Source organism: Acanthaster planci, linkage group LG21 (assembly GCF_054643075.1).
Source record: "Acanthaster planci isolate LZ-2023a linkage group LG21, COTS_SCS, whole genome shotgun sequence".
NCBI lineage: Eukaryota > Metazoa > Echinodermata > Asteroidea > Valvatida > Acanthasteridae > Acanthaster > Acanthaster planci.
In genome coordinates this window covers 3964805-4108983 of record NC_141797.1, presented here as the reverse complement: position 1 = coordinate 4108983, position 144179 = coordinate 3964805, and the positions used below count along the sequence as shown (strand labels likewise).

General features: G+C 40.7%; 2 protein-coding genes, 1 long non-coding RNA gene and 2 pseudogenes across 4 annotated transcripts; 3 read left to right on the top strand and 2 right to left on the bottom strand.

Moving 5' to 3' along the window:
* The first annotated feature begins 27809 nt into the window (after positions 1 to 27809).
* Positions 27810 to 92296, top strand: synj1 (synaptojanin 1). Of its 2 annotated transcripts, XM_022239265.2 has the most exons (21): positions 27811 to 28087; positions 37107 to 37193; positions 38348 to 38621; positions 44176 to 44401; positions 47269 to 47417; positions 50126 to 50222; positions 52861 to 53027; positions 58509 to 58590; positions 59096 to 59248; positions 63601 to 63766; positions 65772 to 65960; positions 67464 to 67566; positions 68048 to 68188; positions 68992 to 69184; positions 71297 to 71455; positions 76664 to 76905; positions 78642 to 78860; positions 80583 to 80661; positions 82909 to 83077; positions 83888 to 84312; positions 85942 to 92296. In XM_022239265.2, exons 1-21 carry the CDS (start codon positions 27961 to 27963, stop codon positions 87106 to 87108), a joined length of 4614 nt encoding a protein of 1537 aa, XP_022094957.2. In that variant the 5' UTR covers positions 27811 to 27960; the 3' UTR covers positions 87109 to 92296. The 2 variants fall into 2 exon arrangements, with proteins under 2 accessions (XP_086987176.1, XP_022094957.2); XM_087131050.1 differs by lacking the exon at positions 85942 to 92296 and having other exon boundaries at positions 27810 to 28087; positions 82909 to 83016; positions 83888 to 84081.
* LOC147795698 (uncharacterized) lies at positions 72213 to 73718 on the bottom strand (annotated as a pseudogene).
* A 22370-nt stretch (positions 92297 to 114666) lies between the features above and the next one.
* Positions 114667 to 118345, top strand: LOC110981637 (uncharacterized). Its single transcript, XM_022239356.2, has one exon. It carries the CDS (start codon positions 115479 to 115481, stop codon positions 116457 to 116459), a length of 981 nt encoding a protein of 326 aa, XP_022095048.1. The 5' UTR covers positions 114667 to 115478; the 3' UTR covers positions 116460 to 118345.
* A 9438-nt stretch (positions 118346 to 127783) lies between these two features.
* Positions 127784 to 135734, bottom strand: LOC110981626 (uncharacterized). The gene is made up of 3 exons (XR_002598467.2): positions 135132 to 135734; positions 131649 to 131759; positions 127784 to 131366 (listed from the first exon to the last, which is right to left on the bottom strand). It is a non-coding gene; the product is annotated as an uncharacterized LOC110981626 (long non-coding RNA).
* Positions 135735 to 136817: 1083 nt separating this feature from the next.
* On the top strand, positions 136818 to 137866 carry LOC147795697 (uncharacterized; annotated as a pseudogene).
* The last annotated feature ends 6313 nt before the right edge of the window (positions 137867 to 144179 follow it).

Here is a 144179-nt window from a genome sequence, read left to right as displayed (position 1 = left end):
ACCAACTCAAAAAAGGCTCCGTATATGCGGTGATGAAAAATCAAACATTCTTTCAGATCTGACAATCGTGGTGTCATCTGAAAGGGCATATGCTTTCCTTTCGATTCATGAGAGATTCATCTCCATATGTGCTTTGGTTTCGGAAATATCTGGAAAATAAAGCGCGAGTTTTTGTGGAAAAGCTTGTTTTTTGGGGGGTAAATTTGACAGCCTGTCCACTATCCGAGCTCAGCCTTGGAGCAGAAGGCTCCGTATATGCGATTCTGAAAAATCAAAAATTCTTTTATATCTGACAATCGTGGTGTCATCTTACAGGGCACATGCTTTTCTTTCGCTTTGTGCAAGATTCATCTCCATATGTGCTTTAGTTTCGGAAATATCTGGAAAAGAATGCGTGAGTTTGTGTGGAAATGCTTGATTTTTTGGGGTAGATCTGACAGGCTGTCCACTAGCCGAGTTCAGCCCCGGAGAAGAAGGCTCCGTATATGCAATTTTGAAAAATCAAAAATTCTTTTAGATCTGACAATCGTGGTGTCATCTCAAAGGGCACATGCTCTTCTTTCGCTTCGTGCAAGATTCATCTCCATATGTGCTTTAGTTTCGGAAATATCTGGAAAAGAAAGCGCAACTTTGTGTACAAATGCTCGATTTGTTTGCGTAAATCTCTCATGCACGCACTTCCCGTGCTCAAGCCCAACTCAAAGAATGCTCCGTATATGTGATGATGAAAAATCAAACATTCTTTCAGAACTAACAAAGGTGGTGTCTTCTGAAAGGGCACATGCTTTTCTTTCGATTCGTGACAGATTCATCTTCATATGTGCTTTAGTTTCGGAAATATCTGAAAAAGAAAGCGCGAGTTTGTGTAAAAAGCTTGATTTTGGGGGGTAAATCTGACAGTCTGTCCACTATCCGAGTTCAGCCCGGTAGAAGAAGGCTCCGTATATGCAATTTTGAAAAATCAAAATTTCTTTTAGATCTGACAATCGTGGTGTCATCTGAAAGGGCACATGCTCCTCTTTCGATTGATGAGAGATTCATCTCAATATGTGCCTTTGTTTCGGAAATATCTCGAAAAGAAGGCGCGAGTTTGTGTAAAAAGCTTGATTTTTTGGGGTAAATCTGACAGTCTGTCCACTATCCGAGTTCAGCCCGCGAGAAGAAGGCTCCGTATATGCAATTCTGAAAAATCAAAAATTCTTTTAGATCTGACAATCGTGGTGGCATCTTACAGAGCACATCCTCCTCTTTTGCTTCGTGCCAGAGTCATCTCCATATGTGCTTTAGTTTCGGAAATATCTGGAAACAAATGCGCGAGTTTGTATGGAAACGCTGGATTTTTTGGGGTAAATCTGTCAGGCTGTCCACTAGCCGAGTTCAGCCCGGGAGACGAAGGCTCCGTATATGCGATTTTGAAAAATCAAAAAAATTTTAGATCTGGCAATTGTGTTGTTCTCTTACAGGGCACATGCTCCTCTTTCGATTTGTTCAAGATTCATCTCCATATGTGCTTTAGTTTCGGAAATATCTGGAAAAGAAAGCGCGAGTTTGTGTGGAAATGCATGATTTTTTGGGGTAAATCTGACAGGCTGTCCACTATCCGACTTCAGCCCGGGAGAAAAAGGCTCCGTATATGCGATTCTGAAAAATCAAAAATTCTTTCAGAACTGACAATCGTGGTGTCATCTGAAAGGGCACATGCTCTTCTTTCGAGTCATGAGATATTCATCTCCATATGTGCTTTAGTTTCACAACTATCTGGAAAAGAAAGGGCAAGGTTGTGTACGAATGCTCGATTTGCTTTCGGAAATCTGACTTATTCGCACTTTCCGTGTTCAAGCCCAACTCAAAGAAGGCTCCGTATATGCGATTCTGAAAAATCAAAAATTCTTTTAGATCTGACAATCAAGGTGTCATCTGAAAGGGCACATGCTTTTCATTCGATTCATGAGAGATTCATCTCCATATGTGCTTTGGTTTCGGAAATATCTGGAAAAGAATGCGCGAGTTTGTGTGGAAATGCTTGATTTTGGGGGGTTAATCTGACAGGCTGTCCACTAGCCGAATTCAGCCCGGGAGAAGAAGGCTCCGTATATGCGATTTTGAAAAATCAAAAATTCTTTTAGATCTGACAATCAAGGTGTCATCTGAAAGGGCACATGTTTTCTTTTGATTCATGAGGGATTCATGTCCCTATGTGCTTTGGTTTCGGAAATATGTGGAAAAGAAAGCGCCATTTTGTGTGGAAATGCTTGATTTTTTTGGATAAATCTGACAGGCTGTCCACCAGCCGAGTTCAGTCCGGGAGAAGAAAGCTCCGTATATGTGATTCTGAAAAATCAAAAATTCTTTCAGAACTGACAATCGTGGTGTCATCTGAACGGGCACATGTTTTTCATTCGATTCATGAGAGATTCATCTCCATATGTGCTTTAGTTTCGGAAATATCTGGAAAAGAAAGCGCGAGCCTGTGTGGATATGCTCGATTTTTTGCGTAATTCTTACGGGCACGCACTTCCGTGCTCAATCCCAACTCAAAGAAGGCTCCGTATATGCGATTTTGAAAAATCTAAAATTCTTTCAGATCTGACAATCGTGGTGTCATCTGAAAGGGCATAGGCTCTTCTTTCGATTCATGAGAGATTCATCTCCATATGTGGTTTGGTTTCGGAACTATCTGGAAAAGAAAGCGCAACTTTGTGTACAAATGCTCGATTTGTTTGCGGAAATCTGACATATTCGCACTTCCCGTGTTCAAGCCCAACTCAAAGAAGGCTCCGTATATGCGGTGATGAAAAATCAAACATTCTTTCAGAACTAACAAAGGTGGTGTCTTCTGAAAGGGCACATGCTTTCCTTTCGATTCATGAGAGATTCATCTCCATATGTGCTTTGGTTTCGGAAATATCTGGAAAATAAAGCGCGAGTTTTTGTGGAAAAGCTTGTTTTTTGGGGGGTAAATTTGACAGCCTGTCCACTATCCGAGCTCAGCCTTGGAGCAGAAGGCTCCGTATATGCGATTCTGAAAAATCAAAAATTCTTTTATATCTGACAATCGTGGTGTCATCTTACAGGGCACATCCTCCTCTTTCGCTTTGTGCAAGATTCATCTCCATATGTGCTTTAGTTTCGGAAATATCTGGAAAAGAATGCGTGAGTTTGTGTGGAAATGCTTGATTTTTTGGGGTAGATCTGACAGGCTGTCCACTAGCCGAGTTCAGCCCCGGAGAAGAAGGCTCCGTATATGCAATTTTGAAAAATCAAAAATTCTTTTAGATCTGACAATCGTGGTGTCATCTCAAAGGGCACATGCTCTTCTTTCGCTTCGTGCAAGATTCATCTCCATATGTGCTTTAGTTTCGGAAATATCTGGAAAAGAAAGCGCAACTTTGTGTACAAATGCTCGATTTGTTTGCGTAAATCTCACATGCATGCACTTCCCGTGCTCAAGCCCAACTCAAAGAAGGCTCCGTATATGTGATGATGAAAAATCAAACATTCTTTCAGAACTAACAAAGGTGGTGTCTTCTGAAAGGGCACATGCTTTTCTTTCGATTCGTGACAGATTCATCTTCATATGTGCTTTAGTTTCGGAAATATCTGAAAAAGAAAGCGCGAGTTTGTGTAAAAAGCTTGATTTTTGGGGGTAAATCTGACAGTCTGTCCACTATCCGAGTTCAGCCCGGTAGAAGAAGGCTCCGTATATGAAATTTTGAAAAATCAAAATTTCTTTTAGATCTGACAATCGTGGTGTCATCTGAAAGGGCACATGCTCCTCTTTCGATTGATGAGAGATTCATCTCAATATGTGCCTTTGTTTCGGAAATATCTCGAAAAGAAGGCGCGAGTTTGTGTAAAAAGCTTGATTTTTGGGGGTAAATCTGACAGTCTGTCCACTATCCGAGTTCAGCCCGCGAGAAGAAGGCTCCGTATATGCAATTTTGAAAAATCAAAAATTCTTTTAGATCTGACAATCGTGGTGGCATCTTACAGAGCACATCCTCCTCTTTTGCTTCGTGCCAGAGTCATCTCCATATGTGCTTTAGTTTCGGAAATATCTGGAAACAAATGCGCGAGTTTGTATGGAAACGCTGGATTTTTTGGGGTAAATCTGTCAGGCTGTCCACTAGCCGAGTTCAGCCCGGGAGACGAAGGCTCCGTATATGCGATTTTGAAAAATCAAAAAAATTTTAGATCTGGCAATTGTGTTGTTCTCTTACAGGGCACATGCTCCTCTTTCGATTTGTGGGACATTCATCTCCATATGTGCTTTAGTTTCGGAAATATCTGGATAAGAATGTGCGAGTTTGTGTGGAAATGCATGATTTTTTGGGGTAAATCTGACAGGCTGTCCACTATCCGAGTTCAGCCCTGAGAAAAAGGCTCCGTATATGCGATTCTGAAAAATCAAAAATTCTTTTGGATCTGACAATCGTGGTGTCATCTGAAAGGGCACATGCTCTTCTTTCGAGTCATGAGATATTCATCTCCATATGTGCTTTAGTTTCACAACTATCTGGAAAAGAAAGGGCAAGGTTGTGTACGAATGCTCGATTTGCTTTCGGAAATCTGACTTATTCGCACTTTCCGTGTTCAAGCCCAACTCAAAGAAGGCTCCGTATATGCGATTCTGAAAAATCAAAAATTCTTTTAGATCTGACAATCAAGGTGTCATCTGAAAGGGCACATGCTTTTCATTCGATTCATGAGAGATTCATCTCCATATGTGCTTTGGTTTCGGAAATATCTGGAAAAGAATGCGCGAGTTTGTGTGGAAATGCTTGATTTTGGGGGGTTAATCTGACAGGCTGTCCACTAGCCGAATTCAGCCCGGGAGAAGAAGGCTCCGTATATGCGATTTTGAAAAATCAAAAATTCTTTTAGATCTGACAATCAAGGTGTCATCTGAAAGGGCACATGTTTTCTTTTGATTCATGAGGGATTCATGTCCCTATGTGCTTTGGTTTCGGAAATATGTGGAAAAGAAAGCGCCATTTTGTGTGGAAATGCTTGATTTTTTTGGATAAATCTGACAGGCTGTCCACCAGCCGAGTTCAGTCCGGGAGAAGAAAGCTCCGTATATGTGATTCTGAAAAATCAAAAATTCTTTCAGAACTGACAATCGTGGTGTCATTTGAACGGGCACATGTTTTTCATTCGATTCATGAGAGATTCATCTCCATATGTGCTTTAGTTTCGGAAATATCTGGAAAAGAAAGCGCGAGCCTGTGTGGATATGCTCGATTTTTTGCGTAATTCTTACGGGCACGCACTTCCGTGCTCAAGCCCAACTCAAAGAAGGCTCCGTATATGCGATTTTGAAAAATCAAAAATTCTTTCAGATCTGACAATCGTGGTGTCATCTGAAAGGGCATAGGCTCTTCTTTCGATTCATGAGAGATTCATCTCCATATGTGGTTTGGTTTCGGAACTATCTGGAAAAGAAAGCGCAACTTTGTGTACAAATGCTCGATTTGTTTGCGGAAATCTGACATATTCGCACTTCCCGTGTTCAAGCCCAACTCAAAGAAGGCTCCGTATATGCGGTGATGAAAAAGCAAAAATTCTTTCAGATCTGACAATCGTGGTGTCATCTGAAAGGGCATATGCTTTCCTTTCGATTCATGAGAGATTCATCTCCATATGTGCTTTGGTTTCGGAAATATCTGGAAAATAAAGCGCGAGTTTTTGTGGAAAAGCTTGTTTTTTGGGGGGTAAATTTGACAGCCTGTCCACTATCCGAGCTCAGCCTTGGAGCAGAAGGCTCCGTATATGCGATTCTGAAAAATCAAAAATTCTTTTATATCTGACAATCGTGGTGTCATCTTACAGGGCACATGCTTTTCTTTCGCTTTGTGCAAGATTCATCTCCATATGTGCTTTAGTTTCGGAAATATCTGGAAAAGAATGCGTGAGTTTGTGTGGAAATGCTTGATTTTTTGGGGTAGATCTGACAGGCTGTCCACTAGCCGAGTTCAGCCCCGGAGAAGAAGGCTCCGTATATGCAATTTTGAAAAATCAAAAATTCTTTTAGATCTGACAATCGTGGTGTCATCTTACAGGGCACCTGCTCCTCTTTCGCTTCGTGCAAGATTCATCTCCATATGTGCTTTAGTTTCCGAAATATCTGGAAAAGAAAGCGCAACTTTGTGTACAAATGCTCGATTTGTTTGCGTAAATCTCACATGCACGCACTTCCCGTGCTCAAGCCCAACTCAAAGAAGGCTCCGTATATGTGATGATGAAAAATCAAACATTCTTTCAGAACTAACAAAGGTGGTGTCTTCTGAAAGGGCACATGCTTTTCTTTCGATTCGTGACAGATTCATCTTCATATGTGCTTTAGTTTCGGAAATATCTGAAAAAGAAAGCGCGAGTTTGTGTAAAAAGCTTGATTTTTGGGGGTAAATCTGACAGTCTGTCCACTATCCGAGTTCAGCCCGGTAGAAGAAGGCTCCGTATATGAAATTTTGAAAAATCAAAATTTCTTTTAGATCTGACAATCGTGGTGTCATCTGAAAGGGCACATGCTCCTCTTTCGATTGATGAGAGATTCATCTCAATATGTGCCTTTGTTTCGGAAATATCTCGAAAAGAAGGCGCGAGTTTGTGTAAAAAGCTTGATTTTTGGGGGTAAATCTGACAGTCTGTCCACTATCCGAGTTCAGCCCGCGAGAAGAAGGCTCCGTATATGCAATTTTGAAAAATCAAAAATTCTTTTAGATCTGACAATCGTGGTGGCATCTTACAGAGCACATCCTCCTCTTTTGCTTCGTGCCAGAGTCATCTCCATATGTGCTTTAGTTTCGGAAATATCTGGAAACAAATGCGCGAGTTTGTATGGAAACGCTGGATTTTTTGGGGTAAATCTGTCAGGCTGTCCACTAGCCGAGTTCAGCCCGGGAGACGAAGGCTCCGTATATGCGATTTTGAAAAATCAAAAAAATTTTAGATCTGGCAATTGTGTTGTTCTCTTACAGGGCACATGCTCCTCTTTCGATTTGTTCAAGATTCAACTCCATATGTGCTTTAGTTTCGGAAATATCTGGATAAGAATGTGCGAGTTTGTGTGGAAATGCATGATTTTTTGGGGTAAATCTGACAGGCTGTCCACTATCCGAGTTCAGCCTTGAGAAAAAGGCTCCGTATATGCGATTCTGAAAAATCAAAAATTCTTTTGGATCTGACAATCGTGGTGTCATCTGAAAGGGCACATGCTCTTCTTTCGAGTCATGAGATATTCATCTCCATATGTGCTTTAGTTTCCCAACTATCTGGAAAAGAAAGGGCAAGGTTGTGTACAAATGCTCGATTTGCTTGCGGAAATCTGACTTATTCGCACTTCCCGTGTTCAAGCCCAACTCAAAGAAGGCTCCGTATATGCGATTCTGAAAAATCAAAAATTCTTTCAGAACTGACAATCGTGGTGTCATCTGAAAGGGCACATGCTTTTCTTTCGATTCATGAGAGATTCATCTCCATATGTGCTTTGGTTTCGGAAATATCTGGAAAAGAAGGCGCGAGTTTGTGTGGAAATGCTTGATTTTTTGGGGTTAATCTGACAGGCTGTCCACTAGCCGAATTCAGCCCGGGAGAAGAAGGCTCCGTATATGCGATTGTGAAAAATCAAAAAATCTTTTAGATCTGACAATCAAGGTGTCATCTGAAAGGGCACATGTTTTTCTTTTGATTCATGAGGGATTCATGTCCCTATGTGCTTTAGTTTCGGAAATATGTGGAAAAGAAAGCGCCATTTTGTGTGGAAATGATTGATTTTTTGGGATAAATCTGACAGGCTGTCCACTAGCCGAGTTCAGTCCGGGAGAAGAAAGCTCCGTATATGTGATTCTGAAAAATCAAAAATTCTTTCAGAACTGACAATCGTGGTGTCATCTGAACGGGCACATGTTTTTCATTCGATTCATGAGAGATTCATCTCCATATGTGCTTTTGTTTCGGAAATATCTGGAAAAGAAGTCGCGAGTTTGTGTGGAAATGCTTGATTTTTTTGGGTAAATCTGACAGGCTGTCCACTAGCCGAGTTGAGCACGGGAGAAGAAGGCTCCGTATATGCGATTCTGAAAACTCAAAAAAATTTTTAGACCTGACAATCGTGGTGTCATCTGAAAGGGCACATGCTTTTCTTTCGATTCATGAGAGATTCATCTCCATATGCGCTTTAGTTTGGAACTATCTGGAAAAGAAAGCGCAAGTTTGTGTACAAATGCTCGATTTGTTTGCGGAAATCTGACATATTCGCACTTCCCGTGTTCAAGCCCAACTCAAAGAAGGCTCCGTATATGCGGTGATGAAAAAGCAAAAATTCTTTCAGATCTGACAATCGTGGTGTCATCGTACAGGGCACATGCTCCTCGTTTGCTTCGTGCAAGATTCATCTCCATATGTGCTTTAGTTTCGGAAATATATGGAAAAGAAAGCGCGAGTTTGTGTGGAAATGCTTGATTTTTTGGGGTAAATCTGACAGGCTGTCCACTAGCCGAATTCAGCCAGGGAGAAGAAGACTCCGTATATGGGATTTTGAAAAATCAGAAATTCTTTTAGATCTGACAATCGTGGTGTCATCTGAAAGGGCACATGTTCTTCTTTTGATTCATGAGGGATTCATGTCCCTATGTGCTTTAGTCTCGGAAATATGTGGAAAAGAAAGCGCCAGTTTGTGTGGAAAAGCTTGATTTTTTGGGGAAAATCTGACAGGCTGTCCACTAGCCGAGTTAGTCTAAGAGAAGAAGGCTCCGTATATGCGATGATGAAAAATCAAAAATTCTTTCAGATCTGACAATCGTGGTGTCATCTGAAAGGGCATATGCTTTTCTTTCGATGCATGAGAGATTCATCTCCATATGTGCTTTGGTTTCGGAAATATCTGGAAAAGGATGCGCGAGTTTGTGTGGAAATGCTTGATTTTTTGGGGTTAATCTTACAGGCTGTCCACTAGCCGAGTTGAGCGCGGGAGAAGAAGGCTCCGTATATGCGATTCTTAAAAATCAAAAAAAATTTCAGAGATGACAATCGTGGTGTCATCTGAAAGGGCACATGCTTTTCTTTTGATTCATGAGAGATTCATCTCCATATGTGCTTTAGTTTGGAACTATCTGGAAAAGAAAGCGCAAGTTTGTGTTTAAATGCTCGATTTGTTTGCAGAAATCTGACATATTCGCACTTCCCGTGTTCAAGCCCAACTCAAAGAAGGCTCCGTATATGCGGTGATGAAAAAGCAAAAATTCTTTCAGATCTGACAATCGTGGTGTCATCGTACAGGGCACATGCTCCTCTTTTGCTTCGTGCAAGATTCATCTCCATATGTGCTTTAGTTTCGGAAATATCTGGAAAAGAAAGCGCAAATTTGTGTACAAATGCTCGATTTGTTTGCGTAAATCTCACGTACTCGCACTTCCCGTGCTCAAGCCCAACTCAAAGAAGGCTCCGTATATGCGGTGATGAAAAATCAAATATTCTTTCATAACTGCCAATCGTGGTGTCATCTGAAAGGGCACATGCTTTTCCTTCGATTCGTGAGAGATTCATCTCCATATGTGCTTTAGTTTCGGAAATATATGGAAAGAAAGCGCGAGTTTGTGTGGAACTGCTTGATTTTTGGGGTAAATCTGACAGGCTGTCCACTAGCCGAATTCAGCACGGGAGAAGAAGGCTCCGTATATGCGATTCTGAAAAATCAAAAATTCTTTACGATCTGTCAATCGTGGTGTCATCTTACAGGGCACATGCTCCTCGTTTGCTTCGTGCAAGCTTCATCTCCATATGCGCTTTAGTTTCGGAAATATATGGAAAAGAAAGCGCAAATTTGTGTGGAAATGCTTGATTTTTTGGGGTAAATCTGACAGGCTGTCCACTAGCCGAATTCAGCCCGGGAGAAGAAGGCTCCGTATATGCGATTTTGAAAAATCAAAAATTCTTTTAGATCTGACAATCGTGGTGTCATGTGAAAGGGCACATGTTCTTCTTTTGATTCATGAGGGATTCATGTCCATATGTGCTTTAGTTTCGGAAATATGTGGAAAAGAAAGCGCCATTTTGTGTGGAAATGCTTGATTTTTTGGGATAAATCTGACAGGCTGTCCACTAGCCGAGTTCAGTCCGGGAGAAGAAGGCTCCGTATATGCGATTCTGAAAAATCAAAAATTCTTTTAGAACTGACAATCGTGGTGTCATCTGAAAGGGCACATGCTTTTCATTCGATTCATGAGAGATTCATCTCCATATGTGCTTTGGTTTCGGAAATATCTGGAAAATAAGGCGCGAGTTTGTGTGGAAAAGCTTGATTTTTGGGGGAAAATCTGACAGGCTGTCCACTAGCCGAGTTAGTCTAAGAGAAGAAGGCTTCGTATATGCGATGATGAAAAATCAAAAATTCTTTCAGATCTGACAATCGTGGTGTCATCTGAAAGGGCATATGCTTTTCATTCGATTCGTGAGAGATTCATCTCCATATGTGCTTTTGTTTCGGAAATATCTGGAAAAGAAGTCGCGAGTTTGTGTGGAAATGCTTGATTTTTTTGGGTAAATCTGACAGGCTGTCCACTAGCCGAGTTGAGCACGGGAGAAGAAGGCTCCGTATATGCGATTCTGAAAACTCAAAAAAATTTTTAGACCTGACAATCGTGGTGTCATCTGAAAGGGCACATGCTTTTCTTTCGATTCATGAGAGATTCATCTCCATATGCGCTTTAGTTTGGAACTATCTGGAAAAGAAAGCGCAAGTTTGTGTACAAATGCTCGATTTGTTTGCGGAAATCTGACATATTCGCACTTCCCGTGTTCAAGCCCAACTCAAAGAAGGCTCCGTATTTGCGGTGATGAAAAAGCAAAAATTCTTTCAGATCTGACAATCGTGGTGTCATCGTACAGGGCACATGCTCCTCGTTTGCTTCGTGCAAGATTCATCTCCATATGTGCTTTAGTTTCGGAAATATATGGAAAAGAAAGCGCGAGTTTGTGTGGAAATGCTTGATTTTTTGGGGTAAATCTGACAGGCTGTCCACTAGCCGAATTCAGCCAGGGAGAAGAAGACTCCGTATATGGGATTTTGAAAAATCAGAAATTCTTTTAGATCTGACAATCGTGGTGTCATCTGAAAGGGCACATGTTCTTCTTTTGATTCATGAGGGATTCATGTCCCTATGTGCTTTAGTTTCGGAAATATGTGGAAACGAAAGCGCCAGTTTGTGTTGAAAAGCTTGATTTTTGGGGGAAAATCTGACAGGCTGTCCACTAGCCGAGTTAGTCTAAGAGAAGAAGGCTCCGTATATGCGATGATGAAAAATCAAAACTTCTTTCAGATCTGACAATCGTGGGGTCATCTGAAAGGGCACATGCTTTTCATTCGATTCATGAGAGATTCATCTCCATATGTGCTTTGGTTTCGGAAATATCTGGAAAAGAAGGCGCGAGTTTGTGTGGAAAAGCTTGATTTTTGGGGGAAAATCTGACAGGCTGTCCACTAGCCGAGTTAGTCTAAGAGAAGAAAGCTCTGTATATGCGATGATGAAAAATCAAAAATTCTTTTAGATCTCACAATCGTGATATCATCTTACAGCGCACATGCTCCTCTTTCGCTTCGTGCAAGATTCATCTCCATATGTGCTTTAGTTTCGGAAATATCTGGAAAAGAAGGCGCGAGTTTCTGTGGAAAAGCTTGATATTTTGGGGTAAATCTGACAGGCTGTCTACTATCCGAGTTCAGCCGGGGAGAAGAAGGCTCCGTATATGCGATTCTGAAAAATTAAAAATTCTTTTAGATCTGACAATCGTGGTGTCATCTGAAAGGGCACATGCTCCTCTTTTGTGTCGTGCAAAATTCATCTCCATATGTGCTTTAGTTTCGGAAATATCTGGAAAAGAAAGCGCAACTTGGTGTTCAAATGCTCGATTTGTTTGCGGAAATCTCACGTACTCGCACTTCCCGTGCTTAAGCCCAACTCAAAGAAGGCTCCGTATATGCGGTGATGAAAAATCAAAAATTCTTTCAGAACTGACAGTCGTGGTGTCATCTGAAAGGGCACATGCTTTACTTTCGATTCGTGAGAGGTTCATCTCCATATGTGCTTTAGTTTCGGAAATATCTGAAAAAGAAAGCGCGAGTTTGTGTGGATATGCCCAATTTTTTCCGTAAATCTCACATACTCGCACTTGCCATGTTCAGCCCCGGCTCAAAATGGCTCCATATATCCTATACTGAAAAATCAAAAATTCTTTCAGATCTGACAATCATGGCGTCATCTGAAAGGGCACATGCTCCTCTTTTGTGTCGTGCAAAATTCATCTCCATATGTGCTTTAGTTTCGGAAATATCTGGAAAAGAAATCGCCAGTTTGTGTGGAAATGTTGATTTTTTGGGGTAAATCTGACAGGCTGTCCACTAGCCGAGTTCAGCCCGGGAGAAGAAGGCTCCGTATATGCGATTCTGAAAAATCAAAAATTCTTTCAGATCTGACAATCGTGGTGTCATCTGAAAGGGCACATGCTTTTCTTTCGATTCATGAGAGATTCATCTCCATATGTGCTTTAGTTTTGGAAATATCTGGAAAAGAAGGCGCGAGTTTGTGTGGAAAAGCTTGATTTTTGGGGGGTAAATCTGACAGGCTGTCCACTATAAGAGTTCAGCCGGGGAGAAGAAGGCTCCGTATATGCGATTCTGAAAAATCAAAAATTCTTTTAGATCTGACAATCGTGGTGTCATCTTACAGGGCACATGCTCCTCTTTTGCTTCGTGCAAGATTCATCTCCATATGTGCTTTAGTTTCGGAAATATCTGGGGAAAAAAGCGCGAGTTTGTGTGGAAAAGCTTGATTTTGGGGTGCAAATCTGACAGGCTGTCCACTATCGGAGTTCAGCCCGGAAGAAGAATTGTCCGTATATGCGATTCTGAAAAATCAAAAATTCTTTTAGATCTGGCAATCGTGGTGTCATCTTACAGGGCACATAGTCTTCTTTCGATTCATGAGGGATTCATGACCATATGTCCTTTAGTTTCCGAAATATCTGGAAAAGAAAGCGCAACTTGGTGTTCAAATGCTCGATTTGTTTGCGGAAATCTCACGTACTCGCACTTCCCGTGCTTAAGCCCAACTCAAAGAAGGCTCCGTATATGCGGTGATGAAAAATAAAAAATTCTTTTAGATCTGACAATTGTGGTGTCATCTGAAAGGGCACATGCTCCTCTTTCGATTCATGAGAGATTCGTGTCCATATGTCTTTTAGTTTCGGAAATATCTGGAAAAGAAAGCGCCATTTTGTGTGGAAATGCTTGATTTTTTTGGGTAAATCTGACAGGCTGTCCGCTAGCCGAGTTCAGTCCGGGAGAAGAAGGCTCCGTATATGCGATGATGAAAAATCAAAAATTCTTTCAGAACTGACAATCGTGGTGTCATTTGAAAGGGCATATGCTCCTCTTTCGAATCATGAGAGATTCATCTCCATATGTGCTTTGGTTTCGGAAATATCTGAAAAAATCAAAAATTCTTTTAGATCTGACAATGGTGGTGTCATCTTACAGGGCACATGCTGCTCGTTCGCTTCGTGCGAGATTCATCTCCATATGTGCTTTAGTTTGGATATACCTGGAAAAGAAAGCGCGAGTTTGTGTGGAAAAGCTTGATTTTTTGGGGTAAATCTGACAGGCTGTCCACTAGCAGAGTTCAGTCCGGGAGAAGAAGGCTCCGTATATGCGATGATGAAAAATCACAAATTCTTTCAGAACTGACAATCGTGGTGTCATCATAAAAGGACATATGCCTTTCATTCGATTCATGAGGGATTCATGTCCTTATGTCCTTTAGTTTCGGAAATATCTGGAAAAGAAAGCGCAATTTTGTGTGGAAATGCTTGATTTGATTTTTTGGGGTAAATCTGACAGGCTGTCCGCTAGCCGAATTCAGTCCGGGAGAAGAAGGCTCCGTATATGCGATGATGAAAAATTAAAAATTCTTTCGGAACTGACAATCGTGGTGTCATTTGAAAGGACATATGCTCCTCTTTCGAATCATGAGAGATTCATCTCCATATGTGCTTTGGTTTCGGAAATATCTGGAAAAGAAGGCGCGAGTTTGTGTGGAAAAGCTTGATTTTTGGGGGTAAATCTGATATGCTGTCCACTATCCAAGTTCAGCCCGGGAGAAGAAGGCTCCGTATATGCGATTCTGAAAAATCAAAAATTCTTTCAGAACTGACAATCGTGGTGTCATCTGAAAGGGCACATGCTTTACTTTCGATTCGTGAGAGGTTCATCTCCACATGTGCTTTAGTTTCGGAAATATCTGAAAAAGAAAGCGCGAGTTTGTGTGGATATGCTCGATTTTTTGCGTAAATCTCACATACTCGCACTTGCCATGTTCAGCCCCGGCTCAAAATGGCTCCATATATCCTATACTGAAAAATGAAAAATTCTTTCAGATGGGACAATCGTGGTGTCATCTTACAGGGCATATGCTCCTCTTTCGCTTCGTCTAAGATTCACTTCCATATGTGCTTTAGTTTCGGAAATATCTGGAAAAGAAATCGCTAGTTTGTGTGGAAATGTTGATTTTTTGGGGTAAATCTGACAGGCTGTCCACTAGCCGAGTTAGTCTAAGAGAAGAAAGCTCTGTATATGCGATGATGAAAAATCAAAAATTCTTTTAGATCTGACAATCGTGATATCATCTTACAGCGCACATGCTCCTCTTTCGCTTCGTGCAAGATTCATCTCCATATGTGCTTTAGTTTCGGAAATATCTGGAAAATAAAGAGCAAGTTTGTGTACAAATGCTCCATTTGATTGCGTAAATCTCAGGTACTTGCACTTCCCGTGCTCAAGCCCAACTCAAAGAAGGCTCCGTATATGCGATTCTGAAAAATCAAAAGTTCTTTCAGAACTGACAATCGTTGTGTCATCTGAAAGGGCACATGCTTTTCTTTCGAATCATGAGAGATTCCACTCTTTATGTGCTTTGGTTTCGGAAATATCTGGAAAAGAAGGCGCGAGTTTCTGTGGAAAAGCTTGATATTTTGGGGTATAAAATCTGACAGGCTGTCTACTATCCGAGTTCAGCCGGGGAGAAGAAGGCTCCGTATATGCGATTCTGAAAAATTAAAAATTCTTTTAGATCTGACAATCGTGGTGTCATCTGAAAGGGCACATGCTCCTCTTTTGTGTCGTGCAAAATTAATCTCCATATGTGCTTTAGTTTCGGAAATATCTGGAAAAGAAAGCGCAACTTGGTGTTCAAATGCTCGATTTGTTTGCGGAAATCTCACGTACTCGCACTTCCCGTGCTTAAGCCCAACTCAAAGAAGGCTCCGTATATGCGGTGATGAAAAATCAAAAATTCTTTCAGAACTGACAGTCGTGGTGTCATCTGAAAGGGCACATGCTTTACTTTCGATTCGTGAGAGGTTCATCTCCATATGTGCTTTAGTTTCGGAAATATCTGGAAATGAAATCGCTAGTTTGTGTGGAAATGTTGATTTTTTGGGGTAAATCTGACAGGCTGTCCACTAGCCGAGTTCAGCCCGGGAGAAGAAGGCTCCGTATATGCGATTCTGAAAAATCAAAAATTCTTTCAGATCTGACAATCGTGGTGTCATCTGAAAGGGCACATGCTTTTCTTTCGATTCATGAGAGATTCATCTCCATATGTGCTTTAGTTTTGGAAATATCTGGAAAAGAAGGCGCGAGTTTGTGTGGAAAAGCTTGATTTTTGGGGGGTAAATCTGACAGGCTGTCCACTATAAGAGTTCAGCCGGGGAGAAGAAGGCTCCGTATATGCGATTCTGAAAAATCAAAAATTCTTTTAGATCTGACAATCGTGATGTCATCTTACAGCGCACATGCTCCTCTTTCGCTTCGTGCAAGATTCATCTCCATATGTGCTTTAGTTTCGGAAATATCTGGAAAAAAGCGCGAGTTTGTGTGGAAAAGATTGATTTTTGGGGGTAAATCTCACAGGCTGTCCACCAGCCGAGTTCAGCCCGGGAGAAGAAAGCCCCGTATATGCGATGATGAAAAATCAAAACTTCTTTTAGATCTGACAATCGTGGTGTCATCTGAAAGGGCACATGCTCTTCTTTTGATTCATGAGGGATTCATGTCCATATGTCCTTTAGTTTCCGAAATATCTGGAAAAGAAAGCGCAACTTGGTGTTCAAATGCTCGATTTGTTTGCGGAAATCTCACGTACTCGCACTTCCCGTGCTTAAGCCCAACTCAAAGAAGGCTCCGTATATGCGGTGATGAAAAATCAAAAATTCTTTTAGATCTGACAATTGTGGTGTCATCTGAAAGGGCACATGCTCCTCTTTCGATTCATGAGAGATTCGTGTCCATATGTCTTTTAGTTTCGGAAATATCTGGAAAAGAAAGCGCCATTTTGTGTGGAAATGCTTGATTTTTTTGGGTAAATCTGACAGGCTGTCCGCTAGCCGAGTTCAGTCCGGGAGAAGAAGGCTCCGTATATGCGATGATGAAAAATCAAAAATTCTTTCAGAACTGACAATCGTGGTGTCATTTGAAAGGGCATATGCTCCTCTTTCGAATCATGAGAGATTCATCTCCATATGTGCTTTGGTTTCGGAAATATCTGAAAAAATCAAAAATTCTTTTAGATCTGACAATGGTGGTGTCATCTTACAGGGCACATGCTGCTCGTTCGCTTCGTGCGAGATTCATCTCCATATGTGCTTTAGTTTGGATATACCTGGAAAAGAAAGCGCGAGTTTGTGTGGAAAAGCTTGATTTTTTGGGGTAAATCTGACAGGCTGTCCACTAGCAGAGTTCAGTCCGGGAGAAGAAGGCTCCGTATATGCGATGATGAAAAATCACAAATTCTTTCAGAACTGACAATCGTGGTGTCATCATAAAAGGACATATGCCTTTCATTCGATTCATGAGGGATTCATGTCCTTATGTCCTTTAGTTTCGGAAATATCTGGAAAAGAAAGCGCAATTTTGTGTGGAAATGCTTGATTTGATTTTTTGGGGTAAATCTGACAGGCTGTCCGCTAGCCGAATTCAGTCCGGGAGAAGAAGGCTCCGTATATGCGATGATGAAAAATTAAAAATTCTTTCGGAACTGACAATCGTGGTGTCATTTGAAAGGACATATGCTCCTCTTTCGAATCATGAGAGATTCATCTCCATATGTGCTTTGGTTTCGGAAATATCTGGAAAAGAAGGCGCGAGTTTGTGTGGAAAAGCTTGATTTTTGGGGGTAAATCTGATATGCTGTCCACTATCCAAGTTCAGCCCGGGAGAAGAAGGCTCCGTATATGCGATTCTGAAAAATCAAAAATTCTTTCAGAACTGACAATCGTGGTGTCATCTGAAAGGGCACATGCTTTACTTTCGATTCGTGAGAGGTTCATCTCCACATGTGCTTTAGTTTCGGAAATATCTGAAAAAGAAAGCTCGAGTTTGTGTGGATATGCTCGATTTTTTGCGTAAATCTCACATACTCGCACTTGCCATGTTCAGCCCCGGCTCAAAATGGCTCCATATATCCTATACTGAAAAATCAAAAATTCTTTCAGATGGGACAATCGTGGTGTCATCTTACAGGGCATATGCTCCTCTTTCGCTTCGTCTAAGATTCACTTCCATATGTGCTTTAGTTTCGGAAATATCTGGAAAAGAAATCGCGAGTTTGTGTGGAAATGTTGATTTTTTGGGGTAAATCTGACAGGCTGTCCACTAGCCGAGTTCAGCCCGGGAGAAGAAGGCTCCGTATATGCGATTCTGAAAAATCAAAAATTCTTTTAGATCTGACAATCGTGGTGTCATCTTAAAGGGCACATGCTCTTCTTTTGATTCATGAGAGATTCATGTCAATATTTCCTTTAGTTTCGGAAATAAGTGGAAAAGAAAGCGCTATTTTGTGTGGAAAAGCTTGATTTTTGGGGGTAAATCTGACAGGCTGTCCACTAGGCGAGTTCAGCCCGGGAGAAGACGGCTCCGTATATGCGATTCTAAAAAATAAAAAATTCTTTTAGATCTGACAATTGTGGTGTCATCTGAAAGGGCACATGCTGCTCGTTCGCTTCGTGCGAGATTCATCTCCATATATGCTTTAGTTTGGATATACCTGGAAAAGAAAGCGCGAGTTTGTGTGGAAAAGCTTGATTTTTTGGGGTAAATCTGACAGGCTGTCCACTAGCAGAGTTCAGTCCGGGAGAAGAAGGCTCCGTATATGCGATGATGAAAAATCACAAATTCTTTCAGAACTGACAATCGTGGTGTCATCTGAAAGGACATATGCCTTTCATTCGATTCATGAGGGATTCATGTCCATATGTGCTTTAGTTTCGGAAATATCTGGAAAAGAAAGCGCAATTTTGTGTGGAAATGCTTGATTTGATTTTTGGGGGTAAATCTGACAGGCTGTCCGCTAGCCGAATTCAGTCCGAGAGAAGAAGGCTCCGTATATGCGATGATGAAAAATTAAAAATTCTTTCGGAACTGACAATCGTTGTGTCATTTGAAAGGACATATGCTCCTCTATCGAATCATGAGAGATTCATCTCCATATGTGCCTTGGTTTCGGAAATATCTGGAAAAGAAGGCGCGAGTTTGTGTGGAAAAGCTTGATTTTTGGGGGTAAATCTGATATGCTGTCCACTATCCAAGTTCAGCCCGGGAGAAGAAGGCTCCGTATATGCGATTCTGAAAAATCAAAAATTCTTTTAGATCTGACAATCGTGGTTTCATCTGAAAGGGCAAATGCTCCTCTTTCGCTTCGTGCAAGATTCATTTCCATATGTGCTTTAGTTTCGGATATATCTGGAAAAGAAAGCGCGAGTTTGTGTGGAAAAGCTTGATTTTTTGGGGTAAATCTGACAGGCTGTCCACTAGCCGAGTTCAGTCCGGGAGAAGAAGGCTCCGTATATGCGATTATGAAAAATCAAAAATTCTTTCAGAACTGACAATCGTGGTGTCATCTGAAAGGGCACATGGGCTTCTTTTGATTCATGAGAGATTCATGTCAATATTTCCTTTAGTTTCGGAAATAAGTGGAAAAGAAAGCGCTATTTTGTGTGGAAATGCTTGATTTTTGGGGGGTAAATCTGACAGGCTGTCCACTAGCCGAGTTCAGTCCGAGAGAAGAAGGCTCCGTATATGCGATGATGAAAAATCAAAAATTCTTTTAGATCTGACAATCGTGGTGTCATCTTACAGGGCACATGCTCCTCTTTCGCTTCGTGCAAAATTCATCTCCATATGTGCTTTAGTTTCCGAAATATCTGGAAAAGAAAGGGCAACTTTGTGTACAAATGCTCGATTTGTTTGCGTAAATCTCACGTACTCACACTTCCCGTGCTCAAGCCCAACTCAAAGAAGGCACCGTATATGCGGTTCCGAAAAAGCAAAAAGTCTTTCAGAACTGACAATCGTGGTGTAATCTGAAAGGGCACATGCTGTTCTTTCGATTCATTAGAGATTCATCTCCATATGTGCTTTAGTTTCGGAAATATCTGGAAAAGAAAGCGCGAGTTTGTGTGGATATGCTCGATTTTTTTGCGTAAATCTCACGTACTCACACTTCCCGTGCTCAAGCTCAACTCAAAGAAGGCTCCATATATGCGATGATGAAAAATCAAAAATTCTTTCAGATCTGAAAATTGTCTTGTCATCTGAAAGGGGACATGCTCTTCTTTCAATTCATGAGAGATTCATCTCCATATGTGCTTTAGTTTCGGAAATATCTCGAAAAGAAAGCGCGAGTTTGTGTGGAAATACTTGATTTTTTTCGGATAAATCTGACAGGCTGTCCACTAGCCGAGTTCAGCCCGGGAGAAGAAGGCTCCGTATATGCGATTCTGAAAAATCAAAAATTCTTTTAGTTCTGACAACCGTGGTGTCATCTTACAGGGCACATGCTCTTCTTTCGCTTCGTGCAAGATTTATCTCCATATGTCCTTTAGTTTCGGAACTATCTGGAAAAGAAAGCGCGAATTTGTGTTGATATGCTTGATTTTTTCCGTAAATCTCACGTACTCGCACTTCCTGTGTTCAAGCCCAACTCAAAGAAGGCACCGTATATGCGGTTCTGAAAAAGCAAAAATTCTTTCAGAACTGACAATCGTGGTGTCATCTGAAAGGGCACATGCTCCTCTTTCGATTCACGAGGGATTCATGTCCAGATGTTCTTTAGTTTCGGAACTATCTGGAAAAGAAAGCGCAAAATTGTGTACAAATGTTCGATTTGTTTGCGGAAATCTGACATATTTGCACTTCCCGTGTTCAAGCCAAACTCAAAGAAGGCTCCGAATATGCGGTTCTGAAAAAGCAAAAATTCTTTCAAATCTGACAATCGTGGTGTCATCTGAAAGGGCACATGCTCCTCTTTCGATTCATGAGGGATTCATGTCCAGATGTTCTTTAGTTTCGGAAATATGTGGGAAAAAAAGCGCCATTTTGTGTAGAAATGCTCGATTTTTTGCATAAATCTCACATAGTTGCACTTGCCATGTTCAGCCCCGGCTCAAAAAAGACTCCATATATCCTATTCCAAAAAGCAAAAAATCTTTCAGATCTGACAATCGTGGTGTCATCTTACAGGGCACATGCTCCTCTTTCGCTTCGTGGAAGACTCATCTCCATATGTGCTTTAGTTTCGGAAATATCTGGAAAGAAAGCGCGAGTTTGTGTGGAAATACTTGATTTTGGGGGGTAAATCTGACAGGCTGTCCACTAGCCCAGTTCAGCCCGGGAGAAGAAGGCTCCGTATATGCGATTCTGAAAAATCAAAAATTCTTTTAGATCTGATACTCGTGGTGTCTACTGATAGGGCACATGCTCCTCTTTCGCTTCGTGCAAGATTCATCTCCATATGTGCTTTAGTTTCGGAACTATCTGGAAAAGAAAGCGCCAGTTTGTGTACAAATGCTCGATTTGTTTGCGGAAATCTGACATAATCGCACTTCCCGTGTTCAAGCCAAACTCAAAGAAGGCTCCGATCTGACAATCGTGGTGTCATCCTACAAAGCACATGCTCCTCTTTCGATTCATGAGGGATTCATGTCCATATGTCTTTCAGTTTCGGAAATATGTGAAAAAGAAAGCGCCATTTTGTGTGGAAATTCTCGATTTTTTGCGTAAATCTCACATAGTCGCACTTGCAATGTTAAGCCCCGGCTCAAAAAAGGCTCCATATATCCTATTCTGAAAAATCAAAAATTCTTTCAGATCTGACAATCGTGGTGTCATCTTACAGGGCACATGCTCCTCTTTCGATTCATGAAAGATTCATCTCCATATTTGCTTTAGTTTCGGAAATATCTGGAAAAGAAAGCGCGAGTTTGTGTGGAAATATTGATTTTTGGGGGTGAATCTGACAGGCTGTCCACTAGCCCAGTTCAGCCCGGGAAAAGAAGGCTCCGTATATGTGATTCTGAAAAATCAAACATTCTTTCAGATCTGACAATCGTGGTGTCATCCGAAAGGGTACATGCTCGTCTTTCGATTCATGAGATATTCATCTCCATATGTGCTTTAGTTTCGGAAATATCTGGAAAAGAAGGCGCAGGTTAGTGTTGATATGCTCGATTTTTTTGCGTAAATCTTTCGTACTCGCACTTCCCGTGCTCAAGCTCAACTCAAAGAAAGCTCCATATATGCGATGATGAAAAATCAAAAATTCTTTTAGATCTAACAATCGTGGTGTCAACTGAAAGGGCACCATCTCTTATTTCGATTCATTAGAGATTCATCTCCATATGTGCTTTAGTTTCGGAAATATCTGGAAAAGAAAGCGCGAGTTTGTGTGGAAATGCTTGATTTTTTGGGGTAAATCTGACAGGCTGTCCACTAGCCGAGTTCAGCCCGGGAGAAGAAGGCTCCGTATATGCGATGATGAAAAATCAAAAATTCTTTTAGATCTGACAATAGTGGTGTCATTTTACAGGGCACATGCTCCTCTTTAGCTTCGTGCAAGATTCATCTCCATATGTGCTTTAGTTTCGGAAATATCTGGAAAAGAAAGCGCAAGTTTGTGTTGAAATGCTTGATTTTTTAGGGTAAATCTGACAGGCTGTCCACTAGCCGAGTTAAACCCGGCAGAAGCAGGCTCCGTATATGCGATTCTGAAAAATCAAAACTTCTTCTAAATCTTACAATCGTGGTGTCATCTTACAGGGCACATGATTTTCTTTCGCTTCGTGCAAGATTCATCTCCATATGTTCTTTAGTTTCGGATATATCTGGAAAAGAAAGCGCTAGTTTGTGTGGAAATGCTTGATTTTTGGAGGTAAATCTGACAGGCTGTCCACTAGCCGAGTTCAACCTGGGAGAAGCAGGCTCCGTATTTGCGATTCTGAAAAATCAAAACTTCTTCTAAATCTTACAATCGTGGTGTCATCTGAAAGGGCACATGATTTTCTTTCGCTTCGTGCAAGATTCTTCTCCATATGTTCTTTAGTTTCGGATATATCTGGAAAAGAAAGCGCGAGTTTTTGTGGAAATGCTTGATTTTTAGAGGTAAATCTGACAGGCTGTCCACTGGCCGAGTTCAACCTGGGAGAAGAAGGCTCCGTATGTGCGATTCTGAAAAATCAAAAATTCTTTTAGATCTGACAACCGTGGTGTCATCTGAAAGGGCACATGCTCCTCTTTCGATTCATGAGAGATTCATCTCCATAGGCCTATGTGCTTTAGTTTCGGAACTATCTGGAAAAGAAAGCGCAAGTTTGTGTTGATATGCTCATTTTTTGCGTAAACCTCACACAGTGGCACTTGCCATGTTCAGCCCCGGCTCAAAAAAGGCTCCATATATCCTATTCTGAAAAATCAAAAATTCCTTCAGATCTTACAATCGTGGTATCATCTGAAAGGGCGCATCTCCTCTTTCGATTCATGAGAGATTCATCACCATATGTTTTTTAGTTTCGGAACTATCTGGAAAAGAAAGCGCAAGTTTGTGTACAAATGCTCGATTTGTTTGCGTAAATCTGACATATTCGCACTTCCCGTGTTCAAGCCTAACTCAAAGAAGGCTCCGTATATACGGTTCCAAAAAAGCAAAAATTCTTTCAGATCTGACAATCGTGGTGTCATCTAAAAGGGCACAAGCTCCTCTTTCGCTTCGTGCAAGATTCATCTCCATATGTGCTTTAGTTTCGGAAATATCTGGAAAAGAAAGCGTGCATGAGTTTGTGTGGATGTGGTCGATTTTTTGCGTAAATCTCACGTACTTCCACTTCCAGTGCTCAGGCCAAACTCAAAGAAGGCTCCGTATATGCGATGATGAAAAATCAAACATTCTTTCAGATCTGACAATTGTGGTGTCATCTGAAAGGGCACATGCTCTAATTCTTTCAATTCATGAGAGATTCATCTCCATATGTGCTTTAGTTTCGGAAATATCTGGAAAAGAAAACGCGAGTTTGTGTGGAAATGCTTGATTTTTTGGGGTAAATCTGACAGGCTGTCCACTAGCCGAGTTCAGCCCGGGAGAAGAAGGCTCCGTATAGGTGATTCTGAAAAATCAAAAATTCTTTTAAATTTAACAATCGTGGTGTCATCTTACAGGGCACTTGCTCTTCTTTCGCTTCGTGTAAGATTCATCTCCATATGTTCTTTAGTTTCGGAAATATCTGGAAAAGAAAGCGCGAGTTTGTGTGGAAATGCTTGATTTTTTGGGGTAAATCTGACAGGCTGTCCACTTGCCAAGTTCAGCCCGGGAGAAGAAGGCTCCGTATATGCGATTCTGAAAAATCAAAAATTCTTTTAGATCTGATAACCGTGGTGTCATCTTACAGGGCACATGCTCTTCTTTCAATTCATGAGAGATTCATCTCCATATGTGCTTTAGTTTTGGAACTATCTGGAAAAGAAAGCGCAAGGTTTTTGTGGACATGCTTGATTTTTTGGGGTAAATCTGACAGGCTCTCCACTATCCGAGTTCAACTAAGGAAAAGAAGGCTCCGTATATGCGATGATGAAAAATCAAAAATTCTTTCAGTACTGACAATCATGGTGTCATCTTACAGGGCACATGCTCTTCTTTCGCTTCGTGCAAGATTCATCTCCATATGTGCTTTAGTTTCGGAAATATCTGGAAAAGAAAGCGCAAGTTTGTGTACAAATGCTCGATTTGTTTGCGTAAATCTCACATATTCACACTTCCCGTGTTCAAGCCAAAGTCAAAGAAGGCTCCGTGTATGCGCATCTGAAAAAGCAAAAATTCTTTCAGATCTGACAATCGTGGTGTCATCTTAAAGGGCACACGCTCCTCTCTTGATTCATGAGAGATTCATCTTCACATGTGCTTTAGTTTCGGAAATATTGGCAAAAGAAAGTGCGAGTTTCTCTAGAAATGCTTGATTTTTTTGCGTAAATCTTACATGCTCTCCACTATCTGAGTTCAGCCCTGGAAAAGAAGGCTCCGTATATGCGATTTTTAAAAACTCAAAAATTTTTCAAGATTTGACAATTGTGGTGTCATCTGAAAAGGCACATGCTCCTCTTTCGATTTACCCTAGTTTCATATCCATATGTACCTTAGATACTCAAATATCTCCAAAAGAGTATGCAAGTGTGTGTGCAACTGCTTGATTTTTTGTGTAAATCTGAGGTGCTGTCCACTTCCAGAGTGCAGCTGGGTCTCAAAGAAGGCTCCGTATATGCAATTTTAAAAAATCAAAAATTCTTTTAGATCTGACAATCGTGGTGTCATCTGAAAGGGCACAAGCTTGTCTTTCGACTCATGCTAGTTTCACAGCCATATTTGCCTTAGATACTCAAATAGCTCCAAAAGAATGCGCGAGTAAGTGTGCAACTGCTTGATTTTTTGCGTAAATCTGACATGCCCTCCACTATCCGTGTTCAGCCCAGCTCAGAGAACGCTCCGTATATACTTTTCTGAAAAAACAAAAATTCTTTTCGATCTGACAATATCGTGTTGTCATCTTAAAGGGCACATGCTTCTCTCTCGATTAATGCAAGATTCATATCCACATGTGCTGGTCTGCGTTTCCCGTGTTCAGCCCCGCTCAAAGAAGGCTCCGTATATGCGATTCTGAAATATCAAACATTTTTTCAGATCTGACAATCATGGTGTCGCCTGAAAGGGCACATGCTTCTCTTTCGATTCATGATAGATTCATATCTACATGTGCTTTAGTTTCGGAAATATCTTTAAAAGAAAGCGTGAGTTTATGCATAACTGCTGGATTTTTTTTTTTTTTGCGTAAATCTGACACACTCTCCACTTCCAGAGTCCAGCCGCGCTCAAAGAAGGCTCCGTATATGCGTTTCTGAATAATCAATTTTTTTCCAGATCAAACAGTTAGTGTGCCATCTGAAAGGGCACATGCTCCTCTTTCGATTCATGCAAGATTCACACCCTTTAGTAGGCCGACCGAGCACCATCCCCAAATTGCCTTGGCTCTCCGAGGTTGTGGCAATAGAAATTCCTTGAGCGATGCCTGGCGCAGACTTAATCCTCACCAGAACAACTATACCTGGTTCAGATACTTCTTGTTTCCAAAGCTAGGCTGGATCGTTTTGACATTCCTCTCAGTCTTATTTCCAGTATTTGCAAATGCGAAAGTCATCCTTGCTCTCTCTCTCTGATCATGCTGCTGTTTCCCTTTCTATTATTACGCCGAGTAGCCGTATTAAAGGGAGCGCCTATTGGCACTTCAATAATTTGCTCTTAGAAGACCACAATATTGCGAGATAATTCATCTCTTTTGGTCGAATTGGCGTTTGGAAAAACCGACTTTTAGTAGTATTTGCTCTTGGTTGGACCTTGGTAAAGTTCATATAAAACAGCTTACTCAAAATTACTCCCTTGGCATTGCCAAAGAAAAACGGAGAATTTTTCAAGAAATAAATTCTCACATTGACGATTTACAGTCCGCGTCAGACGTCACTCCAGAAATGCAAAAAGTCTTGCAAGAGCAAAAGGAAGAATTAAATACGTTTCTTAAAAATAGAGCACAGGGCGCCCTCGTCAGATAGCGCTTCCAACACATTAACGAGGTGGACACGAGTTCGTCGTACTTTTATAATCTGGAGAAAACCCATTCTCAATCCAAATCTATCTCCTGTCTCCGTCTTTCTTCGGGATCTCTAACTGAAAATCCTGAGGAAATCAAAACTGAATGTTGGAGATTTTATAAAGAATTGTATAGTTCTGTGCCAACTGACGAGGGCGCCCTTGAGCACCTCCTGCAAGACTTATCTAAACTCTACTCCGAGGCTCCTCTGCAGCTCGAGGAGCTTGCAATTGATGTTGTTGTCAAGCATCTTAGCAAAAACAAAACACCCGGTATCGACGGCCTCACTTCAGAATTTTTTGTCTCTTTTTGATCACTTTTCAAATATGACCTTTTTGAAGTACTCCGGTTCGCTATCGACTCTGGGAATCTCCCCAAATCGTTCAGCAAAGCCGTCATTACTTTCATTCCCAAAAAGGGGGATCTTGCAGATCTCACAAATTGGCGACCGGTTTCGCTTATTAACACAGACTACAAAATCTATGTTAAGCTGCCTGCCAACCGTTTAAAACAATATATTGGTGATGTTATTCATGAAGATCAATCATACTGCGTCTCTGGACGAACTATTCACGATAACCTAAATCTGATAAGGGACTTTATTCTCTGTTGTAATAATAATGACTTACCTTTAGCCGTGGTCAACCTAGATCAAAAAAAGCCTTTGACAACGTTGACCACAGCTACCTTTTTAACACAATGAGAGCCATGGGATTTGGGGACAAATTCCTCGAGTGTCTCGGCCTGTTGTACAAAAGCGGTGAAAGCCTCGTTGAAGTCTTCGGTTCTCTGACGGATGCCTTTCCTTTTAGGAAGGGAATTCGTCAGGGTTGCCCGCTTTCCGGGCTCTTGTACGCAATAGCTGTTGAACCCTTTGTTCACACCCTACGACGTGAATTGCAGGGCAGCGGTTTACTTATTCCAGGCACGGATAAGTACTGCTCGGTTTCGGCCTATGCGGACGACATCACAGTCTTCGTTACCAACGATGTCAGTTTCGGTATAATTGAAAACACTCACCAATTGTATCAAAGGTCCTCTGCTGCTCGCCTTAATCATGATAAATCCAAAGGGTTATGGGTCGGTTCGTGGGCCGATAGAATTGACAAGCCCTTAAACTTCCTATGGAACAGTCAAGCTCTTGTTTTTCTGGAGTTCATCTGGGAAACAATAACACGTACACCCAGAAAAACTGGACTAATTGCAAAGAAAAACTACAAAAAACACTATCTACTTGGCATCCGGTTGGTGACTGTTCTGTCTTTCAAAGGAAAAATTCTCGTCGCCAACCAGCTTCCTGCTTCCAAATTTTTTCATCCTTTAGCAGTTCTCTCCTGTCCTCAAAGTACCATAGATGAACTCCAAAACATGCTTGTCTATTTTATCTGCTCCGGCAAGAAACATCTCCTCAAGAGACAGCTTGTTTACCAAAAACCAGACAAAGCCCTGACTTGGCCTAGCCTACCTCCAAGCACGTAGCCTCGCTTTCAGATTCAATCGCATACAGCGGTTTCTTCAGTTTAATTCTCATCCTTGTTTTCTTCTAATGACTTACTATCTTCAACAACATAAACAACTAAACCTTGGGTACCAAATGCCCACACCGGCAATTTAAACACTTCAGGCCCACAATCGCAGATTGGTACACGCAGCCTGATATGGAGACTTTCCTTCGGTTGTGCCGTAATTAGGCCGGTACCCGCCGCGCGCGGCGCCCTACAGTCTGCGTTGTGATTCTACATATGCATACATGTAGCAAAGATTGTATAGCGCCGCTATACAATCTTTGCATGTAGGCCTACATGCATATAACATGATAACCCAGCAAAGATGCTGGCGCGGCGTTATATAGTGTTTGGTCCAGAGATCCACAGAACGAGGGTCATGTACATGTACGCGGCCATTTTGTTCTACTTCTAATGATATCACTGCTTCGAGCTCGACCTAAAAATGGCACTAACTTTCGGCAAATCTTTCAAAATTTACCACAAAGTAGAACCACCGTATTCTGTGATCTTGGAAACAAGAAAAAGGCAAGAGACCCTTCTCTTCGAATCCGATGCTGTGGCTGTCCTAAGTAAGTTACTAGGCCTACATCATACATGTACGTAGGCATACAACGACAAACTATGCTACAACCCCTCCTTCCTCCATGCTACAAAACAACAATGTATGTACAAGGGCGGACTTGGGTACTCAGGTACTGTACATGTACTGTCTGTCGCCTTGTCAGGGGTAGACGTTGATCCCGGCTCTGTCCACGCACCAGTAGCCTGCCTAACCCCTAGGCTATAGTGTACATGTACAATGGGAATCGTAAATTTGGGGACCCTGTTGCTGTACATTAGAAGGGAGTGGTCGTACTAATTACCATCAACACGCAACGGACCGGCAATAGACCGTCAACACACATCAACACAGCGTCAAAACAGTGCCAACACCTCCAAATTATGTTAAAAATCAAAAGAAGTGGTACTCGACCGCAATATATTTGCCGAAAGGATATCTTGGCTAAACTTCAACAGGTCAGACTCAGGAAAATTGCTGTTTTAATTTGGCCCAAATCACCTCCTTCAACAATGCTTCAACCGGCTCAGAAATCAGCAGCCGTGTTGCCTCCTGGGCAGTTTGGACCTTACCATTTTGACAGTAATTGTGTTAAATAAAATCTATGATGTTGTTTTGGCTATTGATTTTTACTCTTTTATAAATTTTTTTAATTTACAGCATATCCACACCTACGTGTAAATGGTACACTCTAAGCTCCATGAGGAGGCAAAATGGCTGCTAGAGATTACTTTTTTCGTGTGAAAAAATTCCAATTTGTAAACTGATTTGTGACCTCCAACTACTGGAAAGTCCCTTTCAGCCCAAGTATTACACCTCTATGCCTCTTTTGTCGATTGAACTTGTGTTTTCAGGAAGTTGAAGCTGTGTTGACATTACTATTGTGTGTTGACAGTGTGTTAACGGTAATTAGTAAGACCCGAAGAGAGTTCTCTACGTGGGACTGACTGGCATCATGCTTAGGCCAGAAAAAAATAGTTGTGTTTCCCTTTTCATGGCAGCTGAAAATAAGGTAGGTAGGAAAAATTTTTTTGAACTTTTTTTATGCTGATTCAAAAGTGTGGTACATGTTGTTATGCATACCAATACATATAATAATCTTAACATGTATACAATACATGTAAAATGAGATCAGGTTTGCTTGTTTGAAATTAAAGGAATATGTACGTACATGTATGCAGAAAAGTTTTCTTTGTATAAGAAAATAATTTATCCCCCCAAAATAAATTGCTGCAGTAAAATTATAATTATAATTTAATTATTTATAGCGGGGGCTACTTGACTAAGGTATGACTTGGCTCGGGAACGAGTTGACCCGAGCACGACTTGACTTGGGGACGATTTGACCAAAGATGGTATAGCGCCGCGTAGCTAGAAACCTTGCCAGGAACATCAGTCTGCATCGTTTGTCAAGTGATTTGCTTGCCCGACCCAGTGCAGCAAGATCCAATACCATGTAGCATGAACAGGTAGACTTTCTCCAAGGCTAAGTGGCCTGAGAGATCGAGAGTCGGAAGTAACCAGACACCGCAAGCTCCAACAGTTCTTGGTACAGTCGACTCCCGTTATTACGAGCTCGGTCATAAAGATAACCTGGATGCAACGAGCATATTCCTCCAGTCCGGAACAATTTGTGTTCATTGCTATGGAGAAATATTTGGTTATTATGTGCACGGATATCGCGAGACTCCGCCTACAACGACGATTTGTGCCGACCCCGTGCGAGCAAAAGTATTGTTCTCATTTACAGCGACTTTTTCCAAACCGTATTATCTGCAGCTGTCAAGGACAAATCTTTTGTCCCAATTCAGGCATTATACGTTTTCCCAATCTGTCAACGCCTTATCAATGCACCTTTGGAAGAACTTCAACGTAATGTTGTTTCATTTCGCCGATCTTTAATCAATGACATTACACCTTCTCTTGTCCCATTTCATTAAATGCAAATCTAATGTGAAAACGCATCCCCCTTAAAACAGGTGCAGAAAATATGCCATACAAAAAGCATCAACATAATCCGAAGCTATTATTTGCATGTATAAAAGAAAATTCAACTAGAAAAATAATCTCATCTACATCTCAACAAAAACCCCGGACATACTGGTAATAATGGCGCCCTCTTTTGACTGGTTTTAGCCAATTCATGACAAAAGCAAAACGTACACTCGGGACGTGTGATGTAGATGTACTTACATGTACCGGCACGGACTTGAATGTTTCTTCTCACTTGGCTATTCCTCTTGACTTCTTCTGATCCAGGTTGTCAAATATTTGACTTTTAAATGTACTTTATTTATATCATTTTATTCATCAACATTAGATAAAAATTTAGCATTAATAAGAGACACATACATGTAACATCATCTTTTCATGTGTTCGGCGTGTGGTATCGGTGTACCTGTACATGATTACAACAGACATGTACGTGGCTATAAACTTGTACAAAATGAGTGTGAAAAATTGCGCTCCGGTTTTAATGACGCTCCGGCTATAATGACAGAATTGTGAAAGTCCGCTGGCCCTCGTAATAACGGGAGTCGACTGTATTTCTACATGCAGACGTAGGCCGTGAAATACATAGGCCTACTACTACAGTACATGTACACACTGTAGATTGTACATGTACACTGTATATGAACACGTACAATTAGCATTAGCATTAATAAAGTTTGGGCTGCATGTTTACATGTACAGTGTACATGTACATATCTGGGTGTAGATTACTGGTATGCCAATCAATTCTGCCATCGCAAACTTTTGTATAATTTAATATATCCCTTCTTGGTAGTTGGAGTAACTATATGTAAGACCCTACAGTGTACATGTACAGGTACATGTACATGTATGTAAAAATTGCCTTTTAAAACATTTGGACATGGTCGGTGGTAGTTACTATCCACAGTTCCAAAAACCCTTCACATGGAAGCCTTCCTTACCATTATTTGATTTCACTCAAAATACATGTAGCTTGTATCCCAAATCAAAATTCCCAGATTTCACCTCTAAAACAATCCTTAAACTGGTGTGTGTTTTGGTGACTCCTAACCAGAACCATTCTCGTGAAATCAGAGTAATAACTAGGAACATGTTAAGGGTGGCCCACAAAAACTAGAAACTAGAAATGGTTCCATCATCTGATGGAGGTACATGTATATGATGTAAGTGCAAGGAAGCAGACAACTTAGATGAGCATAATTTCCGCTCAATATTTGGCATGTTTCTCACTGATGCTGCTTTTTCTTTCCACATGCTAGAGTCGGTTTGATTTGCTACATGTAACAACAAATTTTGAAATCTATAATTCACTCTTTGAGGGGCAGCAGAATCTTATCTGTTTATTTTCCGGCAGTTTGGTCCGGTGCTGAACCATCTCCAACCTTCGGTTCTTGTTTGGTTGGAACAATGATGTCACAGAGGCATAAACAAGTTGCAAAAATTAGCCAATGACCAAAGCTGAAACAAGTTCATGGATTTGGTCACCAAACCACGCTCCTGTTCAATAAGCCCACTTTGAGTGGTTAGTGGTAATCAATTACAGGTTCAGGCAGCTTAAACTTGCACGGTTGTTGCATTGTTTTCATTCTGCCATTATACAAGTTCAATTGTTTTTCATGTACATTATGTCACATTGAAACAATTTTTCATATTTTCAAAGTAAATTCAGTGACCATTTCAAAAAGAACAGGTTGCATATGCAATTAGCTAAAGGACAACCTGTGATGCATACGGTTGAGTACATGTACATGTATATATGAGGGCAAGTGTGAAAATGCTTTAGACAAGGTTCCAGATAATAACATGTACATGTACATGAGAGTTACATGTACATGTATTTATTTATTTTATTTATTTATTCTGATATCCAACAGCGGAGATCCGCCACTAACAGGTATCATGGAAAACAAAACAAAAAACAACTAATAATAAAAACTGACTTACAGGGTTAAAAAAAAGGGACAAATCCAAATTACTTGTAAATAAATAAATAATTGTACAAACATAAACTTGAGTAAATACATACATTTAAGTTAACTCAGTGTAAAACTGGCTAAACCTGTGGCAGTTTACATGTACATAGTTGAGTTATGAGTGCGAAGAACTTCTGTAAATCTCTGTACGGAACGAATTCGATGTACATGTAAGCGCCCCAAACACATTGCACATCTCTTGGAGTCGGTTGTAGGCAGTTGAAATCCTTGAAACAAAGCCTTGCTTCGTTACCTCCACCCAGCTCCACGGATCATGCATGATGTGTTTGGGAGCAGATCTGGTTCAGCATTCTGGAACATGGAGGGAAAATGGGTTAACGGTAGTTAAATTGTAATGGTTACGGATATGTTTGTAGAGGAATAAGCAATCGTTGACTGTTCTACTCTGGACAAGAGTTGGTAAATTAAACAAGTCACACAGTTCAGAGTAAGATATAATACGACGATGATTGTGTAGGACCCTATACATAAACATTAAATAACGCCGTGGCAGTCTTTCCAGTCGCTCAGATTGTGAGTGAGAAATAGAATTAAATACTACTGTGCAATATTCCACTTGGGGTCTTATGAGGGAGCAGTACAGTGTACGAAGTACATGTACATGTTCACTTTTACAGTGTCGGAAGTTTTGCCACAAAATCAACATGAGATACAAAATTTAACCTGTTGTCTATAAAAATTCCAAGATCTCGCTGAATAGAAACACGGTTCAAAACATAATCAGATATAGCATAGCGATACACGACAGGTTTCCTTTTTAATGTGATTCTCATTACAGAACTTTTCTGCAGGTTAAGATTTAATTTCCACATTGTACACCACCTAATTTTGTTAAATCATCTTGTAAAGAGACACAATCATTATCATTAAAAACCTGACGAAAAACTCTCATGTAATCTGCAAACAGTAGTGATCTATTTGTAAGACTTGATGGTAGGTCATTAATAAACAAGGTGAATAACAATGGACCTAACACTGAGCCCTGACATGCCTGAGGGACACCTGCAGGGACTGGATACAAGCTGGAACATTCACTTTCAACAACCACTCGATGTTTCCTATCAGTTAAATAGCTACGTAACAGGTTAAGTAACCGAGGATGTACATGATAAGATGCAAGTTTGTGAAGTAAAAGATGGTGGTTGACCCGATCAAACGCTTTGGATAAATCAGTGTAAACCACATCCAGCTGGCCACCCCGATCAACAGCAGAATAAGCTTCCTGTGATAAGGTAGTAAGATTAGTGGTGCAATCCTTACCAGGTACGAATCCATGCTGCTGATCAGAGATAGCGGTATGGACATGATCTACAAGCTGAGCACATAAAATTCTCTCAAACACTTTTGAAACAAGTGGTAATAAAGACACAGGTCGGTAATTAGTTACAGTTTTCTTGGTACTAGACTTATGTAAGGGCACAACATTAGCAGCTTTCCAGCTACCTGAAAAAATTCCTTCATTGAGTGATCTTTGAAAAAGGTAAGTCAGTGGATCACAAATTATATGTGCACACTACTTCAAAACTAAACCAGAAAGATTATCAGGACCACAAGCTTTTGAAGGATTAATATTCATGAGTTCACGCTCTGTGACGATGGTATCGATTTGAATGGGTGGCATAGAGTCCAAACTGGCTGGTCGAACATACGGTAAGATGTTGCTATCATCAGATGGCAGGTACATGTATGGCAGGTAAGTACTGTACTTTGAAAACAGTCCATCAGAAGTTATGCTTTGCTGACTGCAGTATCTGCTTGTGTTCCATTCATCTCATTCTCGAGAACCTGAGGCAGTGTGCGTGTACGTGATCGTGTCTTCTCAGGGATGGAATTGGAATGTTTTTTCTTGAAAGCCTTCTCTTTGGTTTTCAAAGCTTGCATGAGTTCTCCATCAAACCATGGTGGAGTAGTACGGCGTGGTCTAACTCTTGGCACCACATCTGTGATGGCAGCCTCAACAGTCGTGAAAGAGTGAAGCCGCTTCATGGCAGTCCGATGTTGCCTCCAGTAAGCACCATGGAACACACTCTAAGGTCCTCAGTAGGTCATTCATATCTGCTTTACGGTAACTGAAGTTCATACAATTTGATTTAACATGATTCATTGACGGTGATATGGTGATGGTAATTCTGAGTGCACTGTGGTCCGAACTGAAAATAACATCTCCCACTTGGCAACTTGTTTCCATCTCGACAGCGCAGAGGGCAAGATCAAGAATGTGGTTACCTCTGGTGGTGTTGAAATTGAGTTGACATACATGTAAGTTGTGGGTGTTCATTACTGCATCCACAAATATCTCATCGATGGGTGTTTTGGGCTCCAGAAAACTGATGGTGACATTCCAATGAATGGGTTGGTCTAGGATTGGTTTCAACATCTCCAGATAAAAGTAGGTTGAATGTTGCATCTGAATTGCCATAATAACTGGTAGGCATACATGTATGCCCAAACCTAGTCCTAGGCAAAGTAGCTGTTCTGTGTACACGTGAATACATGTATCAACTGCAGAAGGTGGCCATTGTGTATTGTGCCCAACATACCACTCATGGCTGACTATGTTGATTGGCAGACAATGGGCAGCATCAGCCACGCCTTGTAGAGCAGCATCCTGTGAATGAAGGCCCTCGGCCATACAGTGGCTGATAAGGGCAATATGGCATGGTGTTTGAACATCCAGTTGAAAATGTTGAAACTCCAAAGCCAAATCTTGCCACGTTCTCCTCATCTGGGCTGATTCTTGAGCAGAAAATGGTCCAGAATTCTCAGTAGACAATTCCCCATTATCATGTACCGGTACATGTAGCTGTATGTTAAGATACATGTACATACATGTACCAGTACTTCAGCACTTTATCCCTAACAGTTCTCAGTCCTCTAACAGGTGAAGGATTGACTGTTAAGGTTAAGGCTTGTGAATGGTACACAAAATCCCCATAGAGTTTTCTTCCATTGCCTTTCTACATGTATGGATTATTCATGACCATCCAAATCCAGTGCTCTCATTGGTTAAAATGTGGCCCCGAAAGTACATGTATATGGTAGGTTCCTCAAATATGGACCATTAGATACATGTAATGTTCAACTTTGGGGTTCATTTTTCCTGAAGTGAACAGCAGTGAATTAATTTCCAATGTTTGATGTAATAAGGGAAGTCATGGCTGATATCTGGTGCATGTACAATGATGACCATGTCAACCTTTCAACTTAATTGGAGTAAATTAATTATAGTCTCGAACGTTAGCAATTTTGAGGGACATGAACTCCCTGTTAAAATCCGAGCAAACAGAATTTACTGAGGAGTGATAATCCCCGAAGTTATTTTACACGGATTTATTTGTGGTGAAAGGTGATAATATTTACACATATTAAAACCATAATCACGAAATTAAAAAGTACCTCGCACAATTAATCGGGTCCCGAAGTCGGCAGTCGCGAATGTCATTCAATTCTGTCATTAGTGTCAAAAAAATCAACTGCAAAAAAAAGCGAGTAAAATCCATATATCGATGTACAACACAAGCTTTAAAAAAGAGTGCAAAAAAGCACCACCAAACCACAATTCTTTTATGACTGGACCGATCACATTTTCTTCAAGTATGTTCCCGAAAACCGCAGTCCAAAATACCGATTGTGGCGATTTGCAGCTTCCATCAATCTCTCGCCGTGACGTTAGAGAAACATTTCGCTGCATCGTGGCCTGTTTGACCTTTGACATAAACCCAGATAGTGCGCCCTCTTTTTTATTCAATATTCATGAACCCCTCCACGGAATGGCAATGCTCCGCGATTTTTCTCTTCAGAACAATTTTTCTCAAAAGAAAATCCGTCATTCTGAATAACGTTCGCAAAAAAATAACTTTCGAGACATAAAATACGATTCATGATGAAAATTTAATGTGCAGAGTTGTTAATTTTATTTTCAGCGGGGTTATCTCCAAAATAACGGGCAAAATAAGAATCGCGCATGGAGTTTTCAAGCACTACATGTGACAGCATTTTTGGCATTCTCGAACGTCATGCAGTTTCTGTCAAAATTTTTGAACGTCATCAAAATTCTGTCAAATATAACGTTTGCAACAAACATAGTGTAATCATTATAAATTTTTGATGCGGCCAAACTTAAGGATAATTTTTGGTGGTCATAATATACAAGACCTGGCAAATATTTTGGTATAGTGAGAGTGATTATAAAATAAGAGAATGAAGAGAGCCAAACTTTTCTTTTCATTTTCCGTCAATTTTGTGCTCTTTTTTTCGTGGTTTATATTTTTTAAAAGTATATCTTAGGTGCTTTAAAATACATCAGTCAAAAAATATACTGAATTCTCCTTGTTGTTTTGAAATCAAGTCCTCTGGTGTAAACACTTTGAAGTAAAACTTTAAATGAATTCAACTCCATTTGATTTGCACTGGTAGCCAACCAAATGTCTACCATAAGTACATATTATGCCTAATTCTCCCCATATAATTATTTTTATAAATCTTAAGGTGCTAATTTGTATTTTACATGATCAAAGTCACTCTTTTAGAAGTTTTGAAAAATGACAGCCGAGGTTGCATTTTGGTCCATTTTATGAAGAATATGCCATATACATGTAAAGTGACCAGCTCTGGTGGTCAGTATGGATCATTCCCGAGTGGGCAGCTTTGGAGTAATAGTTCCTTGACCGTTCGTGAGCGTTAACATATACCGGTACGTGTAGATTTGGACGAGCTGTACTCTGATTATTGTTCCTATGATGAACATCCCATACAATAATATCCAGCCTCGCTAGCAACAGAAAGTATTCATTGTAAATACCTGTATATGGAGATAATGTACATGTAAATACATGTACATAAATCAGTAGTATGTGTGTACAGGTAAATCAATCCAGTGATTCCCTATCATTCTTTTTGGTAACGGCTCCCTACCCTAAGAGAAACCTAACGTTATCTTCCTCAGTGAAGGGGAGAGCAGACTTACATGGACTGTAATAAAAAGCACAAAGTTGCTTTTACGACTCAATTTTATTACGGTGTCTTCTTATTCTTTTCCAGGCCAGGCAGAGACTGAAGCTTTAAAGAGACAGTATCAGAAGTTGGTGGATGGATATGGCTGTCTTGGTGTTCTCAAGCTTAATATTGGTAAGACAGTTGACTGTCAATTTTCAGTGACAGTGGGACTCGATCCAGTGGGACTGGATCACTCAGTATTCCAGTTAAAACCATTCACAATTAAGTTACAGGTACGATATCTTTGCCACTCGATAGGACTTCAAGCTCAGTTTGGAATCTTGAGTCAAACCAAATTTATGCATAAATTACTGTTTATCTTAAAGTACTGTATGTACACATACATGTATTGGTACACACCCTGTTGGGCCTTCGACTGAAAATTCTTGGACACTCGGAAAATGATACACAATTCATGCGGGCTCTTACAGAATATACAGGTACCAGTACATGTAGATTAAAGATGTCATTACAGTACTACTGGTAGCTACCGATAATTAAAGGTGCTCTGCAAATTGCAATAAAGGACTGCCAGAGAAGGGACATTTTGATTTTTGCCATGTTGGTGGGATACAAGTTTGTGCCAAGCTGATTACAAAATTAGGCTACACGTATCTGATTACAAAATTATGGCTACACGTATCTGATTACAAAATTATGGCTACACATATCTGAAACGTCATGACAAAGCTGTGACAGAATTAAATGTTAGATACATGTAAATAGGAAAAACTGAGCACAGTAAATGGTCAACTTGACCTGTGATATGCTACATGCAGCATTGTGAATAACTTGAAGGCACAGACTTGTCTGGTCACAGAATGTCAGACTCAAGGGCAAAAATGACCACAAGGAAGAAAAACACTGACAATACAAAGGCGATTCAAGGCTAAATGTCGTGGACATTTCCTGTACATTACACGCACCTGTACTGTAATATTTAATAATAATTGATGAAGGCCTTTACACAGACATCGTTAGGGCTGGGTCAATTCGAATAATTCACTATTGGACTATTCAGCTTTCAATTCAGTCAACTATCCAAATATTCGGTCATACCGACCAGCACGTTGTTGAGGAACAAACCATGTACATGAACATGTACAAAAGCAGTTGTAATAACGGACATGATTGTACATTATAATCACTACAATAGCTTTTCACATCTACGAGTACCGGTATCTCCAGCCATGATTTTGCAAGATTTAAGACATGTACGTTGTACATGTAATGCAGGTGCAAATGTATCAAATTCTTCTTTCAATGTATAATTTCTGACCTAACAGGGGAGCAGACTATCCTGTACCTAGTCATCGTCACTGGATGTGTCTCTGTCGGCAAGGTTGCATCATCAGAAATCTTCCGCATCACAGCAACATCTTTTATTTCACTGCGCCATGATCCGGGTGATGAGGAACGAATCACTGAAGTCCGAAAGCTTCTGAGTTCTGGCACCTTCTACTTTGTCTGGTCCAGTTCCTCTCAGCAGCCTCAGTTTGACCTGAGTCTGTGTGCTCAGCGCCAGAATCAGGATCACTCAACAGATAACAGATTTTTCTGGTAATTTAAGCTCTATGTTCCTTGTACAGTGCATGGTGCTTAGAACTGCTTTTTTACAATGTATGAATACATACAGTACGTTGCATTTGAAAGTTAACGTTGCGAAAAGGAGTGGGAAAAAATGCAAAAGGAATTCACATTCGCATTTCACATTTTGACCATAACTTTTCCCCCCTGCAAATTTGCAGCAAATCGGATGGGAAAGGGGCAAACGATGTGCGAAAAGCTTGTGAAAATGGTGCAAATTTTTTGCGAACAAGATGCGAAAGGTTCCGAAAATTATGTGGAAACTTGCGAAAACGATAATCATGGTGCAGTGAAATGCTCCACACTGGCCCCACGCACACGACTTTTATACAGTGAAGAGTCCATTATGCAGGCTGTGCTGCGCTTGGGGCCGGTCGGGGCCAACTCACCACGTGAAGTGTGCATGCAACGGGATCGCAAGCACATGCTCACTACGGCGAGCGGCGTCTTCATGGAGCAGTTGTTTTCTTGGATTACCATAAATAAACCCTCATCAATGTCAAAGAATAAATTTTTTAAAAGTTGTCTGGATTTTGAGTAATTCAACGGGAGTCCCCAATGAGTTACGAAGTCACGGAGCATATGAAGTGTGTGTATTACAACAAACTTACCTTGCTCTGCTGTGGCGACATGGATTATTTGCCCACTTTTATTTATTCTTGTGGTGTAGTTTGGCACACAAAATAATCAACATTGAGATGTATTGTGTTTCCGAAAGGTTTCTTTCAATAGAGAAATAAAATCAACTGCTTAAATTGTAGGTTCATCTTCATGTAGCAAATCTCGTCTTTTCGTCGATTGTGTTTGGCATGAGAATGACATATCGGGCCTGTTTTCACTTTGGTTTTCTGGTGACATGTCACTTTGTGTGGTCACATGGTTATTGGGAAAAGTCAGCGATAGGACTGTCTATGAATGGGTATGCAGTGGCAGTCTGGATGTTGCGGTAGGTGTAGATGCAGTTTGTGTGCCACGATGCAGCGTGCACAAGGTGGCAGTTTTTGAAGAGAGTTGGTGATGTTTTTTGGTCGGCACCAGGAAAATGTCGAGATAACGGGATACAAGGCATTTATTCCGAATTTACGGTACGTACATCTGCCGATACAGGTAAACGTAATTCACATGCATGTACATGACGACATGGGGATGCATGTACACGTACATATATATGTACATGTGCACATGTTGAACGTCCATCCAAGTCAGTTTTACACTAGGCTGTGCGGTTATAATGCTTAATTCTGTTATGTCCCTTTGAGAGTGCTGTAATGGGAATCTACTGTAATTCAGCTGTTCAGTGCTGGTCTCCGACCTCCACCATAGCCAGCATTGATTTTGCCTGTTGCATTGTATTTTGCTCATAACCGAAAAACATACTGCCTTGAAATTTTTGTCTTCCTCAAATAATCTTCTGGATGTTCCAGAGAATTAAAGTACTTTTGTCTCAGACTGATTTTCATCCACTTTCCATATTCAGAGATGCGCATGTTTGAAACCACAAAGAACAAAAACTTCCTGATGTCTACATGTCCATGCACAAATACTACTTAAAGAAGGAAGCTTGCAAAATTATTCCCCCACTACCAGAGAAAATCTTTGAAAATCTATTCCCACTTGGGGGGAAATCTGTTACAATATTTTCCCATTTGCGGGAAAATCTGTGAAAATATTTCCCACTTTTGGCACACTTTTTCACAATTTGTGAAATGAAAAGGAATTCCCTGGGAGAGAAAAAAAATTGAAAAATTTTCCCATTTTGGTGTTAACTTTCAATCGCAATGTACTGTACATGTACATGTACGTTGATAAAAAATAAAATATATTTAAATAAATATATATGTACCTGTATGTGACATGTAAGAGATACATGTACCTGTATGTGACATGTAAGAGATACATGTACCTGTATGTGACATGTAAGAGATACATGTACCTGTATGTGACATGTAAGAGATACATGTACCTGTATGTGACATGTAAGAGATACATGTACCTGTATGTGACATGTAAGAGATACATGTACCTGTATGTGACATGTAAGAGATACATGTACCTGTATGTGACATGTAAGAGATACATGTACCTGTATGTGACATGTAAGAGATACATGTACCTGTATGTGACATGTAAGAGATACATGTACCTGTATGTGACATGTAAGAGATACATGTACCTGTATGTGACATGTAAGAGATACATGTATGTGACAGTCCCATGTCATTTTACCCCCTCTCTCCCAGCAGCACTCAGCATTTATGGTTGCATCTTGCTCATTTTTCACTTGTTTTTGACAGTGTTTGAAAATTCTCAGCAATTCACATACAAAAAAGTGGCATTGCTGCAACACCTTTGTGAAAATATGGGGAAATCAGTGCAAAATCATTGGAAAATTATGCAAACGAGTGAAAAATGATGTAAAAATGCCATCCAGAGGCCAAGGTGAGAAGATTCAGTGCGCAAATATCTCTTTTCTGACCAAGAAAGACAATTTTCAAAACTAGAGGCCTTACAGCACAATAAATGAAAATAAAAGTTTAGTGTTTGTTTAAAGTGTTTAATCTGTCAATTTTTCTTTGTAAGAATCAATTATTTGTGGCATTTGCAGCATGGCAAATTGAGTCTCACTTTGTCAAGCTCTACATTTCCTTTCCTTTCATTTATTATATTCTATTCCAGGAGTAAAACCAGAACAACATCCATCAGGAATAAGACTATACATTAAGCAGATAAATGTAACATATTTAAAATTTGAAAAAAGCATTTAGCATTGGGGAACAATGGTAAAAGAAGATGATCGTTAAGGAGTCGTTGTGTGACAAGGCATGGCTTTTTTTGACTGAATGTGAGAACATGTCCCAGATGCTGAATCAAGTGCAATAAGGGTGATTAATCATATGGAGTCCCACCAAGAGGTTACCATAGAGAGACCACTTTTACACAAACATGGCCGACAGCACCCATTGCAGTGTGAAAGTACATTACATTGTACATGTATTTCTTTCAATATATTAAAAACCACTTTGCCACTTGAAAAATCACACTTTTGCCAAATTCATTTAGTTGGTGAACTGATGAATCGTGGCCGTACAAACTGTCTGACATGTAAGGTGGAAAGCTTGCGGTAGCACCATGCAAGGATACGATCTCTTTTGTGAGTCTGTATGGTTCTGAAAAGAACCGTGAGGAACTCAACGTTTCGGACAGTATGCTCTGTCCGTCGTCAGGAGACTGAAAGATGCCGACAGAGAGGGGGCTTATAAGCTGACTGGGAGCACTGGAGTGTGGCGGATCCTTCTGTGTAGTCAGGTGGAAGGAGGATGCAGCTCGTTGATCCACCTGGGTACTGGTGTATGTCAGTTGGTAATGGGCTATGGCAGGGGAAGGTTGCCTGGGTATAGGAGACCAGGGAGGGCTAGGGTATAGAGGACCCATCAGACCGGGGGCGAGCAAGGGCTGCCAGATGTCGCTGATGGAGAAGCGGATGTCTTGAGGCATGATGGAGTGTTTGGAGATTTCCAGGGCTTCTCTAATGCATCTTAGGTACCACTGTTCAATGCTAGCGATGAGGTGGGCTTCTTCCCAGTTGATGGTGTGGTCTTTGGAGTGGGAATACTTGATGATGGCTGACTTCTCATAGTCCTCCTTCCTGCCATGGGCTTTGTGTTCTTTGATCCAGGTAGGGAGGTCCCTACCAGTCTCTCCGCTGTACACTTTGCCACATTGGCAGGGGATCTTGTACACACCTGGTCGGTGGTGTGGATCTTGCCTGTCCTTATGGGAAGTCGGCATCCCGTGGATCTTGAGGGTAGCTGTGTGGAACACCTTGATGTTGTGCTTGCTCAGGATACGTTGGATGTGGTGGGAGGTATGTCCTAGGTAGGGGAGAGTGACAGAACTAGGGCCTTATCTAGTTGGCTTTGGGTATAGAGGACCCTATGGCCGGAAAGGGGACTTGATCTTCAGTCTTGAGTCTTGATCTGCTTGGGCTGGTATCCGTTGCATTGGAGTGCCGTGGAGATGTGTACGTACTCTTGGTCGCAGATGTTGTAGGCTCGGCGGATTAGGGCTCTGTTGACTGATGACTTGATCTTGGGGTGGTGGAAGGAGGCACTGTTGAGGTACCTGTCGGTGTGGGTGGGCTTGCGTTAAACCCTCCGGGCAAGACTGCCATTCTCCCTTCTGGACACCTCAACATCAAGAAACAAAATGCTGCCATTCCTCTCTTGTTTCATGGTGAATTGGATGCTGCTGTGAAGTCCGTTGAGGTGGTCCTAGAAGAGTTGAAGTTGGCCTTCCCATGCTCCCAGATGACGAAGGTGTCATCCACATACCGGAGCCAGATCTTGGGGCGGTGGTCTGCTGTGGTGATGGCAGTCTGCTCAAACTCTTCCGTGAATGTCAGCCAGAACCAGGGATATAGGGAATCCCATGGAGGTTCCAGCTGTTTGTTCACAGAATTTGTCGCGCCACTGGAAGTTGGCAGAATCGACACAGGTGGTGAGGAGGTCTTGAAGCTAGCTGGGGGTGAGGTCGGTGCGGTCCTTGAGGCTGGTGTCGGCTTGGAGTCGGTCCCTCACTATAGTGGTTGCGTCGGAGGTGGGAACGCAGGTGAAGAGCAACATGACATCAAAGCTGACCATGATGTTGCCTGGCTGCAGCCGGAGGTCTTGGATGGTGGACGAGAATTCATCTGAGTTCTTGATGTGATGCTGGGTGTTACCAACTAGAGGGCGAAGGATCTTGGCCAGGTGTCTAGCAGTGTTGTAGGTGGGCCCTCCTCTAGAAGCGACAATGGGGCATAGTGGGGTCTCCGTCTTGTGTATCTTGGGCTGGCTGAAGAATCTTGGGCATCTTGAGTTGGATGGACGTAACTGTCGGCACAGCTGTTCTGTGACGTTCCCAGAGCGGTGGAGGGAGAGAAGCTTCTGTTGTAGCTTCCTCTCAATGGCTGCTGTGGGTTCTCTCCGAAGTTCACGGTAGCTGCCAGAATTGAGAATATCCATGACCTTGTAATCATACTCAACCTGGTCCATGACCACTGTGGCGTTGCCCTTGTCAGCAAGGAGGATGTGGATGGATTTGTCTTGGCGGAGGGACTTGATGGCTGAACGGTCTTCTCTGGTTGCGTTGGGCTTGGGGTTCTTGTGTTTCCGGAGGGCTTGGCTGATGTCGAGGCGGATCTCATTGGCGGTGGTCTTGTCTAGGCGGCGGAGAGTGGGCTCAGTGGCTTGAATGATCTCTTCCTAGGGCAGGGACCAGGGAGTGAGCACAAAGTTCAGGCCTAGGGCAAGAACTTTCTCCTCGCTAGAGGACCACAGTGTTGACCACAGTGTCCTTGGTGTAGGACTCCTTGGACTGAAGGTGGGGCGATACCTAGCATCTCATGGGGTTTGACGTCTGGGGGTGTAGGGATATAGAAGATCCCATAGCCTAGGGTGGACTGCTGCTTTGGGTATTCTTGGGCCTAGTCATCTTCAGGATGGAACACCGGTACTGTATGTAAACTCTTATCTAATGTTTCTTACAGGAATCGAACCCTTCACTTGCATCTCCAGCGATACAACGTCAACTGTGAGGATTGGCTGTTGGTCATCATGTGTGGTGGTGTTGAGATTCGCACAATCTACTGTGGCACACGACAGGCCAAGGCATGCCTGATATCAAGGCTCAGCTGTGAAAGAGCCGGCACGCGATTCAATGTTCGTGGAACCAATGACGATGGACAGGTGGCTAACTTCTGTGAAACTGAACAGGTACATGTACAATATTATAAACAATTTATTATTTTTACCTGTATTATCATTGTCATTCTTAAAAAAATCATTTTCATAGTGCTGCTGCTTTACTCAGTTGTACATTTTTGCACTAAATGTCATCATTGGTACAGTAGCAAGCCTCTGCTGTACCACATTTTATGTAAAATGAGTAGATTTGTTCAGGTTGTTGCAAAGCTAGGTAGTTTAAAACCTCAAAACTAAGTATTGTCATAGATATTAGACTGTGGAGAATCTGTGGTTGTACATTAAGCGTTTCCCAAAGATGATGATGGAGTTGGCCAAAAAATGAAGATAAAATCAAAAGCATGTACTGGTACCATTCCAGCCATCTACAGTAGTTCTAAATATGTACTCTCACAATACATTGCTCCTCATTGCAATTGTTCTTATACTAATCTTGCATTCTGTAGCCAAGTGTAGGTACCGGGTACCTGTAGAACAGTGTGAAAGGGGGTAATTCCATAAACTTCTGGACTTTCCATTTCATTTTCTTGGACTTGTAGCTTACATTTGTTTACTTCATTTATTTATTTGCTGTCTTATTTTACAGGGTGGCTTCATCAGTTTTAAAACTGCTTTCCATGAAGACCCTGTTTCAATTTACATGATTTCAAATAAACATACATATGAAGAGTTAATAAAGCTTAAATTAAAAGTATCAAAGCAGCAATACAGTCAAGTCTGTGAAACTATGTGCAAAATAATAGGTCATCCTAGAAGCAGAAACAAATCCAACGAAAATGAGAGCAGCGATCAGAAACATAACATTTCGAAAACCAAGTTCTAAATAAAAAATTTGCCGAAGTTACTCAGAGTGAGTTGCTTACAGTACATGTGTGCCCCACTAACAAAGCGAAAGGGGCGTTCTGCTTTAATTTGCCCTTCCTTGAGAGTGTGCTTAGACATGGCATACATACACTGTAGTGTAGACTTCGCAACAGAAGTCCACATAATGTAAGGTGAGAAGACATTGTGAAGACTCATACCTGTACATTCACTTCAGAGGCATTTTGAGGTCAAAGTGAAGAGAAGTAGTCCAGAAAATCATCAAAATCCTAGCTACATGTACATGTAGAAGTGATCATACCGGTACATGTACATGTAGAAGTGATCATACCAGTACATGTACATGTAGAAGTGATCATACCAGTACATGTACATGTAGAAGTGATCATACCGGTACATGTACATGTAGAAGTGATCATACCAGTACATGTACATGTAGAAGTGATCATACCAGTACATGTACATGTAGAAGTGATCATACCGGTACATGTACATGTAGAAGTGATCATACCGGTACATGTACATGTAGAAGTGATCATACCGGTACATGTACATGTAGAAGTGATCATACCGGTACATGTACATGTAGAAGTGATCATACCAGTACATGTACATGTAGAAGTGATCATACCGGTACATGTACATGTAGAAGTGATCATACCGGTACATGTACATGTAGAAGTGATCATACCGGTACATGTACATGTAGAAGTGATCATACCGGTACATGTACATGTAGAAGTGATCATACCGGTACATGTACATGTAGAAGTGATCATACCGGTACATGTACATGTAGAAGTGATCATACCGGTACATGTACATGTAGAAGTGATCATACCGGTACATGTACATGTAGAAGTGATCATACCGGTACATGTACATGTAGAAGTGATCATACCGGTACATGTACATGTAGAAGTGATCATACCGGTACATGTACATGTAGAAGTGATCATACCGGTACATGTACATGTAGAAGTGATCATACCGGTACATGTACATGTAGAAGTGATCATACCGGTACATGTACATGTAGAAGTGATCATACCGGTACATGTACATGTAGAAGTGATCATACCGGTACATGTACATGTAGAAGTGATCATACCAGTACATGTACATGTAGAAGTGATCATACCGGTACATGTACATGTAGAAGTGATCATACCGGTACATGTACATGTAGAAGTGATCATACCGGTACATGTACATGTAGAAGTGATCATACCGGTACATGTACATGTAGAAGTGATCATACCGGTACATGTACATGTAGAAGTGATCATACCGGTACATGTACATGTAGAAGTGATCATACCGGTACATGTACATGTAGAAGTGATCATACCGGTACATGTACATGTAGAAGTGATCATACCAGTACATGTACATGTAGAAGTGATCATACCGGTACATGTACATGTAGAAGTGATCATACCGGTACATGTACATGTAGAAGTGATCATACCGGTACATGTACATGTAGAAGTGATCATACCGGTACATGTACATGTAGAAGTGATCATACCGGTACATGTACATGTAGAAGTGATCATACCAGTACATGTACATGTAGAAGTGATCATACCGGTACATGTACATGTAGAAGTGATAGGTCATTTACTCTGTAAAAGTAACACACACCTCTGTATTCAACCTTGCAAGATGTATAATTTTGAATCCACATGCATGGAAAAAGTTGTTTAATTTTACGGAACCCACGTAACAATGGACACCGTCACAAATTGTGCCCCAACCTCATGGAATGATCAAATTGCATTTAGTGCAGAAAGTTGAATGGTTGAGTCAAAATTGAAATCTTGTTTGTGATCACATTCAAAGTTCTGGGTTTGGGCATTGGTTTGGTGGGGCATTCTTGTTTTCTTTTAAACACTGTTTAATTACACCTGTATGGCTTTGATGCCAAGGTGGTCACGGAATTAGTGAGATTGACTAGTAAGGGCAAGCCCTGTTTGACAGTCTTCATTTTGTGATTATCGGATGACAGTTTTGGCTCACATACAGTAATTTCGTGCACATGTATGTTTCAACAGGTGATCTTCTTAGATGATGTGAACATCTCTTCATTTGTTCAGACTCGGGGGTCTGTGCCATTGTTCTGGGAACAGCCTGGGTTACAGGTTGGCTCACATCGCGTTAGAATGGCCAGGGGTTATGAGGCTTCGGCACCGGCCTTTGATAGGTAACATTTTCCTGGTTGCTGTATTTACTGCCACCCACCTTTATTAAACACAGTAATTTTCAAAATTTACATGTAAGCTGTGACTTCCTCATGTACATGCACATTGATTCTCGTGCTGAAAAATGTCTTTGTGGCTTATACTGCACAACCTCTGAAGGAAAAATTCAGTTACAAAAGCCACTCCCGACCAGGAGTACAGCGTACAGGTGGTGCAGTTTTCCTTGGTTGCTGTTTACGTTTACATCTGATATTTGCAACCAGAAAGAATAAAGGAAAAGTTGAGTTGTCCAGACTCCGAGTTAACGGAAGTCACTGAGTCGTGGAGTCGCAATACAGACACATGGAACTGTACTTGCTCTGTTGTGGTAATATTTTAGTGATTATTTTCCCGCTTTTTATTCATTTTCATGGTGTCTTTCTTGCACACAATTGTTTTACTGGGGTTTATAAATTGTTGTTACCCAAAGGTTTCTTTTTACTGATAAATAAAAATCAACGACTTAAATGGTATCCCTTCGTGTAGCAAATCTTTCGTCTTTTCACTGATCATGTTCAGCGTGACATGCCACAGAATTTTGAGTTCGTTTTCACTTGAGTTTCCTGATGACATCACTTCCTGTGGTCACGCAGTTATCAGAAGGAGTCAGCGATTGGATAGTCTTGGTTTCAAGACGTTAGTGCTTGATAGCGGACACCGTGCATAGTGTGCCCCCTAACGACTCATAATTAGACTGTGCGCCAGCTCGCACTAATGTCTTGGGAATCTTGCAGCAGTGTTTTAACTTGTTCTTTATTTTTCCCTTGGCTTTCCAAGGGAACCAATTAGCACTCGCTAAATTGCGTGCATAATAAATTTCGATGACCTGATACACCATTTTAAGGTCACATGCATCATGGCTGTCTACAGTCCCGTCAACATAGACACAACACAGACGTTTGTATGGAGTTAGCAAGGAGTAGGCCTAGGTCATGACAGAGGATGCTGTTCTTGGTGACCCATAATCATGTACAATCAGTATGCCCTCCCCAGCTAACTAAAGCATCCTTGGAGACCGTGTAGACCTTCACCTTCAAGAACGGAGTACCCGGACGGCAAGTTGGTTGTCGTTTTTCTTGCTGCACGTGCAGGTTTAGGTGTCGCTTGTGTGAGTAATTTGGCCTCATCAGGCCCAGCATGCTCATTGTGAGTTGCAAAAAAAGGAGAATGTATTTCTTGTGTGGTGTCAGACATGGACAACAATTTTGTTTTCCCAATTTTTCTGCCACAGATATCGCAAACATGATGCGATGCAGCACAACTGTAGTCCCCAACGATATCTTTTAGAATAGTGGCAATTTCATGTCTAGTAGGGAGTGAAAAATATATCTCGCATGTCACTTATCCCTTCCCACAAACCAGACACTATCGATAGGGTACTTGCTCGCGTGAAGCCGCCATGTTGTTTGAACTTCGAAATACATGTACATAATTATAATACCAAGGCTATAAATATTGGAAACGATCGGTCATTTGCATACAACTGCCGCACCCCCATTCCTGCGAGATTCCCAAGATGTTAGTAAAAAACTAGTTGTGCGAGGGCGCTCTTCAACAGAAATAAAACAACTATTGATCACTGACGTCTTGGGCCAAGACTTGCGATTGGACTTGCCATGGAGTGCAGCAGGCATGCCACACATGTAGTTCCAATACATGTGCTTTATGACTTGAACCAAGGTCTCATAGCAGTCCTTTACCTTCTACATTTGAAGCGATTTGGCGGTGTTTTTTGATCAGTTTTACAAAATCTTTGAGATAACCGAATGTAGTGTTGCGGACATTTAGAGTTACAGAGGTACTTTTGCACATAAAAGCCTATTCTTTTGGTGAGAATAAGTTGGCCTATGAGATAAAATGGTATGTTGACTTACCAGTAACTGACTCCGAGTTGCCAAGATTATAATTTACATCTCCGTCCACATAACTTTTGCTGACCACTTGTAAAGAAGGGCGAGCTGCTGCACAGCCTACAGGACAGTCATCCAACCCGCAAAAATTTTCGAAATTGTTTGCACATTGCTTACACGTATATTTATTAGGATTGCACATGTAGTGGAATTATCAATGTACTGCACTGGCTCTCCAGCATGCAGGATGATGGCATTAGTTTTTGGATCAGCAGTGCAGCAGTACAGCTTATACGCCAGTGCGGCTTATACTTGGACTTTAAATATGCCAAGTTTTGCATCCTGCAACTTCCGGTATATACCGCGCAGCTTCTATTTCGAAAGTTACAGTAATATTACACATGTACAAGTACAAATTACATTTAGGATTCACACTCATTCTCATTGTAAATTTTGCTCAGTTCATCCATAGCTTGGCACGTATGCTGATTGCACAAGAGTGTATTTAGGGTTTTTTTGTCAATTTCTGGGGCTGAGTGGATTGCAAAACGTTTCATAGACTTTAATCAGAAGTCCTCTTTTCATACATGTACATGTAGGTCATCCTAAAAATAGTCGGAAATTGAAAATGACTTCCAGTTTCTATAGACTTGCTTTTTACATGTATATCACACTGTGGTCAAAGCTAAGCAAGTTAAAAGCAATTAGACTTACATGTAGCTTTTGAAACAATAATTAGTCAGATTTTTCCCTGTTTAAAATTCCATACATTAGTGAATAATGTACAGTAGACAAAGGATTGTTGGCATTTTTTTTATTAGGCACATATCCATGATCAAGACTCAGTATGGCGATCAAGTCATTGTCAATCTTCTTGGGAGCAAAGAAGGGGAGGACCTACTTAGCAAGGCATTCCAGGTAAGGCTTCTGCCATAATAGGAATTGTTGTCTATGATGACCACTGTTCATCACGGTGCGTTAAGCCAAAATAAAAGTGTTTATTGTTGTCCAACAAGGAGGCAGATTTTTTCTCTGGGCTGACAGCACTTGGTGTAATCTTTTTATGTCGGTTTTTTCCCCATGTAATATTTTAAAGAGGTAAGGAAAACAAAACCTTTCCCCAATTATAACAAACCCCACTTGTGGTCTTAAAAAAAAGGTCTAAACATCGGCTTCTGAATCCCTTTTTTGGCCAATATTAGAAACATTATCTATAAATGATACAACGGTATGCTAGTGACCCCAAAACGTCATATGGGAGATATGGTCGTAAACAGTGTGTGTCATAGTAGAGGCATGCTCAAAATGCAATGTTCTTGCACGGTTCTTGTCCACTAAGTTGATTGTTCCATATGTCAAGTTTAAGTGCATGATTTGTTGTGTTTTTGTCATAGAATAAAACATACATGTACCCTGGTCTTGTGCAGTTTTGTAGCGGTAGTTTCAGACAGAAATCTTGTACTCTGAGACTTTGTCTCAATGTTTCCGTACAATACCGCATTGAATTGATCGTTCACAGACAGCACATTAAGGGTAGATTTTGCATCTTGAACACACATCTGCCGATGATAATGTGCTGTGCTGCTGGACAAGGGCCATGTTTGGGACCACCATAGCAGCCCTGCAACACTGCCAGGTTCCGTGCATCGACGAGTTAATGGATACTTTCATAGGAATTGAATCCACTCACTTTCATTAGAAAAATCCTACATCTCTTTTTCTTCGGCACTTTGAAAATTGGATGAAATTTCAGGCTATTCATGGTGAAAGAGAGCAATAGTTCGAAAGGCTTGCGGTAGCACCATGCGAAGGAATCTATCTCTTATGAGTACCAGTATGTGTGGTTCTGAAACAAACTGGGAGTATACTTAATGTTTTGGAATTCAGAACCACACATACTCATAAGAGATATATTCCTTCACATGGTGCTATCGTACTGCATGCCTTTCCACCCACTTTGAAAATTGTAGACTTGGCAATAAACAAGCCTGCACGTGAGTTGCTGTCTTTTCTAGAAGTTTCAAGTGTGTGCACACATTACAAGGTAGCCCGCGATTCAGCCCATAATTCCAGCCTGGGTACTGCAATGAAGGGGGCCCGCATTATTCTATGAATAGTCTGGTGCCACTGTACGTGTGAACAAGAGTGCACTCTCACATGTATGCCACGAAAAATGTGTTAGTCTTCGCCTCCAATGTCTCGTACTCCTTCATTTCAGAATAAATCTCGCAATTATTTTGACCAGCTACATGTACATTTAAGAGTAAGATTTTAGGCTTATACATCTTAAATATTAATGTATGGTAGTGGTATTTTGCATTTTTAAAACTTGTTTTAATGCATTTGGGCCACAACAATGCCAGTTTACATGTATCTTCATGTATGCCTGTTGTGCTTTTATGCCAAATGACATCATCAACCCAACATGAACACAGAATGTGACGTTGTTTCCGAAATTTTCGTTGAAAAACATTGCCTCTTATTTCTCTCGTGTTGATTTTCAGAAGATACATCCATTGTACATGTACGTGTATACTGGTTTTTGGGTGGCCAATCTACCTCTAAAAGCCTAAATGTTGAAATATTTGAAGCCTTTTCCTTAGCACTTTAATATTATGACGTCTGGTAAAACGTTGTGTAAAATGAAAGTAACTGATGTTACATCGTTTGTGAAATCAAAACCAATCCAGGGGTTTTAAGCACTGATTTAATGTGTCAGGTATGGGATACATGAAGAGGATGCACATACAGGAGGGCATACTCATGTACATGTACTTCTATAGCACTGATGCCATGCCTTAAAGTGAGCCCGCTTTGTAAAACTCAAATTACACCCCAATCCCAAGCCCTACTCATTACATGGCTTTTCTGTGCTTGTCTCAGCTAGTCCTGTGACTTACAGGATACAGGTGCACTACATTACATGCATACATGTATCATGTTCCATGAGCGCTCATGTGTACCTTTAGCTTAGTATTGCAGAATGTTGTGCATGTTAGTAGAATGTTTAGTAGACATTGTACTTCTATAGTAGACAAATTGACACATCTGCAATTGGTCAGGTGGAAACCAAAGACAGAGACAAATACAGACAGTTGAAAAATGTGAAAATCATATGTACATGTATTCATAACTACAGTGTACCTGTGCCAGAAGAAAATGTTCGTGTGTATTGGTGTAGATCATGATTGACTGGTATTACTTCTGAGATTTGACAGTAGAGCGGTGTTTTAATTTGAAGTAAAGAAAGTATTGCAGTATGCAGTTGATAGACTCCAACTACAAATGGGTGATAAATGTGTTTTTGCACACATTTACATGTACATGTATTTGTGGAGAAATAGAATGTAATTTAAGATCATACTTGTACATGTATGTCAGGCTTGATTGATAAAGTTTGCATGTTAGTTTGCATGTGTCATTTTTTGCCAGGTTTTTAGCTATTCATTGAAGCAGTATCAAATGACATTGAAGTACCAAACTGCACAAGTTTGTTTAAACTTACAGAAAGGGTTGTCACACATTTTCACACCTGTGGTGTTTCCTTTTTTCACAGAACCACCACAAGAACTCTCCGCATGCTCAGGATATTCCCCACATTCTCTTTGATTATCACCAAATGTCCCGCCAACGAGACTATCTTCGAATCCTTCAGTCCAAAGTTCAGAAGTACTTGAATGTATTTGACTTCTTCCACTTGGAGAAAGGGGATAGTATTAGAAAGTGAGTCCAAAAGTTTGAACTTGAACAAATTGATTGTTCAAAGTACACTTTTCAAGTGTTACCTACATTTTGTAGGAGCACCACCTCCATTTGAAAAACAGAAAGACAGCAGCTTCTCAAAGTTATAATCAAAGTACTTGTCTCTTACATGTACATGTATCTTTAGGGTTCCAACAGGAGTCACAGTGTTCTGATGAAATGCTTGTACCATACATGTATTTCACTTTAATAAGGGTCAGAATTAACGTTTAATTTGCTAAATGATTAGCAACATTCCAATTTGCTGTTTAACCAGCCAATACACGCAACAAAGACCACCGCATGTCAGCTCCTAACAAGTGAGTTTTTAATGCAGGTATGTACATGTAGCTCAACAACAATGCATATTTGTGGTTGTCCAAGTGTGCGCCAGTGCCCTACTATTCACGACATAGGACTTTAAAAAAACTTAACAGAGATGGAAGGGAGATGGATGCAATTTGTCACTGTGTTATTATGAGGAATATATTTATTTGGCCTGTTAAGAAGTGTCACAGTACTTCTCAAAACAGTTTGTAGTCGGTTTGCCATCTGCCTGAAAAATGAACTAAGATGGCATTTTTGTTCCAAGCTGGCAACCATGCTAGAAAGTATCACTGTAGTCTAAAGTTTCAGAAACGCCTGGTTGCTGAAATGGCACTTGACCTTGAAGGTCAAAAATTAACGTCAAATAAGGTCAGATATATGGGGGTCCCCAACATGGTCTATATTTTGGAATAAGGTGAATTTTCTTTCAAAAATTTGCAAAATAACCAAATTACAGAGGTTTGATTGGAAGAAATTATAATAAAATATAAAGGATTTCATTGGTCATTATGTTAGTGATGACTCCGGGTAAAACATGCTTCATACACATGAAAAATGATTTGAAACCAGTTTGTAAACTTAGGGCCTGTGTATTTACAATTCCAGATTATGTACATGTACACTATTTACAATGAAGTTGAAGTAAGAAGAAAAATCGGCACAATGGGCCCTTAACCACTTCCTGCCTGGGATTCCGGATCCGGACACGTATGCTTAAATATGCGTGGCCGGGGCCTCCGAAATTGGACAACGTGAATTGGCCTTGTAACAAAAGAACGTACCCGGAACAAAAGACCAGGCGGCTTGGCATTACTGACATTTTTCACTCTCAGTAGTGGAGATAATCCAGCCTTGTTTTGAAACAGTACATGTATCCTGCAGTTTGGGGCATTTTGAGGGAGCGGATTACCACCGGGGACAAAAGTGCTCCACCACCACAGCGATGAGCCCCACAGCACTGCTGGATGCTAATCTGACCCATATTGAAAAGAGGTCAGCAGCGCACTGTGGCAGGCTTGTGAACATAAGAAAATTAGATAGCAGTAACACCGCACAATCTGGGCTCTTTTTACAAGGCTGCAGGCCTGGCTGAAATACTCAGGCATCAATAGATTTTTGACTGTCGGGCTAGAGTGGCTACCAGACAGTCCTTTACGTGGGTGTGAGTGTCCAGTAAATGAAGATAGGAATTTTTAAAGAATTTTGAAAACAGAAAAAAATGATAATTATCCCTGCCCAGCATCATCAACATTGATAACTGCCACCGGCAGCAAGTGGATAAATTTGAAATAATTGCCCTATGACTTACTACATGTACATGTCCTTTACTCTTCTACTAGAGGACTTCTTTATTATGGAAAATTGATAACTTCATTATGTTGATCAAACCAATAGGTCCCTGATAAATGTGATTACTCCCTCAATAAGTGAAGATGTGAATTCCCACTCCGTAATGGTGCGTTCGGCCAGTTCAGTGGCATTCTAGCCCGGTTACAGAGTCCGGCATAGTCTCCTCTCAAGGACAGCTTGACTTCAGGTGTCAAGCTACCTGGAACTATTGTACGTACACGCAAAATGAATGTAAAGGGAATTCTGAAATCCCAAAGGTTACGGCCATCCATACAAATAAATTTAATATTGTTATGTGCAAGTTTCATGTTTATTAATTAATGCTGGGAATCACTCAAAAGTTTCCATTGCACAATTGCGTAAGTCACAATGTTTCTTATTCAGTTAAACTGTATTGCGTTTGAAACAACATATTTCAATTGTGCTCGCAATTGTCATACATCTAGAAATCTCATACTAATATGCAAATCATGCTCTTGTATTCTCAGTCTGTATCCAATGATTAAAACAGTATTTTTAATTCGAGCAAACTACATTTCGACAACAATCTCTTAGAAGTCAAAATATTCAACTTAAGGTTATTTTAGGTAACATTATCAACAATGTATTGGCTGAGTGTTGCAAAAATGCTGGGACTGGATTCTGAAGGATCGTACGAGCTCTGTTATAGCTAGATTTGACGATTCGATCGTACAGGACTGATTTTCTCCGGCCAATTGTCATCTGCTGCTTCAGAGACCTCAAAAAAGTTCATACTGGTCGCTTGCAAATTTCTCAGCTCACACACCCGATGTTACCGCCTTGAAGATCAAAATCGTGCTCACATACAGACACTCTTTCCAAGATCAAAATCTACTGTACCCAAACTCATGAATATAAACGAAGTGAATCAGGAAGAAAAACGCCGGATGTAAATACAAACAAAAAGCAAATTTTGTTTAACAATAACCACAGCCAGGTGGAAGTTATTTAAGCCTGTGGCAACTACGGATGCCCCGCTCGATTGCTTCCTCAGCAACCTACATGTATATGCATGGCAATCAGAGATTTTTACGCGGGCTGAAAAATCGTTCGGCGGGAAAAATTTTCTAAAACTTTATTGGTCAAGCCGAATTGGCATTTAACAGGACTGTTCAATTTACCATAGGCGTTCCACTGCAAGAGAATGCACAATAAATCAGATGTAAAATGCAGTGAACAAGTATGACTCTGACAAGCAGACCATTTTCTTTCTTCAAAAAAGATGAAATGTTTTGTGGAAGAGGTTGTATATGAATTTGGAGGCCTGAAAACGTCTACGTTGTATGGTTTTTGCCAATACATGTAGCTGTAAATTATTGTCAAGAAAAGGAAGTGAAGGAACATTTTTTAATTTATCCAGGGCTGTACAACAAAGTGGTAATTGCTCATTGCTAAAAAAAAAGCCTGGCTAGCATCCAGGCAGCATTCCCCAAGGCCCCTGATTTCCATGGTAATACTGTTTCTTGGCAACAGTGGCATAAATCTGGGACTGCACAAGTGTACCAAGCCTACCAATGGCTGCTTTGCTTGCAAAGAATCAACTCATTAATTGGCCAAGGATTTATGATCAATATATCTGCCCAGCAAGTCTTTCTAGAAATAGTGACATCTTCAAAGATATGTGACCCAAATACTTCAAAATATACTTTGTGTCCAACAGAACAAAAGAGTTGTAAATCACTCCTGGGAGATTTCTTGTTCTGCAGAGCTAAGGTGGATTTATTCTAGAATTTTTTGTCATTGGGATTTGCTGTACTAATTGAAAATAGTCATATTTTCCCACATATTTTTTGGTGTATTGGGCGCTAGAGAACAGCTGAATGTTTTTGTTTGATGTTTAGACAAATTAAACCTAGACTGGCTAGCTTTAGGAATTTTTTTACCGTTGGTTCATTTTATGCAGCAACTTTCTTTACAGGTGAGGACTGTGCTGCAAATTTGGCATTTTACCTCATCGCTGTCTATTTTCTGAAATGTACTCCAAACAAAGCTCTTAGACAAGCGCAGCATTTAGGACAAATTTCACGAGGATGGACTCTGAGTAAACACTGTGAGGTGACTGCCAAAGTTTGTGGGAAAATGGCAATACAGTATCGGTAGCATGATCCATGATGGCGACTCTGAAATTTGATATATCACTTAAAGATAACTGGAGTGGCTTGAACATTATCCTGGAAACATCTTTACCTAGACAGTGGAAACATCAAAGATAATCAGTGAGGAAAAGTTTCTCAGTTTCTCAAGATACTGTCGGTACCCAATCCTTGATCTTACATCTGAAGAACTTTTTTTTTCTACTCGCTCAAAAACTACATGTAAATAGGGCTGTTTACACTTTTGCCTTTCCTTAAAAATGAATAAAGTGGGAATTAATGGAAGTTGATATAATGCATGTACCAGCAGAATACACCAGAAAAAAAACACGAAGTAACTTCTAACCTTTTTATCCACATTACAAAATATGGAGGGCCTGACATTTCGATCCTAGCAGAATCTGTCTTGAAGGCTCTTTTTTGATTTGTATTTTAGGTCATTGAAGTCGACAAGCAGTTTGCAGCAGTTTTGTCTTACGTATCTTTTTTATTTGGGTCAGATTGGGCTGCACAAAAGCAACATTTACAGCACTGCAACGGGGATGTATCTCACTTGGTGCCTTAAAGGGTTGTGATTGGACAGTTACCATGTGAGCGGCAAACCTTTGCTGAAGTTTTGCAGGCGGCGATACCAAGCTATAACTGTGGCATGCACAAAGCGTCCTCCTTCTAGTGTGGTCACCACATTGTTACCACAAAGAATCAGCGATTCTTTCACAGAGTTTTGAGTTTGCAGACTTTGAGTTATCAAGAGTTCCTTTGATTTGACTGGGTGCTGGAGTCTTCGACACTTTCACACCTTCACAGCATCGTTTGAAAATAAAAATTAACCCAGATTGCATCAGTTAAACTTTGTGAAACCTCCAACAATTGGTTCCATTTAGGAAAATCCCTAGTGGATGTATTTTTTTGTTTAAATGTTTAAAGGCCCTACCCATAGACAGTAATCCTGTTTGGGCTGCATAATTGCAAGATGGAATATGAGACACTGTTCCTTTTTCCTGCTGTGAATTCAAACTTTGCATTCTTTAACCACTACCAGCCGGGAACTCCGGGATCGGAGCCGTATGGTTTATATGTGTGGCCGGGGTCTCCGAACTCGGACAAAGGAAACAGGGCCCTGTAACAAAAGACCGTACTCCGAACAAAAGACCAGGCTGCTGGGCATGACCGGAATTTTTCGCTCTCAAAAGTGGTGATAATCCAGCATTATTTTGAAACCGTATACCAGGGTTTGGGGTATTTAGAGCAAGCGGATTACCACCGGGGACAAAAGCTCTCCACCACCGCAGCGATGAGCCACACAGCACCGCTGCATGCTAATCTGGCCCCTATTGAAAAGAGGTCAGCAGTGCACTGAGCCAGGTTCGTGAACAAAAGACAGCTGTGTGACACCGCACAATCTGGGCTCTGTTTACAAGGCTGCAGGCCTGGCTGAAATATTCGGGTGTCAATGAAGGTCACCTGTCAACTTAGAGTAGTGCCTGAAGATTACTCCGTTCGGCTATAAACGACTGTTAAATGGAATGATGAATTGTTGAAGGATTTTGAAAACAGAAAAAATGATAGTCATGCCGGCCCAGCATCCTCAACGTTGAAAAATGCCCCGGTCCGAAGTGGTTAAAATCAGTGATAAGGAGTATGTCCATTTTCTTTTCTGTTTCTTCCTTAGTGTGCAGACTGGTACCATAAGAACAAACTGTCTAGACTGTTTGGATAGGACCAATGCTGTCCAAGCTTTTTTTGGACTACTGGTGAGATTTCTTCCCCAAATTTGTAGATATTCGTAGTGATACTTAATTAACCCTGAGAGTCAGGCACATGAATATGACTATCCTGTACATGTACATTTTTTTGTAATATTGTAATACATTTTTATCTTTCTGAAATTTCAGTAGTTTTCGTGCAGATGTCTTGCAGTCTTGAAGACACCAATTATATGAAATCAGATACACATTTTCCCCTGAAATGGTCATTTTTAAGACATGTTGGTAAGACCTGTAATTTCCCCATAAACCTGCTTTGTAAAAGTTGACCTTAACAACAAAGCCCTTTGGGAGATTGAAGTAAAATGTCACATTAATGTCTGTATACTCATGCTGAGTTTCAAACAGGATGGTCATAAGAAAACTCGGGGGGGGGGGAGAAAAATGTACCTCCTAGCTGGCTTTCATGTGGCTGTGAGGGGTCCCAAAAACCTGGTCCTGCAGAGCAGGGAAGCATCTGCAGTAAGTGTCTTTCGGTCTGGTTTTCCGGCAGATGATTCCAAGACAGTTGGAAGCCTTTGGCCTGGTCAATAAACCTCAGATGCTGTCACGTTTTGAGGAGGTTTATAGGAACATCTGGGGTCTGAATGGAGATCATGTGAGTCGCATCTATGCAGGCACAGGAGCTTTGGAAGGTAGAACAAGGGTAAGGCCAGAATCCCATCACAGAAAATTCTTCTCGTCATTCTGAGCAAAAATGTCATGCTGCTGGTTACTTTGATAGCCACATTCTGTCATTCTGAACTTACATATATGGTCACTGTGTTATACATTGCTAGAAAAGAAATTCTGAACTTATCCTGTAAATACAGGAATCTGAGTTGACATTTGCATCTGCATATATGGAAACTAATTGCCAACATATGAAAAACTTTAACAGCGCCTACCGTAAAGACGTCTATTCGTCAGTATGGTTCACCAGGCTACACACCGGGACAGCCCCCACGCCTCCCAGACCAGCTACAACGACCACCACACGGCATGAACTACAGCCATCAGACAAACTCTAGAGCGGTTAACTCAGATGTGACTTCAACGTTACAATGCCTCGGGCCGATGCCCCATTGTCCCCGGGGGCGGCCCATTCAGAGGCACCGCTGAACTATGTGGCCTCTTTACCAACCGCATTTTAGGCTACAGAACCCATTGGCCTGCTACATCACCATGGTTCTTGAATGTCATTCATCGTCGCGGTTTCTGGCTACTGGCTAGAGCTATCCTACCAGGGTGCTTCCATCACAGCTCCCTGGTGGCTCAGCCCACTTCCACCTGTCATGACCTGCATTCCAGACATGCTGCTGATGTCCCAGGTTTTTAGATTCTTCCTTCGGGTTCTATGGCCGGATCACACGCACATAAAATGCGTACACACAAATTGTCGTTTGTGGGGTTCATACTCAACAATCTCGCTCTACACCTAAGCAAGATTTGATGACGGCGGTCCACTCCCGCGGAGCTGCTGTCCACTATAGTAAGCTGCTTCGAGTCAACTTCCACTCCCTTGGCGACTGTTCCTGACCTGAATCCCCCGCGTGAGGATCTCCATCTGGTCCTCACCCGGATTTGTAGCCGACTCTGCTTCCGAATTCCAGTTGCATTTCTGGCTTCACTTCCGGCTCCATCTCACTTCCGGCTCCATCTCTCCATTCAATACATGAACGCCCATGCATTTTATTTTATGAATTGAATTTGCACTTCATAAATTCATTCAATAATAATTCTTCAAATTACCTGGGTTCTACTTTCGATTCAAATCTAGCTCCCACTGTGAGCATACATGTGCTACACCTGGGGCGTCTCCTGTTCCGTATTAGGTACAACTGCACTGTGAAAAGGTTGATCAACTTGTGGTCGCTATTTTACCTAGTGTTGGTGTAAATATCAACTTCCCAACCTTGTCCAAATTTTTCCCAATCGTTGGTCAACCTTTGAGCAAAAGTGATGGAAATTAACTAACAATGTGGTAAACAACAAACAAAGGTTGGGCAAACAATGAATGCCCAACACTGTTTGACCAACTTTTTTTTACAGTGTGGAGACGTTTCTTATTCAGGCCTATTCCTCTGCTTTGATCTGCCCACCCTTTGGGGCATACATGTACAGGCGTGCAGGTGTTACATGTACTGTATATTATACTGGGCCGCCTTACATCGTTTGCTTGTATGGCCCCAATACATGTATAGTGAATGCAAGTGTGCGTCACGTATGCTTAACCCTGACTGCAGCTCGAACAATAGCTCATAGGCCTACTGCTACACTACGCATCAGACTGCCGGCTGGCCCCCAAGACTCCTGTGCCGGGGGCCAGCTAGACAGGAAATAGAGAAATCTGCTATACGGGCATCTCTCTACCATTCTCTGGAGCTATCCTGGTGAATAAAATGCGATATGATCTGCCTACTGTGTGTGTTTATTCTCCCCACTGGATTTTGTTTTGTTTATTAATGCCTGCGATAGACATCACTGCCCTACCTGCAGACCCAGTGCCCCATCGAGCCCTCCGATGTCTGAAACTTTCTCATTGGGGGCACTCAGGCATGGTAACAGTGAACCACGATCTCCGGAGAGGCTCCCCTCTGCCGTTATCTCTGACTGGTGATCACGCCATTCAATTCAGTATCCACGCCTCGGGCGTCTGAGTTCATCAAACTTCACATTGTCATGAATTGTACATGCTCCTTTCATCTAATAATTCTGAGCTCTCCGTATATTTTCTGTTCGGCCTGACCACGCCGACATACTATCCAGACATGAGTTCCTTTACAGTGGGAGTGTCCAAAGTGTTTATACTGTGAATGTTACAAGGTCTGGCAAAAATGTGCCAAGTGTCAGGGCTCAACACTGACTTGCTATGGTTGCTTTTCTGCCTGCACCCCATGTAATTGAAATGAAGAGGTGTACTAAGTGTGTCTGCCCATGCCCTTTACTCTAGCGAATGAATAGGAATATTATAATCCTTGGATGCTGAATAAAATAGGATATCTGCATTCTTAAATCATGGAGTGATCTACCTTCTTTTGACGCTCCTCACCTGCAGTTTTCCATTTTTGCAATGCATGCAGAATGACCTTAAATGCCCATGCATGTAATGATATGGCTGTAGTCGTCTTAACATCAAGGATACAAATGGCCACTTTGAACATACAGTACATACATGTAGTATGATGTAGCAAGGCTCATTATTTATTTCTTATCAAATACTTTTGCCTCTTTTTGCGTGTTGACTGGCCTTTTGTCTCAAGTCCGAATGTGACCGTGACGACGGACGCGTCACTATTCAGATGCTGATGAGGAGCCTCTCTTCCTCCACTCCATGCCTCTGGGGTCTAGCACGTTGCCTCTCGAGGCAAACATATCAACGTGTTAGAACTCCAAGCATATTCAACGCTCTTTGTCACCTCCAATAGTACTTAGTAGGTTGGTTCGCTCGAGTCCAGAGCAACACATCAATGACAGTGGCGTACATCAGTTGTCTGACAAGAGATGGTGTCCTGTCCAGACTCTCAAGTGGTATCTTGCCAGGGCGAAGCATCACTGAGAATCTAATTCCCAGCTCTTCGTCACCATGATGAAACCCTTTCACCCAGCGTCAAAGGACACTGTTGGCCAATAGACGGTCTTGGCCATTATCTTCGTTAACTGAGACTGGCCAGCACAACATAAGATGACCCGATCTCATGTCAAAGCCTACAATGTTCAGGCTACCTCTGTGTCCTGGTCGTACTTCAGAGGAGTTCGTCTAGCTGAGAAAATCTCCCTCCACCTTCACCGAGTGCTACCTGAAAGATATTCTGCAGAGCGAAACAGCCCATGGCAGTGTGACCCTGCACTTGGCAGTCCGGACAATGTCCAGTGCTGTTCCAGGCCTGGCGGTAGATACTTCATTTTAGGAGTTTCTCCTGGTGAGTGCTCGTTCTTGTGACACCCACCTTATGTTCCTGTTAGTAACTAAACACCTGTCGCCGACGCAACTCCAGGGTTCGTTGCCACTCTGCATATGTAGGCTGGGCAGGATGAACGTAGGAGACTCCTTCCCCACGTGGAGTGGGTCGGGTGTCTTAGTGATACTTAACCGGTACCCCTGCCCAGCCACTCCGTCCATCCTTCCCCACTTTGGCTCCGATGGTTTTCACCGCTCTGAAAAGGACGAATATGGCAGTGGGACTGCAGTGCATTTTGGAGGGTCAAGGGACTATATGCATCATCAAGTCTTTGGAGCGAATTGTAATAGGCACTTGGGAAATTTACATATGTAGGCAGGACAGAGGTAAGTATCCCTTGGAGACCCAACCCACTCCAAGGGGGGAGGATTTACCAAGCTGAATCAAAAATAAGATTTGATCTCCACATTACACTTTCAATTTTGGCTCATCAGACCTGACACCATCAGAAAAAAACACATTCCATAGTAATGTGCCCGTTTTACACTGAAGCCTGTGGCATTATGTGCCACCAACCCCATTATTGCACGGAAGTTACTGCAGTGCTAATGGGAATGCAGCTTTTGTCAATGAATTTCCAAACAGACACAGGGAGATTAGATTGTTTTATTACTTTATACATTATACTTTATAGATTGGTCCATTATAGCCAGTATAATACGGTACATGTATCCTATGAGCCTGTATGAAGGCATGGATTAATGTACATACAGTACATTTACAGTTGTATGTAAATGTAGTGAGTCTGTGATACAGTGTGCATACATAGTCTGAGGGCCAAGTGCTACAACTTGCCACGATTTTAAATTGTGTTCCAAAAGCTGCAGGATAATAATATGTAAGTTTCATCATTCTTTATTTTTCAAAAAGTGACATCAAATAGACCAGTCAGTGAAGTTCTACCCACAGAGCACATGGGTAAAAAAACTGAGTATGTGTGTAAGCCTTACTTAAATTGTTGACATTTTAAAAACTAAGTTCATGCTTTTAAAGTACCGGTAGTTTTCTTGCAGATGTAATATTCACAGGATGTCTAATGTTTCTCTTTTTGGTACAGGCTGGCAAATTGAGAGATGGTGCTCGCTCAGTTACTCGGACCATCCAGAATAATTTTTTCGATGGCAGCAAACAGGAAGCCATTGACATTCTATTGCTAGGCAACTCACTGGTAGGCGAATTGGCAGATAAAGCTGGCTCCCTTCTACCCAAGAGTCATCTTCATGGTAAGCCTCCACTTATATGTGTGACTCTCCTGACTTTCTGCAGATATTGGAATTACTGTCCTTACATGTACACGTATTTGTCTGTAACTCTTTAGACTGTGTGAACACTCTGAGTCTGTAAACTGGCACATGAAAAAGTTGGAGATGTACCGGTAGAGGCTCTTACCTTATCAAATTTCTTACTTTGTAGAAAGTATTGTGCAAAGTTTTTTCTTTATACTGTTTATGCAGATGGATGTTTTTCAAAATGCATTTGTCTTTTCACACAATTTTTGCATCAGTTTCCACTTGTGAATTCCCAGCAATTTACACATGTATTTGAACATGTGAAACAGAAATGCACAGTACAGTTGAAATTGCTGCAAAAACTATGTGGCGGTATGGAAAAATAAAGGGTGCACAAGTGTGTACACTCATCAGTGGGCATTGAAATGACTGCCAAAATTATATGTAGCTTTGAGACTGAAAGAGTACAGTTTGCAATCCAAGGTACCGGTACCCTCTACATGTGTACCCAATCACTACACATGTACATGTGCTTGCACATGTATGTGCTGTTCCATTTACTGGTGTTCCTCTGTTATTCCGATAATATGAATAATCTGCAAGCATGCTTTGTTCACATGATTGACATACCGGTAATTTGTACACTACATGTAGTGTGTACACGTATATATGCACTTGCACACATGCATCGTAATAGGTATCACACATGTATATTTGTACATTATATTCTATACCAAAAAGTCACACATGTAACCAACAGTTAAGGCCATTAATTGATAGTGTGTGAAGTTAATGGGCATAATATTCTGTCTACAGTAAGGTTTGACAAAACTACATGTAGGTTTTGAGACAGAGTTTGTTGAACACTAAATCAGTGCTTGATCAGTACTACAGACTTATTACGTTTTAATTACATGTGTGACATCCAAAGTTAATTTTTTTTTGGGGGGGGGTTATTTACAGACTAATTCTGACATATGAAATGTTTCATTTGGTTTCATTTATTGTAAGTTGAACATACTCATCACAACGGGTAGATGATTATAATAAAAGTGCACGCTAAAAAGCAATGATATTACATTTGGGGGTAAAATAATACTTTTACTTTAAAAATCAAGTCTGGTTAATTTATGGGACTTAGGGATGCCTATCTGTCAATTGAAAAAAACATGGTTTCATTTACTACATTCATCACTTTTTTTCAATAAAAATTACAAACAGTTAATACGACCAACCTCATTTTTTCATAAAAGTTTCAAATTCCAAAGAATAGCCCAGAAGTACAGCTGTGATTGAATTTAAACATGACATGCACACGGACAAGAATGTATTCTAGATGAAAATAGATGTGATGTCATGATGACATCGTTGCCTGTCTGTTACCCTTGCTCTCTCTCTCATCCTTTTGCTCATTCTTTACTTGCTGGTTTGAAAATTTGTTTTAACAACAGGGTTAAATGACAGAAATTCCAATGCGAAATGTGATTTCACTTGAAAAATATTTTCACACAGGTGGAAAATAATGTGAAAAGTGTTCCTCTTATTTGACAAATTTTCTGCACTTTGGAAATGAAAACTAATTTCCTGGGAAAGGAACAAAGGACGTGAAGATATTAGTATTCCCAGGTTAACTTGAATTGCAGCTACGGTAATACTGAGAGCAGATGCACTCAGAAGATTGCCAATACTGAGAACTGAAGGGCATGCTGTAGACTTGGCAAATGCTTTGCTGAAGTTCTTCCAGCTGTCTGCAGAAAGAAACACAAGTAGACAATGGGGGGGGGAATGGCAGACATCTCAATCATTCTGCAGTCTCTTAACTCTCTTGATGAACTTCACTTGCCAAAAATGCCAAACGTTAAAGCACACACACTACTGATGTTTGGATCTTACACTGTTGGATTTTTGGATAAACTAAGCTACAAGTTGGCATACATTTACCGGGACATTGAACTATTTCTTAGTAATTTATGACTTGCCTTAATGTTTCCCTCTGAAGCTTCACCCAGCATTCTCCGCACCATCTGTGAGCGAGAAGAGGACATTACTGATGCTATGCCACTCAGGATAGGAGTAGGAACATGGAATGTGAATGGTGGACGACACTTCAGGAGTATTGCTTACAAAGACCAATCAATGACAGATTGGTTACTGGATAACCCTAAGGTCATACAGTACACAAGACAAGGTGTGGTATTATACAGTACATGTACATGTATACCCTTATTATTCCAAAATTCCTCCAGACTTGGTGCTGCATAGTCCAGCTTCAATTAATTCACTTCAGTTTGATGTGAAAGTGCAATTTGTTTATTGCTAAAAGACCAACTTCAACAATGCTAATTTTTCTCATATTGAATCCTAGTCAGAAGAGCCAAGTCTAATAAAAATGGTGCATCCCAATATCTCCTTTTGCAGTACACATTTTGGTGTTAATAAAACACAGTTTTTGTACCCATTTTTCCTGCGAGTCCAGTCCGGTGTTGTAAAAATGGACATGTCAGCATGACTCGTTAACATCTATTGAATATTGATTTCTGTGATGTATTGCCATGCAAATACCACAGTGCATGGTATATAGGCATGCATAGCAAGCGTAGCCGTGGACGACAGCCCAAACTTGAAGAATGCTCTCATTCATTGAAAACTTAAAGAATTTGAATCCTGGTTCTTTTGCAGAATTCTAGTACATGTACATCAACCAATGACGCACGGTTTCGGCAATGTTGTAAATCATGGAGAAAGGAGTACAAACTCTCAACAGCAAAGCAATTATGCAGCACAGTAGACCCAGCACATAGATTAATCCCTAGTACACGGTGCACACACATGTAGCTCCCTATTCCCTGTACATGTACATTCGTAGCATAACCCGTCATGCCACGGATACCAGTTTCAGTGTTTTCTCCGGTATTACCTCTTACAAATTTCATTTCTCAATATTGCTGCCGACGATCAGATTGTGGAAATTTTTCATAACACTCAAAGACACTGTTCTTAAGTTTCAGCAAAATTACAAAAAATACAGACGCAATACAGACATGATTTGGTAATGAATGAATGGATGATTTATTACACACTAAACGCAATAATAGTTTATTTGCAAAACTTTTCAAACCGTTGGGAGTTGGTCTTTAACCCTAACAGTGACACCCAGGCCTGTGATTTTACATACATGGAATCTTGTTGCGTTAAACATTTCTGCCAAGAGTAGTACCAAGTTTATGGAAAGGTCAGAAACTGAAAGTCAAGTTGCTTCAAGAATCGAAATTAATTGAAAAAAAAAATTGAAATAAAATGGTTACCTTTAGACATATTGTCAAATTTCATAGTAGACAGAGTTTTAAGAATGATTATACACATGTAATCTGTTCAGCGAAACTCGTTTATTGCCAGATGAGATGTTGAGGTGAAGTTGGGTCAAGCAGTTGAACTTTTACATTGTTTCCAGTGAGTGTATGTTTCAGGAGCTTTTATGTGATTTCCACATTGATATTACCTGTGGTTTAAATTTCAAGGCCCTTTGAGAATTGAAATGAGTCAAAAATGGTCCTTTTCTTAAAGCAAATTGAATACTTGAACAGTGGATTAATGCTTTTCAGCCAGGTAACTGACATGTTTTAGCTTTTAATGTACTGCATCTTTTTATGATTTCTGTATGATCTTTTTCCTTTGATATTATTTGGTTAAGGTTGTTCTGAAGAAGGAGATGACTTCAGCAAACCTGTGGACATGTATGCCATTGGATTTGAAGAAATGGTTGACCTCAATGCAGGAAACATTATCAATACCAGGTAAGCATCAAATTCTCCTATAAGGTCACCCAGCTACATGTACACTGACTTGAATTTTAAATAATTCTTTGGATAAAAGCTACTGTGAGGACAAATTTAAAGATGAGAACATTTTAAATCTAGTTGGACTTTTTCCTCATTTTTTGTTGGTTCAACACTGTGAGACAAATTCTTTTATCATAGGGAAAACTGATGCTATTAAATTCAAAGTTGTACTGTAGCAGCTACTATGTATTAACTACTCTCAAAAAGAATTTTAAAAACCTGGTGACAGACACCCAAAATTATTTCTGTTGAACACTCTTTCACGTGTGGGTTCCTCTTATGGAAAGACCCAACAACTATGCAATGATACAGTTAAGTACAATGTATGGGCCCTAAAGCAATCTGCACTGTTGCTGTGTTGCACTCACATGTCGTGTCTTCCTCAGTTCTCTTGATGAATTCCCTCAGCAGTATATTTATTGTTTATGTGTGTCAGTACAAGCAATCAAAAGCAGTGGAGTATGGAATTACAGAAAACCTTATCCAGGAACCACAAGTACATCCTCCTCACTTGTGAACAACTTGTTGGCGTATGCCTATACATCTTCATACGACCTCACCATGCGTCTCATATCAGGTAAGATGCTGTTCAAGAAGACTGTATTGGTATTGATGTTGGTGTATTGGTGTTCTTTCCTAATCTACATCTTGCAAAAATATTTAGCATGACCTCTTACCAGTTTGAAACAGAAGGAAAAGAAACATTATGCAAGAGTCTTACATTACTTGAAATCTCTTAAAATCAAAGCAAAGAAAACCGGATTGTTTATTTTACCTTTAATGCGCTCCGTACAGTGACTGGGACGTAATGAAACAGTCTCTTTTAACCACTTGCCTCTGAGGTTCCCGGTACCAGGTACCCTGGCTTTGCACGCATTTTTGCCATCATTTTTAAGCTGATATTAGCAGAGCTAATCTGTTTGTGGCATTCAGTGCCCACAGATATCAGCTGGGACAAAAGTACTCCAGCACTCCAGCGACCAGCGATACAGTACTGCTGCACATTAATCTGGCCTCATATGAAAAGATACCACTGACATTCATCAATGCACTTGGCCAATTTTGGGAACAAAAGAAATTACGCAACACCGTACAATCTGGGCTCTCTTTGCTGGGCAGCTGGCCTGGCTGCAATACTTGGCCGTCAAATGAGATTGGAGATTGCCTGTCAGATTAGAGTAGCCACCAGGTAGTCATTTGCAAATGTGAACGTCCAATAAATAAAGTTATGACTTTTTGAAGAATTTAGGAAAATCTTGAAAATGGCCCAGGAACTTGTCCCGCATATGCAAATTCCACCTGGCAGGAAGTGGTTAAGCATCATGATGTAAATTATGAGCTCAGCAAAGTCTGACCAAGACACTTTTTAATCCTTGGCAGGGATGTTGGCGTAGAGACAGTCAAAACAGGCATGAAGGGTGCAGCAGGCAACAAGGGCGCAGTAGCCATTCGATTCTTGTTCCACTCCACTTCCCTCTGCTTTGTCTGTGGCCACTTTGCAGCTGGCCAGTCCCAAGTCAAAGATCGCAATGATGACTATGCTGAGATCACCAGGAAAATCATGTTCCCCATGGTGAGTGTCCGTTTGGACTTCTCTGAACAAGAGAGAGATGCCTTGTTACCGATGTCTCATTGGTCTACCCATTGTTTGCATGTGTTGGTTTGCTTTCACCTTGGGTACATGCATGTAACTCATTTTCATGTAATACATGTTGACTCATAATAATGGTACCTGGGCACCCAGTTCACAGAGGCAAGCACTAACCTAAACTCTTTTCTCTCTCCAGCCTGTGTAAAGTACATGTACTTGTGTGAGCCTTTCACAACTTGGGCAGGACACTTTTGAACTTTGCAGTGAATCCTCACTGCATCAGGGATGTAAGATGTCCAGAAATTTCTGGATTTACAGAAATGGCGTGAAAAGTTACCATTTTCCGGAAATGACAAAACGTTCATTTTCCACTTTGATAATGTACATTTAGACATACATGATCCATGCCAGCACGTGCAGGCAGCCTGCATTTCGATCTTCACAAACATGGCAGATCAGCCTGTGCTACTCACCCACACACGCTCACTGTTCATCATTGTAGGAACGAGGTTGGTGCAACCTTTGACCTCTTTCTGGTTTGATGGCTTTCGTTGTAATCCCATCACTGGTGATGGATAAATGTGATGCCAACTGGAACTGTTGATTAATCACTTGTCAAGCATGTCAATGGCGATGTATTTTCCATGCATGTGTTGTGTGAATGATCATGTGCGAAGTTTTCAGAGTCAAGTGACCCGCACGTTTGGATAGAAATTTTTGCTCAACATGGAAGTTGACCGGAGAGGGGATATCAAAGAAATTGACAAGGGAATGAAGAATAAATTCAATGGCTCGAGGAAAAGGACCAGGATGGATATTTTGTGTTGGACTACGTGCGAAAGCTTAATAACAGTATCTGTTAACCCCTTCGCGCCGGGAATTCTTTTTACCGTGACTGCTGGGCTGTGGTATGCCCTGAATGGAGGGCTTTGTCCATCAGCAGGCCCCATTGAACCAGCAGCTGCATGGTGAATAGACTGTATGTGTGGTATCCACTAGTCCTCATGCAAAGCCGCGGCTGTCAACGGTTCCCGGTGCGAAGGGGTTAAAACCCTAAAAACTGAAGGGCGTCTGGACCCTTGCTGTTAGTCTCTTGGTCATGCAAGCCCTCCCTTGCAGTCTCACACAATTTATTGGCTTTCAGTGATTTTCAGGAAATGACTTCGTTGGTCACTTACATGTACATCCCCGCTGCATACATGTATATTATCCTGCAAGGAGTCATCCAAACACAAGAAGAATTTGAAATTTGACTCCTGATGGCATGCTTTCGGAACCCTTCAATTGGAAAAATAATATGCAAACATTTTAGAGAATTTGCTATCTTTTTTTTACTTCTTTGAAAATCACCTTCATAATAGCCCTTTGCAAAATATTTGCTAGCATATTGGTTATAGAAACTGAAAACTTGCCCGACTTAAAAGAGAAATAGTATGCTAAAACTTGACTTCTTCCTTCCAAAAATCTAAAATGCATGATGACCAGTGCAACTTAGTGTACTTGATATATGCATATGAAAAGTTACAAAATCGTTCTATGGTAGTCTTCAGGGAAACACTGAAATTAAAACAGTAGGCCAAAATGAAGTCAGAAATTCTCAGCATTTACAAAAGAATTCTAAAGTCTCATCTAACGTTTACTGCCATGAAATGTATCGGGCATGCCTGTCTGAATTTAGATCAAATGTCAGTAAATCTTCACCAAGTTTGACGATTGTCATTCCCACATACATGTAAGTGCATAAAGTGAGAACAAAGGTATGTGACCAACGGGATTTGGGAATCATAATGCCAAAACTTGACGGTCATTGATGAAATTCTCTTTTTTACCCAACTCTGGTTGACTTCGCTACAATATTACTTGAAGAACATAAAGATAAAATTCCCAGATGAGTGTTCTTTGAGTGGTTCTATTTAGAAATCATTCATTCAAAAAATTAGAATGTGATAGGGTATTCTGTAAAATACCTGTAGGCTGGGTGCAGGAGGGTAACCTTTCACTTTCAAGCTCTATTCATCCATAACTAAAAATGTTATCTCACAGAATAGTGGACAGAATAAAAAAAATATTGTTTACCCCATGGTTTCTTTTCAGGGTCGGACCTTAGAAACTCATGACTATGTCTTCTGGTGTGGGGATTTCAACTATCGCATTGACATGGACAAAGACCAGCTGAAGGAGTTTATTGCCCAAGAGAAATATGAGGCTCTGAAGGCATATGATCAGTTGCTACAACAAAAGAAAGAAGGAAATGTAAGCAGGTTGTTATGAGATAAACACTTCCACAGTCCCATACTCCACCCACTGCTCCCACTCTGTGCACATACACAGCCTTACGTATACTCATGGCTGATCTTTTTTTTCTCAGGTATAGTACTTTTGTTGCTATAAGTACAGTACTTTCCAGAACAAGGATTTTGGTTGGAGTACCTTTCAGAAATTGTAAAAGTTGCAGCTGTCACATGATTAAGTCCATTGAGATACAGAATCAGTGGACAAGGCACAGTGGTTTCAAACCATAGTTGACCCAGACATCAGTAAATAGCGAGAAAATGAAGGAGCAAAAGTCCTTTTCAAGCACGTTTGAACATCATCTCTGGGTATGGAAAACTAGATTGAAAAGAAACTAGGACTAGTTTCTTTTCAACTAGGTTGAAAATGGTAAAAAAGGAACAAAATCTGAAAGAGGGTGCTACTTATGCCTAGCGCCCTCTTTTGACGAAATTGGCATTAATGCTTGTCCTGCTTTACTGGCACGGTATTAGCACACTCTTTGGTGAACTTTATTGTTAGTTTTGGGTTAAATAAAGATTAAATTAAGGTAACAATGATTTGGGAATGCAATTTTGAAGGATGACTATTTTATTATTATTTTGTGCATGTCAGTTTTTGTACCCAAATTCAAAAGCCATTAAAATGAACACTGAAATAAATTGTTCAGTTCACAGTTTTCTAGTTCATCTTCATGAAGTGAATGGAATAGGCCCTACCTGCAGAAATTGTTTGTGACTTAACGAAGTAAGTAGTTAAACAGCTCGTCTTCAGAGGTCAGTCTGCCAAAATCTGCTTTCTTCTTTGGACAAGAGCACACATGGTGGCAAAACGTACAGAGCACTGAGTCTGATTGTAACCAAAGACAGTTAAATACGTCACTTAGATTGTCTTCTTGTGAAGTTTTCCTGGAGAGCTGCTCCCTGTATTTTCGAATGTTTTTGTTGCTATTTTCGAGAGCCTCCTCTGACAGCGTTCCAAGGCCATGGCTTTTGTTTGCTGAGATCAACTCAGCACTATGGGCAAGAAGCTGGTGAATGGAGCATGTGAATCTGAAGTTTGGGAAGTGCTCAAGAAACATCATGCTTGTGTCTTTGCAAAGTGTGTATAATTTGTCAGAATTGACAAATACTGTAGATGATACCAGACGGAGAATAATCGAAACATTTGCAATGATCTGATATAGTTCTGATGTGTCGTCAGCTCTTTCCGGTACACATTCCATGAGGATTTAACGTTTTTCACTCTCCTGAAGCAAGGGCCTTGAAATCGGGCCAGTTGTAGATGTTCCACCTGTGCCGACTGGATGCAGTTCATCAACCCATATGCCTGTTTTCTCGTTTAAGTAGGACTGCACCTTTTCTTTAACTTTCTTGATCTTTCCCTCGTTCGTGAAGTTTTCTTTTCAGCTTCTTATTCCAGCAGCCAAGTGGTACACAATCTTCAAAATCCACTCCATGGCGCGTAGAGTTGCATGCAGTTTTGGGAAGACTTTGATGTCACACCTGGTGATTGGTGTTTGTGTGAGTCCTAATCGCTTCTCATTATCTCCGGGTCTGGTCTTGACTTGCCCTTCATCTTGCAGATCTTGAAAGAGATTCCTCATCAGAGACTCATTATTTACTTCTCCGATTTGAAAACCTTCCTCAGTGTGCTGCAGATAATGGCTTTCTTCTCTGGCTGCAGGACAAAGGACATAATATGCCCCTCCTCTCCCTGTCAGCAGTTTGATCATCTTGCTGTCAGCCATAGTTAGATTAAACTCAAACATGAAGTGGTATGATTTGTCAGAGGCAGTGATTTCAATACCATTAGTAGACAAATCCTATTTTTCTGCTCCTATGGGAGGAATAACTTATTCAAGGAATTGTCGAATCTTCTTTGCGCTTGATGAGGAATAAAGGCACAGCAGCGTTGGGACTATTTGGACATTTCTCTTTCCATACTGCCAGCCCTGTTTGAAAAATCAAAATTTCATGAAATGATCTTCACATTTCAATGGTTACTAATCAGAAAATAGTCTTACGAAAATAAATGTATACAAACTTAAAATAAATGGAATGATTTAATATATATATTCTGATCAAGGGTTTATTAAAATAACCTGATGCATGTGATGACGTCCCTGCAGAAGTACATGTACCATCTTCTTTGATTATTTCAAGTGGTGTCCACATATACAGTATCATATTGTACGTTTGAGCCTGGCGTGGCTGGTGATAGATAGTATGACGCCCAGATCCATCTAGTCCATCTTTGCAAATAACCTTATAGTATCCCAATGGGTGTCAGGTTGAGCTTCAATCAGTGTGGTCTTATGGTTACTACAAGATTGCTTAAGAGAGGTCGTAACACCTTCCTAATCTCCTGAACTGTAGTGGCTCAGTTCAGGTATTATAGAGAATTTTTTGTGGATTTTGTGGGGTTGCCTGATTTAAATCACCTTGAGAAAACGTGTCCAAACCCTACACAGAAAGTCTGAAAAGGAAAACAAAAAGAAAAACTTGATGAATGTGGTTGTGAATAACCACAGAGCTGCTTCGAATGCAGAGCTTTTTGAAAATGCCATTTGTAACATTTAGTGAGCTGTTTAATTCGTGGAATGAATTGAAAACAATCTGTTCAAATTGTACAGTCTGTGTTGTCATAACGCACAGTATGTCAGGTGACCTCATGTTAAATATCGTGTACAATACATGTACATTGTACTTCTCTCTCTAGCTACCAGCAAAATTTCAATTCAATTAGGACTGTACTTCAGGAGAGTGCTTTGAAGGGGTACCTGTAATGTCACATGACTTGTCAGGTGGTGACATCATCCTCTCAATGTACATGTAACAATTCCTTTCCTAGCTATCTACAGAGTGGCAACACAATTGTTTGGGTGTAGTTCACAAGATAAATATAGTTCTTTGAAATGTGCACCTTTAATGTCAAGAGACTTTAACCTGAAGGTCTTATCATCCCATGATATCAATTTTCGTCCATAACTCTTCCCTTTCTATGTGCCAAGTTTCAACCCAATCAGGCATGTACATGTACTGCAGGAGATATACATGTAGGGCATCAAAAGATACTCTTTTGAAATCATGAAACTTGTTACTTGATGACGTCATCGTCACATCAGGCCAAATTTTGTCTTTAAAAAGCCTGGAAAATATTTTTTAAAAGATACATCGTAAAGAATATCAAATAAGGAAAACTGGAAAAAATCAGGTGGTGACATCACCAAATTTTTCAAATGTATCCCAACTCTGTTTGCGACCATACCATAGTGCTATTGCTCTAGGATCCGACAAGTTTTTAGTCTCATCAGACGTGATGCTCTTGAGGTATTGGTCTGTAAAGAATTCAACTCTACAGGAATGTCACTTCATCATAACATCAGTGTTCCGAGACAATTTTAAAAGAAAAGATTTGTTCAGATCAGGGCATTGCTCTCAACAGATCTGGATGTGCAAGTAAATTGCAGGCTAATCAGGAGGATGGAGGGGTTGCTCTCCTTCAGCTGAGTCATTTCAATCGAATCATTGGTTTACAAATAGGCCCATGCAAGTTGATGCTCAATTTGCAGCATGGCGCAAGGCATTGTGCACGGAAAAGTATCAGAGGGCTACATCTAAGAGCATACTTCATCAAATTTTTTCTATAAGAGAAAACAAGTGGCTGAAGAAGGAACACGTACTTGTGTACACCTGTTGTAAGTAAATAATCCAGATGGTGCAGACCAAAGGGGAATTCTGGACACAAAATACTCCTGTCACTCATCCGATATTGTCACACACTAATGTAAGATTGGAAGCTTTGCGTGGTGGAAGTTACATGAGATGTAAGCTTGCTGGCACACCGTGGAATCAATCTCTTTTGGAAGAGAACCATACCTCTTCCAAAAGAGATAAATTCCATGGTGTACTTACAAGCCTACCTCTTTCACACTAAAGGCCACATTGTGATTTGAGTAAAACTTACTTTGGCTTCACCTACCACATTTCATTTCTCTGACGAACAGACTGAGGTACTGTGTACTCTGAAATTAACAGAATCACTTTCAGTCACTAAACTCAGAACAGGGGTACATGTAGGTTCTTACATCCTCAGATTTATTTGTGTACAAAATCAAAATCTTTGGCATAAAGAACAATCAATTTGAAGATATGTAAAAGAAATCAAGGTTACATTTGGTAAATAAACCTATAAGCTATGAAATGAGTGCTCTGTACATGTATTTTGCCCTCCCTATTTGAAAAGCTTCAGCAAGTGCTAATTGCACATGATGTAAACTGCCAGTTAATAGAGATGGCATTTCATTATTATTGTGAACATATAAAAAACTGACTCTACTGATAATTTCCAATGGTTTACATGGTTAAGGCATCTTTCTGAGTTTTAGACAAGGCATTTTATAAACATGCAAAATTCATAGGTGAAATCAGGATTGTGGACACCGCTTTCATGCTGAATTCAAACAAAACAGAATTGAATTCACCAACGGATTCAAAAAGATATATACATACATACATGTATGCGTAGCAATTATTATCATTGAAGGTTACTTGAAAACACATACTACATGTACTGTACATACCTGTTGAACACAAAGGCATGCTTACAAAGTCATGTTATTTTCTTAAGTGTTGTGTTCGATGATTTTTGTTCATTTTGGTGGTCCGGCTGCAGCACTATCCCAACTAGATTTTACGTGGTGCTGACACAAAGTTTCTTCATATTTCTATGTCCACCTTCAAAGCATCATGTTCAGTATGCCTGTCTGTTTGGTTCTGATGACAAACACACACTCTTCCCAGTGACAACACCCAGACCCCTAGACATTCTGATGTTTTTTGTTACACAACAATTTGTCCTAACAGAGCTCTTCCTGGGCACACTCCCTGTTCCCTTTTTTAAAATGGTTTGCCATATTTAAGCCTCAACTAGAATGCAGGTACATGTGTCCTTCACCCATGACTGTGAAGGCAAGCAAAATGCTGCGAGCTTCCCAAATCTTATTATTGATGTACATGTATGCTTCAAAAATGCGGTGTTTTTATTAGATGTGATTAGCTTAGTTCTTTTATACAGAATATAATTTGTGTTATATCACAGTGGTTTTCTCTGCACCACATATCTGAGTACAGGGTACCTAGTTTTCCTTTTTTGGATTATAACCCCAACCAAATCTTTTCATTGCAGGTGTTTCAAGGTTTTCATGAGGGTAATATCCAGTTTGCACCAACCTACAAGTATGACCTCTTTTCCAATGATTATGACACAAGTGAGAAGAATCGCTGCCCGGCTTGGACAGATCGTGTCCTGTGGAGGCGTCGCAAGCGTAGATTCCAAAAGAAGACCAAAGGGGAAGACAATTTGAGTTATTGTGCTCCAGGAAGAATATTGCATTATGGCAGGGCAGAACTGAAAGTCTCTGATCACAGGTAATATTGTCTTCTTCTTGTGTGAGACAATGTGCTATCTTGACTGAAGAGATGTTGATAAATCTCTAGAATAGGGGTAGCATTCAACAGCTACATGTATCTGACACAAACTTTGTCATTTTCACACACACACCCCAACAATTGCTCTTAGTGGACTTATGGTACACATTGTAGACTTTGGGTCCCAATTGTAATTACATGTAGTTATCAGAAATATAAGCCAAGAGGACTAATATTTTCGTATGTTTAGATTATAATAATTTTCTTACCATAGAAATTTGCCAAAAAAATCCCTCAAAAACTTTGTTTTAAAGGAATCAAAACTATGCAAAATCTACAAACGATAGAATACAGTAGTTTACTAAAATAACAAGCATGCATGTAATAGAGCATATCAATTCACTTTCTAGCTGTAGAATTCCCTGGTTGAAAATGAAGTGATGCAAGGGTATTGTTTAAGGTTGCATTTATTTGCTCATTTTACATTGAAAGGGGGTTGAACATGACAAAATGGTTCTTTTTAGTGTAGACTTAAGCTGGCATCAGGCTGAGCCCACTCCTGGCATCTTTTGACCCAAGGCCATGTGTGTCAAACGTGGACTCACATCTGGACTTAAAGTTCAGTCTCACAAATTTTCTTCAAATTTTTTGCGATTTTTGGACATGTAAGTTACATGGTTTTGCGAAAGCACCACAAATGGCTTTCATTTTCTGAGTATGTGTGGTTCTGAAAAGAACGGAGGCAGGCCCATAACTGGGGGGGTGCGTCTGCAACCCCCAACACACTTGAATAAAAGGTCCGCTTTTGAGGCAAGAAACTATTTTGAGCTGTAATAGAAAATTTTGCCCCCCCCAAAAAAAGTTTGGTTTGTATTTTTTAACCTCAGTCAATCCCGTCTTCAGGAGTTAACTTGTAACCCCCTCTAAAACAATTAGTACAACCCCATGAATCCTGCCGTTTTCAAAATAAAAAAAAGCAAAAATCTATGCTTGGGCCTGCTTGAGGATTCACACCCCCCACAAAATTCCTACATGTAGTTACATGTACATACCAAATAGTGTTTTGGTCACATGGTTTGTGAGTTACAAGTCATTTAAGTGTTGAACTTTCAATTTTTCCCCATACAAGTAACTTTAAGTGCCTGTATCTCCAGTTAGGAAGGTCAGATGATTTTTAATGTTCAGGTCTACAAAATAATTACATATCAATGCATTTGCAAATAAGATGGGAAACTTAAATTTCAATATGGGGGTCAAGCACAATTAACTTTGATCTTTGACCCTTTGCAGGCTGCAAAACTAATTTTTTTAAATTATGCCAATAAAAAGTCCCAAGGACTCCCCAAGTATAATCATTGCGCTTGCAAAATAATAAATTGGATCTCAAGGTATGTAGATGGGGGATAAGTATAAAGAGTAGTGATTAGTTAAACTGCACAATGCCTGGCCAGCTGTTTCTGGCTGTTTAAGCAAAAAAAAAGATTTCACCATGTGTTTGCAAACTATGCAGGCAAATGTACATAAGATTGAAAAATCCAGCAATTTGAAATCTGGGAACCAGTGACTATAGAAACACTGGTACTTGTACATGTACATTGCATGTTTTTTTGCCTGTAACCAGATTTTTCTTAATAGGGAAATCTTTTTCTGCATTTAGCCAGTTTCATTTGTATACATGCAACAACTCTATACTATTGGCCCTGAGCCATTCAATCTTTTTTTTTCTGTTCATTTAGACCAGTGTTTGCTATCATTGAGGTGGAAGTCCTGAAGATAAATGACCAGAAATGCTCCAGCATCTACCATGATGTTGTCTTTGAGCAAGGTCCACCAGATGGCACAATAATCCTCACCTTGACAGCCCTAAGAAGACCAGAAGCATGTGACTTTGATGATGACACTGTAGATCAAGTTTTGGAATTGTTAGGGCAAGTTGGGGAAGCTGTACTTGTCAGGTGAGACCTTCTTTTGTTTTGTGTTCCTTTTAAATACAGGTTTTGCTAGACAACTTTGCCAAGCAGTCATTCATTTTGGTACAGTGCTTATTCCGTTACTACAGAATTTTGTCAGTAGTTGTGTTTACTCAAATTTTTTGGGCTATAAGACTTTTCAGGTTTTTTTTTTAGTTCAACATTATTCGTGCAGATTATTTGCCCTATGTCCTATCCTATTCAAGTTTTCTTAGTATCTGTAATACAAAATCTGAAGATTTATTATTCTTTTCTACTTTAATTGAATAATAATAGTAGTATAGGTATTTATAGGGCGCCTTTAACATGGATCAAAGTGCTGTACATCATTATTAGCCCCGCTCACTGGGCCCATGAAACATTCCAAATACTGGTACCATCTCAGCTCCCTGGGGAGTATACAGCTCAATGCTGCCATTTTCGGCACAAAGCAGCTAAATCAACCACAATAACCATCTCTGCCCTCACAGGTACCCAATTACTCCTGGGTGGAGAGAGACAATGAGTGACAATGTGCCTTGCCCAAGGGCACACACACCACAAGGCCACAGCATTCCGCATGCGCAGTAGAATGTCATGATGTACATGTAGCAGATCCAGTTTCTTTATCATCAATCAATTGAATTAACAATATGTGAAATCAGTTGAAAATGGAGTTGAAGTTAAATAGTGCATGGTTGGTTGAATGGGTACATGTGTAATTGAGTGAAATTCATAACATACATGTACATGTATTTAAAGCTTAGAGATACCTCTTAATTGTGAAGACAAACATCAAGTTATTTCTTCATTTCTGCAAGATTCAGCAATTCAACAATGCAAATTCAAGCACACACATATTACACTTCTTGATTTTAAGTTCTATCTTTTGGAAGCTTGTCACAGAGGCAGTTGTATACTATTGTTGCAGTTAAATCACATACAGTACATGTTCGTGTACATACATGTCTAGTGTCATCAAGCTACAGATATGCTACATTATTTTCAATGAGACATTTTGGTCAGCATTAGGGGTTTGCCTGTATAAAGTCCTTGTGTAGCCATCACACACAGGTTCCTATAAATCCAAAATCGAATATCACTTTATTCAAATTTAATTATTTTATGACTCACCAGATTGGGATTTATGTTTGTGATATTACCATCTATTGTGAATAGATTAAGGTTTCTCTTGATTGCCTATGCATTACAATTTACACAGTACATGTATGCCTGAGCTGGACTGAAAATTGCTTGCGTACATGTAATTTGTTGGACAAGTAACTAAATTGGTTACCCATTTCTTAAAATAAATGCATACGGAATCAATGCAACAGCAAATATAAAACATTTCCAAAGATTTTTGTGCAGTGTAACATTAAGGATTTCTTGGATGAAGTAACATCACAATTTTTGTTAAGTATTTGCCAGGATTGTATTTGAAAGAAATCATGGGATGGATCCTCTCTGATTTGCAATGGATTTTCAGTTCAGCAATAAAATTAGACATTTATGATGAGTAAAATTCATTAGAGAAGTCTGCAGCTGGTTGTGAGGCATATCCTTGATTGCATACCATTGAATTGTTTGGGGAACTAATTTGGATATCACTCAGTGATGGACTATCCATTTGTAATTAGCCATTGATACCTATCATTGGCAAATACACATCTTAAAAGCAAAATCTGCTATTTTTCTTAATTGGTGTAATATTTGATTATGTGTCAGGTTTGTAGAGACCAGCATGGTTGTTACATTTAAAGATGGATACAGTGCTCTGTCAGCAAGGACTTTGGATGGAACTGAGGCAAGTTGAATGTTTCTAATAAGCTCTCCAAAATAAATAGTTGATGCAGTATGGCACACTTTATACAGCAACAATTTCCCTTTGGGGGGACCCACCAAGTGCTGAAGGTTCAACGAATAGGCCAATATTCTGATAACATTACACTTTGTTTATGTCTGCGCTCTCCTTCAGAGCCAGTGGGGACCATGGTCTACTGAGTACCATAGGAAAGCACACACGTAAACAAGTTGTGGTGTCATCAATACAGGGGTCTGTTTGTTTTCAAATATCAATGCTGAAGCTCAGCTGTGAAATGGTTCCTATCAGCCCCTTTCTACTTTGTACTTCTACAAAGACTGGATGATAAGTCATTTGATCATTGTACTCCGTCCAAGTCTAAATTCTGTTTATTTTGAAGACATTTGTCATTCCTATCAAAAGAACAGGCTTTTACATATGGGTTACTCCAGAAATTAGGGGTCCAAAAGTGTGAAATTTTTGTGTCCCTGTTACATCTGACCTTTGTTATTTGACATGGAAATATCACCAGAATTCATTTATTTCAAACTTTTACTACTTGTTTGGCAGGTAATTTGCATTAATTCATTACTCTTGGAAATTGCAAAATGTGTTCTGAACTTACAAAATCATGTCAGATGTGACAGGGACAGGAAAAAATGGACCCCTAATTCTGGAATTAACCATATGTTAAAAAAAACCTCCGTAACTCAAAACGGCCACATTTCCACATCCACTTACCTCTTTTTTGAGGCCAAACCAAAAGAAACTGCTGCCAAACCACCAAAAAATGTAGAGTATATTATGAGTCAGTATTGCCAAGCATACTTTGTCTCTATATCAGTCAATCCAACTTGTACCATTTACCACCCAGCAACTGCAGTAAATTCTGGCTTTCAAAGTACATGTAGCCTGATTGCTACCTCTTGGCTAATTGTAGCCTGCACGCCAGCAGTCAAATAATGAAAGGAAAGGTCATGTGACCAAACGTAGGAGAACCCTAAGTTGGTATAACAATTTGATCATGTCCATATACATGTAGGTCCAAGTTTTGAACCCAATCAGACATGCACTTTAGGACCTATAGGTTGATATTCCACTAAAACACTCCCTTTTCAAGATATCTTCAAGGTTGGAACCCTATCGGACGTGTACTTCACAAGATACAGTACTTTGAAGAGTGCTCCTTTCATGTCACATTATTTGTCATTACTACGTACTCAAGGTCAATGATCGTCTATAACACATTGATTCATTCCCTAGCTACCGATACCTGCAAGGTTTCAACCCAATTGGATATGTACAATACAAGTGAATGTTGTGTTCATCGAGAAAAAAACACGGAATAGGTTCTATTGGATTTCAAATGTTTTGGCGTTCCATACAAATGGCCACATGTTGCAATGACATTTTGGTCATTTGGCGTTCAATACAAAGTGATCTGACTTCAGCGCCATGTGCTTGTTTCAATGCCCTGAGTATGGCTATGCACTGGCAGTGTCTTTGTTATAGGTAGATATAATGTGTTCACCCACATAGAAGCCAATACACATTATATATGTATGCATGGGATTCTTAAGTGCCCAAATATCGTAAGGAGCATTTTTGTTGTCAGAGCTTTATATGTGCGAACAAGTAGACCAGTTATGCATTTGGTGCAATGGACTCTAATGCTTGAGCTATCATATTATAGACAATTCATGCTTCTTCCTCTTGCGGTTGATTTTTAAGGGAATTTTGAAGAATGGAGAGCCTTTTTTTATAACTTCCGGTCTGATGATGTCTCCCGCTTCTTTTCAGAACCACACATACTCATAAGAGATGTGTTCCTTCGCATGGTGCTACCGCAAACCTTTCCACCTATAACCATCATGAGTTGCTGTTACGTATTTACTATACATACTTTACATGTATGTGTAGGTATAATTATGACTTTACCGTACATGTACTGGTATTAGACTCAGGAATCAGCTTAACATCTAGATATCTCAAAGGTTTTTATCCATAACTCAGGTTTGAGCTGAGATTTTACTTTATGAAATGCCTTGCATTTTTATGTTTCTTGTGACTTATTCAATCGTGATGTTTGCTCTAAGTAGTATTTTCAGCTTAGTAGCCCTGTGAAACTGGACCCTGAATACATATAGGTCTTTCAGGGGATAACTGCATTAGTCAGGACCTCGTAATCAGGCCTTCGCTAAAGCATATTGACTGAATACTATCATTCTTTTTTTTTCTTTTTTTTGGCAGATTGGTGACAAGGAGCTTCATGTTACATTGATGACAGAAGACTGGGTTAACAATTTGGAGAAGGAACTAGCCATGTGTGCACCTAATACTGAGCGACTATTCAATCCTGTGAGCAATAGCCTGCTAGGGGAAGGTTTTGACATTCCGTCGATGAGCTTTGACATGGATGGTATGAACATGATATCCCAGATTGATGAAATATTCAGTACTTTCTAGTATACATGCTAATTTCATTATTTACCCTGGTTTACTTCTACCTCCTTGGTCGATCCCAGCAAATCCGTTTTCGATTATTATCCTCACGGGCTACAATTTGATAATTGATCATGTGCCCCTAAGGACAAAGCCACTTGCATATCACACCATGACTCGACAGTGCAGTACGTACATGTACGTGATACAGTTACGGTACAGAAAACATACACTCATCTGCATACATATTGATTAAGTTCGTCTTTTGTTACATGGCCCTGTTTCCTTTGTCCGAGTTCGGAGACCCCGGCCACCCATATTAACCATACGTCTCCGATCCCGGAGTCCCCGGCAGGAAGTGGTTAAAAATGGCAAACTGTCCATTAAGATGGCACCAGACTGTTTTCTGATTGCCTTGCATTCCAAGACTCCCTCTCAACATTTCTCTTAATCTGGCTTAAAACACTAAGGTACACTTTTGTATGTTTAATTACAAATTGTAAATTAGGAGGAGACAGGTTCTAGTTTTAAAATGATGTGTTCAAATCAATTGTTATTTTAATATGGTCGACCCATGATTAATTAAAGTCTATGGTTTCATACCTACACTAATAGTTTGTGTCAAACTGTAGCAAGCCTTGCATGTCGTTCACGTCACTGAATAAACATCACTTAAAGGCATATTCCATGATTTGTTGTATTAGCTCAGCTGAGTGTTACTTCGTCCTGTGCTGAATTTCACTGCCATTCATTATCTTTCTCTTATTTTCTATTTCACATGATGAAGATGAGGATACTGAATGCTTTGAAGAGCTTGAGGAAGCCCCACCCCTCCCCGCTCCTTTGATCCCCCAGGTAGTTACCTCCCGCCCTAATACCCCTCAGGGCGAGGTGGCAGACCTGGCTGCTAAGCCTACCCTGCCCAAACCATCCAGGCCACCACCCCCAAACAGGCCCACCAACCCACCCTCCAGGCCCTTAGCCCCGGCTTCTAAGCAAGTTTGCCCGCCCAAGCCAGAGGTAGCTGTGACTCCAATAGGGAAGCTGGAGATTGGTATGGTGACAAAAGAGCAAGTGGAAAACGTGTCAGCAGTCCCTCCTTCTCGGCCAGTTGTCCCACCCCCTAGGCCAGGGGTACCACCTCCTAGGCCAAATACAGTACCTTCAAGACCAACTCCTAGCCTAACAAATAAGTCATCTACCTTAGGCCGGGTAAGATCACTTTGTCTGCTCTGTCAACCTGTAAATTAGATTTGACAAAGAAATGATGACGTATGTTTTGCTGGATTATCAAAAGCATTTTTGGACTTGGCCAATTGAAGAAAATTCAAGTACACTGTACTTGTATTTTGGTTGAACTGACATAGCCATGTTGGGGGCACACAGATGCCTTGGAACTGCCATCATAAAGCTTGGCTGCTTCAATCAGTTGTAATGGAGGCTTCAGTGTGATGCCTCATATTTTTCTTTTGAGCAAGGTACCAGATAACAACTGGCATGGGGCTTTGTTGTGGATGTTGATCTTAATTGTTGTTGCAGAAGCAAAGTTTGTCATGTAGTGTTTCTATTCAAGAAGAATAAATTCCACAAATTTAAAATTCATGAAGGAATTTAAAAGTTCTTTTGTTGATTTTTTTTTTCAAATGCAAACAAAGAGATCCTTCTCCCACCTGGAAATTTGCTTACAGCAGATTGGATAGCATAGCCCACACGGCATCAAATATGTGCAGTAACTAGCTGTCAAAATGACACAGCTGGGTTTCCAAACACATGTTGACATGCTTTTCCTGTTAGGAGTGTTCACAGTTCAGTAGTTTTAGGCACAATATACTGATGATCCTCAGTTCTCAACATCAATGTACATTTATGGTTGGTTATATCTTGAGAGAATTATGGTTGGTAATATCTTGAGAGAATTATGGTTGGTAATATCTTGAGAGAATTATGGTTGGTAATATCTTGAGAGAATTATGGTTTGTAATATCTTGAGAGAATTATGAATGCATAATAATGTACTTCAGTGATGGAGAACATTTGTCTGTAATATGCCTTATGTTATACAGGGATGTGAAATCTCTAATTTTTGGTAGTTTTTCCCTTGTTTGTTAAGTATGCTGAATTTTAGTTACTGGGTTTTTTTCACAAATGGGCCAAAATACGAAATGGTGGACATTTTCGTCAGTGACGGTGTCTTATTTGTGAAGCTTGCAATTAAACTACAAAAAAAATAATGCTGAAATGGTATTCTGAATAATGTCAAATTCTCTGTGTTTATGACAGCATATTGAATTCAAATACTGGCTTTGGATCTGCAGGAAGCAAAGGTCTCATGTAGAAGGTGCACACCAGACAGAAATTTCATTGTCACAGTGGAAGTCTGTGCAGTTAGAAAAGTTGGTGTCCCAGCTGTGACCTCTCTTTGCTGCCTGGTGCATTTCTATGCATGCACCCAAGGAAACTTGTGGTTCCTTCATTTGTACTATGTGTCTTTATTGCATGCATTATGCTTACAACTCACACATGCAGAATGAGTGTGAAAACCCAACTGGAACCATGCACTACCTATGCCTGAATACAACTTGCACCTATCACAGCATAATTTCAGCCAATTTACTAGCTGCCCACAATGATAATTTTTAGACTAATAAAAACTATTATCATAAACTGGCTTGGAAAAGAAGTCAAACTGTCTTCTATCATTGAGCTACCGGTATGTCTTTTAAATAAGCAATGTGGTAGATGGCAGTGGCCTTTATAAAGGATATGTATATGTATTGGCTAAACTTGTCAACATTAATAACTACATGTGAAAGCAAAGTTTTTCTCTGTTTCTTGTCTCAGACAAGTGGAATCAGCAAACCATTTGAGGTCAGCCATACAGCCCATGCCACCTCAGAAGCAGAGGCAAGGAAACTTCTCCAAGACCTTGGGATGGATGGACCTGCCTCTCAAATTCTTGCCCCTTCCCCAACAGAAACCAACTTGCGTCAAGTGCACAGCTCTGGGGACCTACATGTAGTGGGGTCCATTGGGGAACAAGGTGCCCTACCAAAGCAAAATGCCAGTAAGGGAAATCTGGAAAGTTGGGACAATGAAGTCAATGAGAGACTCAGTGGTAGGTTCCAGCAACCGCTAGCACCAATTCCTGTTCCCCGGCGCCCTGTTCCTAGGCCAAGGAGTGCTGTTATGCCAAGTACCATCTGTGTTGGAGAGAATGTGATCACTGAGGTCAAATCATTAGGAGAGGAATCAGCTAAGGAAACCATTGGAAGTGCTCCTGCACCTGTTCCTGTGACGAGGCCAAGGAAAGCCAAGTTAGAGGCCAAACCTGAGGCATGTCTTGATGCTGATGGGTTGTCTGATACTGAAGAGGAGTTACCTATGCCCTCCTTGCCTCCACCTACTCTACCCCCTCCCTCTTTGCCACCACCTCCAGTTCCAAAGGCACGACCAGTCCAATCTGCATCAGTTGACAGACATACAAAAGGTGATCATTTACTAAATTCAACAATTCCTCCACCAGTTCCTGCTTCCAGGCCCCAAAGATTGCAGACAGAAGTCTTGGAGAGGAATGTGAGTGCGTCTCCTGCCAGTGAACATGGAACACTAGAAAACCCAGTTTTCAACATCATCAATGACAAGTGGGAGGCCTTCCCAGATCAGACAAACAGCAACAACAGTACTTGCACAGGTAATGGCAGCCAGGTCCTAGATGATCGGCCCCTAGTGCTGATAGCTCCTGCACGGACAGCTCCACCGATTCCAGCAGCTCGTTCAAGCATCGGTGTGCCAGATGCTTTGCTTCTTGATATGGACGTTGAGCCCCAATTACCACTGGTGGCTCCCCCACCTGTTCCTCCTAGTAGACCAGGTCAACCTTTGACCAGAAATACTTCTGTTAGTGCTGTATCCCAAGACATGCAGAATGATGCAGCTGATAGTACCATGTCCATTCTCACAGCAGCTCCACCCCCATTGCCAGCAAGACCAAAGGTTGGTCCTCCCTGAATTTTTTCTACTTTTGAACTGTGCATTTTATACTTGCCAAAGGGGCGGGGTTAAAATTTCAGCTTGATATCTGTCTTTGGCATCAAGACCCATTTTTATCTCTAATCACCCAAATGCAGCTCATTTTTTCTACTGCAGAAACAGTGTTTAATGTGAAACCCAAGTTTTTTTCTATTTGGGTTTAATAGTGTTTAAAATCAATTACAGAGCTCAAGATGGAGCTGAGAATCAAGGCTGTCATCTGTTACAAATGCTTTGAACTGATCACAGAGGATTGCTTTATTAGTCCTAATGAAAGGAATTTTACAACCTACCTAAATCACCTTAGCAGCTGCCTAATTTACACAGGTATACTAGTGCACAATAGTTTGGTGATGTTTAGTGGTATTGCTGATTTCCATGCTGTAATTTACCATCCCATGAAGTGAAATTGTGGTGCAGTCACGTCACTGGCCTTCATTCTCAACAAGGACTCTATAGATTAATGTGAAAGGGTCATTCATTAGTCAATAGTGGTCACTTTCATGAAAAACACAGAAAAGGATTCTTTTCCTTCATTTTTTCGATCAATTACATGTAAAGGACATATGGGCTAATCAGTCTGCTCAAAACAGCTCCCTGTTGGTTTCTTTACACATTAAGTGCAAAGCTCAACTAGTGGTCATATCTGTCACTTTGTGAAATGCAAAATGGCATTGCTGTTCAAGATTTTTAATTGAATCCAGCCACATTTGTTTCGTTCACTAATGTCAAGTTACAGGGTAATAAAATTGGATTTGTTTTTAATCTTTAAAAAATCCATATTCAACTGTGACTTCCCACAACTTGCTTTTCATGCAAGTCATTGCAAACCCTTCAAAGGTCTTTACTTTTCTTGTGTACGTAAAATCGTGTGACCCTTATTTCTGGTCAAAAGTGGAAGTGCTTTTTAATTTAAAATTGCTAATAGATGTGAACCTACATGTACTTTCAACAATGTTAGTCTCTGACACAGTAGCATTCTTTATAACGTGTACTGGTGATGTCACGCAGTACTTAAGCACCCTCTGGTGACCGGTTGAAAAAATTCTGAAATCTGCTTTGAATAGATGTCTGTAGTGAAGTTTGCTGGAATCACTTGAAAATTTGTGTATGGAATGATCTTTATGCCTGCAAAGTTAGTGCAAAATTTGGGCTGACGACGTTGTCAGACCAGGAGTTATAATGAAATTAAACATTTAATTCTTCAAAAGTGGCTACAACAACAAACCTGATAGTAATAGTCTGTAATTGCCCATCTAATAATAGATTAAATATCTGCGTCCATTGTCCAAGGTTTTGTGCTTGTCATATTTTTCATATGCACAACCTGCCGATGATGAAACTACCTCATTGCCATTCGCTGCTAATACTGGCAATGCAGTCCGTGGAGTTTAGACCTATATGCTTCGTTCATGTACATGTAATGTGCAATATGAAGCCATAGCAGTTCATCAAAATCTTTGACACCATGCCAACCCAACCTCGTGGCAGTGAAAGCAAGTGTGCATGTATTCTTGCGTTTTGCAAAAAGGCAGGCAAAAATTTGTTATGGTAAAACCAAGTCTGCTTGAAGTTGTATTGAATGGACAGATCTGAATGTGATTTTGGCCAATTGGGTGCCTGTAAAAGTACTGGTACTGCACATGTACATGCATGTACTTAGAGAAAACCATGCATGTACTTAGAGAAAACTGTGTAAAAAATTGAAGATAATTATATAAGATTGGTGATTCTCAATTTTGTGTGAGGATTTCTATTAGCTACATCGAACACAACATGGTCTAGTGCAAGCAGTGTACATTTAGGCGTTCTGGCAATGACATCATCAAATCAGCCTGGGAAGCTGAATGGCCCAAAGGGGACTTTTTGTTGGCGGGGAAATGCAGGATCTTTTTATTCATTTTGGGGTCACAATTAATGGGGATAACATTGAATGCTGTTTTTGAACTGGTTACGTATTTATTGTTACTTGTATTTTGAAATACTTCACATGAACTAAATATTTTCAATTTCTCTTAACCTTTAATAAACTGCATGGCATTTCCAATGTACAATTGTCGAGCAAATACATATAACGTGTGTTAAGGAACAGCTTTAAGTTTGAGGTTTTTGGCCCTTAATCACAAGGGGTAGTGGCTTAGCCTGTTAGTGGTGACTGCCTAATTGTATGCCCATTCTTGGCACACATGCACAGCACTGGTGGATACTATGTTGTGGTCTTCTGTACAGAAGTCTTTCTCACAGTAGACTTGAAATTACCAAACCTTCAAACTTTTTTGCCAAGTTTACCAAACATTGGGGATACATTAATAAGGTGTGGTCAGATTGGTGTCAAAGTCACCTAGCAACCATGGGGGGTCATTTTCTTGAAAATTTCAAAATGCTTTGGCCATGTTATTCATTTAGTGAAGGCCAAACTTGGGCAGTTCCTCACCACTAGCAGTCATTTCACAAAAAAATTTAAAAGACCTCTATTGCATCATCATTAACCCTAACAGTCCTCAATCCTTCACCTGTTGGAGGACTGAGGACTATTAGGGTTGAGCAAATTCTTAGCTGCACTTGCTCAAAGGCTTCCTTGTGTGAAGCCCTGTATAGTTGAATGTGTGATCCAGTATATAACCCCCTGCTGTTGCGCTCTCATTCATCATTCTTTTTATTTGATGCTCATTGTGTATCCTGTTTGTATTATGTAATTTCTTTTGTCTTGTCTTGTTTGTTTCTTGTCATGGCATGCCTGATACAAGCTTTGCTTTCAAGGTGTTGCCACCTCTAGTGGCCCATTTATCTCATACATTAATAGTACTTATACTTTGCCATGAGGAGGAAATAATTGTAATTGAACTGAATATTGAATTGAAATTGAAATTGGGGTAAAGGTCACCCGGTGTCAGAATGTGGTGTTTTTTAAATAGACAAATATGGCTTTGTTTTTTCACTTTTTCCAAAGATTTATGCCAACCTAACAGTTTGTTATAGGCTGCTTGCACATTTCGTGTGGACTGTTTGCAGATTTGGAGAAATGGTCATCAAGTGGTTTGTGAAGTTATTTTTGGAAAAACACAGGAGATTCTTTGTTTTGTGGTCTTTTAAAGTGAATTCATCTACATACATCCATCTACATCTCCATGTATGCGTATGTGAAGGTATCAAAATTGACATGCATGGAAAATTGATGTGTTGATTAAATATAACTGTTGCAAAATACCATATGTGGAAACAGTAATATGTTTAGTCCTTAGATAAGATATTCCTAGGAAACTTTTTTCAGCATAAAGGTAGTAATTTGCTAAATTCCCATCTATTAAGGTGAAAGGTTTTTTAAGTTGGTTCTTGGATCCGCCAACCTTCCGGATTCCGAACTGGAAATGTGAAGGTATTAAAATTGACATGCATGGAAAATTGATGTGTTGATTAAATGTAACTGTTGCAAAATACCATATGTGGAAACAGTAATATGTTTAGTCCTTAGATAAGATATTCCTAAGAAACCTTTTTCAGCATAAAGGTAGTAATTTGCTAAATTCCCATCTATTAAGGTGAAAGGTTTTTTAAGTTGGTTCTTGGATCCGCCAACCTTCCGGATTCCAAACTGGAAAAGAAAATTCTTTTTTTGGAGAAGTCTTGGATTTGCTGACCAACAATTTACTGATAAATGTTTTAAAAAGTTTCTTTTGCTCCGCTGTCACTAGCAAAGTCCCTGATTGCAGTTTGTGAGTTTTGGTCTTTGTTTGCCAGTGCTAGTGGTATTAATAATATTAATCTGAATATTAGTGTTCTTGATATTGACACGTTATTGAATTTAAGTGTGTCAAATTAAAAATACCCGGTATTCACTACTACCAGTCAGGTTACTGTTATTGAGCACTTAACTGAAGATAAAACTGAAGTATAAAGTGGTATAATTACCAGGAGTAATACATTTACATTGTATAACCTAAACCCACTTTAATAGAATGTTACTAAAAATAATGTCCATTGAACTCCAATCAGTGTATCTCAGAGTCACAATATTCTCACACACAGAGTCACAATTTTCATAATCTCACACACATGTAAAGCTACAGTTTTAAGAAATTTAATAAATTTAATATTCGTCGAAAATGTTTTTTGTGTAGATCAGCCTTAAGTACACAGAGGTCCTGATGTTGGTCCCAGCAGAATCTCTCTTAAATGTGCATGTACATGTACAGTGAAAAGTGAAATTTGATGCAGAGATTTTCAAGTATTATTACAGGGACCATTAGGTAAAAGGAACTTTTTTCAGTAAAATGACAAAATTCAGTTTACAAAGTGGTTGACAATAATATTTGAGATACATGTATTATAATGAAGGGCCCACTTTAGTATTTCAGCATTTTAATCAATGTAGGTGAATGTACATGGACATACTTGTACCATTGACAAACAGTACAGCATTTATAATTACCATTTACGGTATTTAACAATAACTCCCTCCTATTTATCATATTTCTATGACAAAAGCAGCACTGTCTTACATGCATCCTGTACTTTGAATCATGCATGCACATACTGTTCATGAATAATTTATGGCCAGGTTATATACATGTAGTACTTGTAGGCTTACTGTGCAGGTTTGAGCAATGTTAGCGTGCAATGTTGTCTCTACACTGAGTACATGTCATTATTTTACGTAGTAAGTTTCTAATATGAATATTTTATTAACCCTGTGAAGTATGGTTAAAGCATCCAGGTTTATGTACATTTGTATTTTCGTATTTAAGTACATGTATGTTTCATTCTTGTAAAGTGGTGTACATGTCATTATCTTCCAATCATTGGTTCTTACATGTAATTTGATTGTAATGTATTTAATAATAATATAGACCATTATTACTAATTATACTGCCAACTACATGTAAATCAGCCTCAATTCTTAAGAATCATGTACATGTACATGTAGCAAGCAATCAGTCGAGAAGCACTTTTACAGACCACTTTTACAGAGCACATCACATGAAAAGTTAGCTGGTTATTATTTAAGCAAATGTTTGTGCTTAGCCATTTGAAGTTTCAGAATGCAGTGCCCACAACTCTTAGGTTTCGTTGTGAGATGTACTCCATTGCGTATTCCACCCATCAGTAGAAGTCCAAAAATTAAAGGCTTTAAAAAATAAAAGAAATCAAAGTATCACTGGTACCAAAATGATGTATTTGTTTGCATTGTTACTTACGTAACTTATGCCGACATTTCAATGTCTCCCTAATGCTCCAACTAGGAGTAGGAGGCCACATTTTACTGTCCAAATTTTGAGAGATGATAGATTAGGGTATAAATTGAAAACATACAAAGTTTGGTTCAGATTTATTCACGTTCCTGTGGGAATGTCTCCCAAGTGACCCATTTTCGGTAATACATATCTTGTTATTTTGCTATTATAGTGAAATGTGTGTAGTAGGCCTATTGATATATCGGCATTGTCTGAATTAGAATAGAGAAAAAGGCAATGATACTTCCATTTCACATTTCACATTTTTGAAAGTATCGGGGCCCCCCAAATTGCTTATTTGGCTATGGAGTGTAAGCATCAATTTCCAAAATAGCGATGGGCCTCCTGACTGTTTTGAGGTGTGATTTTCTCTGAAGAGAAATATCTTCAAAAGTCATCGGTTAAGCCTCTGAAAATTGAATAGGAAATGATAGATGAGAAGGTGAGCTAATTTGATATGTGTCTTGAACATCTGTGAAATGTGTGAGTATTTTTCCAGATGTTTTGAAGTGGAGACATTTATGACCTTTGCCTATAGCAACTTATTTACTGGTCTGGATCGACGGTACCGTACCGCCGTAGATGGTAGCACTAGAGGGCGCACTACAGTTGATCAAAGATTTGTGGCAAAAGGCGTGAAAGAAAATTGTTGACTGTTGGGCATACCCACGCGGGTGTCAGGTCAACTCAGCCATCGACCAACTCGGCCATCGACCAACTCGACCGTTGTTCCTTCAACTATAAAGGTTAACTCGACTCTCGACCAACTCGGTGAATCTCGACCGTGCAAACGGTGCAACAGGGACAGGGCATAGAAGGAACCTACTTCTGGATCGCGCGTGTAATTTGTTTTACTGTGCGTGATGTGATCTGTGCATGCGCACAGTGTAGTGACAGATTTCGGGGGTTCGTGCATGCGTGCGTGCTTCTCAAATTGGGAAAATTAATTTGGAGTATCTCGTTGGCACAAGTTCAATTATTGATTGCATATCAGTTGATCTTGTGGGTTCATTGAGCCGAAATTAGCATCCATAATTTTTGCGATCCGGAACCGATCCGGTCTTCATTTTGCCCCTTTTAATATTTATTTTTTAAGGAAAGAGTTTGTCTAATACATTGGTAAATGGTCGAGTTGACTCGTTTCGAATTCGAGTTGGTCGACGGTCGAGTTGGTCAGGAGTCGAGTTGGCAAACAGTCGAGTTGACCTACAACTGTACGTGTAGGTCTTCCCTAGCGGACTCTCCGACACTGCTGTTGAGGAAAGTTTTTGATATATGCTGTTTCTTTGCGCCAGTATTGCTTGGAAATATATGATGGAGGTAAGGGTGCTGCCTCATGAGTGAAGACACTGAAGGGCAATGCCTCGTGGATAAAAATAGTAATAGTCATTCTCAGTATTAACTCGGAATATGTGTGTTTCCCCTGCGACCCGCGGTCGAAGGCGATTAAAAGTTTATTGCGTCCCACTACTAGTCATCAGCGTCGCCATTGACTTCAGGTATAGAGTTTGACCACAGAATTATATAAACCGAGAACTACTATACCGAGGTCTCCATAGCAATCAGTCAATTTACCATTGTACATTTTGACTGATAACCATGCATGCAACATACATACTCAACTTAAAGTATGAAGAAAATTTCTCCGTTATTTTGATTTTTAAAAAGTCGGAAAATGGGGCCAAAATGAAATTTCATTGGAACTTTGAAAGAGAAACAAAAAATTGAGATTTATGCACGGAAATGTCGGAGCTTGATCATGTCACTTATTGTGAAAACAATACTGGTAAAAATATTGCTGTTTCTACAGGCAAAAAAAAAACAGTGGGCCACGTTTCGGGCGCGTCACTTTAGGGTACATGCGCTTCAATAACGGAGACGTCACAAATATGAACCAATTAGAACAAGGCTGCCGGCACAATATAGTTTTGGGAACTTTTGCCGGCGACGGCAAAGTATCCACTGCCTCTGCAATATTGGGATCATCAACGCGTGTTTAAATCGCTGTACACTACCAGATGACCTTGACATGTTAGGCTTTGCTCCAGGAGATTTCCAAAAACAGTTAGAAAGAGTTTAACTGTGATTTGACAAGCATCTGAATATGGTGGCCTGTAAACCAAAATAATGCGCATCTGTTGTTCACTGTCACGGTTGTAGACCATGGCCTCCACTGATTTGAAAGAATCACATTTTTTGGAGTAGCTGCCTCTCCGTCACGTGATGAGTTGTCAAGTCAGAAACCGAAGATAAGAACATTGCATGCACGACAGATCAAGTTTTATCAGTTATACATGGCTCACAGATCTAGAATATATTTGTGTAATTGGACATGATGGAGGGGCACATCGCAAAGATCATTCCATTCGAAGACTGTGCATTCCCCTATAATGTGATGTTCAAGTACGACGAAAGGCACGTCATTTTCTGTCAAACTGGGTCGTTGCACACTTAAAAGCTTCTAAACGATTGTATCAGATTTGCTGCAAATCTCTTGTTGCGAGTTCGAGATCGGTTAGGGCGAAATCCACGCCAGCTTTCAAGAAAAGGCTTTTGGTCTTCGTTTTAAAATTTGCTATGCGGAAACTTGCTCAACTGCATACGTGTTGTGTGTTTGTCAAGCAGGCGCCCTGGAGATGTTATTACCACCCGGTAATCCCTGACACGTGTTTGCCCACGCGCAGCGTTCGGAAGACCGGATCATACTGAGGATTCTGTGGTGATTGCTTGCCTTTTCTAGTTGACCGACCAGCCTCTATTTTGTCTGCCTGACATTTCAGGGGATGCCCAGAGCGCAAGACATTCCAAGGAAAATAACTCGATGTGATCGTCAACGGAATGTCTTTAATTTTATTCTCAAGGATACTGTACATTTTTGGTGCCATTTCTATTATCAAACTTGAACTTCTAACGACGAGATCACCTGACTGAATGCATGCTGTTTGCTTCTGCGTTCAGTATATAGGTTTGCATGATATCGGTACCACTGTTTTAACCCTAACCAAATCAAGATACAGCGATTAACACAACCTGAAATATTTCCGCTGCTACACACACACCTTACCCTTTTTGCTTTTTTTAATCGGATGTTCTGTCTGTTCTTGTACAGTTTTCCTACTGTTTCAGTTTTTAATTTCACGGATTTGTTTTGAAATTCCTCCATTGGAATTTGGAATTAATTTGGAATTGAAATGGTCTGCTTGATTGCTCAATTTCATCTTTTGTCACGTAATGTGAACGTTTGTTGAATTGAATTCAAACCAAAACGGACATTATTGGCAGGGAGCAATCGATTTCGTCTCGTCTACGCCGAATCGTCCTTTGCCACACAATTTACTGACAAGTTTGTTCGATTTCGTCAAACTTCATTGGAACAAGCAAAAAAATAACTGTTATAGATAACATTGCGAAGTGTTTGTTTTCTTTCCTTGTAATTCATATTTTGTGTTGTTTCTTTGAATTAATTTTTTTACTAGACTAATTCAAGGTTTGCACTAAAAATTTGCAGAGGAATTTAACAGTCATCAATTTTTTTAAATTTCTTCATTGTTTTACTTACAATGTTATGTTTGGCTGTCACTGATGCTATCACTGATGCTATCAATCTACTGTGACAAATTATTCTTTAGTACATGAGCACTACCAAGAATAATTTGATCAACAAAAGTTTCCATGGGCGTAAATCCGGGTGTATATACCTCCTATATACACACTTGTGTGGTAGGGGATGGGCTATCCCCTGATATGGGATGATATCCCTGATATGGGATATGGGATGATATCCCTGATATGGGATATGGGATGATATCCCTGATATAGGATATGGGATGATATCCCTGATATGGGATGGGCACCACTTTTGTGGTGAGCAAAAAAGTTCAAGCGAATTGTGAAGAAGTTTTCAGACTTCCCAACGACTAAAGTGCATTCAGTATCACCCGAAAGAGAAAAAATAAAAAATTAAAAGGCCATTCTAATGTTATTACCCTCTAAAACACTTTGGTTTTAAAAAGACTACCGATCTCATTGGTTGAGCCCATGGTTGTTTTTTACCAATGTATTGGTCAAGTTGTAACCAATGCGTTGGTTGTTCTTCAACCAATCACATTGGTTGAACATTCAACCACGAAATCAACCAATATATTGTTCGTATGTTGGTTCTCCTTCAACAAATTCTTTTGTTTGAACCTTGCTATAACCCAAAACCAATATTTTCGTTGTTTTTAACCAATATTGGTGACAATATAAATGACAAATGGCCGGGAAGAGCCGCCAATGTTTAGGGTTAAATAGCTTAGTTGGTAAAGCACCGGTACGTATGCCGGTGTCGCATGTTGAAAGCCCACTAAAAGAATATTTGTTCATATTTACAACTAATATGTTAGCACCTAATCAATTTCCACTTATAGCTTGCTTGATGATTTTTGGTCCAAAAGCTTTATCTTCCCGAGTGATCCCAGTTCACAACATCCCCTAGTTGCATAGTGTATGTGGGGTGTGATCCCAGGCTATGTGGTGTTTCAGGTTTCAAGGCTTCCGACTAGCGCTCTTGAATAAAAATATTGACAAATGGGAAGGCCCACCAATGTAGGGTAAGATCGCTTAATTGGTAAAGCGCCGGTACTGTATTCCGGAGGTCAAAGGTTCAAATCCCGCCCTAGTCAATTCCTTGTGCATCTTTAAGACTAACATATTGGCTTGGTCAAACTAGCGCGCCCGGTAATACTTATTTGTACTACTGTAGCCAATGAATTGGCCATTGTAACCATTATAATATTTTGATCAATGACGTTTTTTATATCCATTCATATTGGTCATTATCTTACCATTTGAATTGGTCATATAAAAAACCAAAAATCTGAAATTTTAATTAATTTTAATTTAATTTAGTTAGTTTTTATTTTAATTGACCGCACTGTAACCAAATATTGGTTGTTATTCCTTTATGGAATGGTAAACTTAACCCGTTATGGTATGGATTGGACAGAAAATAAACCAATTTAAGATTGGTTGATTTAACCAACAAATACGAACCAGATTGGTTAAAGGTAGCCAGAATGTTGGTTATTTTCAACCAATTTGTTTTTAGAGTGTGCAAATGTACATCAATTTCCTGAACATCGACCTCTATGCGGAGTAATATGGTGTGACAGTCATTCCTCTACCCCGCTTTTCAAATTTTAATAGCCGGCAAAACATTCCGCACCTTCCTCCATGCCCCAGTTTGTGGCACAACTTTACGCCACTGAAAGTGTTAAAGTGATAGTATATGAGGAATTCAATCGCTGAATGCTGTCATTCGACGATGGCTTTCACGAATTGGATCTTTATTGCCCACAGTTTTGGACACGGTGCACATCTAAATGTGGTGACCGAACATCGCCCAATGAGTAACAAGTGAATTTTGTGTTGGACGAACTTGAATATTGGAACCCGTGAATTGGAATTAAAAGATGTTTTAAAATAGTCGATAAAAATCTGTCTTAAGAAGAAAGACGACTTTTAGCCATCCCATTCAAGAAAAAATGTTTATGCCACAACGTTGACAACTCATAAAACGATTTGCAAGACAGTTTTCACATTGCGGCAATACACTTTCCGTTTCCAAGCTTCAATAAAAGGGAACGTATTTCGGACACACAATTATTCGGTATAGGCTAGGTAGGCTATTGTTGACCCACGGCCAATGGCTGGCCTAGCCCGATGGTGGTGCGCTTGAAAGTGTGCAGGTTCATTAAACAAAATACCACTCAAGATTCTGAATCTGATTAGCAGCCAAGTTGCTGAATCTGACAAGCACATTCAAAAGTCCGAGCTTGGCTTTGAAAGTTTGACTTCCTGTATGTAGTTTAGTTTATTTTCGGACATGCAGATGAAACTTGTCAATTTGGACTTCACTAATAGATGAAACTCAAGACGTAATCTGTTTCTTGCCATAACTTCAATAATTTATGAAACTTCAAAACTGAGTGACCCCAAATCGCGGAGTACAAACTGTTTTAACGTAACAGCGCACCCCATCTGTGTACACATCCATAGGGGTGCACCACCAGAAATAAATCCCCATAGACAGCAATGATAAATCCCCACACTTCGCAATTATTTAAAAAATACTCACAACTCTCACAGGTGTCCAGGCTACACCGAAATACGATGATCGACATGTCCCCTTTCATTTTTCTTTCAATTTTCGGGGGGTTGATCAATGAATTTTTGAAAAATTTTCACCAGAAGCAGACCAGCCCTAAAATGAAGAAAATGTCCCTGCCCAGAAAAGTACCCGTTTTGGAAAACCATCCTCTGCAAAACGGCCAAATAGTGCCATTTTTGGACCCGACTGCATCCAAATTGCACAGTCCGGCCCAGAGGTTCAGTCTCATATTTCTCCAATTCCTCAATTTCATGGCTCTCAGGACTCTCTAATATATAATATTTTGAGTGTATAACTATTATTAATGAGCTTGGTGGACATATTTAGGGCCTTTTTGCGAGGGTGCACCCATAGAGGTCATAGTACACATCGTCCTGGGTACGCTCTTTTGGGCTATAAAACGCGCTATCTGTGATATAATTGTTTTCAGAAAGATCATTTAAAACTGGAAAATAATTGTTTACACAATCGTACCAAAAATTTTCGAAATTTTATGTGATTGTCGAGGAAGGAATTTCGAAGATCACTTTAGCTCCAGAAAAGTCAATAGTTGGCGCTCTACACTGTAGGCCTATTGTTTTATTATCTCAAAGTAGGTTTGACTGTTTTTTAATTCTGTTTACATGCGGGTGAATGGGAACTTCTCTACCGTGTTTCGGCTTCCCCTTTTTCGCTAGTCACCCAGCTCCCGAACAGGGTGCTGGGAGGGCTGATACATGGCCGGCTGTGCACTCTGCTTGGCTACATTTTGCACGGACTTTGACCGCAAGATTATCACTTCCTGTTAGCGAAGCGTTATTTGGATTTTTGGTTCGCCAATGGCAATGCTTTCGCACGGGCAAAGTGTCGGCTATATGATTAAAACATGGCCTTGGTACAAATCACAGTAAAATGGTAATTCATCTTCTCACTATCACTGATTTTTCTTTAGGCGATATATTTTAAATCAAAACAAACCACAATCTAGCGACGTCCCCGGTTTCTACGTATGTCGCTCATTCAAGCAGCAATGACATCGTTTTGAACAGGTCACGTGATAACGATGTAATTTTCCCGCGAGATTTTAAGAACATAATGAGATTTGAAATGGCGGCAGCCAACATGGCCGCCGTCGCCGTCACATTTGGAGTCTATGGCTAAATTATTTCAGATCGCTACTTTGTAAAATCGCCACGGTAAACATAGAATTTGCCACGGTCAATCGATGGAGGTTTTTAATGGCAACATTTTCATGCATAAAGTAAGCTTCGGCAAAGCTTTATTTTTTTGCGTCAACGTTTTCATCGGCAGAATTGGACTCGCCTACCAACCGAATTTAACACCTCCAGTGCAAGATTCGACCGAAAAATCTCCTCGATCCGCTTTTAGAGATACCAAAATGAAACTTAGTTTCATTTAGATCTGGGGTGGCATGTTTCCTGTAAATTTGATCAATCAGAGCAATTTTTGTCGATGTCATCTGCGAACCGTGATCTAAAAATAGTTCAAAAATTACGTCATCGTTGCACAATCGAGCGGCGTATGCATAGTCTGACGTAGTCGCTAGATTGTGGTTTGGTCCCCGACCTGTCAGTTGTCTTGATCAATTTTGGATGAACGAATAAAGTGTAATTAGATTTTTTCAGCAATGAAGAAGAAAGAATAAGTAAAAGAAACAATATCGCACCGATAACCGCATTAAGCGAGCTCGTGCGCCTAGCAGAAATTTACCCGCAATGCTCTGTACGTCGTTACTGAGACCCCGTGTGACGTATCTTCTTCACTAAAATCTATGCAAGGCTAGTGGGCGCTGGGTGACGAACGAGCTTACCTTCCGCCGCCGTGCTGAGCGCGCAGCGAGCACTTTAAAAGCTAGCTGGCAGCTTCATACCCTTTGCCACATTCCAAAAACTGCCTGATAGCAAATAATGTCTGATGAGCATCTGCGGTAGATGCAGGACACAATTTGGCACGTACATGCCAAATACATGTAGTAACCGGTCCAAAATAGTGTCCAACCATAGTGGTCATGCATATATAGTGCACATAGATATGGTGGCCCTGGAGGGACAGCACCAATCGTCAATACTGCCGTCAATATTCACGACCAACATCCACGACTCGCTCTTCAGTTGCGAATATTGACGTCAATATTCACGATCAAATTCACGACTCCTTGTATCTCCGGTCGCAAATATTGCCGCGAAATTTCATGGTCCCTTTAAGATGAGGTTTGTTATACTTGGCTGTAAGCTTTAGTGTCAGAAATTATGTCCCACGGCTTGAAATTCTTGATGCAGAAACAGAAACATCACACTGTTTTTGGAGAGATTAGGCTAGTTTGAATTGGCTTCCACAGCAAATATTTGAAACTGACTCTCAGATCTGAGGCAAAACCTACGCCGGAGACGAAGCCCATCTTGGCAAGTATCCCTGGTTTTGCAGACATGTTTTTATCAGTCGTCTCTGATAACTCCAAATCTCTTGGAAGTCAGGAAGTGAACTAGCCCCAGGCTAACAGTTCCGTCGTTGAATGTCTCCTTTTAATTTGCGCTCAGACTATACAACTTAGGCCTAACGACATTCAAGTACGCAACCACAAGAAAGTCTAAACTTGCTGGGGTCAGCTGCGGGATTACTGCTGTCCCCGCTGAATTGGCTGCGAGCTGATTGACAACGCACGTGTACGTCCACGAGGATGGCATGCTACGTCAGGAAAAAAAATCAGTAGCAAAAGACAAACTGCCAATACTAAATTGAATTATGAGCGACTTTAAGACACGAAGACCTTCTAATGATTTTGCTTTTAAATTCGTACTTTTCTCCAGGCAGTTGTTAATCAGTCAAAATCCCATTGGATTTGAGGACGTGTAGTCAGTATCAGCTGTGTAGTGTACTGCAACAATAGAGCCTGAAAGTTGACCTCTGATGGTGCGTTTCCGGAACCTTTGGATAGGAATATAACCTGCAAAAATTTTAGAATTTGTAATAATTTTCCATTCAGTTTATTTTCTTAAAAACGTCAACTCATAAAAAGGCCTTGTGTAAAATATTTGCTAGCATATCAATTTACAGAAACTGAAAAATTACCCGACCTTAAAGAGAAACGTCCTGCCAAATGTTGACTGATCACTTCCGAAAATCTAAAATACGTGAGGAAAAATGTCATTCGGTGGTCTCGTATGCAAAAAAACATTTTATGAAATTGAACTTTACAGTCGTCTGTCGGTAAAAGCCAAAATAAAAAAAAATCTAAATATTTTACGGTTTAAAAAACTGTATTAGGAAATAAGATTAAAGCAATAATCTACATTTACAAAATTCTCTAATATTTTATCTGACCTTTGCTGACAAGAAAAGCGCCATGTCAACTCTACTAAATCTAGAACCTATAACTGCAGGAAGGTAAATCTTTGCACGCACAAGGGTTTATCTGGTTCCCCTCGTTTTCTCTGTTTTCTCTTTATGACGCAATTTACATTCAGAATTTGCGTCTAAGTTGGCATGAACAACAACAACAAAACTTTTGAGCTTGTTATAGTTGAGCTCTGAACACAAATGACACTGCGTTCAATTTAAATGCTGCCATATTTATTTGGACAGATAAAATCACAGAAAACATGTTTTACTTTTAGGTGCTCTTTAAAAAGTTGCTTAGCATTCTTTTAATATCAATCTTCCTCGTATGAGTTTTAAACACAGCTGCCTGATCATTCTTTGACCCTCTTTTTTATTTCAATACATAATTTCTACGTGTTCAAGCCAGCAAATGTTGAGTTCTCCACGATGTAGTACGTCCCCACATGATTGAAGAAAAATTAAAAGCTGTCTTCTATGTTCTGTCCGCTAGTTATTAATGGGTCGAAAGCGTTAAGCCATACAATCAGAGCCGTTTTATCAATGGCCAAAACCTGTGTTGAACTCCATAGTAATTTCATGGACAGGCGCCAATCGTGCCCGATTCCCGCACTTATCAAGTGTATGAATGTTCAGAGCATCCACTTGAGGGAATGCAGACTCCAGACGGTTCCCCGACCCACGCTGTTTGTTTTAATGCTGTTTCTTTCCTATTCGGGGGGGGGGATGAACCTACAACGTGTCCCGAACGCCACCCAAAAATATCATTCATTTTCCCCAAATAATCGTCAGAACTAGTTGTTTTAGTTTATAGTAAACTGAAGCTTGGAATGTTATCTTTTCAAAACTGAGGACTTTATTATATCAGATGACGTTTTGTGGAGATAATCTCGACTTCTTATTAAGACCAATGCTTTTTCTTTCTGTCCAGTGGCATTGATTGCAATAGTCAAAATGATACGTTTACGCAATTTAACATCATTTTAACACGTGAGATTAATAGAAGGACCACACAACACTGAACTGAACGGAGTTCAGCTTTGTTGTATTAAAACGTGTTTTACTTCCATCAACAAAGCTAACTAACAGCATCCTGAAATAGTCCAAAGTGGTGAAGGTTACAGAAGCAAATAAGATCAGCACCTTGTTAAAAATAAGGTAGGAGACTACTAGATTCCTTGGGGGTAACTTGCGTTGACTATACCTCGGCTAAATACCGGACGATGGGATCATCTATATCCCCACGTCCCACTTACCACAATCCCTGTTCCAGACCTCAACCTATGGGTTCTGCTATATCCTTAGGCCAAACTCACACCAAATCTCATCTCCGTTCACAGGTCGCCTTCACCAAACAAACGGTGGTTAATCTTAGTCAACGCAAGTTATCCCTAGTCGAAACGCAGGTCCTTGCATTGGGCGACAACTCTGCCCTTTTTATTTATTTATTTAAACTTCTTTTTGCACGTAACCCATTCAACTACAGGTGTTTTTCAAGGGGCCGTGTTATTAAAAAGAGCTCATGGTTGAGTTAAAAATAAAGTGAAAGTAAAACGGTAACTAAAATATAAACTACACCAAGTAAAAATAGTAATCAATCATCCAAGGTAAAATAACAATTTCGTTCATATGCAAAATTCAATAGAATTAAAACCACCAGAAACATGAAAAAAATACAAATCAAACAAACACCAAGCAATTGTATTAAACAATTTACGAAGGTGAACTAGTGATGTAAAAAAGCCCTTAAAAGCAATTAAAACAAACGAAGAAACTGAAACAAAAGAGGAAAATTTACAGAAACAAACGTACTGCCACTGATATAACAATGAAACTAAACAGGACCAATGAGCCAATAACTGAGATAAAAGCTGATTACAGTGCAAAAATAAAACTACAAGTACAGACTAATCGTATAAAAGCAATAGTAACAGTAAAAATGGTAAAATAAATGAAAAAGATAGACAAACAAACGATAGATAATTAAATAAATACAATGTGTATATATATTTCAGATATAAAATGTTGAAACCAAACAAACTTTCCAGATGAACTCCTGATATGAAAATCAAGGAGCAGCAGGAGTGAGGGGTAAATTTTCAACATGCCGGTGCCATTGAAATATTTATCTTAAAACTTTGTAGACTGGGTGCATTTTGAACACTGGCATGCTAGGAGTTCCAAGTAAATGCACCTTTGTAATTGAAACTTCGTTTAAGGGACTCAGTGTTGGGCTTTGGCGCTGAAACACAAGTTACCTCTCCTCAATGCGTAATTTGAATGGACAAAATCAAATATAATCTTTCAATACTGCGGCATATTATGAATAATTTTATACATTATAACAGTATCATATTGGTATCTTTTTGCACTGAGGGGATCCAATTCAATTCTCTTAGATTCACACTATTGGAATATTCCAGTCAATCTTTCTTATGATATGGGCGCTTCTGTTTGGGAGTTTTTGTAGTTTAGTTTGAAGTGTGGCTCCACAGTTTTCCTACACTACGTCACAATAGTCAAAGTGGGATGAAACAATAGCATTGTATAAAAGGTTGGGAGTGTTCCCATAAGAGCCTTTTTCCACACATGATCAATATGCTCGCTCAAAGAAAAAGATTTTCGTTTATAATAACTCGAAGGTGATTGATTACATTTCTTTACTCTATTTAACGGCGTATCGTTAAGTTTGCCGAGAAAATTGCTGTCGTGCAAGTTACGAAGTCGCGGATTTGTACCCGGTAAAATTAATCCTGTTCTGTTAACAGTTAGACTAGGTAGAATTTTGTTTAACTATTGTGTGACATTGATTAGATCGGCATTAATTGGCCGAAAAAGCTCAGTGACATCCTTTCTGGCGTAATATAGGGCTGTTTCATCTGCATACATGCTGACCTTACAGTTGATAACATTATAAAGAAGGTCATTGATGCAGATGATGAACAGAAGGAAGCCAAGAATTGACCCTTGTGGTACCCCACAACGTGTTGGAACAGAACTTGAGCTGTTCAATGCCGCGAACTGACGTTATGTGGCAGCTATGCATTCAGGTAACTGGTGAACCTTTTAATATCCTTACTGGTTACACCATACAGCTTCAATTCGCGAATTACGATTTCAAAGTCCAGGCTTTTTCAAGTCAAGCATAACGACACCTGCTACTTCGCCATTATCGAAGCTTTTGAGCCAGTCATCAGTGACATTGATCAAGGCTGTTGGGGTACAATATGATGGTCGATAACCCGAGTGATACTTGCTGAGACAGACAGTTTTAAGTAAGTTCGACCTTTTTCGTGTAACAAGAAGCATTGGTGCTAATGGAGTCAACAACAACATCCTTATTTTCATTTTCAAGTTGCCCTAGAATGCGCTCAACATGCTTAAAAAAAGATCCATATTGGAATTGGAAGGTCTGTACCATGTAAGGATGACAACTGGTTTCGACTTCCCATGTGATATTTCCATTGTAAGAATTTCAAGGTGATCCGTCATGAGGTCTTCCTTCATAGTGCGATTGACATTGGAGTTAACATGCATTAAAACACCACCACCGTTTCTGTCTTATTCCTACTGAGGCGATGACCTTTTATTTTCTTGATCAATCGCCAACCAGGAGGACGTCAACATGAGATTCGTATTAGATTGTTGTGTTATTTGATAGTGCGATATCTGGTCCGATATGGTGATTAAGAAGGTGCTGGGAGCCTAGCTGGATGATGACCCTGACGTGTCTTTTGTCTTATCATGTGCAGCGGCCATCGCACCGGTGTCACCAGTATCCTTGCCGTCAACACTGATATTGAAATACTGGTCGATAACTTCCTAAGGCGTTAAGTAGTCCGCTTGATCAGGTATACTGTATTGAACCGATTGGACAAGTGGACAGTGGGGGAAGCAGTTACCTCAATGACACACAGTTGGAGGAGTTCTGCTTAGCTTTTGATAGTGACTGTGGTCCATTGTTTGTTGGTGTGTCCTTTGGTAGTCAGTATTGAGAAATTGGATTTTCATTGAGAAAACCTCATCTCTCAGCTTTTCCATTGTGCGTTTCATGTTCGCTATTTCTAGAGTGAATAGGGCTGGATCAAACTGTTGGCATTTTGATATACTCAGAATCCTCATCATTTCGTTTCAGATTATCTGGTAGCCTTTGTAAGAGCATTGACTTTATAACACTGTGGTCCAGACCCCCTCTTTACAGTTCACCTTTCAGTTTAGAAACAAGTAGTGACGAAACTTTCCTTCTCAAGTCTGAATTTTCAGGAGGTGATGCCAGTATGCCGTTTCTGCTGTCTAAGAGCTTAGTGCGAGACCCCATCCCAGATTCAAGACCTATTTATCACCTGCATAGCATTCACTGGCCTTCAATGGCAAGATAGGTTCTTTGAGCAAACCACCGGAACCTCTATGGAATCACCCATATCCCCAGTTCTTGCTGACATTTTTATGAAACAATTCAAACAGACAGTCATTGCCACAGCTAATTTCCGCCCGGGAGTTTGGCTCAGATACCTCGACGATACGTTTCTCATATTGCCTTCCGGTAGGTGCTTTCCTGGAACACCTAAACAGGCTCTGTGCCAGCATCCAGTTCATGGAAGAGATGGTACCAGAAGTGCCCAAGGTCTGACCAGGTAATTAATCCCCTTTCTAACGGGCTCTCGACCAATCTGAAGGCCAGATTCACCCCCAAGTCAAGTTAAAAGACATAGGCAACAACGTTCCGCCCCGACCGATGGATCTCCCCTACCCTATGTCAACTTAATAGGTGCACTAGTTCTTTCATCCTCCCATACATGGGTGACACTTCTCCCCACATTCAGCGTATACTCCAGCAACCAGGCATCAGAGTGTTCCACACAGCAAGATCAGAAACCTGCTGCAGTCACATTAGGACAAGCCAGATCTCAACACAAGGCCCGGCGTTTACAAGATCTCTTATGAATGCGGCCAAGTGTATGCTGGAGAGACGGGCAGGAATTTGTCTACCACACTCAGCAAACACAAGGCTCATGGATGACAAGTCATCTATAATCAAGCACTTCCCTGAAACTGATCACGTCATCCAATGGCAACAAGGAAAGCTCATCACCAGCATCGAACACTGGCGCCCTCAACGTATACGCGAGGCTTTTGAGATCATCAAGAACAAGACAGTTCGGCAAGACATCGGTTTCAACATCAGTTGACATTTGGCGCCCCATTTTGTCCCAGGGGTGTCCTTTACCCTAGGCACCCTCCACTCTCAATAGTTCAACACACATTGACACGCTTGAATGAGCAGTCACAGATTTAGCCACAGAATCCAGACAAAGTGCCCTCCTAAACGTACACACGCTCAGCCAGGATCCCTCATTTCCACGCCCAACCTAACCGAACGCGCACAGTACTTTAGCAGCACACCAGCTGGAATACAGCAGTCAGGGAATCCTGGAGACGCCGTAATGAACGGACGTATCGAACTGTCGCTAGTTGTCTGGCGCGAAATTAACAGTTGCGCGCGAAACCGGTGATCTATCGATAGGATCGAGAGTGCATTTGTAGGGATCATACAGGAAAGGTCGGCTCAATGCAGCATAAGGTATATTAGATAATTTGTGAGACGCTAAACAATCTGTAAGGTCTAGAAAATGACCGATGACGAATCTGAAGATGAAGTGTCACAGGATCGAATGTCGAAGCAGAAACCAATTAAAAACCTCCAGGCTTTTGGGATGAGGCCCAGCCTCGGTCTACACTTGACACTTATCAGCCAGGTCCAAGAACAATCTAAACCCGAGCCTCAAATCCAAAACAATCCAGAAAACGAGCAATAACTTACGGTGACGTCTACAATGACTCGGACAGTACCACACCCAGTCAACCCATAAAACGCCGAGTCACCAACACTGGAAGCCAGCCTACGCTAATCGTTATTAACTCACCTGATGTACAGCTATCTAAAGTCAGCCATGTTAAAATAGCAAAATATCTCAATCAAGCAGTTGGCAAAGACGTAGTCAAACAGGTTACCAAAAGTAATCGAGGAGGCATTGCCGTTCGATGTTTCACTCGAGCCCAAGCAGAAAAGTATTACACAATCTGGTCAGTGGAGCGTAACTGCTTAGTATGCAACGTCTAAAACTCAAAGTAAAGACATTATAGCAGGTATTCCAACTGACGTCTGTGACGATGAAATTCTTCTCTCTCTCTCTCTCTCTCTCTCTCTCTCTCTCTCTTTCTCTCTCTCTCTCTCTCTCTCTCTCTCTCTCTCTCTCTCTCTCTCTCTCTCTCTCTTTCTGTCTCTCTCTCTCTCTCTCTCTCTCTCTCTCTCTCCCAAACTTTGTCGTGAACTTTTTGAGGACAATTATGCGGTTGAGCATTCTGGGAGGTCTACCTAGAGACGGTAACCTGTCCGCAATTCATTTGAGGCCAATCTGGATAAGGTACGAGAATTTTAGCATTTTTGGTTAGAGAGATTTTGACTGGAGCATTTTCAAGCTGAGTGACAAGGGCAGAGACAGCAGAAGCAAATTCAACTAGACCTTTGGCAGCATTTGCTGCAACTCTCAGCCACACTGTGAGTTTCTCTATCTTTGCCCTGATGAGTACACCTATGTCACCATACAGGCGCTGGAGCGTTGACATCGCCTTCGTAAAGGGGGTGGGATCATGTTTCATTCCCAAAATATCTTTCTTTGGTTGTCCGCTAAGTTTAGACTTTACTATGAAGTATTTCTGTAGCTCTCTCAAGTGAATCAGAGGCTTAATACAGCCATTGATCATGGTTTCAAAGCATCGGTACTCAGAAGGATCACCCCCACTTAAGTTTGGGACTTCGACATCGCCCCCCCCCCTGAGTAGAGGCCGCCAACATGGAACTCAGCATCATTTGCTGGGAAACTGGGTGGTAGGTTTCAGGAAATGACTTATGAGTGGAAATAGAATCTACACACGGGCTACTGAAAAGACCAGCCAAAGAAGTTGGTGAGGCTCTCACAGGCATTGATGCACATGGTAGGGGCACAATAAGGAAGTCGTCGGTGTGAGTCTGGTGCCCAACGGAGAGGGGGCTTGGAGACTCATGGGATGACGACCAAAACGGTCCAATGGAGAGGTGGACGTCTGCCCCTGAACTGCATCTGCATGTATTGAGGACCAGGTCTGGGTTGTGGCCAAGGTAAAAGCTGTACGTGTACCTGGAGTTGGAAAGGAAACTGATTTGGAAAGAAAGGCAAGCCCAGAGTACATATACATGGGTGAAAAGGAAGTCACAAATGAGCTGCCCTTAGTAAGGGTGCCCGATTGAGGCATGGAAATGTGTGTTTGAGGCGATCCCATCAGGGACAGAGACAAAGCAGTGCTTGCTTGTGGCAAGGTAATCGCTGGTGGTGGCGATGCAGTCATGGGTAGTGGCAAAGCAGCGCTTGCTTGAGGCAAGGTAATCGCTGACGTTGGCGATACAATCGGGTGCATGGGCAAAGCAGTACTAGCTTGAGGCACGGTAATCGCTGACGGTGGCGATAAGGTCACGTGCATAGGCAATGCAGCACTAGCTTGTGACACGGTAACCGCTGACGGTGGCGATACGGTCATGTGCATAGGCTAAGCAGCACTAGCTTGAGGCACAGTAACTTGTGGCTGCAGCAAAGTCGTCATAGGCTTGGCAATGCTGTGTTAGCTTTAGACACAGCAATCATCTCTTGTGGTGATGCCACCAAAGGCAGGGGCGGTGCAGCAGTTGCTTGTGGCATGATAATCACGGACGGTGCCACAGGCAATATGACTGCATATCGCCGCTGTCATGTAAATCATGGCTCACATGTACATTTGTGGTATGCAAAGTTTGCTGCTGAGGTATTTGGTTACCAGTACTTGGCCCCTCAAGTGGCAAAGAATTCTGTTCCCCTAAAGTGTCCTTGGGAACAAGCTCAGAGTCAAGTTTGGCATGTGCAAGGTTGATCTCGGCATTCCGCAGCTGCAGTTCTAGCTCCACCTGCCTGGAGAGGGCCTCCTTTCTCTTAAGAAGATATTGCTCTTCATTCAGGGCCTCACGTTGCCATTCATCGATTGCATCTTGCTCTGCTCTTGACTTCATTTCAATCTCCATGCAAGGGCAAGTTCTTGTTGTCGCAAATGGAGATTCTTCTGGGACTTCCGTGACGAAGAACGGCTGCTGCCTCCGCTCTGCGATAAATGCTGAACACTGCCTTGATCATCTGGCTGTGGTACTGAGGCATCGGGTTGCTGTCCAGCAGTTGATGCAGCTGCATGGGAGCGCAGAGCTCGGCGGGTAATGTTTAGGTCGGACTCTATGGTAACCAAAACGTGTCAAGCCACTAGCTGGATTTCTAGGATGCAAATTGGCATCACGTCTGGGTCACCAAAAAAATGTTGTGGATTGACGCGGTGTGGGACTACCAAAGGAATGTCCGGTGGAGACACTGGGCATGGTACCCGGTCTTGGTTATGTTTATTATCTCTGCATAGAAAATCTCCATCTAGGTTCATGCATGGGAAGCCCGTTCATCCTTTATCCGGCCATTATTTGGTATGGATTTTACTCTCCGTGTTTGAGCGGCATGACAGTGGCTCGCAGGCTTTTTTGTTGTCATTGCGCGGTGGCGCCCTTCGCATGTAAGCGAAACTTTTCGCAACACGCTGGTTAGCTTCTAATTCATACAAAGGCGTTGCAAGTCCAGATTTTTTTATATACGTCCGTGGTTGTATCGTCCTATTTGCTCATCTCCCGACGAGATGATCCTCCAAAGAGATTTAGACAGAATTTTTGAATGGTGCCAATGTAATCGAATGAAACTTAATCCCACTTAAACTGAAGTGGTTATATTTACAAAGACGAAGAGGGTTATCGACCCGCAGTATATCCTACACTCTGGTCCACTACAGGTTGTTAATGGAATAAAGTACTTCGGTGTGTTTTTAACTTACCGATTAACCTGGGAAAGGCACGTGAACTACGTGACGTCCAGGGCTAATAGAATGCTTGGTTTATTTCAAGTGTGGCTAAAGGTCTCTCCATACATGCTCGGTTTTGTCTCTACAAATCACTTGTTAAACCCATTTTAGAATATAAATTTCCCGTTTGGTACCTTAGGCTAATACACAGGGATTGATTGCTGATATTGAGCAGATCCAAAGACGGGCGACAAAAATTCTTCTCCGGCAGAGGAGAATGGAGATGCCCTACCTTGAACGCATTAAACAGTTGAACTGGTGTTCTCTCCAGTCCCGTCGGGGCTATCTACTGGTGCCTTTTGTTGCTAAAGCCTTATATCGTGACGTTTCATGCACTTCCGCGGTAGAACATATTCATATCAACTCCCGGCATATTGATTATTTAAGATTTTCTCATCTTGTAGCTAGAAACAATCGCTTACATCATAATACAATCCATGGATTCCCTCGTTTATGGGAGACACTCCCCAAAATCCTTCGAACTGCTTTATTGATGAGGTCTCTTTCATAGTTCGTAAAGCAGCTTAAATTGTGGTGTAAACTAAATAAACACGGTTTTAAAAATTCCCAGTTTGCTGTCTATATAGGATGAGTGTCATACTTCATTGATTTATCTGTTCAAATTAATAGAGATTTTCCATCCACAATCTGTTCCTTGGTTCTGATTGTTAATTAGCACCGTGTCTCTAGTGTTAACTATACCTTGACGAAACCAATGTGAAATTTCTATTTATTTTGTTAATCACATCATCGGCAGTTGAACCTGGCATGTCCGACGCTCAGTCACATTTTCTTTCTTTCTTTTCGATTTTCATTTTTATGTCTTTACTTGGATTTTGATCCGGCTTTATAAACCTACTTGCCCAATTAATGATTATGAGGTGTTTTCACTCTTTATCTGTCTTCTCAAATATAATATTAACCCTTTTTTCTGTATGCTTTTTTTATCTTTTCATCTTTTTACCTGGCAGTTTGGCCTGTTTGGAAATATACTGTAAATCGAACTTGGATATGAATTCTATGAAGTCAAGACATACATTCCACCTTTAATAAGATGTTTCAACTGTCCGAGGGTGGGTCATGTCGCAAGCATCTGTCGCAGCCAAACCCGATGTGTCCGTTGTGGAGGCATGCCTATGAAGCCTGTAAGCAACGAGAAAAATTGAAATGCTCTTGTTCTGGTGGGAAACACTCCTCCGCCTATGAGGGCTGCACAACCATCAGAGAGGAACATTGCAACATTTCATACGCAGATGCTGAGAAAGCAGTAAAGACTGACATCTCCATCCAGCCAAGCACTCCCACACAATCCAGACAATACACCCCACCCATTACCAATTCAAACACTGACCATCAGCTAAATCCCCAAACGAGTCAATCATCAACGACTAAACCCACCGAAAAATTGTAAAACCAATTGCTATTAAAAAAAGACTCTGTTACTCAGACACACAGCATTGGTGAAACACAAACAGAACCCATATCTTCATGTTCATGCAATAATCAGTTCCAACAGAATCTCACAGAAATTCTTGTATAGGCTCCCTTGCGGATTCATGCTACTATGAAGAAGAAAGATGACCGAGTGGAAGCTGTCAAAATACTTATATCCCATATCTGCCAAGCCCCAGCAACCGTTGCACACAGTAGTAGACAAAGCAACCTCCATTATTGTGCGTGAATCGGTTTTGTGTCTAGCCAACTGTTCCCAAGTCTGAGTTTCATTAGTCCAAGTGCAAGCCCCGGTGCAAAAATATGAATCCAAATGTTTTCCTAAATTTGAAATTGTTGGCAGAAGTAATGAATGAACATGCAGTGGGTACACTTACTGTACTGCAGGACATAAGTCCCTTTGATGATCATTACGATTGCAAATGCATGTATGAAGTAAAACGACTATTGACATTTTTCAGTGTTTACAGAGCACAATAAATGTTTCTTTAACGTCTGAAAACTCCGTTTACCAGGCCTGAAAATACGCAAAAAGTCGACAAGAAAAACTAATAAATTCAGATAATTGCCTTTTAAGAGAAATGTTTCAAACTAATGTATTTTGTAACTTACTTTTCATTGTTCAACTACATGTATTTTGTTCCATAAATATGGTACATAAAATGCTAAATCCACTATCACCATGTGCCTCGCTAGACTTTGAACAAATATAGGAAGACTGGGATTAAGCCCGTTGCATCCTTTATTTTGAATGTTTGACTCGTGAAGTTATATGAGCTCTGCTTAAACATCAGCTTAAACATTGTCTTTACCTTCAGAATTTTAACTGATGGGACGAGCAAAACGTTGATGTCGCACAAACATTTCACACTGCCACAGGTTGTCTGGGTACTGCAACATGGCATGTTAGGGATTGTGGAACAGAAAGATGAAATGTGTGGCGAGAATGTAGAGAGCAGCAGCAGTAGCAGCCACTTATCCACGTCGGTAAGGTAGGGATCAGTGGTGCTACAATAATTTGTGACGTTTGCACTCACAAACAATTTTGTGAAGTGGACACGTTAAACTCTGTAGAAAGAAATCCGCCCTCTGATAGCAATTGTTAACTAGGGAGCCTCCCTTTTGCTGATAAAAGTAGCTGCTTCATGAGAGTTGAATAACGGCGGAGAATGAGAGCCACTTGTTGCTGATCACGATTCCAAGGAAGAATTAGTCAGTGCTGTCATCACCCATGGCACCATACATCGCAAGCCTGGAGAGACCTACGAGGGTGAGAGACTCTATTGGAAAATGTACAGTATAGTGGTGGTGGTGGTGGTGGTGGTGGTGGTGGTGATGATGATGATGATGATGATGGTGATGATGGTGATGATGATGATGATGATGATGGTGGTGATGATGATGATGATGATGGTGATGGTGGTGATGATGGTGATAGTGATGATGGTGGTGATGGTGATGATGCTGATGATGGTGGTGATGATGATTGTGATGATGATGCTGATGATGATGATGGTGATGATGCTGATGATGATGATGATGCTGATGATGATGGTGGTGGTGGTGGTGGTGGTGGTGGTGGTGGTGGTGGTGGTGGTGGTGGTGGTGGTGGTGGTGGTGGTGGTGGTGGTGGTGGTGGTGGTGGTGATGATGATGGTGATGATGGTGATGATGATGATGATGATGATGATGATGCTGATGATGATGATGGTGATGATGCTGATGATGATGATGATGCTGATGATGATGATGGTGATGATGATGATGATGATGATGATGATGATGATGGTGATGATGGTGATGATGGTGATGATGATGATGATGATGATGATGATGATGATGATGATGATGATGATGATGATGATGATGATGATCATGATCATGATGATGATGGCGGTTATAACCAGTTTATATAGTTGAGACCTCTTAAGGCCAAAACAAGACCCCACAAGATCAGTACAAGACCGACACAAGATTTCCAGTCTGATTTCAAGTCACAACATATTCAAATGAAACGCAACTAAGGTATTCCTTTCACTGCTCACCCTGTTTCTTGTGTAACTATAAGTGTTACAAGTCTCGAGTCCTAATCACGAGTCACTTGTTCAACGTTATTTACAATTTATTTACAAGTTAATTAAACTGAATCTGGTAGCTTTACTGTGCGCACCTAGAATTATGTGGCTTTGTTTGACATACTGCATTGTTTAAGCTAATCAATCACTTTCCAAAGAGCCACTGTGTATATGAAAAGCAAGGCTAGTTTTCTGATCAGGAAAAAGAATCCAACTTTTAATGCTAGGCTCGTCACAACCATGTTACGTTTTGTTCTTATCGTGAAAATACGTGACTCGAGTTGGCGAGTCACTAAGATCGATTCTAAGTCATCATAATCCGAGTCATCCATAGTCACGGTGTCCGAGTGTCCGTGTTATTTTCCAGTGTGACTCGAGTTGAGTCCTTGTCATAAAATGTGACTCGATCCCCTGATTTGGATTGATTCGATTTCTACAACACTGCTTGTAACTGGTCTTATGATCAGTCTTGTGTCTGATTTTGCGACGGTCCCGACTACAAAAATGGATCCAAATCAATTAATTTCAACATGATTGACCACACACCCTATGGGATTACAGATGTGTAGTGAGCTATTACAATCAACAAAGTGTAAATCAGGAGTCATTCTGGGAAAATCTTGGAGTGTCACATATAAGTCCTGTCTTTCCGGGAGTTGAAACTTGCATATTAAATTGTATCACCGCTCGAAACCGGCGCCGCTCCAGTTTCGCAATGCCTCTGCGCACATGCGTAAAAGATTGTACGACAAGGCATGCGTAATAATAGAGCGCTGCCGACGCGGAATAATAAATGACTTCTGTATGGGGACTAACAGCCGCGCGAAACGGAAGCAAGGCGCATGTCGAAGCACGCTCGATCATATCAAAGTGTAGGCCCACTCGGCCGTTTGAAATTAACATGTTTGTGGCGGTCGGTGATACAAATGCGATGTCTACGCTGTCGATGACTCAGCCGAGACTCGCTCCTACGCATTAAAGACATTCGTCATTCAAGGGTAAGGCATCTCGCATGGTGAACCAAATAGACTATGAGAAAATCTCCGTGATTTCTTACATCGACTCTGTGGTTAGGCTGTTCTCATGTATAGCGGACTAGTGCGACCGGGCCACGCGCGTGCACCTTAAGCTTGCTGTCTTTACCGCATCATGCCGTCAGTGCAAGACGTACTGGCCCAGCAAGCCCGTGACGAGAGACTCAGCCTTTACAGCTCACCGACCTTCTGCCGGCGTAGTCGGCTGGACAACGAACTCGTCCGCGAGAAGCCGGACGACTTCGGCTGGCTCAGGGCTTTTGATCCCAAACGGTGCTGCTCAGCCACATTATCTAACCCCAGTATGGCGACCAAAGGGCCTGCCCGACCTTCCTCAGCGTCCTGCGCCACTGGACGCGCACGTAAGCTATCAGACACGGACTCGGCGTCTCTCAGTGACAAGGACCTGTCTCGTTCGACGCCAGGGACACCGACGATCGATGCCAAATCGCCCACAATGTACACTCTCCTTTCTCGCCGCCGAAATCAGCGTCCGGTATCTTTGGTTATGGACAACCACAGGTCGCTGAGCAGCCTAGACGTAAACTCGAACGACAACCAGGCTCAAGAGAAAAAGGACTTGAATGCATCCACTGGCTCACCGCGCACTAAGTCGTTTCTTGCCGTAGAGCGCAGCGCGGTAGAGAGTCTTAGCAAAAGTTGCGGTGACTTGCGGCACGGTGATTTAGAAACCCCACCCTTCGCCCGACAGTTTCACCAACGCCCGTCACACGGCCTGCCGGACCCGCTGCGGTGTCCAAGCCATCTGTCGTTATGTTCTGTGCAGGTGTCAAGCCCGACCCAGACAGACTCACATGCCGGGAGTAGGGTGAGCCTTCTGTCCGAGGGAGTGGACTCTTACGAGGGCTTGTACGAAAGAGCCTATAAGGCCACCTTTGTGCTGGGGTCACAGGAGTTACCTAACGTCAGGGAAAGCAAAGAGGAAAGGGCGAGGATGGTTCGTGAATGGCTGGCAAAACAACAGGAGGCTGAAGAATCCGCCGCCAACGCTAATGGCTCACCATCAGTAAAGTCCAAGTCAGAAGTTTTGCTAGAAACAGTGAAAGTTACGCAGACCGAAACTTCTGTTCCATAAAAACATGTCTTTTGTGTAAATAAGTCGACTATCTGCGTGTCAAAAGTGAACTGGTAGGTTCGGGATTTTCTATTTACTTCGTGAGTACTTTGCATCTCATCTTATACTAGGCCTACACCCTTTCTTCACCAGTCACGAAGGCCTGCGCTTATACATTCAACCTACAGTATAGTACTTCTAATTGGTAAACTGTGTTGATCTTTTGTATTACTACTGTATAACGATGTCACTTGTGGAAAATTATCCCACCGGTATTGCGATAATATATTTGCAAGACATATTTAATATATACTCCTTTCACATTAAATATCGTGTTAATAGCAAACAAAGCGTGAATAGTTTGGTGCCATATGTACCTGCTATACCTCACTTGCATCTTCATCCTACATAACATAATATCCGCTGCTATTAAGATTTGAGTGGTAATTGTTTACATGCACTATTAAAGTGCGGCGATAACCCTATGCCTAATTCAAGCCTACAGAATGTTTCAACTCTCTTATTGTTAAAGCCTCATTATTCCGTAGTGGCAAGACCGGTTTAGCAGTGCAGTATAGTGGTTGGTTGGTTTTATCGATATACAGGCAGTCCGGAAAAGTGTTAAATGGCAATATTACTGGAAAATTAGGTTGTGCGCCTTCTCAGTCATGCATACAATTAAGGTGTGAGACAAAAATCAATACAGTATTTGCATGTGCATTTTTACATGGGTTGTATTCTCTTGTCAGACAGCGCTACCTTATGCGGTCGAGATGCTGATTGCCCCATGGGAGAATACCATTATGTATTCACCCTGCCATACAGAAAGGCCAGAGCGAATTACCCGCTCTATCATGTTACTGAGCTTTGATTGCAAAGACAGACCTTAACATTATGTATGTACATAAAAAGAGCATGGTCGAACGCTGCTCTTTAATAGTGGGACATGAGCGATAAAGAACGAAATTATTAGTGATCATTTATAATATGTCTATGACTACAGCTTTTTTTTTGAGTGGCATATGTGGCCAAACAATTATTTAATATTGGTTAGGTAAACTGCATTTGCGGTAATAATTTCTCCTCGAAAAATTTTCATAGTTTGCCTGATTTTTGGTACTAAAACCATTTTAAACTAATTCACAAAAAATGTATTTTGTCGACTATTGGGAGATATTTTTGTTTCCTATATTAAATCCGAGCCTCTGGTCTCATAGAATTATGGAGAGAATTACATGTACCTCGAAGTAACATCAAACACTGAATTACATTTCAAACTTGAAATGAATTCGATAGCAAAATTTGCCTAGTCAAAAGACCGCTGTACAGTGTTCGTGTTTTTCATTACATAACGGCAAGGCTAATTTCCTGCTTTTCATATCAATTTAAGGGGAGACGTCACATGCGACTGATTTGGTTGGTATCAAGTCTTTTTTTCTCTACGAGTACTCTTCAAAAAATTCCAATATTTATGATGTAATACATGTACCTTTTCTACGGGAAAAGATTGTAAAATATAGAATTAATATAAGAAGCGGCGAAATCAGTGACATGACTTTTGCTCAAACACTATAATATTCGGTAAATAGTCAGGTCTTTTGAATGCGCATCATTTGCTCCCTCTTATTTAGTTCTTTTTGTGGATCTGATACAGTATTCATGACAGATTTATCAAAGTTATCCTATATCTAAACAAATAGGACCGAGCTGTAATTCACTAAGAGATCATTATAAAAATGTACTATACTGGCTTTTAATTTGTAAAAGTCATTCTCTAATGGCACTGTATTGATTGGAAATGCAACTGGAAAACGCTTTGTTATTACGTAAATGAGTATAAGTAGCAGGCCTACTTCCAAGTGATCAAACGCAAAAAATTATTAAACCGAATATCACTAAAATCGATATATCTGCAGTGTATGCTTTGGGTTTTTTTCTCAGTATTCCTAAAATATCCAGATGTAACCAAAACCTGTTACAAATTTTCTTTTAGAATAAGATTTTATTTTTCTGTCATAAGTACACTTGTGCTCTCCACCCCTCACCATACATGTACTTTTGACACCCTGTTTGTTAGTCAGTATTCAGTACCGACATATTTGGATTACTATACGCAAGCTTCTTCGAATTTATTATTATTATCATGTCAAGACTGCACCTGACATCAAGCATGCTGAATCTTTACAATTACACGATGTCAAATAACAGTGTGCAACAAAAGATAACAACTAAAAGATTCTTTTTAAAATGTCAAATTAAATGAGGAAGCATAGAAAGCCTTACGACTTGGAACCGTGTAATGTTTGACATCAAAAGGAGTACAGGGTTGCCACAGTCGTTAATAAAAATGAAAACAGATTGTTATTTTTTCAGTAATCATAAAAGCATGGGAATTTACGCGCTTGAGAATGTCTTGGGGGTATGTACGTGTATATGCAGGATTTCAAATGGCGAGGATTCAGGATGATGAAGGAATGCAAACCGCCGTCAGCCAAGTTATTGCCTTATTGCCCTTGGAAGGGGCATAGGCTGAAATGTCATTAGTTTGACCCTAAGACCAGGGGACTCTTAGAGAGGTTACTCCTGGCAGGTAAGTCCTTATCGAAGCACATGCGCCGCAAAGGAACGTCAAAACGTTCCTTGAAAGCACCATTTCCTAGTAAGAAATGACTCGTGTTGTAACCCTCTGAATGCCACTACCATCTTCAAATATAGTGAAGAACATTTGGAATATTGCATTGATTTCACTTGACGTCGATAACGCTACAGATAGGTACCGTAGATACGCAACGAATCATGCAGGAACGGATCGAGGGGGTCAAACTACCTGCTTTGACACATAAAAAACACACAAATAAAAAAGAATAAATAAATGAAACAGACCCCCCGCCCCGAAAATTCCCAGATCCTTCCCTGTCATGTACCGTGACGGTCGCGACACCGTTCAAGAATCCTCTGTATCTGGAATCAATCACTCCGTGTAAGCTGTCCATATCTTGTTTTCCTCCTCGTTGGTGCTGCGGCCCAGTTACTACTCCATCCCGGAGGTGAATATACCCGCATAGATGCCCTATTTTCCTCCATTAGCCGCTTTCTGCCGGTTATAGACTGTTTTGTAATATTCCCGAGTGAACGTGCTTCTACCTCTTACAGGCTGCTCTTACGGGAGGCAGGAAAGTTACTGTGCACGTTTAGGGAGTCACGTTTGTGCATTACACGCGTTCGTGCGTTTCCTCACTATACCCTGTACCTTATTTTCCCATATTTTCTAGCTAAAAACAGATTGATTTCTTGTTTTGAAGAAGCTTACCTTACTTGCTAAGGGTTTTGCACGACGAAACCATTCCTATAGGAGGGATTTCAACAAAGAGGAAGGAAATTAGGGGAGAAGCTTCCCCTTCCTTTTTGCAGCGAGACGATTGAAATTATTTTGAAGAAGAAATGAAAAACGTTGTAACATTAATTCCTGACATAAATTTCTTAATGGAACCTCGCCGTTTATCGTTACACTTGCCTAGAATAGAAACAGATGTTAAAAAGACACTAAATAAATTTGAATTCAAGAACCAAAACGTCAATATGCCTACTATCAAATGGTGACGGATGAAATGCGAGCATCGTGTAATTTTGAATCAAAATTGCATTACGATTTTTCTTCTAATGAGAAATCACACTTAGTACACTTTTAATGTCAGTTTTGAAAATATGTCGTATTCGACAAAATTCAACGTGACTATAATTACTCTTTTCGCGATTATTCCTTAAACACGTGTTCGTCGTGTTCATCTCATAAATATCGTTATTACCCTTAATTCATGCATACTGTAGCCTGTAAAAACACATTGGTTTCTTGGGCTGTCAACATCTGCGTCCCTACAGCTCTTGACATCGAATCACGGTTGATGAGGTGGATGTGGCTCTTAGGCCGATGCACCACAGCATTGAACAAATCTTTCTCTTAATTTCAAACCCTATATAAATCAAGGACCGCTTGGCGGTGAGTGCTACGACACCCATGATTGCTAAAACGCGATTACGCAACATAAAGATGCCTTTCAATGTGCATGTCAACACCTGTGCCAAGCGTTGCGTATCCGTCAAAATCGCTCCTGGGGCGGTTTTGACGGCCGAACGCAACGCACGCGCGTGTTTTGTTAACAGAGTCGATTTTTGTGTCCATTAAAGTAAAATGCACGCACACACTCCAAAAACGTACATATGGAAAGGCGCCCTATTACACTGATCAAATACTGTGTCAAACAAATTGCATAATGGCATACCATTATAGAGGACAGGACGTGGTCTTTTGATAATCATCCCAGACCTACTATACGGTGCATCACCTGCTATTTAATCTGTTTTGAACAACATCATTAACTGTAATTAAGAGTTCATTTAACAAAATGTGAACAGATGATATTTTAATGATAAAAAAGCTTTCACATTGCACTATAATAACGTTTTACAAACACGTATTATTTGCTTGGTGTTTTTAAATGCATTTTATATTCTTAATGGGAACGTTAAATCAAATTACAAATGAAAGACATTCAAAACTTGCGAAACAAAGGATAAAAATGCAGTGGTTAGTTACTTCTTGTGTTTTTATAGAAGGGGAACCTCTGGGTGTTTCCCTGGTTTTTAGGAAGTACAGGTACAAATAAACCACGATTAGCATGCAGTCGTTCCAGAGGTCATTACAGCAAATACATGTACATATACATGGAGAATGGTAATAGATTTATTTTGTGATCGACCCGCCACCAGGGCTCGTCGCATTTGGAGACTTTCTGCTTGATACCCCTTTGCTATTTTAGAGCACGATGGTTCATTGTCTTTGCACGTCACCTTGACAGAACAATTGGAATGGCATTTCATATCTTCAAGATTTCTTTATTCAGAGAGATCTTTTTCATAGTCAATATACTACGGCTTTTCTGAATCAAATCCTGTGTGAACAAGTCCTGTAGAAACCGTCAGTATAAAGTAAAGTGTATTGCTTTAATTATTAGCATTGCAGAAAACTGCAGGAGGTATACTGTTTAACGTTCCCATCCACTTCTTTTTGGGGCAGTGCCTTAAGTGTTTTATATAGAGAGAGAGCGAGAGAGAGACAGAGAGGGGGAAGGGTTCCCGGTAAATTTCGGATTTCTTTAGCTCTTCTTTCAAATTTTCTTAAAAGAAAGTTTAATTTCGTCAAAGAGGAGGTCACTCGCCCAAAATTGGATCCCAGTTTCAAAATAACACCATTCTGTTGGTGACCGTGCAATCTCCTGTTCGAACACGTCTTCGAATGTCTGCATATGGCTATGGCTGCAAGTCATCCACACACCTATGCAAGTGGCAGCCATCTCGAAGATTATAAAAAATAAATTAATTAATTAATTAATTAATTAATTAATAGACAATTTTTTTTAAACCATAACGCTAAACCATTTTTTTTAACTTGGTTTGATGCGGGCAATCACCAAAGTTTCAGCATTTTCCCTGGGGGATCAAAACAATACACGTTCTGAATCTGCCAGATCAGGAAGTCCAGGTTAAAAAAAGTCATCGCTTCGTGAGTACACGATGCCAGAATGAAAGGCGGATGTGACGAGGAAGAGTGTTTACCTTAGGTATCGTCTCGTGCAAGAATCGCCTTCTGATTAGGGGGGAAGTCCCGGCACAAGAAATTGGGGATTTAGCGGTGAAATTTCGCGAAAAGGTCAGTTCAAGATGAGTGTTTACTTTTCTACTTGAACTTTGAACCAGAGATCCATTTTACATTAAGGTTAGTCCATGATGGTTCGAGTCCCAAACAAACTCATTGGAGAAAATGGTGCATGCGTGGAAAATTACAAACACACACGCACAAGATGTTTGCGGAACTGGACTATTGCGCTGTTTAGCCTCGCAGTTTGAGCTATCGATGGCAAGTCTGCTCTGGTGAAGTGAATGTCAACGGTTCCAAGACCAAGTAAATCTAACCATCTTGTTAATCTTTTTCAAATCAAAGGTCTGGTACTCGCCGCATAAATATGTAGTCTGTGTCATGTAATCTTTACCGAACCAGTCTGGATTACTAGTAAAGGCCCAAAAAGTATGTCAGCACCGACTACTGAAGCCCTGTTTTTATGCACATCTGCACTGCACCCCACCATCATTACATGGAAATTTAGCAGCTGAGAAACAACAGTGGCGTCTGTGAGTATAAGTAACGTGAGATTTTTGTTTGAATATTTATGAAGTCTAGTAAAACAAATACAGCATGGTTTATTTCCGGAAAATAGTGGGAATTACTAGTCCCAATGTGTAGGTAAGTTCGCGTCGGGAGGTAGTGAATCTGTCCTACGCCTCGGGACCAGTAATTCCCACTACTTCCCCTCAAACCATGCTGTTGTATTTGTATAATAATTATCTCCGTTTCAAAAAGATAATTGTTTCATATAACCATCGTTCTTAATTAAATCTTCTACGGAAATTATCCTCCACAACTAGAAACGGTAAGATCGCTTGTAACTTGTACGTGTGCCATATCAGCGTGTGCCATATCAGCGTGAGCCATATCAGCGTGTGCCATATCAGCGTGTGCCATATCAGCGTGTGCCATATCAGCCAGTGCTCAACATTTTTGCTGATCAGCGTCTTGAAAACTGCCTACGATGTGCTGCCTGCCTGTGTTTATTGTAATACAGTCACGCTGATTGATTGTATTACAATACAATTATCGATTGAAAGTCACTGTTGGACTGCTTCTTCGCCATTTTACGGAGAGTAACTTCTGAATTTTGGTTAGTGAAATTATGAACACAAAAGTTCTTCATTTTTTCCGTGCGTAGCAACGGCTGACATAATATTGCGGTCCGTCGCCATCTTGCTCTGTATCAGTATCAACTGTCAATGCATTAAATCACTTATCCTCCTCCATCTAAACATTCTGATATCCTTGTGACATTCGTTTGTAACTATTTAAAAATACAACAAGGTAATGAAAAAATACATTGCTGGTTTACTGAGCAGAAAATGAACAACGTTGGTTTGAACTTTACTTGTCTGTATAATATCCGTGGAGATTGTCAAATTAAACAAAACAAACCGAAATTATTTAATTTCTACTTTCTTTGTGCGTGCTGTCTACTGCAACTTAAGAATTCGCCTATAGACCAATATTAATATTTCTACCTACCAAAAAGCTCTGTTAAATTGTTTATAGGAAAATACAACTACTGAATAACAGAATATTAAACAGAAAGAACTACGAATGCTTCAGAAAAAAAAAACCCTCCAACAAAGCAAAGCATAACAAAACCAAAAAAACAACAAAAAACAACAAAAAATAGTCCCCAAACAACCATCTTCGTCACGAATATCTTTGAATACCGTTCCGATATCATAATATTTCCGGATACTGGAAATTCTGCAAATTCAGTTTCAATCTTTGGAAATTTTCAAAGCAAGTGTGATAGAAAATCCCCATGATAGTACAAACTGTGCATTGCAAATTACCAAAGCACTGTGCATCGAAAGAATGAAGCTTCCCTCAGGGCTAGCACAGCAGACTACGAAAAATGTGGGACAGGAAAACGACACCAACAAAGCAACAAGGCTTACATGAAAAAAGAGGAACGGATGTACACGTTTAGCCCGCAACGTCTTTGTGTGGCCTGGAAAAAGAATTATCTGTTTCTAGGCAACTCCTTGTAATTTAAGCCTACAACTAATCTTCAGCAGAGTCCCACTTCCCTAATGCGCCGGACCATCCGAGATAACTTAATAGACCTTGTAAAATTTGGCTATTCGACTGTAGCTAGCATTTCCCGTACGATAGCTGCTCATTGGTACATTTTTTAGAACTTCTGTAATAGCATTGAACTAAATTCAGTATGAATAGCTATAGAAATCTAGCAAGAGAATGAACATTTATATCCACTGGTTGTGATACTTGTAATTTTAGATTTTTCTTTTGGTTTACTGTTGACTAAGGCCAGTTTCGCATCGGAGATTTTGATATCGCGTCTCATGTCTTTTCATTATAATGTTCCCCCAACAGACACCTGTCAATATGATTGGACACTGGCTTGTATTTGTCTTGATTACTTGCATTCGTTTGAAAATGCAGTGTTATTAGGACTATTTAATCTGTACCTCAAGGTGTTTTGAGTTATATAATGATTATTTGGTATTTTTCGGGCTATTTGCCCTATGCATGATTGGTTGAGAGAGTGGTACTGACAACCTTCGATTCCATACCACACATGGGCTCTAATCATCAGCATATAGGTAATAACAATGGCTAAGAACCTGGTTCCAGGATATAATATAGGCCTATGCTGGAACTAGACAAAACGACCACATTAGCGTACAATCGCAAAGGTTCTCAGCCATTGTTATTACCTATATGCTGCTGATTAGAACCCATGTGTGGTATGGAATCGAAGGTTGTCAGTCCTACTCTCACAACCAATCTTGTATAGGGCAAATAGCCCGAAAATATCATATTATGATGTTCAAGCGGAATCTTAACGGATTAAATTTGCACCATTGTGGAAATAACAGTAGAATGTCGGGTATGAATTGTGGCCAATTTTAAATGTCGACAAACGGATCCACTGGGAATTGGTCCAGAAGAGATTTTGTGCAGAATAACTGTCAATAAAAGAAGTGTGTCATTTAGGTAAAACGGTACAAAGACAACAGAAGAATGATCTCTATGTAGTTGCAAAACGGCAGTTCCAGTGCCCCGTTAAGCAGATGAACTGTGGACGAATCACGCAATCCTAATTGTGCTACTGCAAAATGTAGCAAAGCCCACGAAACATTCTGTCATTCTGTCCTGGCCATATTTTATTGACTGCTTTCCCCCTTTTCAACCGAGTGACCTATTGAACCCAATATAGATGGAAGAAGGGACACACAAATCAAAAACGCATCGTACTGGAGGGATTGAAGCTGACGGTAGAGACTGAATATCCGATAGTGTTCATTCCTGCTTGGACATTCTTATGAAATGGTTCAGCAGGGTTTCTTTCCAACTACAACAATGTTTACATTCTTGTAGAGGAGACGACATGCATTTGGAAATGCAAAAGTTAAGTACACCCACCCGCATTGGCTTTTGGGCCTATTTTCGATCAAAATACTGTTCAAGCGAGTCCTATTAAACTACTTTTGGCAATAGCACATTGACGTCCAAATTTTTCATATTCTCTTTTCAAAATCGTTTACGTACAGTCATCTGATTTTTAATGGTCCCTTTTAAAATGTTTGAATCATTTTATTTTCAAGTAAAATATTTCCATACGCTGAACATAAAGAACAGCGTGTGATCGCAGAATTACCTTTTCTGTTATTTCAGTTTGGATTCAATAAATACAAATAATTTACAAATGAAAGGGCATTTTTTTTTGAAAATGCTATATTGCTTGTTGAAGAAAGTTAATTGTCGCTATATGCACGCAAAACCCCAAAATAAGGACTCGAGTTTACACCGGGCTGTTCACCCCTTCATTTTATCACTCGACGTCTTAAACAAGTGAATTAGGTAAAACCGAAACAAAATAAATATGAACACTTTGATCATAAATTAAGATCTACAGATATAATAAATTCTAATAGATGCAAAGTACATTTTAGGCACACAACATTCCGATGACCACAGACGGTTATTCGTCTATCCAGATAGAGCAAGAAAATTATCAGTTTTTTCTTCATAAGCACCTGGCATTCCAAGCCTAAGCGAATAATCATCATAAACAGGTACAGTATCTTCGATATAAGTCATTAACTATTTAGCATTTTAACATCGAACTTACAATCATGTACGGGGGTGACATCCCTTGACGATACCCATGTACAGTAGTGGGATGCCGGGAAGTTAAATATGGTTTACTGAGGTTTAGCAGCTCTTTCTGGGGCTACAGAAGGATTGCTTTCGACATCATGACAAAAGATTATGCTGTGCTGTATAGCCCCATGCAAAGTACAGAAAGCAAAGGAAACACACAAGTACCAGAATGTTAGAATGACACACTTTTGTAAAAAGTGATACCTGTATCGAAATAAGGCATATGTCTTGAAAATGAATATTGAAACGAACACATATTATTGTACGCCTTACTTGATAAATTCTGGTTTCGATGTAATGGCAGTTTACAATAAAATTAAGTTTATGTTTATACATAAACAACACAGTGTGCAGTCACATACATTACGTAAACAAGGTTTCCTCGTCACAGACGCTTAGTGTGAAGGTCCCTTTTTTAATATATCTCTATGGTTAAACTAACACTACATACGCGTCCATGGATAACAGCGTACCATGAGTGAGAAATAGCGATCCATGATGACGCCCAGGAAGATTAGGGTCTCGTTTCAAAATTATGGCCACTGGGATAATTTTGTTCTCAATTTTACGAGGGCTTTTGTCAGGACAAAATCTTAGAGGGACAAAAACATATAAAATAAACCTTTTTTTCAGCTTTGACTTAAATACTACCCCATTTCACGTGTGTGCGAGTACACCGAGTCGCACTATTTGTCATGTATTTTTCGGAAGTGTGAGGTCAGTTTTTGACACGATATTTAATGTGCTAAAAAAAATTATTTCACAAAGGCAAGTTATTTCCTATCCAAGGATTTTCGGAAGCGGTTGTCTTTCAGAAGTCAACTTTTCGGCTAGGCCTGGGCCCTATATTAAAATGAACTTGGTGACCTCTTGTAATTACCCCCAAAAAAGCGCTAAAATTAGAACCTGCCACCCAGTCGGAGGGGAAAGCAGAAGAGGCTTTCACCGCGCTGCGCAACAACTCTCACCGCACTGTGAAACAAGAGTTATCGCGTAGTGAAATCACTGGTATCGCGCAGTGAAATCACTGGTATCGCGCAGTGAAATCACTGGTATCGCGCAGTGAAATCACTGGTATCGCGCAGTGAAATCACTGGTATCGCGCAGTGAAATAATTCTTATCGCGCTGCACCACCACTCTCACCGCACTGCGTAACGTGGCCTTAACGGAACACTATAGTTACCGGTAGTAGTATTACCACGGCGCGCCGCGGCGGATGTATTGCGTGGTGTTTTACGTTTTACGCAATTTCTCGGTAACCTGCGATTTATGTCACTGCCATAGTTAAATTGCGTATCCATTTTTTGCTGCAGGAATTACACATCAAGCACCCACCTATAAAGTTGCGTGTCCCAAACGAGCGAAATGATTGAATAAATTAATGTTTTTTGCGTCATCTGTAGAAGTCTTGTCCAATTCACGTAAAGGTTATACAGTCAGATCTTTTTTCCGTTAATGTCTGTTTACGTGAGTCGAAAACGTGAATAGGAGGGATTGTTTTTAGAAGGTAAAGTGGTAAAGGGGTAGGTTAAATTTCAATTTGCCTATTGAAAAAATCTAAATTGAGTCTAAAATATTCTGACACTACACGAAGTTGTTTTCAGTAAGAAAGATCCCATTTTAGTGATATTTCACATTAGATATTTTTGAAAAAAAATTTCAGGAGGAAAGTAGATGGCCACTTTTAGACCAACTTGATAAAATGTTCAATCTGCTTTTTCGAAAAGTGGAAGAAGATTTTGTTGGAAATGTTCAATAGGCTTTTCTGCTGGTAAAAAATACAGAAAGCATAATATCAATTTTTGAATCGTCAGTGTTGGGTACTACAACAAAATCTGATTTTAATGTAGCAGGAAAGCTGGAAAATATCAAAATGCTTTCAATCTGCTTTAGTCTGGTGCTTTTCTGGTAGCAGAAAAGTAGAAAATACATTTTACAATAACGTTCAAACTGCTTTTCTGTTATTTTGACATTAAAAAAATCAGAACCTCCATATCAAACCTCATGCACATCTAGTGCATACGCCTTAATCACGGTTAAAGATACATTGATATTCTTGTCTGGAGCTGCATAGAGCCAGAGAGTCTCATGTACGCAATTTAATTCGCAATTAATTGAAGTCCATCTTAGCCGAGTTTAATACTACGCCGCTAAGCAACATGGCGCTGTCAAACTACTCTCATCGCGCTGCCACGCCACTCTTATCGCACAGTGAAGTAACTCATATCGCACAGTGAAACAAAACTCCTCGCGTGTGAAACAACACCCAACCCGCTGTGCTGCATTATGTGGCTACTGTGTCTAGGCCGCAGATCTTGGTAAGACCAGTCGACCGAGGCTATTTGGGCATGGTTCCGCGGCATCTAATCCCATAGGATGCGCTTGCTGTCATCGGAGCGTGAAATAAAGGGCATTTCGCGTGGCAGCGATTCGCGGAAACGTGCCGGTTTATAGACTCTATGCTGTAGATTTCCAGGGATTTCTCTTTTAAATTCTTTGCGAGATTATGGCATTTGTTATTTTGTCCGTTACGTAAATCCACTCTAGCGAGTGGGGATGGCATATGACGAACAATCGCCTGACAACATATCGAAAAAAAAAAGGGTCATTTGGGAGGGAATGGTTACCCTGGCAGCTGTTATTGATGAAACAGACTTACGTCATGTACTACATTGCAATCTTACATGGCTCAATCAAAGCCGTGTATTTATACAGTCTTGTACCGTTTGTTTTCCACTTTGACTGTTTTCAAGATCAAATAACCTCAAATTAGGCACTTTCTGCTTCTGCAAAAACGATGAGGGATAATCAAATGATCACACTCCCAAAAACCGAGAAGGGGGGAGTATACTCCCTCCCCCTCCCTTGGAACTTAAGTCCGTGTGTAATGTAGTTCAGGTTTACAACCTGTGGCATTTAGGTTGGCAATGCTACTTAGTATCGGACGTTTGCACCGTTTGAACGTTTTGGTTAAGATTGTTTTTAACACTAACTCAACAACACTGTGATCTTTTGTTGCAGTTCCAATCCCCAGTCCATGATTCATGGACACGGGGGGGGGGTCAAATTCACATCTTCATCGAAATATGCAGTATGGGCTGCCACCATTCCGCAAAAGAAAACGTGTCTTTTGAACATGCAGCACAAAGAATCAAGAAATCATGACGTCTGAAAAATATAGTTGCTTCCATAAACGGACAGACATACATGAAAAGTCAACCCTATGTCGGTGTTACTTTGCAATAAAGCAAATGCGATAATACCACCTTAATCTCCTTTTAATGAAATTAAATATGCAACAGCCATCATTTCCAGCCATTTGCAGTGAGAATCATTAAAAGGATGTGAAAAAAGGCATAAATGTGGTTATTCTTTGAATCGTTAGCGGGGCAAATACACCTCAGTCGCTAAGAGAGCATGTGAGTGGCGCCATAAAAGGTTCAAGGTGACACCTTTTGGAAACGAGCCCTGACAAGTGAAGCAAGAAGCGGTGCACTGTTCAATTATTCAGCCCACGCCGACGGCTTCTTAAACTCCCACAGAGGCTCTGAATAGGGAAAGTCTGGAGTGCATCGAGTTGTTAAACCGCGACCACTGCATGTTAAGGTTTCACTCTTAACTTTAACCCTAGGCCGCCTTACGATGTGAAATTCTAAAATAACTCCGCCCCTCCCTGAGGTTGCAATGATTTTGTTCGCGTAAATATGTGTCGGGAAATGGGGGAATGGGGGATGACTTGCCGGCCATGGAAACTTGAAGAGCGGGGGGGGGGCTGACATCATATGATGTTGGGAGGCATTTTCTATGATACAGATGCACATAATTCTGTCATGCGTATTACATTCCTACAGAACCCTACATCAAAACAGCGTATTTATGGCTTTTAAAGGGTAACATAAATTGGAAACATTAATTTTAGTTCTCGTGGAGTATTTCAAAATAGCAATAAATACGTAACCATTTCAAAAAATCATAAATTCAGTGTTTACCCCATTAATCGTCACCCCAAAATGAATAACAAGATCCTGCGTTTCCCCGCCCACAAAAAATCCTCTTTTGGCCGTTCGCGTTCCCAAGCTGATTTGATGACGTCATCGGCAGAACGCCTACATGAACAGTGTGCACGTACATTGCATGATTGCACACAGTACATGCAGTATCGCACGTTTGCAATAGACCATGGTCTTAATTTCTACCTTGAACAGAGACAGTGTTAATGGGGTAAACATTGAATTTATGATGTTTTTTAAATGGCTACGTATTTAATGTTGTTTTTTTAAATACTTCACGTGAACTAAATGTTTTCGATTTCTCTTAATCTTTAAACATACACAGGTTTCCTGTTTAAGTGCTGAGTACATCATTTTACACTGAAACTTAACTTGCTCCGCCTTATTTTTTTCTCACAAAGGGGGGGGTGTAACGATTCGATAGTCCCATCCTCCCAGTCAGAAATTGAGGAATGTACCCTTTCCCATCCCCAGGATTTATGCCCATGCCCAAAATACAGAAAAAAATAGCAAAACAAAAATGAAAAATTACGTTATTTAAAACACAAAGGTGCGATTTCAAGAATTCCGGTGACATATTTCTATCACATGGTCCTTTTAACAAATTTTAAAGTTGAAAGAACAGAAGAAACAGAATTGTCTGGGTTAAAAGTCGTAGAAAAATGAACAGAATAGTAGGCAAAACCAAACACAAAACAGCCGTTGAAATAATCCAATTTCTATAACAGCAAGAAAGTGGGCATGGCTATGGAGAGCTCATTTGATCCAATATAACTACAGTGTAATTCAATAATTTCAAGATTAACAGGCTGTTGAATACATCAAAAGCTGTCTTCCAGAAGTCAAAAGTGGAAAGGTTCCAGCGATGCATCAGGTGCAACTATGGAAAAAGGGGTCCGGTTGGTGCTGGTTCCTATATAGCTGTGTCGACATGCAACAGTGTTATTTCACAGTATCGACAAACATCGCAGAATGTACCCATGGGGGATGACATGTCTTAGTTTAACTTCCAGTCTGCCATTCGTTTTAGACGGAGCGACTCTCCTCGGGAAGGCAATCCGTTTCACTTTGAGTAGCAACAGTCCGTGAGCCTAAAAATTCGTAAGATAAAAATAGAGCATTCAGTGCCGGATATACACAGGTTTTCACATCGTAGGGATTGAAATTGCTGGTATATTCAACATGAGTAGAATTGGGTCACAATTAATTATCTTTTGGGCATATTTGGCCTAAAATAGATGACTACATTTGGGTTGTTTGGTACGGATATAGGCAATTTCACATTCCCCTACCCCCACAGGAAAAAAGTCACGTTGGGTTCAAGGCCCCAACGTTCCTTTCAGAGAATTTCTCTAACTAAATTTTCTCCATACCGGAGTCTTTGCCAAGACATTAGGGAACATCCCGTTTTTATTCTTCCTTTTTGTAGGTGTCTTAGCATGATTCCTTTTCTTAGTCCCTTTTCTCCCTTTGAAGTGCACTCGCTGGAAGAAAAAAAAGTCACCATCATTTTGGAATGCTTTTGAAAAGATTAGGCCTACATAGCAATCAACCTCTCCACTCGCTTTGTAAGCTTGTTAAAATTATTACAATGCGCGGCCCCTTCAGAGGACCCTGTAATTACCCAATAAGCCCACTTTAGGTATCAGTGTAATACATGTAATAAGACCTATGGGCTACTGCTCGTTAATGACGGCGCCCGACGATGTTTTCACTCAGGTGTAATGTGTCATCACCATTATTACATGTAGTTATCGTGATTTGTTTTTCTTTTAAAAATGAAAACCTCCAAATCTCCTAGGATAAAGAACAAAATGTTTAAAATCAACTACACGAACTGCAAAAACAAAAGAACCCTCATCCTTGTAAGTTGTAGTTTACTGCAGCCCATGCAAATGAATAATTTCGTCAGCTTGACGACTAACAGATCAAACTGAAGATATTGCCCAACTGCACTGATACATGCGCTTCAATCTACACGGTACTGTAAACTCAGCTAAAAGATTACGCTGAAACACACTTTGTATGCCCATGGAGGGATGCTTTCTGTTCCTTCCTCTGTGGTATGAGCACAGAACATGTTTGGATGCTGTTACTAGACGGCAGTGATGAATCTATTGCATTGACGAAACGTTGTCCATAGTTGCACATGTACATACAGAAAAGCTGCCCGCACCGTAATCTAGGAATTTCGAATGAGCTGTTCACAAAATTTATTGGAGTACTGTGCACTTGCACACGCATGTACGCTTATGCAGATTCTATGGCAATATATGGGCTCTTAATTGGCTCGAGACTCAAACTTGAGGAAGTGACTCCAGACTTGGACTAGGGGCAAGTGATTCGGGGCTCGGACTCCACTCTTGTGACTTGACGAGAACACTGTCCCAACAGTCCCGTGTATGAACATATAAACGGATGAAACTAAGACTAGCTCAGCCAAGTCACCTTTACCTTTTCACTATAAAATAATTGCATAGCCAAAACAGGCATGACGGGAAAAAAAAAGTGAGCGTCCAATCTGAACGTATACGTGTGGGCAAAAAAATTCAGTGTCATTTTCTCTCAGATTATCTGGGATTTTTAGCAGGTGTTTTATGGTCAGAAAGTAGGTATTTGGCGGAAAAATACAGACGTTTAAAAACTGCTTATGCATCCTGAGCGCACGGGGTCAAAGAAAATTATTGTGGCTTGATGATATTAATTTCAGAAGTATGAATTTACAGGAAAATGGAAAGGGGAAATTAACAAATGTTGCGTGACATTTCGACCAGTGGACTGCAACAAGGTGATTCAATAATCTAGCAGCTTCGCTATTTCCCCAGGAATATCTCTCGCAGTATATTAAGAACATTTTGAAAGAAAAAAAATGAATAGGCCACAGTTTCTTTAAAAATCTGATTCTAGATTAAAAACCGTACAGGTGGTTTTTAATTACTGTGTCCTGTCAGTGAAAATGTCAGCCTGCTTATTGTTATTCCCTACGCAAACTCAGGTCCCCGTCTGTCTCTTGCTCTTACAAACAATTCCAAGAAGCTCGGCTTGTAAACACTGCTTGTATCCGAGCAGGCCTAATTTAATACTGAACGCTATCCACGAACACCACGGGTCCGCAGCGATAATTCCGTGCACGTTAAAGTCTTCTGCTGAACAACACGCACATCCCATTTATTTTCTTCTCGTTCTTTGGACTTCAGTGGCATTTATCGTTTCGTATTCTTGAAACCCTGTCCTTCAACATCCGGCTGCCATGTCTTGTCTCAATCGTGACCTTTTCTTGACGCACTTTACTTTTCAGGATCAGCACGTGCGTGATTTTACTTGTATTGCATAGGCCTAGGTGAGGATTCCAAAAACTGTACAGAAATAACAAACTAAAGAAAGAAGAATGAAGAATGTCGTGAGAAAACAAGACAATTAATGACCACAACATTCAAGATATCTTGATTCTGTTCTTTTGCCTATGGTTCCCAACAATTGCTAGTACCACTGAGGCGCCAAAAACTATAATTCGCAAAATGGCTTTCACTAAGACATTTCCCCGTACCTGAAAAATGTCTCATGTGACAGACAATAGCGATGTAACGCACACTGTCAAATTTACTCCACAGAACTATCATCAGAACTTTGCCAATAGCACAGACCTTTTGCTGCTGCATGAGCAAATAGTATACACAAGGAACATAAGTGCAATTGCTTTTTTGACAAGATATCGATAAGTTTTCCCCAATCTTACCAGCTTATTAAATTCAGGTATTTTCGTAAAAAGGGCACAATTTTTGTAGGCCTGCATGTTGAAATCGATAAAGATCATTCAAAAATATAAAAAACATTACGACCAGGTTTTAATGACTGTATATATTTAGTATCTATAATAAATGACTGACGAGGTACAATTATCGAACGAGCAAATGAGTTTTCTGTTTCTTTGCGTTCGATTATCATATAATTGATATGATTCTATATGACGGAGCAGTAAAAAATAGAGGTATCAGAATCTTAAAACTGGTCAAAATGGAGGAAATTTGAGGAAATAGTCCCCAAAATATCAGGTTCAAGCAACATTTATCTCTTTTAATTAAATCAGTTAAGATTTTATGAACGGTTGCAAACAAGAAGGCCCTAATTAAAATAGCGTTGGTGACGTGCATTTTGTATTACGGGTGAAAGTTCAGCCTTTTGAACAGATGCTGTTGTCTTAAAATGAACACGCACGAGTGGGATGTTTTAATCCTCTTCTAGAATCTGCTTGTACACAGGCAATTTCTGGGGAAAAGGAACAAAGTTATCATGTGAGAAGCATTACTAATAAGGAAGCAATACAATCCGGAAAAAAATGCGTTCTAAGAAGTTTGAATAAGTTCAACATTATTCGGCCTTTTTGCGAAAACGATTATTAAATTCTGGCGAAAAATAAAAACTGGGAACAGTTGATGTTTGAAAGGCAAAGCCCAATATTCAAAATTGTTATACAACTCCAGAAAATTTCACAATGGGGAAAATTCAAACTTGAAACAAAATTGTATTAATCATTGTGGGCCGGTTGAATTTGTTGGGGGCAGCACGTCCCCGATTCCCATACTATACAACCAAACCTGATGAACGCAACTTCTTGGGACAAATTCTGTTCACCTATCCAGCGAATCGCTGGCAAGGACAGCTGCCTTGTAAGCCAGGTCGTATATCTCCTCGTGAGAATGAATTTTATCCGATAGGAAAGACCTTTAGCTCGTTGGATGACTTCGTTTAGAGCTTCGGATGGAAGTGCCACAAGTCAGTTGTGGTGAAACTGAGGCGAAGCAACGTTTTGCTCAATTTACGTTGGTCGTGAGGGGAATATGACTTGGGATAGTTACCAAAGTTGGGGGTTCACCATCTGCTCAGTGTCGAGTGATTATGACCGCTCTCCCTGGATAAAAGAGTTCCTCTTGCTATACTTGTGCTGCTAGAGCCTGGTGGTGACGGGACCAAAACAGTTTTGGTCACACATAAGCGGATAAGCGACACCAGGCAGTGCCTTGCCCATTGCAGCAGTTGCTGACCGGGTGATAAGACAGCCTGTGACAGAGCGAGGACAGAAAACCGTCTGGCAGTCGATTCCACCTGCTTTGGTTCGATTTATGGATAATCCTGCTGATCTCCACTCTTTGTGGCGATATTCCGGGAAGTTTGCTCAAAGCTCTTTTTTTCAAACTTTCTCCAGGACCAGCGCTAAAGACCAGTCTGGTATATCCAGCAAGAAATGAGAACGTGGGGTACCCCCCCCAACACGTCCAATCCCTATACACATTCCAGACTATTGTTACTTAACACATCCCCCAACATGTCTGAAAGGAATTCCTCAGATTCCTGCGAGACAATGACCAACACAAAGCAGGGGGGGTTCTCTCCGTCTCATACCTTGCTGCATTTGCAGTCTGGAGTTCCTTGCAAGAGACTGTGAAACGCTAGTGTCATTCAAAAACCCATCGACTAATGCGATGCTGTTCCTTCTGGACCAAATCGCTTAAATGACTGATAAGTGGTAACAGCCGCTGAGGATATTGTGGGTACACTGAAACGGCTGATCTCATTACAACTGCGCTTACTTAGATAAAGTTAAAACATCAAGCCTTTGCCATTCTTTGGTTTCGTGATGTACATCTTAGGGCACGTCTTGTGCTTTCTGACAAAGTTCAAGATCCCCGGTGTGATACTGGATCCAGACGGAACCATGCATGCTCACATATACATTTCTAGTGTACTGAAAGGTGCGTTCCACTAATTATAGTGGATTGGCTAAGAGACTTGTAGTCTGTTACATTCATTTGTTACTTCTCGACTAGAGACCAGACTTTAGTTTTGGTTATAGGCATAAGGCTATTAGTAAGGGTGTGGCGTTTATTCGTTAAAACGGGAAAGGTTAAAAATCCGTTTATAAGTGTTGCCCAAACGTTTAAACGGAATCTGTTTTATTTTGCTTTAATATAAATTTTAAATTATGTAAATTCCCCGTTAACATCAAATAGCTGTTAAAAATATCCGAACGCTCAGTATGAAAAGCCTTTACGGAGAGCGATTGACAGCTTCAATGGACACAACATCTCTCTTGAGTATCACAAAGTATCTATTTTGGTTCAGCGTCAGGTCTCAGGTATTTAAAGATGCCTCTGGTTTGTTGGCTTTTGTGATAATTAATTCGTTGTCCGTTGAATGAGCTGATATTTTGCAGCGAGGCATCTCATCGATAACGTTTAATAGGTCTGAAGTTTACGAACACCAGTTGATACGGTCTTTGTAACATGTTGGCAAACAGGAGGGACATGTCATGAAAGAGGGCGTTCTTCATGGAGTAACAGTCATCAACCCGCTCCGTTAATAATTACGATAATCACCAAGTTAAATCGCCTGTAATCCAGATAATTTCAATCCATCGACCAAAACCTGAAGTGAAGTGCTGCTCGTTCTAGGCCTGGACAACCAACAGCTGCAAAGATGCCTCCAAAAAGAGACAAAAAGCAATCAGTCTCAGCATCATGTATTCAAATGCCTGATGTGGATACATGTACACAAGTTACCAAGACCCTGGAAAGCTCCCTTTGCAGCTTCGCTGTGAAATTCACAAAATGAAGAGCAGAATCTAGGGGAAACTTGACACAGTAATCTCCAACCAGCAATCCCTACTCCATTGATGGACGTGATAGAAATCCTGGTATGCTGAAATCGAGACATCCGTAACATACACATCAGACGTCATCAAAAAAAGTCAGGGTGGAATACAGAAACCAACAATCTCAGCTGGCCAAACTACTATCCAATCTCGAAGTTGCCCAAAGAAAAATCAATCGGGTGGAGGACTCGGCCATCGGATTGAAACACTACTCCAGGAGTTACAACCTCCGATTTGGTGGGATTGCCCAAATCCCCAATGAGCCTCGAGAATATGAGAAAATCAAGGAAATATTAAAGGAAAAGTGCAGTCATCTGGAGCCTAAAATTGAAAATGCCCACTGTGGTTCCCCGGTCGAAGGCGAAACCCGCCACATCTTAGCCAAGTCATATATTGCCCAGGGCGTCAAGCAGTAGGCCTACTTCATGGCAGAGCAGCACTAGCCAGCATTGGCATCTACATGACTGAAGATCTTCCTGTAGCAGACCGCTCCAAAACGAGAAGCCTTGTGCACAGGCATATGTTTAAGGAAAGAAACCCTCATTCCGAAACGGGCAACTACATGTCAACGGGCGAAGGTATACTTCCCAGCCCCCTTACTCTGAGTAACAGCCCGCCATAGAAATTACTTGGTGTATTCTACATGTATATCCTTTTCTCTATTATTGTACACGGAGCGTGATTGGTGTACTTATTTCATTGTAATTGATCCTTTATTTGTTAGTGTCATTCTGGTTACTGTCCGGAACTGTTAAATCTTGTCTGTCTGTTAATGACTCTTGTCTGTTGATGGTTCAATTTCCTTGATATTGTTGATTTTGTTCACCAGTATTTTATGTTTATTGTTTAATGCCAATTAGATTCCCAAGTAACCCAGTAAGAAACAATCAAAACTCCATCTCTTATGGTTCTTGTAAATTCTGGATTCATCTCAATTGTGCGGGGCTTACCTTTACCGATTACCTTGAATTATGTAACAAAGATGACGTGTGGTATTGTCCTCAATGCAGTGTTGTATTCGAGTCACCAATGTCGAGTCCGAGTCCTTAGTCTCAAGCTTTGAGTCTGAGTCCAAGTCTCGAGTCACAAACGCCGAGGCCGAGTCCGAGTCACAAGTCATGAATCAAGTTGTTCAGCCAATTCCCCTCAGATTTCAGTTTCGCTGGTTCCTTTCAAAGTTTGAACATGCGGTTTCGAACGCAGCTTCAAAACGGATGGAAGCAGCGAGACCACAGTCTAAGTCGAATCCAGTCGTTTCGAAACCACGCCCAGCGCAGGTCGGCCACGCATTTTTTATTTACACGCGAGCCTGGCCATTTTACTAAAAGGGTTTACATTTGCGACTGGTTCTGGAGACTGTTAGGCTGAATATGTACGTCCGTACTCGCGCGTAAAGTAACACATTTTTGTGCGCCCAGCGCATAGTCTGATTACCGCCGCACAGTTTGTGGATACGGAATATGACGTGTCTGATTGACTCATCATCAGATGACTCATCATCATCAATAATTTCATGGATGTGTTAAATTCATCTATTGACAAGCACGTTCCTGTCACAGGAAAAAACTAGTTTCACGTAAAACAACCCCCAAATCTCTGTGGAACACTATCAGCCTATGCAAACCATTAAACCATAAAAATAAGCTCTACCACAGGACCCTGTCACCACTATACGCAATATTTTATTTCCAAACTATCTTTTTCAGTGATGACCCAACGTTCGCAAACTATTTTAAAATGAGGAGCAACTAAATTAAGGATAAGGAAACATCAAGTATATTGAAACTCTTGTACTTACGCTAATAGTATTTATACAATTTACAAGAGAAAATCAAATACCAGAAATCTCGAATCAGAGTTAACAATCTCATATGTTTGGAGTTAGATCTCCCCTCAAATCAAACTAGGCCTGTATGTTCCCCGCTAATTTAAAACGGCATAAAAAGAAAATTACTAAAAACACAGGCTTGTTCTATTTGAAAAGGATTAATGATTATAATGAATAGGCGCAGGTTACTCCGATGCAGATGCAGAAGTCCTGCATCAAGGTTGGCCTTCAGTGGACAACGTCTCGACAAATAGGTCCTTGGTAGCCTTGCCCGGACGAAAAGTTGCTCCCCAGTGAACGGACGCACAAGGCCCCTGGCTATTAGAGCAAGAGGGAAACCTCAAACCTATGGTACGGCCATGTTTATCCCACTGAGATCAACCTTAGGAAGGTTTCCAGGCTGAGTGTTGCGAGAAAATAGGGACCAGTAGTTAGGATCAACTGGCTCTTATTTTGCCAATTTCAACCCGACCACACTGGAACTGATATTTACTAGCCAATCTCCACCTGCTGCGTCGGGGGTCTCAAGATGGTTAGTTGGTACCCGTCAACAATACGCTCTCACTCAGCCCACACACTCAAGAAGTCATAGACATTGTTCACATGTTACCGAAGAAGAAAAGTTTTGGTCACGATTTGATCACCAGTTCCTTAGGCCTAGTTAAAGATAAGTACCAAGAACACTTGGAATTTTTAGCCCTTTCTAATAAGGCTGTCGACACAATCGACCACGCTAATCTCTTATCTAAACTTGCTTATAATGGAATCAGGTGTAATCCTCTGGAGTGGTTTAAAAGTCCCTTTCCAGTCGCAAACAATTTAATTTGTATTTCTTGGGGGATATCAGTTCTCTCATAATAAAATATCTTATGGTGTTCCTCAAGGACCAATAATCGGTCCTCTCCTGTTTTCTATCTACATAAATGATTTCAGTAATTCTTCAGATTTGTTCTTATTTAGTATGTTTGCTAATGATAGTAACCTTTTTATTAGTCATAATGGTATATACAAGCTCGCCGATCTGGTAAATCAAGAATTAATCTCTGAATGGCTTAAAGCGAATGAGTTATCCCTCAATATTGAGAAAAATACATGTATGTTGTTTAGTAACAAAACGGGGTTTCCTCCACCCAACGCCTGTATTGATAACATAAAAAATACTTTATTCTGATTGTGTAAAAGTCTTGGGTTTCTATCTTAAACTGTCCTATGAACATCACATTAATCACACTTGTACTACTTTTTCTCAAAACGTTGGCGTTATCTATAAACTTAAAGCTGTTTCCCCCAAGAAGTCCTGTTTATGCTTTATAATACTCTGATATTACCGTATTTGAACTATGGGGTCTTGGCATTAGGAATTTCACAGAATACTTAATTTACAAAAATGAGCGTTGAGGGTAATTAATTCTGTAAGCAAGTTCCAACGTTCAAATCCGCTTTTCTGTAAACATAAGACTCTAAAGATCAACGATATCTACTCTCTTCAGCTTGGAGCCTTTATGCCTCGTTTAATAATAACACGCATCTAACTTCTATTAAACAGATGTTTTGTCGAAATAAAGACATTCACCATTATTTTACCCTGCAATGTTAAGAATTTCCTGGTTCCTTCGCACGAACTACGGCATTTCATAAGACAATTCGACATGAAGGCCCCAAGCTCTCCAATTCCTTACATAATTCACTAGCATTCATAGTTTTCCTGTGTTTTAAGCTGATGACTTTCCTTCTGTCCAATTATTCAAGCTCCAAGTAATTATTCTAAAGGGTTACCTCTGTACAACTCCCAGTTCCTGTAATCCTGGATAAATATTGGCATTTTAAGTGCCATTTTTGTATGTTATAATACTTATCATTGTTGTAATTCGCTAATGGTAGTGTCTTAAGTTCAAGGGGATCCCTACGCAGCAACCCTTGTTTCTTGGGGACCCCCCCTCCACATCATACAACATGTATATGTATCTTATAAATTATATTTACAAGGTTATCTCACGGGGTTCCAGTTCAGTTATAAATTAAGGGATATTACTGATGTACAGATTATATCGATATTCATGTTTATGCAGACATTACTTTTATCGGATGTGGTAAACATAATAAATGAATGAATGAATGTCTTTGATGTCTCCTTTGATGACGACAGAACCCAAAGTTGGACACACAGCGTCCCCCACAGGTGCGGTACGGGATACCCTCCCAGGCCCGCGGTCCAAACGCTCGTGTCGACGACGTTATTCTTCTTGATGTAGAATGCGGTTGGCCTTGAAGGTCTACACAGCCCTGTACTGTGGCATAGTGAGCGCCACTCAGCCGGTCGGTGGTGAGTCGCTCCAGGTTCGAGTGAGGGATGCCGCACTTCTTCAGGGTAGCCTTGAGATAATCTTTGGAGCGCGTCGTCTGACCTCCAACACTACGGCAATCGATAGCAAGTTCACCAAAGAGCAGTTTTCAGGGTAGGCGATCTTCAAGCTATTGGCAGACGTGACCCACCCAGCGAAGCTGCCGTTGGATGATGTGAGCCTCTGTGCCGTCATCACTGGAGGCAGCTAGCTGGATCTTTCTTGCATTGATGACAAGACCAGTGCTACCATAAACATCTGCAGATTGAAAGGACTGCAATCGAGCCGATAGTGGAAAGCGATGCCGTCCCCAGGGTCCAGCTGGGACACAGCCACCAGGTAGATGTTAAATAAGGCTGGAGCGAGAACACATCCCTGCTTCATACCAACACGAGCCTCAAAGGATCAGACTCGAGGCCCCTACTGTGACTCGGGCAGGCATTCCCTTGTGAAATTCTTTATCTTGAAAAACTTAAGCGGGCAGCCACACATACTTCTGTTGACAGTGTCAAAATCCTTCGTCAGGTCAACTAAGGCGATGTGCAGCTACAGGTCTCAATGTTGCTCCCTTCACTTCTCTAATTACAGAAGGCGAGCTACGAAAATCATGTCAACGGTGCTGTGATTCTGGCATCACAACTTTGGAAACATGAAAAATCACCCTGGCCAGAATATCACCAGCAATCGCAAGAAGGGAGATGCCACGGTAATTTCCACAAATTAATTTGTCACCTTTCCGCTCGGGAATTGGAACGATGAGAGCATCTTTTCATTGATGAGTCAAGGGATGAGTCGTGAAGTGAGTTGGTATGTATATGTGTTGGAGGTGATAGGAGATAGCGCACTTCCCAAGCTATCTCGCAGGGCTTACCGTTTGCTGGGATCCTGCAGGGCGCAACACTTAACGGGAGGGGGTGCTTGGTGCCGTTGTCCCCCACCTTTGAAAAGGTAGTTATTTTGCCCCCTACTTTATAGGCCTACCAGCCGTTGGAGGTGCATGTACATTGCAGCTAATTGTATTATTTTCAGTCTAAGGGAGGCTTGCCCCCCCACGTTTAAAACTTTCCGTTGCTGTTGACAAAGACGTAATCAGTAAAAGTTGCAAAAGTTTGAAACGAGGGTGTATCCATGTGGTTATAGGAATTATTATTCCTAAGGAAAGGAAAGAGGTGCATGTAGGGGGAGTCGGTAGGGAAAGGGGGATCAGAGTGTGGGGTTAGGGATGTAAGGGAGGTTATGGGAGGAAAGGGGAAGGGGTATGGACACCATTTGCAGGCCTCATAGCCTTCACGACGGCGTACTTGAAGTCAGTAGATGGGAGGTCTGTTTGTTCACACGGATCCGGGTCGCTATCAGCGATCCTTTTGCTGGTTCGCACTACCTTTAGGTGAGCTTTAGGGTCAGTCTAATAAAACCAACGGATGAATGATCGTGATTTAGATATGTGTGAAATGAGCACGGCATGATTATGCAGTGTTATTATGCAGAAGCTCTGTACAGGGGCCAAGCTGCGGCCGAGATTCAAGTTCGTGGTAGATTGTGTCCACGTACATGCACATCATGGGGTTACCCGATTCTAATATACAGGGTGCCGGCGGTTTACACCAAAACACATTATCATGCCGGAAAACCTGCGATTTGATTGGTTACTTTTTGACAAAAAAACAGAGGAAGTCCCCGTTTCCCGAAAAGATCCGAAATACTCCGAACTCATTGTCATCAACATACGGATAGTATCTCGTTGATGGTCGGAGACGTTTTCGACCCATGTTTACGGACTGATTAGCGGATGACCGTGAGTTGAAAAGTAGGCCTATGCAGTTGTCATGAATGTATTATAGGTAATGGATTTTGGAATTCTTGAGTTTATATATGCTCAAGCCGAAGCTCGCGACACATTCTGTAAAGTGATCGACGGTGACCAGTAACGCCTGCATCTTCTGATTTTTTTTTGGGGGGGAGGGGCAATTCAGCAGGGCTGGCTTTTGTGTTTGTTTTCCATTTTAATGCCCCGCCCCCATTTTTTCTTCGTGCCACTTTGTGTTAGGCCACATACAAAATTGGTGAGCATCCGGGGTTTTTTTAATCTTGGAGCGGGAGGGCGTGTTTTGTGTTTCTTTTTGTTGGGTTCAACATACATGTACATGTTTATCTTTACTGGATTAGAACATATACGAGCTGTTTCCTCAGTGAAATGAGTTTCATTTGTCTTCTTTACGAAAGTGTTTTTACACAGGCAAGTCGTTCATCGCAAAACGATAGGGGTTGTACAGCCAGGTGAGGGTATTTACGAGAAAGTCACGGTGCTTTAGCTCTGTGAAGTAGAATAAGTATCTGGGAATGGCAGCCGCCATTGAGTATTGACCCAGCATGCAGGAGAGGTCTTGGGCCACATGGGAACTACTGGCTGTGGCTGCGACCGCATTGTACAGAGTGATTGTGGTTGCCGCCTCGCGGCTGCTCTATTTTCCATAGGTTTATGCACGTTGCTGCAACAGCAGCCAATACCTCGGATGCGGCTTACACAAACACGAATCTGCACTCGTACAGTACGTTCGGGAGTAATCGGCGATTTGCGGAAGTATCATTTGCAAACCGCATAACAGAAGATCGCTAAATTTGAATGTGGGATCATTTCAAAGGCCATTTATTTTTTTTCGTTTTTTTTCTCAATAAATAAAAATAAAAAAAAAACTTGGTGGCGGGTGTATTTCTAGCCTTTCATCCTCATTCATTCATTCATTGCTGGTTTATCATTAAAATTCATTAGCTGCCAATTTTTACAATTAGACATTAAAATACAAGAATTAAAATATTAACACAGGGAGAAATATCGCACACAACCAAAAAAGACACTCCAATCAACAGAGGCGGGCATGTGCACAACCCATCTGGGACTCACGGCCAAAAAGCGGTCATTGGCACACAATAAAAACCCACAAAAACATTACAAAGTTGTTTTAAATGAAGGCAAGAGTGTAAAATAAGGTAAATCACAATTATAAATATTAAGAGTTGAGTAAAATAAGGTATTGGACTTTTCTTAAAACGTTCTGTTCTACAACGATGTGCAGAGTATTTATCT

What these genes read in the sequence shown, in the direction of transcription:
- LOC110981637 (XM_022239356.2), top strand. Translation starts at nt 115,479, where the DNA reads ATGCCGTCAGTGCAAGACGTACTGGCCCAGCAAGCCCGTGACGAGAGA.
- synj1 (XM_022239265.2), top strand. Translation starts at nt 27,961, where the DNA reads ATGGCACTAACTTTCGGCAAATCTTTCAAAATTTACCACAAAGTAGAA. An exon ending in ACCCAAGAGTCATCTTCATG is followed by an intron (nt 63,767 to 65,771) that starts GTAAGCCTCCAC and finishes TTCCCTCTGAAG; the next exon opens with CTTCACCCAGCATTCTCCGC. An exon ending in AGTCATCTACCTTAGGCCGG is followed by an intron (nt 84,313 to 85,941) that starts GTAAGATCACTT and finishes TTCTTGTCTCAG; the next exon opens with ACAAGTGGAATCAGCAAACC.